At 33.6% G+C, this 144,179-nt stretch overlaps 4 protein-coding genes, 1 long non-coding RNA gene and 1 pseudogene across 6 annotated transcripts; 4 read left to right on the forward strand and 2 right to left on the reverse strand.

Annotated features, from left to right (window-relative positions):
- The first annotated feature begins 8,431 nt into the window (after positions 1–8,431).
- Positions 8,432–11,600, forward strand: LOC132746130 (uncharacterized). Its single transcript, XR_009627949.1, has 4 exons — positions 8,432–8,829; positions 9,529–9,630; positions 10,343–10,479; positions 11,399–11,600. It is a non-coding gene; the product is annotated as an uncharacterized LOC132746130 (long non-coding RNA).
- A 9,070-nt stretch (positions 11,601–20,670) lies between these two features.
- On the forward strand, positions 20,671–26,329 carry LOC132746136 (uncharacterized; annotated as a pseudogene).
- Positions 26,330–53,752: 27,423 nt separating this feature from the next.
- Positions 53,753–71,392, reverse strand: LOC132746133 (protein suppressor of hairy wing-like). Its single transcript, XM_060735212.1, has 4 exons — positions 71,242–71,392; positions 69,236–69,395; positions 68,517–68,637; positions 53,753–57,632 (listed from the first exon to the last, which is right to left on the reverse strand). The coding sequence occupies exons 2-4, from the start codon at positions 69,384–69,386 to the stop codon at positions 56,516–56,518; spliced, it is 1,389 nt and encodes a 462-aa protein (XP_060591195.1). The 5' UTR covers positions 69,387–69,395; positions 71,242–71,392; the 3' UTR covers positions 53,753–56,515.
- Positions 71,393–80,090: 8,698 nt separating this feature from the next.
- Positions 80,091–83,460, forward strand: LOC132746134 (uncharacterized). The gene has a single exon (XM_060735213.1). The coding sequence runs from the start codon at positions 80,654–80,656 to the stop codon at positions 82,814–82,816; it is 2,163 nt and encodes a 720-aa protein (XP_060591196.1). The 5' UTR covers positions 80,091–80,653; the 3' UTR covers positions 82,817–83,460.
- A 5,153-nt stretch (positions 83,461–88,613) lies between these two features.
- On the reverse strand, positions 88,614–92,627 carry LOC132746135 (cholecystokinin receptor type A-like). The gene is made up of 3 exons (XM_060735214.1): positions 92,411–92,627; positions 91,281–91,848; positions 88,614–90,685 (listed from the first exon to the last, which is right to left on the reverse strand). Exon 3 carries the CDS (start codon positions 90,622–90,624, stop codon positions 89,407–89,409), a length of 1,218 nt encoding a protein of 405 aa, XP_060591197.1. The 5' UTR covers positions 90,625–90,685; positions 91,281–91,848; positions 92,411–92,627; the 3' UTR covers positions 88,614–89,406.
- Positions 92,628–104,164: 11,537 nt separating this feature from the next.
- On the forward strand, positions 104,165–113,830 carry LOC132746131 (uncharacterized). 2 transcript variants are annotated; one of them, XM_060735209.1, is made up of 3 exons: positions 104,165–104,226; positions 106,617–106,666; positions 111,492–113,830. In XM_060735209.1, the coding sequence occupies exon 3, from the start codon at positions 111,589–111,591 to the stop codon at positions 112,927–112,929; it is 1,341 nt and encodes a 446-aa protein (XP_060591192.1). In that variant the 5' UTR covers positions 104,165–104,226; positions 106,617–106,666; positions 111,492–111,588; the 3' UTR covers positions 112,930–113,830. The 2 variants fall into 2 exon arrangements, with proteins under 2 accessions (XP_060591192.1, XP_060591191.1); XM_060735208.1 differs by lacking the exons at positions 104,165–104,226; positions 106,617–106,666 and adding an exon at positions 110,065–110,380.
- The last annotated feature ends 30,349 nt before the right edge of the window (positions 113,831–144,179 follow it).

A 144,179-nucleotide genomic window follows, 5' to 3' on the forward strand; every position in this document is an offset into this window, starting at 1 on the left:
AGGGCGTCCGTTGCCAAAATTCCAGACATGTAAAGTGTTCCTTTTAAAATGCAATCTTGTATGCCTACCATTTTTATTGTACCCGTGAATAACACATAACATGTCTTTTAATCCAATCTTTTAATTGAAGGTTCCTGCCTATTATATAACAAGTTTACATATAGATCGTAACGACTAACCTATCATGGAAAACAACAACAAATTTACAAGTTCGTATCTCACATTGCATATAATACATATGCAAGTTTGCACACTTACATATATCTACCTGTACCTAAAATATACATATGAAATGTAAAAATCGAGTACAGAAAATAGAGTTTAAGAAAACCTGTTTCCAGTTGTAGAACTACAAGAGTACGTATAAACAGTAACTTGTTCAAAATGACAAAAGTAGTTTTCAAAAAATACACTTTACATGTCTGGAATTTTGGCAACGAACGCCCTCCATAAGACTTCACATGTGTACAACAGCTTTATAATTAATGACAGGATGACCAGCGACTTATTGCTTCATATGTAGCTGGTGTTTTGCAAACGATCATTTTCTGTTTTTTAGAAGATGACCATTGTGATACGGTTGATTCAATACTTACACGTATCATCATAATGCCCCCCCCCTTCTCATCACTTTTATTTAATGCCGTAAGAAAACCGTGTCTTATTTATTACATTACCATGGGAGTGGAACTGAACACTACACGAAGAATGGAGATCTTATGATAACTTGTCAGGAGTTCTTATGATAACATATAATATAATTCCTCTCATCCGAACTCCAAACAGTGATGTTATTGAGCGATAAAATCACTGTTTGGGATATATTATTTCTTAAATAACACACACTTTCGGCACTTCTATGTTAATCCAATCAGGCAAAATGCGAGTCGTGTTAGAATATTCAATAAACGCAATACAAATACACGTAAAAATTGAATGAATGAGCTATTATTTACGTCAAATTTATATGGCGGCCATTTTGAAAATGGCGGCCATCTTGAATGAGCTGAGATATTTTTGGGCCCACTTCATTTTTTAAATATACGTGGTCTAAAGATGATTTCCCTAAAGTTTCATGCTTGTATCACCATTTACACTATTTTCTCAATTCCCCGCCCCACTACGTCAAGAGTTAAATTGTATTTCCATAAATGCATGACGCATTAACTTGACAATATCTGCACTCCAGTTATCACACTGTCTATGGGGATATAAATAGAGCATGCTCGTTGATTGGCTACATTTTTTTCTGGGATTAACTTATCATGTTAGAGGAAGGGATAATGATAAAGGATCATATTCAGGTCCTCGTTCATTGGCTCATTAATTCTCGGGTTTCATATTGTGGCGACAGTGAAAATGTTTTACTTTTGCATCTATGATACAAAAGAGAAAGAACATCGAAACACTTGGATTCGCCCCCTTGTACAAATTAGATATTCTTTAACATATTTTATACCTCTGATACGTATGAGCGATCAGTGTATATAAGTTTGTTATTACATTTGAGAAAGTCATTTAACTACATTGGCGTTTCAGGTAAAGCCTTCGTGTACGACCAGATAAAATGAAGACAAATTTGGTTGCGTTCTGCTCGTCTTTGGACTTTCCCGAGGGACGCATATTCCGATCCGAACCGCAAACATATGTCAAATATTTTTTCTTGCATATTCTGACATATTATTTCATATTTAAAATGGTTTACCTCAATATGATATATGTGCATGGAAATTAAAGTCATTTCATCCATAGGAGACCGGGGCAAAATGATACACGGCGCAAAATGATCCATCGCGATTTTTCACGTGATGACGTCATTTGTAACGTCAACAATTTTCTCCGACAAGGCGTCCGTAGTTCGACCATATTTATCGGAAAATACGATATCGTAAACTTTACTGATAATAAATCGTTTTGATATTTTTTAACTTTTGTTAAAAAAAAAAAAAAAAAAAAAAAAAAAAAATGCACATTGAATGTGAAGGGTGTTGTTGGCGCAAGATGATACAGTACGGCCGGGGCAAAATGATACAGTGTATCATCTTGCCCCATACATTAAAATAAATTTCAGGATTTATGTCATCGTGATTCAACGTACCCGTAACTATAAAAAATATATCTAGACTCTATATGCTTGCTTTTGTCTTTAAAATATCATAAATGTAATGAAATGCCATCATATTGTTTCAGAATGGTTCGAAATTACGTGAGAAAAACCAATCGAGGTTGTACTCCAGGTGATGTGATACTAAAGGCCATCATGTGTGTGTCGTCAGATTGAATGTCTATACGACTGGCCGCTGAGAAAAATGGTGTGTATTTTAACAATAATCCGTTGACTGTACTGTAATATCGTTTCTAAAAGCGTCTTTTATGAATTAGAATTTTAGACAGCTTGCGGACATATATATGCACCAGTCGATTTTTGTGCGGACAATAACCTACAGCTATGCATTGCTTTAAAAATGTCATATTTGTTCTCTTCCACAAAACGCCTAAGGTTATAACACGCAATCACGCACACACACGCGCACACACACACACGCACACATACACGCGTGTGTACTTACCATATATGGCAGTGTAGTGTGTAGAAAAATCTACGTCACTTGCTGTATACATGTATAGTGTGTAATCAACAGGTCCTGGAGCCTGGAGTTTGTTTTGAAAGTTGAATTAAAGAGAGCAACAATTAATAGACCCATTTGGGTGTTTAAAAGGGAATATAGTACGGACAATTACAAAGGAAAAAAAAGGAACAAAAACAAGAGAAAAAATAAACAGTGCATGATTGCATCAAAGATTAAAAAATATGGCTATTAAATTACTTTTTATGAAAAGGTAAAATTAATGAATAATTAATTATTATCGTTCTTAAAAAGAAAACACAGGTATAACTTATTTAAAAGTATCGGGAAAAGACCCATAAATTTCAAGCGATTTTCCCGCGAAAATTTTATCAATTAGCTTGTTTTTTCAACAAGTTTTAGTGTAACCTCATTTTCTGACAATCATGAATGGCAAAATGATTTAAATTAATTTATGTCAACAATACAGTTTTTCTGGTATTATTTTGTGAAAAAAATATATGTATACTGTACAGTGGTGGCCTATGGTTACGGAGGGTAATCCATTTTAACATTCGTTGATGTATGTATATTATCTTTGAAACAAGGTTGCAATCTTTTTTTTTCACTTTTCTATCAAAAATAAATCGAATTTTAGTCTGGTTTAATATGTCCAGACGAAAACTTTATATTTGTAAAAATACCTTGAAGAGGGCATCATTTCCATAAACTGTACCGTGTACGTATATATCGAGGGTTCAAAGGTAAAAGGTAATAACTGCCATTTTCAAAATTTCGAGAAAAACGCAAAAAACATATTTTTTTAATACAACTTTATTTTTCGTAATATTGTTATAACAATTTTGATTCTCCCATATTTGTTGACTACATTAGATCATATTTTGTTTAGTTTACATTGCTTGGTGCTGATAAAACACTGTAATTATAGTTTGTTTTAAAGTTCTAAGATCAAAATAATATCATTTTACAGAAGTAAAAGGTAATAAATGTACTAAGATCCTGTCAAGACTACAAGTTTGAGCGGTAAAAGGTAATAACTGCACTTACGACCTTTTACTTCTGAAGGTTTAGCAAAAAAAAGTTAGAGATAAACTGTGGTAAAAGGTAATAAGTGCAGTTAAAGCCTTGTTCCTCTGAAAAATTTAGATGTTTCAGTAATTGTTACTGTTGCAAATTTATCAATTATGTCCTTACTTTGAAGAACCTTATGTAATGTAATTAACACAATGCACATTAATACTCGTACACACAATTAACACTTTTCATTCATACAAATATGAAATATGTACCTGCTCAATATTTAGATTCTACAGAAATAAATTAATAACTAAAAAGTTTACGAAAATACGCACTAAAATCTAAGTTTACAAATTTCATTTATTTTGAATGTTCTCTGGTATATAATCGAACTGAAGTCAAACAGACCCCAGATATCAGCAATTAAGGATATTAGTGACCCATATCATAGTTAAGTAAATAAAGACTACTGTTTCATGTCACAAAATGTGAATGTTTGTCATTTATTATTCTATGACCTCCACTCATCTTCTTCACTCTCACTAACAGAAGGCACTGAAAGTTTGTCTTTTATAGATTTGCTGCATGGCAATGACTCATAGTATGATTCGCACTCCTTCGAAATTGTTCCAGAGGCAATAAGTGACATCAAATCAGCTTTTGCAGCAGATATTGGAAGGTTCTCTGTATAAGCCTTTCGTGGAGCCTTAAGAGACTTTCCTTTGCTTCTGTTCTTCTTCTGCATTAACCTAACTGCCTTGAACTCACTAACCACAAAACCATAGCTCACAACAATACTGTATTTTTGTCTTTATCTATCTCCATTCGTTACGTCATATGATAACGTCACATGGTTAGCAGCAAAACAAAACTACATATAGATGTTATTTTATCGGGGGAAAAGAAGAATGAAACCATTTAATTATTCTAAAAACATTATTAAAAGCAGGATAAAACAAATACATGGTTGATGTCGGGCTGGAGAAGGTTTATCTGGTTCACTGCGAAAGTGAATCTTGGCTTGCTAAAGCTCGCCAAGATACACTTTCTAGCTCACCGGATAAGCCTTATCCATCCCTAAATCAACCATGTATTTTATATATATTCAGCCAATTAACACGTTCACCATCAACATCGATTTTCTTTGAGCCAAAGTTTTGTTCTTTGTACAACTTGTAATCTAGTATGTCATTGTATTTTATTAGAACGACAATATATGGTTGCTTCCGGCGTGCTTATGATATAACTGTTTCCCACTGCGATTGAACATGAACTATTGTAAGGCTTTTTGCATGCTTGATAGATGCATGTATGGAATTTGCATTCCATTAATGAATGGCCAATTTCAAGAAATGTGTGGTTTTACCATTGATGTGAGGTATATCTTGGACCACAGTGAACTAAGCAACTTGCAACAAACTGATTGCAATTCTGTCTTCCACATGCATTACTATACAATGTCACTTCTTCAATACCAGATGTCTTACTTGCAACAGAGGTTACATACAAGTACACAAAAGTTCCTACTTTGCACGAGCCTGGTTTCCCCGTGTGTCTCATCCAACAGATAACAAGTCCCGTTACCATTTCCCAGTTCATAGAATGACAAATTGCAACAACACAGTTTTCTTTTGTAACGAAGATCACTAATTAAACTGAGTGGTGTTTTCAAAATAGCCTGGATATCAAATGCCGACACAGAAAACTTTGGATCTTTCTTTGTGCGTTTTTATCGGCTGATTTTTGCATTCTTGCACTGTTTTTTTTCTTCTTTTTGGTCACTTGGTGTACTTGATATTTTACTGTTGTTGCCTCATCTATTCTATCTTCTATTCTCAAAGTGTCATACAGATTGCAGAGTGGACATTGATCTTTCTTAGGACGGAAGAAAAAAGTTATATTCTGTACTAAAAATGATTCTGTACACAGCCTCTGAAACGCACTTTCTATTTTGTCCTTTGCATTTTTCTACATTCAGTGAGTATATTCGTTTTATATTTAAATCTTGCGTTAGATACTTCCTGTTGGGGTCTTCGTGTGTAGTGTGATTCAACAGTCGGAAAGCTTTCGATGTTTATTTACAAATGATCTGTGATATTCCGTGGTTTTATTTCCAGGCACAGCTTTCCTCTCTTGTCATTTCCAACATATAACCCTGCCACTTTGTGCTTAACTGCGTTTGCAACTGTTTTGGAACCGACATCGAAAGTTTTTAGTAAAAAAATTCTGGAAACAAAGTGATCCCTCGGAAGCATTAATCACAACAAAATTACTTAAAAATTGCAGACTCGGTTTGATTGAGTCTGTACATGAGAGATAATGAATAAGTGCAACATCCCTCACGCCTCTTTTCTACCTGTGTGAAAAACGAATTCGAAATAGGTCTTTGTTTTGTTCTCTGTTTAGATACATTCTCTGGTTCTTTATGGCAACATGGAAACAAATGAATTGCCTCTGACTTATGTAATCACCCATTGACCAGTATGTACTGAATATTTTCTGTCTTTCATATTCGGTTATATTCTGGCTGCATTTAATTCTAAAAGATAAATTTCGTGGGAAAAGAGATAACAGATAGTGCCTGTGAACTGTATGAATGCAGCATTCTGTCAGGGGAAAAAGGTGATAAAATCAGTTATAACCTTTTTCCACTACAGATTACTAACAACATGTGGAACAACAAGTAAACAACTGGTAATAAGTACACTTAGAACCTTTTACCCCTAAATAATTTGTAGAAAAGAAGTTATCACAAAATACTTTTTAATTTTTTGCCCTTATAAGGATTGAATATTTATATAATATTTTCGTCAGACATAAAGGACAATAAGTACATTATAAAAAACATAAAAAGTCGATTTCGGCAAAAGTGGCAGTTATAACCTTTTACCTTTGAACCCTCGATATAGGCAGCATTTAGTGGAATGAATAGGAAAATCGAGTACAGCTTCACACAGTGTGTAAGAGATTCATCCGATCGGCAATTATTTGAGCAAATATCTTCAAAAGGGGATCGACTTTTATAAGATTTAATGTTAAATAATTAACAAAAGAACAATTCATTCACATGTTTGGCTTGGAAACTGAGAATTTTTATGCCCTTGGCGAAATTTTAAGGTTTCTGGCGAATGTGAAATCGCCGATGTTCGGGGTCGAAGTTTGGCAAAATATCGATGAAAAGCGTGCGTTTATTTTGGTTTTGGAATAAAATTCTTTAATTCTTCTACTTCTCAGTTCAAAATTTGTCTGAAAAGTTATTGGAGAAAGATCTTTTTAACAGAGTGGGGTACATAATGATCTCAAAAAAAAAAAAAAAAAAAAAAAAAAAAAATCCTCGAAGGTGTAAAATTTTTTTAGAGTCGGGGCCATTTTCATGGGTCGGTCGGAGCACTACAAACAAACAATTTTTATGGATGGCCTTGTCACATAAGATGGGGTTGATGATAAGGAACATACATTTGAAGTTTGAAGTTGATACCTTAAGAAATGACAAAGTTATAGTGGAAAATATTTTACTGCACCAAAACTTTAATCTGAAATCTGGACGCGGAAGCGGACGCCGGGGCGAGTAAGACAGCGCTCCATATACTTCATATAGTCGAGGTAAAACAAAAGTGCTGTGCTCTTCCTCACATATTCTTTTGGTGGTGGTGGAGGCGGTAGTTTTGACTCCGGATAACGGCAGTAAGCGACACTGAATTTACCAGAGCACAGTTCAGCTACCGCATCGCTCCTGGGCAGGCAGTCAAGCAGTTAAACCAGTACTAGTTGCATTTACTTCAGCTTTGAAGGAAATGAAACTTCTGTACATACCAGGGCATAGGTACAAGACGAATGACCGTAGAAAAGATTTACGAAAGTGACCCATGCGCCGACCAAGAATCGAACTTGAGTAACGCTCTATTTATTGAGTTAACCGGACGGCTCTACTCACGTGTGATTTTAGGTTTGTTTAAACTCGGCGCCGAAATAACTATATGTCCGAGATTAAAGCATCCTTGCCGGTCCATTGGCTCATTTTCATGGCAAAACTTCCTGGAGCCTGTTCTTCGTTCAATGGTGGTGAAAGAGTCGACAAAACTGCCAATGAGTCAGCTTTCCGACGAAGTTGTTAACGCCACCCTCTAGAGGTAGTCATGACAGGTCACCTTATCATCTCTGGTACTTGAGATGATTTGACCTTGACCTGCCGTGTGCTCTCTCCGCAACGTGCACGCCGTCGTGATTTGGAGAAGAAGAATCTTCTGACGGTGGTGGTAGTTTTCACTCCGGATCACGGCAGTAAGCCACATTGAATTCACAGCACAGTTCAACCACCGCATCGTTCCTGGGCAAGCTGTCAAAGCAGTTTACCAGTACTAGTTGCCTTCACTTTCGCAAGGAACTGATACTTCTGTACATGCCAGAGCAGAGGTACGGTGCGAATGACCGTTGAAAGCATTTCATGATCAATCACAATGAAGTGACCTGCGCCGTCCGGAAATCAAACCCGGGTCATCCAATTCACAATCCAACGCTCTACCTATTGAGATAACGAATGGCCTGAATCAATAAATTGAGTCTTTTGCACGGCCTGTTTTATAATATAAATGCACCATCTCCGTAGTGAATAAAAAACAATGACTTTGATTGGCTAAAAATAATAAACATGTCTTGATACTGATTCAAACGAAATTTTATTAGAGTCGGTAAATTGAAATTATTTCTAACAATTTAAAATATAAACACTGCTAATGATTCTTTTAACTTATATCTATTTGATAATAAAATAATTAGAATGCCTACTATCTTGATTAATTTATGAAACTATTGTCCTATATTTTCTAATGCAAACGGCGAACGTTTACAAAAAGGATGTCGTTTAAGAAAAGAAGGTAATCATATGAATTATAAGGTATGTTTCCGTCACACTATCAACAAGTGTTTATCTCTATTGGTCCAGATTTGTTTTGTTATTAAATGAGAAGATGTATTAGCATAATCCTCTACTTTAAGAGGCATTTAATAAAACTGAACGGTGACTGATAAATAGTATTAACCCAATATAAAAATAAATACATAGCGAATGTTAATTTTTATTCTCTGACGGTTTGGTTTGATGGTGTTTTTTCTCCTTCACATTTTTCTTCGTTTATTCTGGTTGTCTGGATTTATCAAGCGATCAGCTGTCGACCATTTATTACGTCGGTTTAGTGTGATCAAGGATATACGTTTACAGAATAAGGTAACAGTCTAATTATATATTTATAAGAAGATAATAAATATCATAAATAATGTTTATACTTATGATAATGATGGTTTTAATAATAACGATCGATGATGCTAATGATGATGATGATGATATATTTAGATGATAGCTATTCAATGTTGATATTTCTTACATATTTGTGTTCAATTTTGAAAAAAAAAAGCTCAAGCTTATTATTTAAAATGATTTCAAATTATGAAATATAGAAAAGTTTTACGTAACACTAGGAATACTTGATTATCATGATAGGACAATGGAATTATCCTGAAAACAATGTCATAGGAATAATGTCCCTTTTGACTTTTAATAACATGTAATATATAAAAATTGGTGGCTGATGGTCGTTGCAGGAGACTGGCATTTTCACCGCTTGTGGTGTTCTTGTTTTTCTTGTCGAGCTTGTTATTACAAAACATCTTTAAATATTTATTTAGAAACGAGAAGGCACTAGTTTGGAGTTTGCAGTAGCATAGACAACCTAGCAGAAAGGCTCCAACATGTGGCATAATTAAACATATATCATTTGATATAAATAATGAGATAAATTTTTTTTAAACCAATTACATAAATGAAATTAATGAACAATTATTGACTATTATTTTTCATATATTTTCGCGACCGCACCATATCCTCTTTAAATAATTAAACAAAATCTTTCATTTCATTTCTCAACAGAAACATGGACGCCCGTATCATAGTCATACTAATGGTATGTGTTGTGATGATATCGTGCAAACCCCCTCCCTGGAGGACTGGTGAAGTAGAAAAGAACCATAAGTAAGGACTTGTTTTCACCCATCTTTTAATATGTTGTATGTAATCATCCATAGGAATTGTATGCTTTATATTTTTATCACAATAAAGTCCGTTGCTTTGTTTGTTGGGTTTTGATTCAATCGGGCACTATATAAATCAAATTTAGACAAAACCCATCTTCACCCATCTTTTAATATGTTGCATGTAATCATCCATAGGAATTGTATGCTTTATCAAATTTAGACAAAACATCATATAAGAGGTGAAAATTTGCATGCCCTGGGCACGTTATTTTTGGTTCATGCTGTCACTCGTAGATCTGTTTTCTATAAGCTAAATGGAATGTTTCAAAGCATTTATTATATCATTTATGCCAAGTTTAAACAACATCTTAGTTTTATACCAGGATGGAAAGACGGGAGGGCATACCAACATTTGGAGTTTTAAGCTTTTTCTTTATTTTGATTGTGTCATTTTCCCACATAAACCAGTGAAATTGTTCACTTTAACCAACGGTTTATAGGTGTGGTTACCTTTTTCAATCTAAGATTATGGACGCCATTAAGACAAACACGCTAGTTTCAGGTTTATCAGCGTGATATAATACTGTTTACTTTAACTGTAGCCAAATTTCTAAAAGTCATTTATTGCAGTTTTATTTCATCTATTTAGCATTTGCCTTACGATCAGCATATTATCGAATTAATGACAAGAATTCATTTTGTACTTTTAGGTATATCAAGATAATGAGTTTATTATGTAAGGTCAGACCAACTACTCCTAAATGTGTAAACTTTTTAGAAAAGGAAGATGCGAAAAAGGCGAAAGCGAAAGTAACAAGAGAAGAAACACGACGATCATATTAAAAAGGTTATTTTCTACTTCTCCTTGATTAACATTGATACCGAGCATAACGAGTAGAAAAAGAAATCAAGGCACAAATAGCACGAATTGCCTTAATGTGCAAATACATTCTTGAAATGAGCCGTTCGTATGCAGTATACAAAATACATTTAGACAGTAAAATCGGCGTTACTTTTGCACAATTCAGGAGTAATTTTCACGTTCGGGCGTAACTAGATATGAAGCTTGATGAAAAAAGGAACAATGCATGACAGCTATACTCTAAATAGTCTTAATATCACTGTTACATAAGTAAAAGTATATTATGCATTAGAAACGAATATTTTGTTCTTTCTTTAAAAAAAAAACTTTTTGAAAACTTAAACAGGACACCAAAACAAAAAAGCTTTTGAAAAGTAAAAAATAAAAAGCATTTCTGGGGCATAATGGTCCTTTTATTACAACACTGTTGAGATGTGGATTTTGTGCTTAATTTTTTAGAATTAACACTAATCTGTACTCTGTTAGGTCAGAGATTAAATTTCCAATAATTGTTACTGATTACGTATTTAAGGCGAAAAAGTTCAGAGAAGTTCCGAGACATTGGTCTATTGCTTATTCGAAAACTTGAATATGTCGTAATTCTGGAGTTCTCATAACAACAAATTTCTGAAACTTCAATTGTTCAATTGTTTGTTAATGAATCACATTATATAGCAGTTTTCAAACTGATTTTAAGACACTTTGACACTGTAAAGGTTATTTGGTGACATTCTACATTTACTGTCCAAAGAAGAGTCCCATGTATTTCGTTCGAATCATACACGAAGTCATCAAGCAGGCCTTGTTCCTGAAGAGCCCAATGAATTTGCAGTAAAGTAAAAGAGGTAGTTTCTCGTGGATTTTAAATTTATAATTATTTTTACCTCATATTTTTTTTTTTCAGGGAACAGATACTGTTGCAGCGAAGCTGAGATGACAAGCTATTGCTAAAGGCTGAATGTAAAATTATTACAGAAATACCGTTGTGACATATTTAGGCGATCTTAGAACTTACAACATAATAATAACCATCATAAGCAGCCGCAATGTCAATAACAACTTTCGTTTTGTAATTTATTGTATACATATACAAAATAAACAACAAATAATAATCTGTGTTCCTATGTTTTAATTTATAATCAAATAGATATAGCAAACAATAAAATAAATCAGTTTACTTCTTTCGATTAATGGTCCATTATGCCCCAGAAATACTTTTATATCTCTAAAGCCTTTTGTTTTGATGTCAGTTATACAGTTTCTAAAAAAGTTACCCATTGGCCAGTTACCTTAACCAACGTTTAGTATTTTGTATAGCAGTCAAAATACTTTTTTCTTTATATTTTACTACTTTTATGATAAAGAATTTCACATTATCGCTATATCATTTAGACGATAAGCATCTCACATGCTGTAAACACTTATTTAAACGTAATAGAGCTCATATTTGCCCTTTCTAAAGAAGAATAAAACGATGTTTTCTGAGGCATTATATACCTTCAAACGGACAACAGCTGAAACAGATGACACTTCAAGAAGAAGCTGAAATGACTGTTGTTGAAGACCTGGCTCAACGATACCAACAGCGTGAAAGATACAGGCGAATCTTAATAGTAAAGGACTAAAAACAGATTACCGCTTGGTCTTAAACTTTACAAAACAGGTCTTCTTTTCTTTAGTAATATACAGTGGAACCTCTGCAGTGCAATCCTCTAAAGTGCAAAAATCTACAACAAAAATAATAAGTTTTCCCACAGTAAAGCTGATCAAAAATATCTTATTTCCGTAGAATAACGCCTCTTGTGAACAACCAAATGTTGTCCGACAAAGAGTGTTGCTCTGCTGACTAATAAAGGAATTCTGAGATAAGATTTTTTTCCAACTATATTCAATTTGTATTTAGTTAAGGTTTAAATGATACACGTACACATTCTGTCAGGATGATAAGTAAAACCACTGACCTGCTGTATAGTAAGCTTTCAAAAATGTAACGATTAGCGTCCTAACACAAATTTTAAAAGCTAGTGAAAGATACATTTAATTCAAAGTCGTCAGGTAGCTTCAAAGCTCAGACTTAGGACATCACTCTTTCTACAAAATCTTTATAAGAAACGTACTTCATATAAATGTTATTGGACAAAATCTTATTTCCTTTCTGATATCAAAACGTGTTTTTCTTGATAATTATATTCAAGTTTATATTGTAATTTGTTGTCATCCCTGGCCAGACTATAAGGTCGCTGACTTCACTTGTGTTGCCATTCGCCGACACAAAAATTTAAATTTCCAACGAGAGGAAGCTATCCAACTAGCTTAAGGGAAGTGAGTGGTTCTATTCGGTCCCCGCTAGTGGCTGAGACAATGAAGCATTGGTGATCTTCTTCCATCAGTAAATCTGGAACCTATATACTTTTATAATGGCATGACTTTAAAATCAAGTCCAGCAACAGTGACAAGCAGCAATGTACATTACTCTTTTTTATAACGTTGAACCAAAAGCATAACAAGAGATGTCCTAATTGCAGTGTTTTACACGAAGTAAAGGGCATAACTGCAATAGGTCCAGCTCGAGTTATGGGAACTGTGTCCACCATGTTAAATAACCATAGAGGACCATTTCCCTGACACAAACCTGCAAGCAAAACCTAAGGCAAATGTGAGGATGTGTACAAAAGCTCTTCCTGTTGTTTTCGGATTGTCAGCTAAAACAATAACAGAAACAAACCATTCAATGCATATTTTTTTATTGAAGACAAAAAAACAGTGTATAACAGCAAGAAAACATATTTCAAAATTTACACTTTGTAACCTTAAAAACAACAATATTATAAGTATTTAAACACAATCACACAGTTGAATAGACTTAAACTGTCGTATGATACAAATCTCTTATTATATTTAATCAAACATGACTTGACAACAAGAGGGCCATGACGCTGAGTCGCTCACCAGAAACAACTGCTTTTCAGTGTTGGAAATTATCCTTTGTCATTATTTTTCTAATATTAAATTTGAGCCAATCAAATTAATATGAGCAAACTTGATAAAAGACTACCTAATAATGCTACAAAGTTTGGTGATCATCTATCAATTATTTCAGTAGGCAATGATGTTCAAAGGTTTCGTTATTTTTGGCTTTAGCGGCCCCTAAAGTGGGACCAATCTAATCAAAATGAGCAAATTTGATAAAAGCGTACCCAAGAATGCTACAAAGTTTGGTGATCATCTATCAATTAGTTCTGTAAAAATAGACATTTAAAGGTATTTCTATTTTTAGCTTTAGCGGCCCCTAAAAGGGACCAATCAAATAAATATGATCAAACTTAATAAAATACTACCTAATAACACTACAGACAAAATTTGGTGATCATTCGTCAATTAGTTCTATAGAATAAGACGTTTAAAGGTTTTTCTATTTTTAGCTCTAGAGACCCCTAAAAGGAGCCTATCAAATTAATATGAGCAAATTTGATAAAAGACTACCCAAGAATGCTTCAGACAAAGTTTGGTGATCATCCATTCATTAGTTCTGTAGAAGAAGATGTCTTCAGGTTTTTTTTCTATTTTTAGCCCTAGAGACACATAAAAGGGGCCAATCAAATTAATATGAGCAAACTTGATAAAAGACTACTCAAGAATGCTACAGACAAAGTTTGGTGATCATCCATCAAATAGTTTTGTAGTAGAAGATGTTTAAAGGTTATTCTATTTTTAGCTCCAAATTTGAAGAAAATTTGCCCAGTAGTTTTAGAGGAGACGCCGGACGCCGGAGTATCCCCCTTTGATACTAATATCAAATACGTTCGGCTCTGGCGAGCTAACAAGAGGGTCATGATGACCCCTTCTATCGCTCAACTGGTTATTAAGTAACAATTAATATTGTTAGCTATGAACGAAAAGCAGATATAATGGCATAATCCTAGATTGATATCATTACTTTTTTATCTGCAACGGCAATAATAGTGAAAATATAAACAAAGCTTTTCACTCCATATTCAGGTTGTGTCAACTAGTTTTTGACCCCTTATGACCCATATTCAAATTATCCATAGAAATAATTTAAACAGCCTTGTTGTATTTCCAGAATACGAATCGTATTTGGCCTGAAAATATTAAATTATAGTGTTAACAATGTTTTTCCACATCTGGTCTACTTTCTGACCCAAAAGGACCCATATTCGAAAGTGAGCTAGAAATCAACGCATAAACCTTTCCGAAATTTGGGTTAAAAATGTCACCTCAAGATAGTTAACAAGATTTTCTATATCTATGTGTGACCCAGTTTTTGACCTCGGGTAACCAACATATAAATTTTAGTTAGAAATCATTAAAACAATCTTTCAGAAAAAAATCCTGGAATTTTGGACCGAAACAGAAGCCTTTAAGGCTTTCAATATTTGGGCTGTGACATAGATTTTGACCTATATTTGTACTTGAGCTAGAAAACATCAGAACAATATTTCTGACAAATTTCCAGGATATTTGAAATGAAACAGTCACAATTAGAGTCTTGACAAAAGTTCTATTTATTGGTTTATGTAACTTGTTTTTCATCGTAGATGACCCATGTCTAAACTCGTACAATCACTGCAATCGCTGACTAAGTTTGGTGACAATTAAGGTAAAAATGTGACCATTATAGTTTTAACCACCTGAATGTGCATGAACGACAGACGACGGACATTGAACGATCCAAAAGCACACCATGTGCCAGCTCTGGTGCGCTTAAGGTATAAGCAAATTATTTTTAATAACTTAAATACCCGTATCGTGGTTTCAAATAAAATGATTTAATGGATTTCATCACGAAGGTTTTTTTGCTCTAGTTTTCTTATGTATGAATAAAGTAAAGTACTGAAATTTTGATATACAACCAATCCATTCTAAAGAAACTAGTTTTGGATTCAGAGGGATGAACAGACAACGCCATTTCGTTATTTCTCCCGATGCCTCTGACAAACTTTCCATGAATAATGACGGTTTTTAACATTCAATCAAAATTAAAATTGCTTATTTTCAAACAAATACATCGTAACATGGCGAAGTTTAGGCAAAGTGGCATGGCAGCAAAAAGCTCAAAACATAAATCGATGATCACAATATAATATGACTAAAGGCCTACTTTATTTAAATTAACATTAAAAATTCCTACTTTTTTATTTAATTTTGTTAATGCAGGGTAATGAGATATACCATCCTTAGAAATGAATAAAACTAAAATAAAAAATATAAAATCTTCTCAAGAATCACAATGCCTAAAGCTTAGATATTTGGCATGTGGCAAGGTGTAGTGGGTCTCTATTAAGACTGTTTTAGACATCGTCACAAGGTCACGTGATTTTACATAGGTTTTATGGGAAATTAAAAAAAAAATCTTTTCTGAAACCATAAGGGCTAAGCCAAAGATAATTGGCATGTACATCTCCTTGTGGGTCACAATCATTATACAATGTAGGTTAAATGATGACCCTGTGGTTTAAAAACTGGCCCATCCATTATAGGTTCAATGATGAACCTGTTGATAAAATTGGCCCCTAACAAGGGGCTTACAGATTTTCTTTTTAGGATTGTAGTGAAAATTTAAAGAATTCTCGAATCCATAAAAAGACTAAGGCTTTGTTGTGTTGCAGAGAATATTATTTAATGGACCACTACCAAAATTGTTCAAATATGACCCTTGAGTCAAAATTGATTTTGCACCAAAGGATTCATAGGTTTTCCTTACATGTAGATAGACATTAATTTAACTACAGGCATATATACAGATAATACCACCCAACCATCAAGTGATCTAAACCAAACACAATAGCCATTATTGCAACCTTGACATTGCTGGTCATCATTAAAGTTTTAAACAAGGGCTATTCATGAATTGCAGTACTGATATTTATTAATTTCAGATGTGTTCCAAGGACGGAGTTTCTCGCGTCAAAAGAGGAGGTACACAGTCTAAGAAGAAAATAAAAGATGAAACGTTTCAAAGGTTGAGCCGAAAGTCATCTTGACCGGAGACTCCCAACATTTGAGCCACCTGGAAACCCATCATCTTTAAAATCATCGCCCAGCAAGTCATCACAACACCATTATAACAATCACCCTCAATCTCAGCTTAAAGACGCTTTTCCTCACACAAAGCAAGTAAATGCGACGGTCAAAACGCTTATGTTGTTTCCAGAGGGCTAAATTTCCTCCCATTCAATTTCGGAAAAGAAAGTCAACATACAACAAAAACCAATACCAGACCGTACAATATCATGATAAGTGTGATAAAAAGGAAATATCCTACTGTGGCGACTAAAGAAATTACAGAAAAATTACATTTTGTACAAAAGGTGACTTTCTTCAGAATGCTAAATGCCAAAAAATGTGTTTGATTGGCAAACAGCTATGAACCGGACTAGATGGTGAGTTTAGAGAATTAATTGATAAAAAATGAATACAATTTAACCTTATCAATAAAGTATGTCACAATATTGCAAATGAATGGTTAAATAGTAAACAAAAGTATTTATGCTGTAATGGATATTAGCACAAATAAATCATGAATAAGTGTGCTATTTTCGGAATGCCCTGGTACTATAAGCTGACATACAATTAGGCCATTTTTTATAGTTTTTAGTTTTTCATATAGGTTTACAGTTTTTGTTAAGTCTTACTATATACTATCACTGTTTACTATGGATGTTTATCGTTACAGAACCATGAAAAAACCATTGTAGTTAATGGTAGTACATCGTCAGAGGACCATGAATTTCGTCCGGATCTGGGCCTTGTACTTTCAGATTTAAGAATTTGCATTTTCTAAACTGGTGATATTGATGTTCAGACAAATTTAATAGTAAACTAGAAATGTGTCCATAGGACACGGATGCCCCCACACGCCACTGTCCTATCAATCTAATGACTCTAGGTCAAACATTTTTTTGACTACATGTGCCACAAGTTGAAAACTAAAAATCAACAAAGGGACATAATTCTATTAAATTTGGTCGCAGCAAAAATTCCTTCCTTTACTACCATCTACATTTTAAGGTTGTTCATCCTTGGAAGTTTAAGCAAAATCTGCCATCCGGTTTAAGAGGAGTTGCGTTCACAAAATTTCTACATAATATATAGTGAAAAAATCAACAAAAGGCCATGATTCTGTTAAATTTCGTCCCAGCAAAAATTCCTTCCTTTATTACCATCTACACATAAAGGTTGTTCATCCCTGTAAGTTAAAGCAAAATCTGCCATCCGGTAAAGAAGAGTTGCGTTCACAAAAATTTCTACATAGTATATAGTGACAAAATCAACAAAGGGCCATAATTCTGTTAAATTTTGTCGCAGCAAAAATTTCTTCCTTTACTACCATCTACACATTTAGGTTGTTCATCCCTGGAAGTTTAAGCAAAATCTGCTATCCGGTTTAAGAGGAGTTGCGTTCACAAGATTTCGGGACGTACGGACGGACGGATGGACGTACGGATGGACGGACAAGTGCAACGCTATATGCTCCCACTTTGTGGGAGCATAAAAATCTTAAATATACCGATAGGTTCTACCTAAAACGAAAACTTTGTTTTTCTGTCATTACAGAAAATCAAATTGTTTTAATGTGAAACGATTTGCCAAAAAAATCAGTTTATATAGTAATGGTATAGGTCGTGTTTCTACATGCCAAATATTTTCAATCAAATGAAAAAAAATAATTTTTTTTCAAAGACCGGAAAGTTGATCTGGTATACTCAGATACAGGCTCCTTCCTAGAAGACATCAGAGCTTACCAGACATGGACAGCATCCAATGGAAAAAACAAGAACATAGAGTTGATTTTTCTGAAGCTGAATTAAAACTTTTCAAATAATTGTATGTTATTTTTATGTAAATTTGAATTGTACCACGTATGTAGAAATTAATTATTTGGTGGCATTTATAACATTAAGCTTTATTTCTTAGTTATATAAGATTGTGAGAATACCAGATAGTTTTAAGAAAGAATTTTTTTTTTAAATAACCTTCATGTACCAGGAAAGATGAAATTCCAGTTAGGAGGAAGTTTGTGGTGGGAAGCAGTAGTTCTTTCTTCCAAATGCTATAATTGTATACTTGTATACTAACTAATGACGGTCCCAAAAGCACTTAAAGGGACAAATGTAAACATTCTTTATGCATGATTAGCAGAAAGAAAATAAAAGCTCTTTGTGACAAAAGAAAATAATCTTCCTGTTAGAAGATTTAGAGAGATTTTTACATGGTCGAGCTCTAATATAATTACAAAGCAGATCTACAGTATATTTTCTTTTTATTTAAGATTATTTTGATTTCATTTCAGATGTTGACATTGTTTCAAGGAATTGGAGTTTATGAACATCAAGACCAATTCCAGACTGCGCTAAATAAGGCAATCCATGTGTATTTCCCAGAGCAAAAATCACAAAAGAGGCAAATAGTGATGGAAAGCATTTATTATATATTATTCAACTGAACCATTATGAGTTACAGGATTTCAATAATTTGAAAGATTGGTGAAAATAGTTTCTCACTGTCCTCTTCTTTGGCTAGACTGTTCAGGAAACAAAACAGTAACAAAGACGGTATTAAGACAATCTGCCGACCAAATAACTTAGAACAAGCTGGACTAATTAAATACTGGACGCAGTAGAAGGACAAAAGTATGAAAGAAAAATCAATTAACATATATAATAATGTATTAAGTTATAGTAAAAAATAACATTTGTTAACATAAATTCCAAGATCAAGGGGAATAATTCTAGAAATAGTCACGCTAGAGTTATGAACCTTGTCACACAACATGTGTGTAATGATAAGAAATATATATTTGAAGTTTGAAGTAGATACCTTAAAAAGTAAAGAAGTTATAATATTTCTTAAAGAAAATCCTAAGTTCAAAGAGAGATAAATCTGTAAATATTGCTTCAAGAGTTATGAACATTGTCATATAAAATGTAATTGATGATAAGGAATAAGTATTTGAAGTTTGAGGTAGATAATTTTAAAACTAAAAAAGTTATAGTAAAAATAACATTTTTCTAGTAAAAAATCTAAGTTTATGGGGAAATAATTCTTGCAATATAGATGCTAGAGTTATGAACCTTGTCAAATAAGATGTGGATGATCATAAGTTACATATATTTAAAGTATGAGATTGATCCCTTTAGAAAAAAAGAAGTACCAGTAAAAATAGTATTTTTTAAGGAAAATTCTAAGTTCAAGGGGAGATAAATCTGAAAATATTGGTGCTAGAGTTATGAACCTTTACACATATGATGTGGTTGATGATAAGGAACATATATTTGAAGTTGATACCTTAAGAAATGAATAAGTTATAGTGAACAATATTTTACTGCACCAAAACTTTAATCTGAAATCTGGACGCGGACACCGACGCCGGGGCGAGTAAGACAGCTCTCCATATACTTCGTATAGTCGAGCTAAACATGGAGCAAATGAAATATGTTACTTTAATATAATTGGGGTTAATGGAAAGGACATAAAGGTTATAAACGTCAATTCAATATCAGAATATCAAGAAAATTGGTAAAAGACGTTAACGCTGTTAATTTTTCAAAACAAAATTATCATTATCAACAGCAAGGTCAGCGGGGAATAGATAAAACTACAAAAAATACACAACCACAGCAATCTAATTTATACAGGCAATATCGACGAGCACAAAATAATAATGGCTACCGACAAAATAATAAAATTAAAAAAAAAATTGTAGGGGATGCCCGGCAACAGGTGCAAAATTTCACCAATATTATCAGTGTTTTGCAAAAGATAAAATTTGCCAGATATGCAGTAAAGTAGGACATATTACAAAAGCTTGCTGGAACCAATAGGTTATTTGCCTGCCAAGGGTATAAGAGGGAACCAACTGGAAATGACATTTAATAGACAACCTAAAACTAAAAGAATAATCAAAAGACAAAACATATAAAAAGAATTTAAATACAACGAAGCGTCCCAAATTGAAATAAATGTGATAGAGCCTGCTGCCCCTGACAGGGAATCCCAAAACGATGTCCCATTTTCATATCTCAAAGTCCCTTGAACAATCTTATGTTCAACCCGAAAACCCTATGGTTACTTTTTCTATATCAAACTGCCTAAAGCTCTTACGGTCTTATGTTTTGTTGTGAATCTTAATATGATGTGCACTGAAAATGAAGAATGGCGAAGACATGTGGTGCACAAGACATTTTGATGTAATGAACTGTGGTAATCTTGAAGGAAGAAGGATATTATAATATTATTATACAAGGATTTTGGCGAGCCTGAAGACCCCATTCTGGAAGGTAACAATAATTTGAATAAAAGACAAGACGGGAATGTGTCTATAAAATGTTACATTTTATCACACAACAATGACGTGCAAGCTGGTATACCGGCAAGTTCCGACATTGAAAACTACTCTTCATTGTTTGTTCACAATATCTGTATGGCTGTAAAGAGATGTTGAGAGCGATTTTTTTTCACAAAGGTTCATTTCTAATGCCAAAATATACAAGCAAATGTTGAATGAACAAACAATGTTATGCAACAACACAAAGAATCATTATGTTTTCATAACACTTGAACAACTACGTTGGGTACACTGGCATCAGAAAGTCCGTCATTCAGTCCATCCACCCACAGGATATATCTACATGTTAGTGAAACTTAATACATTGTAGACAGATAAATATCATTGTAAAGAAAAGATTTGTTGAAGCTTTGATTTTAGCTCAACCATTTTTTAGAAGAAACTAGAAATGTCTCATCATGCCACGGATGCCCTCTCATGCAGCCAAAATTACAGATTTTATAACATTAAGTTCCAAATTTGTTTGCACAAATTATTTTTTTCATTTTAAGTTCAAAACTTATCCAATGTTAACACAATTCATTTTCCAAATCATTTTCAAGGTATTGAAAATATTCAGTCATAACCTTTTGAAAATAGCATATTGCAACATTCAGATTTTCCAACATTCAGGAAAGATAAGTTTGTCCAAAATCATTGAACCACGACCAAATTAAAACTTAAACTGCTTATTCCTAAGAAGTATCTATATTATTTTCAAAGTGAAAGGTAAATAACTCTGCCAAAAAATCATCGAACCATGACCAAATTCCAACTTGACCTGCCCATTCCTTTAACATATCCATATGTCAAATTTGAGTTGAATATGTAACAGAATATGTAGATAATGAACAGAAACTGTAAGTTTCATATCATTTTCAAAGTGAAAGGGGCATTACTCTGCCAAAAATCTTTGAACCATGACCAAATTCGAACTTGGCCTAGGCATTCCAAAAACATATCCATATGTCAAATTTGAGTTGAATGTGCTGTAGCGTTGGGGATATAATAAACAGAAACTGAAAATTTCATATTATTTTAAAGTGAAAGGGGCATAACTCTGCCAAAAATCATTGAACCATGACCTTATTTAAACTTGACCTGCGCATTCCTGTGACGTGTCCGTATGTCAAGTTTGAGTTGAATGTGTTGTACCGTTGGGGAGATAATGAAACTGAAAATTTCATATTATTTTCAAAGTAAAAGGGGCATAACTCTGCCAAAAAATCATCAAACTTCATGACCATATATATATGTTGAAATTTTTCGAACTTGATTTCCTGCATAATTTTCTCATGACAAATATCCATTGGCTTTTATGTATGCCAAGTTTGAGTTGAATGTGTTTCATTTCAAAGTAAAAGGGTCATACCTTTGGGGAGATAAGTTTGAACGGAATGTATGTAACTGAATAAACGAAACTTTGAAACATTTCATATTATTTTCTAAGTAGAAGGGACATAACTCTGCCAAAAATCATCAAACCACGACCAAATTCGAACTTGGCCTGTATTTTCTTATGACATATCCATATGTCAAATTTGAATTGAATGTGTACAACCGTTACTGAGATAATGAACGGAAACTGATGATGACGGAATGACGCAAGGACAGAATGACGGAACAGGGTAACACTATATGGCCCGCCCATTACATGGCAGGGGCATAAAAATCAGGTCTATAGCAACAGCTATTTTATCCTTTTTTGTTGTAGTTCAAAACTTTTACATTGGTTATTATTCATTTTATAATGGATTAATTGTCTTATTACTTGAACATAACATCCTTTTGGACAAGACCTTTATGTTAGACCACACTGAGCTTGATATTGAATCTTAAATTAACTGACCTTGATCTTCAAGGCCAGTGTTAAATGATTGAATTTTGCTAGACCTTTGCTATATTTGCAGCAAAATCCTTATTTTCAGGCTAAAAAGAGGGATTAATAAAAACAAGTACCTTTTTTATTTTGGAACTAGAATTGTTTATCTGTTTTGTTACAGTGGAATTATTCCACTTTATTATTGTGAAATAGGAACAATCCTGATATTTAAGGCCTTGTGACCTTGACCTTTAAACTAGTGACCCAAAATCAATAGGGGTCATCTTCTTGTTATAACCAATCACTATGTGAAATATGAAGACTTTGTGATAAAAAAGATTTCAAGATAATGAGCGGAAACCATACTTACATTCAAAGACCCTGTGACATTGACATCTGACATAGCTACTAGTTATGACAATATGAAGACTTTTGTGATGAACAGTTTTCAAGATAGTCGGAAGAAACCATTCTGACAAGTAAGACCCCTGTGACCTTGACCTTTGACCTAGTTACCCCAAAATCAATAGAGGTCATCTACTAGTTATATCAAACTGGAAGAAACAGTTTTCAATTTCAAAGTAATAGTGACATTGACCTTTGACCTTGTGACCCCAAAATCAAAAGGGGTCTTCTACCCAATATGGACAATTGTCCTATGAAGTTTAAACACTGTGGGCCAAATGGGACTTAAGTTATGCTCCGGAAACTGTTTTCAGTTTTAAGGTCATAGTGACCTTGACCTTTGACCCTGTGACCCCAAAATCAATAGGGGTCTTCTACCCAATATTGACAATCATCCTATGAAGTTTGAACACTGTGGGCCAAATGGGACTTAAGTTATGCTCCGGAAACTGTTTCAGTTTTAAGGTCATAGTGACCTTGACCTTTGACCCTGTGACCCAAAAATCAAAAGGTGTCTTCTACCCAATATGGACAATACTCCTATGAAGTTTAAATATTGTGGGCCAAATGGAACTTAAGTTATGCTCCGGAAACCAAATTGCTAACGGACGGACGGACGTTCCAACATTTTGGGTTTAGGGGCTATTTTCTTTGTTATTTTCTTTGTTTTCTTAAAGACGTTTTCGGGAGAAGTCACTGCGCACATAAACCGCGCATGTCACTTTCCGTTACTTGTTATTTAATTCGTTTTTCTTTGCGTTGGGTTTAATTAAAGTTGAGTAGTCTTCGGACAAAAAACACAATTACAGCTAAAGTGTCAAAATCAAATATAAATCGCCGTTTAAGATGTCTTTGCGAAAGAGGAGCAAATGGATGACGATGCAACAACCATGGCTTAAATAAAAACAACAGTGTCTCATCCCATCACCAATTGGTCGGACATAAATCAAACAAAAAACATCTCGGAAATAATTTATACAGCCTTCAAAAAAACACAAAAAAAAAACACGAGTGCCTGTCAAGCAAATTAATTCAACGGTTTCAGAAAAGTCTCTCCTATGCAGTCTATCAAAACAAGGGAAACCCATCTGGTCTTCAAACAGCCATAAAGCAGATTGTACCACATGCCTTTGGAGATCATGCAAACTGTGAGTCTTGGTGTGATTATCATAACAATCCAGAAACATACAGACACAGTTCTACTCCTTATGGAAAAGACCTAACAGTTAATGAATTAAGAAAAGACCTGAATAACGTCTTTGAAAGTTTTGTGTCCATTGCAGAAAAAAATGCTCCTGGAGCATTAAACAACATGCTTTCATCAAAGACACCTAAACGCTGCCATTATTCAGCATCTGGAAGTTTGAAAAATCGTTTAAGTTGTGCGGTAGCTCAAACAAATGCTGGAAATTCTTACATAAATAAAATAAATTTGAAAACAGGTGTATCGCCTGGTAGATTTTATGCCAAATTAGCAGCGAAAAGAGACAAAACTCGTGCAAAAAGATTATTATTTGAAAATACAAAAATCTTTAAAAAAAGAAAGTTGGACAAAGAGTTAAAGAACAAAAATAAAAGTGCATAAATGGAGGTGAGAGAAGGAACGTCTTATCAGTCAGGTGTTGCTATGTAAAATATTTGTGATGTGACTGAAATTCCTCCTGCCGTTAAACCGCCTTCCTCATGTAAAATTCTTCAAGAAGACATTTGTGTTAATGTATACTGTGACATTGGAACAACATCTCTTCACAAAACTTGTGATATTATACAAATTGCAGCTGTTTATGGGAATGAAAAATATAATGAATATATTATGCCATCTCAGACAATTTCTCAGGGAGCATCAGAAGTTACTGGTTTGACTGTCCAAAATAATATAATGTGTCTTCAAGGAAAACCTGTTAAATGTGAAAGTCTACATAATGTTTTAACATTGTTTTTTTCATGGTTAAACCACAGGGGCAAGTGAGTTCTCTTAGGTCATAAGATCAGGAGATTTGATCTTGCTAGATTACTCAGAGCATTCAAAAAAAACCTCCTGTTCAGTTGCCGAAAGGTATACCACCACTACATGTCATGCATTCGTATAGTGTAAGGCCTAGTGCATTTATTGATATGCGCACAAAACAAGCAATTTTGAACGATGAAATTGTCGAATTTCCTGATTTACTTTATCAAAAACATGCGGGAAATGGTTGATTTTTGATCCAGTTCAATGGTTGGAACGTATCAGTGTCTGCCCCAGAAAAGAAAAAACAACAACAGCTGTCAATTGGATTTCCGCTTTTTCAAAAAATCATCAATCAGCACTATTAAATTGGAATTATGTTAATAATAAAATTTGTAAAAAGTTAAAAGAAGATCGAATTAAGGGGCAATTCTCCAAGAAACCCCAGTGTCTAATTTGTTCGCCACTGGCTCTAATCCCAAAGAAAGAGCCGGGATCTTTTCGTCTAGTCCATAATTTGTCATTTCCAAGGAATGACTCGGTCAATTTTCACATAAATAAAGAACATTCTGAAATGGTTTACGATTCTATTGATACTGTGGTAGAAAAGGTTAAATTTTGTGGTCGATCTTATTAAATGGCAAAAACGCTTACAGAATAGTACCTATTCGCCCAGATGATAGACGTCTGTTAGGGTTTTATTTGCCCGAGCTGATGGTAAAAATGATTATTATTAAAATGCATGCCTTACAATGGGGGGGGTGTCGATGTCTTGTCAGTTATTTTCTCGATTTTCTAATGCATTGCATTGGGTTATGGAAGATAGATTTATAGCAAACATGAGTCACATTATAGACGATTTTTTATTTGTTCTTCCAATTGATTCTGATTTGTGTCAGTCATGTCTTGAGGCATTCAAAGACATGGGCAATGATAATGGCTTTCCCATAAAGCATGAAAAAACTACTTTGCCTTCATCAGTAATAACAATATATGGAATAGAGGTAGATTCTGTATCGTATCAATGATCACAAGATTGCCATTAGACAAAATGGGAAACATTTTGTCGAAAACAGCAGTCTTCATGAAGAAGAGGAAAGTAACATAAAAGTCATTGCAATCCTTATTAGGTTATTCCATTCTATTTAGTTCCGCCCATTGTTTTCTCGTTTAGGGCACACGCATTTTTTTTAACTTGGGGTTCATATGCCGCTTTTCATGGAATGGCACTAACGTGTCACATTGAAGGTTCATGATGACAGCCATATGAACACATCTGCGGATGTTTCAAAATTCTAAATTTGACCAGTTCATGTTAAATGTTGAATTCTGCTTAAGCAGGTGCTAGGGGGCGTGGACGGTAGTTTGCATTTGACAGTACCGTCCATGAACAGGCTCACTCAAACCGAGCCTGCAACATTGTCCATTTTCTGTAGCTACATTCAAAAATATTTTTCCTACATCATAATGTATTTCCTATTGATATGCCTTGTCAACATTTACTTGAAAAGAGGAAAGATTGTCCTGCAGGTCGACGTCGTATACATAAAGGGGAAAACGGATAAAAGGGCATACTTGGTGTGCTCTTTTAGAATATGTTCGAAATTCATATTTCGCCGTCTTTACAGATAGATTTAGGGATTTTTTTAATAAAGAAAGAAGGATTTTTTCGTTAAATAATATTGAAGAAAAAAGTGGGAGTAATAGTGGTCTTTCTATTGCCATACAAAGAAGTTTACCATCGTATTTTATTTGTAATGTCATTTTAACAAATAAAAGGATTGACGAAGAAAATTATCTAGGTTGGTTAAGCGTTGTGAAACAAGTTCAGGTAATTATTTTAGAAAAGAAGAAGTATATCTTAAATAATATTGAAGAAACAAGAGGGCCATGATGGCCCTGAGGTCGCTCACCTGTATATAGCCCCCCCATCCCTGGGCCAATTTTTAGCCAAGGGCTTTTATTTGAACAGACTTGGTAGACACCCATAAGAAGATGTTTCATGCTAAACATCTAAGTTCTAGCTCATTGGGTTTTTTAAAAGAAGATTTTTTAAGTTTTTACTATACACATAAAGTTAAAAACAATGACACCCCTGGGGCAGGGACAGTTTTGACCCCCGGGCTTTTATTTGAACAACCTTTGTAGATATTTACTTAAAGATGTTACATGCTCAATATCTAAACTCTAGCTATTTGGGTTTTTTCAAAGAAGATTTTTAAGTTTTTGCTATACATATATAAGGAAAATCAATGACCCCCGGGGCGAGGCCAGTTTTGACCCCAGGGCTTTAATTTGAACATTCTTGGTAGACACCCATTAGAAGATGTTTCATGCTAAATATCTTAGCTCTAGCTCTTTGAGTTCTTTAAAAGAAGATTTTTTAAGTTTTTACTATATGCATATAGGGAAAATCAATGACCCCCTGGGGCGGGGCCAATTTTGACCCCAGGGCTTTTATTTGAACAAACTTGGTAGACATTCATTAGAAAATGTTTCATGCTAAATATCTTAGCTCTAGCTCTTTGGGTTCTTTAAAAGAAGAATTTTTAAGTTTTTACTATATGCATATAGGGAAAATCAATGACCCCCTGGGGCGGGACCAATTTTGACCCAAGGGCTTTTATTTGAACAAACTTGGTAGACATTCACTAGAAGATGTTTCATGCCAAATATCTAAGCTCTAGCTCTTACGGTTCTTTAAAAGAAGATTTTTTAAGTTTTTACTATATGCATATAGGGAAAATCAATGACCCCCTGGGGCGGGGCCAATTTTGACCCCAGGGCTTTTATTTGAACAAACTTGGTAGACACTCATTAGAAAATGTTTCATGCTAAATATCTTAGCTCTAGCTCTTTGGGTTCTTTAAAAGAAGATTTTTTAAGTTTTTACTATATGCATATAGGGAAAATCTATGACCCCCTGGGGCAGGGCCAATTTTGCCCTCAGGGCTTTTATTTGAACAAACTTGGTACACACTCATTAGAAGATGTTTCATGCTAAATATCTTAGCTCTAGCTCTTTGGGTTCTTTAAAAGAAGATTTTTTAAGTTTTTACTATATGCATATAGGGAAAATCAATGACCCCCTGGGGCGGGACCAATTTTGACCCCAGGGCTTTTATTTGAACAAACTTGGTAGACATTCACTAGAAGATGTTTCATGCCAAATATCTAAGCTTTAGCTCTTACAGTTCTTTAAAAGAAGATTTTTTAAGTTTTTACTATATGCATATAGGGAAAATCAATGACCCCCCGGGGCGGGGCCAATTTTGACCCCAGGGCTTTTATTTGAACAAACTTGGTAGACACTTACTAGAAGATGTTTCATGCCAAATATCTTAGCTCTAGCTCTTTGGGTTCTTTAAAAGAAGATTTTTTAAGTTTTTACTATATGCATATAGGGAAAATCAATGACCCCCTGGGGCGGGGCCAATTTTGACCCCAGGGATTTTATTTGAACAAACTTGGTAGACACTCATTAGAAGATGTTTCATGCCAAATATCTAAGCTCTAGCTCTTAGGGTTGTTTAAAAGAAGATTTTTTAAGTTTTTACTATATGCATATAGGGAAAATCTATGACCCCCTGGGGCAGGGCCAATTTTTACCTCAGGGCTTTTATTTGAACAAACTTGGTACACACTCATTAGAAGATGTTTCATGCTAAATATCTTAGCTCTAGCTCTTTGGGTTCTTTAAAAGAAGATTTTTTAAGTTTTTACTATATGCATATAGGAAAATCAATGACCCCCTGGGCGGGACCAATTTTGACCCCAGGGCTTTTATTTGAACAAACTTGGTAGACATTCACTAGAAGATGTTTCATGCCAAATATCTAAGCTTTAGCCTTTACAGTTCTTGAAAGAAGATTTTTTAAAGTTTTTACTATATGCATATAGGGAAAATCAATGACCCCCCGGGGCGGGGCCAATTTTGACCCCAGGGCTTTTATTTGAACAAACTTGGTAGACACTTACTAGAAGATGTTTCATGCCAAATATCTTAGCTCTAGCTTATTGGGTTCTTTAAAAGAAGATTTTTTAAGTTTTTACTATATGCATATAGGGGAAATCAATGACCCCCTGGGGCGGGGCCAATTTTGACCCCAGGGATTTTATTTGAACAAACTTGGTAGACACTCATTAGAAGATGTTTCATGCCAAATATCTAAGCTCTAGCTCTTAGGGTTGTTTAAAAGAAGATATTTAAAGATTTTTCTTTCGGTTGCCATGGCAACCAGAGTTCTGCATGGAATTAAATTCTTTGAACAATTTTTTAAGGTGACCACCAAAGGAACATTCCTGGGAAGTTTGGATGAAATTGGCTCAGTGGTTTATGAGGAGATGTCATTTAAAGCAAAAGTTTACGGACGGACGGACGACGGACGGACAAACGCCGGACGAAAAGCGATCACTGAAGCTCACCCTGTCACTTTGTGACAGGTGAGCTAAAAATACCAAGCATTTTATCATGGAATCAATAGAAGCTGCAATTTGTTAATGGATGACTGGCTAAAAGATGTCAAAAGAAAAATTAATCAGTTGAGTAAGGAAAAGTGAACTAGTATACCTTCTCTCTTCACTGGCAATTAATGATGTGGGCTAACATAACATGGCCACAAAATGAAACATCCATTACATTTCTGACAACTTTTACCAGGAGAGGTTTCAAAAATCTAATTAAAACAATCCTAACTAGTTAATGTTACAGAATGACAATGGCTAAGAATGGTACAGAGTTCACTCCAAAAAGACGGGTGGAAAAACACACACAAGAAAATCAAGATTATTCCATGTTCAAAATATACCTGTCTTGAACCAAGGGAAATCACTCTGGTATCATCCCCATATGGTGACTTGATTACTTCTTTTACAAACTGTGACAACTGGGAATGTGTTCTGCTACAAAAATAGATCTGAAACAATATGTAATTTTTTTGTTAAGAAAAAAAGAAAAAAGATAAACAATCTAACTTGGGATATCATCCAAGAAACTTTCATAACAAGAGGGCCATGATGGCCCTGAGGTCGCTCACCTGTATATAGGCCCCCCCCCACCCCCGGGCCAATTTTTACCCAAGGGCTTTTATTTGTTTATTTGAACAGACTTGGTAGACACCCATAAGAAGATGTTTCATGCTAAACATCTAAGTTCTAGCTCATTGGATTATTTAAAAGAAGATTTTTAAAGTTTTTACTATACACATATAGTTAAAAACAATGACACCCCTGGGGCAGGGCCAGTTTTGACCCCCAGGCTTTTATTTGAACAAACTTTGTAGATATTTACTTAAAGATGTTTTCATGCTTAATATCTAAACTCTAGCTGTTTGGGTTTTTTCAAAGAAGATTTTTAAGCTATACACATATATAAGGAAAATCAATGACCCCCCGGGCGGGGCCAGTTTTGACCCCAGGGCTTTTATTTGAACATACTTGGTAGACACCCATTAGAACATGTTTCATGCTAAATATCTTAGCTCTAGCTATTTGAGTTCTTTAAAAGAAGATTTTTTAAGTTTTTACTATATGCATATAGGGAAAATCAATGACCCACTGGGGCGGGGCCAATTTTGACCCCAGGGCTTTTATTTGAAGAAACTTGGTAGACACTCATTAGAAGACGTTTCATGCTAAATATCTTAGCTCTAGCTCTTTGGGTTCTTTAAAAGAAAATTTTTAAGTTTTTACTAAATGCATATAGGGAAAATCTATGACCCCCTGGGGCGGGTCAATTTTGACCCCAGGGCTTTTATTTGAACAAACTTGGTAGACATTCACTAGAAGATGTTTCATGCCAAATATACTAGCTCTTACGGCTCTTATAGATCTTTAAAAGAAGATTTTTTAAGTTTTTACTATATGCATATAGGGAAAATCAATGACCCCCTGGGGCGGGGCCAATTTTGACCCTAGGGCTTTTATTTTAACAAACTTGGTAGACATTCACTAGAAGATGTTTCATGCCAAATATCTAAGCTCTAGCTCTTACGGTTCTTTAAAAGAAGAATTTTTAAGGTTTCACTATATGCATATAGGGAAAATCAATGACCCCCCCGGCAGGGCCAATTTTGACCCCAGGGCTTTTATTTGAACAAACTTGGTAGACATTCACTAAAAGATGTTTCATGCCAAATATCTAAGCTCTAGCTCTTATGGTTCTTTTAAAGAAGATTTTTTAAGTTTTTACTATATGCATATAGGGAAAATCAATGACCCCCTGGGGCGGGGCCAATTTTGACCCCAGGGCTTTTATTTGAACAAACTTGGTATACATTCACTAGAAGATGTTTCATGCCAAATATCTAAGCTCTAGCTCTTACGGTTCTTTAAAAGAAGATTTTTTAAGGTTTTACTATATGCATATAGGGAAAATCAATGACCCCCCGGGGCGGGGCCAATTTTGACCCCAGGGCTTTTATTTGAACAAACTTGGTAGACACTCACTAGAAGATGTTTTATGCCAAATATCTTAGCTCTAGCTCTTTGGGTTCTTTAAAAGAAGATTTTTTAAGTTTTTACTATATGCATATATGGAAAATCAATGACCCGCTGGGGCGGGGCCAATTTTGACCCCAGGGCTTTTATTTGAACAAACTTGGTAGACACCCACTAGAAGATGTTTCATGCCAAATATCTAAGCTCTAGCTCTTAGGGTTGTTTAAAAGAAGATATTTAAAGATTTTTCTTTGGGTTGCCATGGCAACCAGAGTTCTGCATGGAATTAAATTCTTTGAACAATTTTTAAAGGTGACCACCAAAGGAACATTCCTGTGAAGTTTGGATGAAATTGGCTCAGTGGTTAATGAGAAGATGTCATTTAAAGCAAAAGTTTACGGACGGACGACGGACGGACGGACGGACGGACGGACGCCGGACGAAAAGCGATCACAAAAGCTCACCCTGTCACTTTGTGACAGGTGAGCTAAAAAGTGGGGAAAATAGTTGTCTTTCTATTGCCATACGTAGATGTTTACCATCATATATCATTGGAATGTCATTTTAACAATTGAAAGGATTGACGAAGAAAATTATCTGGGTTGGTTTAGAGTTGTGCAAATAGTTCACAGGTAACAGATAAAATATACTCTTCATCTTTTATATTTGAATGCACAGGAACTCGCGGCAAATATTTCTGATCCTGTAACTACATTCAAAATTTTCCTACATCATATTGTATGTCCTATTGATTCCTATTGATATGCATTGTCAACATTAATTTGCAAAAGAGAAAGTTGACCTTGCAGGTTGACATCATATAAAGGACAACTTGGCATTCTCTTTTAGAATATGTTCAAATTCATATTCAGTCGTCTTTATAGATTTAGAGGTTTTTTTTCAAGAAAGAAGTATTCTACTTTAAATAATATTGAAGAAAAAGGGGTAGAAATAGTGGTCTTTGTATTGCCATACGTTAAAGTTTACTTTTTTTTATTGGAATGTCATTTGAACAATTGAAAGGATTGACGAAGAAAATTATCTGGGTTGGTTTTGAGTTGTGCAAATACTTCAGGTTACAGATAAAATTACTTTTCCTTTGTGTCAATATTTGAATGCACAGTTACTCCGGAATGGGACCGCAAGTTGAAAAAAGTGGGAGAAATAGTGGTCTATCTATTGTCAAACGTAAGAGTTTATCATCGTATATCATTGGAATGTCATTTTAACAATTGGAAGGATTGACGAAGAAAATTATCTGGGTTGGTAACAGTTAAAATATACTTTTGATCTTTTATATTTGAATGCAGAGGAACTCGCGGCAAATATTTCTGATCCTGTAAACACTTTAAACTATTTTTCTTAAATCAAAATGTATTTCCTATTGATATGCCTTGTCAACATTAATTTGCAAAAGAGAAAGGTGACCTTGCAGGTTGACATCATATAAAGGACAAAGGGCATACTTGGCATTCGCTTTTAGAATATGTTCGAAATTTATATTTGGTCGTCTTTATAGATTTAGAGGGGTTTGTTTTTAAAGAAAGAAGTATTCTACTTTAAATAATGTTGAAGAAAAAGGTGGTAGAAATAGTGGTCTTTCTATTGCCATGCGTAGATGTTTATTATTTTATTTTATTGGAATGTCATTTGAACAATTGAAAGGATTGACGAAGAAAATTATCTGGGTTGGTTTTGAGTTGTGCAAATACTTCAGGTTACAGATAAAATTACTTTTCCTTTGTGTCAATATTTGAAAGCACAGTTACTCCGGAATGGGACCGCAAGTTGCGGCGCATATTTCTGATCCTGTTACCGCTTTTTTAATAGCTATAATAACAAGAGCCGGTTGAACCGGGTGATGTTCCTCGAATAGGTTTTGGACACAGGAAGGTATACCTCTTGTTGTGTCAGAGTTATGTCACAGACAAAGTTCCAAGTGTAAAAACAACCCAAAAGTTGTGCACGACACATTGTCTCAATATGTTGATCATTTCTGTGAAATAGTTGTAAAATCCGATTTCAAATAACGAAGTTATGGACCGGACACGATTTTGCTGCAAGGTCATGCTGTGACCTTGATCTTCAAGGTAGCAATCAAAATGTTGCATGTGACACGTCGATTCAATATGGTGATCATCTCTGTGAAAAAATTGTAAAATCCGACTTCAAGAAACGAAGTTATGGGCCGGACACAATTTTCCTGCAAGGTCATGCTGTGACCTTAACATTCAAGGTAGCGACCCAAATATTGCTCGCAACACATTGTCTCAATATGGTGATCATTTCCGTGAAATAGTTTTAAAATCAGACTTCAAATAATGAAGTTATGGGCCGGACACGATTTTGCTGCAAAGTCATGCTGTGACCTTGACCTTCAAGGTAGCAACCTAATGTTGCGCGCGACACGTCATCTCAATATGGTGATCATTTCTGTGAAAAAGTTTTAAAATCTGACTTCAAATAACGAAATTATGGGCCGGACACGATTTTGCTGCAAGGTCATGCTGTGACCTTGACCTTCAAGGTAGCAACCTAATGTTGCGCGCGACACATCGTCTCAATATAGTGATCATTTCTGTGAAAAAGTTTTAAAATCCGACTTCAAATAACAAAGTTATAGGCCGGACACGAATTCGGGACGTACGTACGTACGGACGGACAACCCGACGACTATATGCTCCCCCGAAATTTTTCGGGGAGCATAATGAAGATCATCAGAAACATTGAGTACTGGTCAGTGCCAGGAAAGCTTCTAAATATAAACATCAAAGTGATTCATGCCCTTAATGGGCCAGTTCAATCATTGTAAAAATCAAGCATTATGACTCTAATTTTGTTTGTTTGTTTGTTTGTTTTGGGTTTTACGTCAAATCGACACAGTATAGGTCATGTCGCGACGTTCCAGCTTTACTGGTGGAGGAAGACCTCAGGTGCCCTTCCGTGCATTATTTCAGGCACGAACGGGCACCTGAGTAGAACCACCGACGTTCCGTAAGCTAGCTGGATAGCTTCCTCACATGAAAGAATCCAAAGTCCCTGTCGGGATTCGAACCCACAGCGGTGAGGGGCAAGTGGTCTAAATTTGTTAATTTCAGAAATGTTTCCCCAGGAATGTTACCCCTGTCAAGCGTGAAAAGATGAACAAACACGGAAACCCTAGAAAACTATCCTTCAACACGTTATCTGTGACAGAAAAAAAGAAAAAGGTAGCTTCGTGGGTCTACGTCATGTGTCTATATATGTAATACGAAAAACAGACAAAAGGGTATGCTTGGTGTTCTCTTTTGTTCAAAATTCATATTTCGCCGCCTTTACTTATAGATTAGGGATTTTTTATACACAAATAAGTATTCTATCTTAAATAATATTGAAGAAAAAAGTGGGAGAAATAGTGGTCTGTCTATTGCCATACGTAGACAGTTACCATCGTATATTATCGGAAATGTCATTTTAACGGCACATATTTCTGATCCTATAACCACTTTTAAAAATAGGTTTTCTTACAACAAAATGTATTTCCAAATGATATGCCAAGTCAACATTAACTTAGAAAGAGAAAGGTGGCTTTGCGGGTCTACGTCACATGTCGCTATATATTAGCGGAAAAATGGACAAAAGGGTATACTAGGCATTCCTTTTAAGATTATGTTCGAAATACATATTTCGCCGTATTTACTGATAGATTTAGGGGTTTTTTTTTAAAAAGAAAGAAATGTTCTATCTTAAATAATATTGAAGAAAAAAGTGGGGAAAAAGTGGTATTTCTATAGCCATAGGTAGAAGTTTACCATTGGAATGTCATTTTAACAATTGAAAGGATTGACGAAGAAAATTATGTAGGTTGGTTTAGAGTTGTGCAAATAGTTCAGGTAACAGTTAAAATATACTTATCATCTTTTATATTTGAATGCACAGGAACTCGCGGCAAATATTTTTTATCCTGTAACCACTTTCAAAAATATTTTTCCTACATCATAATGTATTTCCTATTGATATGCCTTGGTCGACGTCGTATACATAAAGGGGGAAAAAAGGATAAAAGGGCATACTTGGTGTGCTCTTTTAGAATATGTTCGAAATTCATATTTCGCCGTCTTTACAGATAGATTTAGGGAATTATTTTATAAAGAAAGAAGAATTCTATCGTTAAATAATATTGAAGAAATAAGTGGGAGTAATAGTGGCCTTTCTATTGCCATATGTAGAAGTTTACCATCGTATTTTATTGGTAATGTCATTTTACCAATTAAAAGGATTGACGAAGAAAATTATCTAGGTTGGTTTAGAGTTGTGAAATAAGTTCAGGTAATTCTTTTAGAAAAGAAGTATTCTACCTTAAATAACATTGAAGAAAAAAGTGGGAGAAATAGTGGTCTATCTATTGTCATACGTAAGAGTTTATCATCGTATATCATTGGAATGTCATTTTAACAATTGGAAGGATTGACGAAGAAAATTATCTGGGTTGGTAACAGTTAAAATATACTTTTGATCTTTTATATTTGAATGCAGAGGAACTCGCGGCAAATATTTCTGATCCTGTAAACACTTTAAACTTTTTTTCTTAAATCAAAATGTATTTCCTATTGATATGCCTTGTCAACATTAATTTGCAAAAGAGAAAGGTGACCTTGCAGGTTGACATCATATAAAGGACAAAGGGCATACTTGGCATTCTCTTTTAGAATATGTTCGAAATTCATATTTAGTCGTCTTTATAGATTTAGAGGGGTTTGTTTTTAAAGAAAGAAGTATTCTACTTTAAATAATGTTGAAGAAAAAAGTGGTAGAAATAGTAGTCTTTCTATTGCCATGCGTAGATGTTTATTATTTTATTTTATTGGAATGTCATTTGAACAATTGAAAGGATTGACGAAGAAAATTATCTGGGTTGGTTTTGAGTTGTGCAAATACTTCAGGTTACAGATAAATATACTTTTCCTTTTTTTTTCATTTGAATGCACAGTTACTCCGGAATGGGACCGCAAGTTGCGGCGCATATTTCTGATCCTGTTACCGTTTTAACAGCTATAAAAAGAAGAGCCGGTTGAACCGGGTGATGCTCCTCAAATAGGTTTTGGACACAGGAAGGTATACCTCTTGTTGTGTCAGAGTTATGTCACAGACAAAGTTCCAAGTGTAAAAACAACCCAAAAGTTGTGCACGACACATTGTCTCAATATGTTGATCATTTCTGTGAAATAGTTGTAAAATCCGATTTCAAATAACGAAGTTATGGACCGGACACGATTTTGCTGCAAGGTCATGCTGTGACCTTGATCTTCAAGGTAGCAATCAAAATGTTGCATGTGACACGTCGATTCAATATGGTGATCATCTCTGTGAAATAATTGTTAAATCCGACTTCAAGAAACGAACTTATGGGCCGGACACAATTTTCCTGCAAGGTCATGCTGTGACCTTAACATTCAAGGTAGCAACCCAAATACCGCAACACATTGTCTCAATATGGTTATCATTTCTGTGAAATAGTTTTAAAATCAGACTTCAAATAATGAAGTTATGGGCCGGACACGATTTTGCTGCAAGGTCATGCTGTGACCTTGACCTTCAAGGTAGCAACCTAATGTTGCGTGCGACACGTCATCTCAATATGGTGATCATTTCTGTGAAAAAGTTTTAAAATCTGACTTCAAATAACGAAATATTGGGCCGGACACGATTTTGCTGCAAGGTCATGCTGTGACCTTGACCTTCAAGGTAGCAACCTAATGTTGCGCGCGACACATCGTCTCAATATAGTGATCATTTCTGTGAAATAGTTTTAAAATCCGACTACAAATAACAAAGTTATAGGCCGGACACGAATTCGGGACGTACGTACGGACGGACAACCCGACGACTATATGCTCCCCCGAAATTTTTCGGGGAGTATAATAAAGATCATCAGAAACATTGAGTACTGGTCAGTGCCAGGAAAGCTTCTAAATATAAACATCAAAGTGATTCATGCCCTTAATGGGCCAGTTCAATCAATGTAAAAATTAAGCATTATGATTCTAATTTTGTTTGTTTGTTTGTTTGTTATGGGTTTTACCTCACATCGACACAGTATAGGCCATGTCGCGACGTTCCAGCTTTACTGGTGGAGGAAGACATCAGGTGCCCTTCCGTGTAGAACCACCGACGTTCCGTAAGCTAGCTGGATAGCTTCATCACATGAAAAAATCCAAAGTCCCTGTCGGGATTCGAACCCACAGCGGTGAGGGGCAAGTGGTCTCAATTTGTTAATTTCAGAAATGTTTCCCCAGGAATGTTACCCCTGTCAAGCGTGAAAAGATGAACAAACACGGAAACCCTAGAAAACTATCCTTCAACACGTTATCTGTGACAGAAAAAAAGAGAAAGGTAGCTTCGTGGGTCTACGTCATGTGTCTATATATGTAATACGAAAAACAGACAAAAGGGTATGCTTGGTGTTCTCTTTTGTTCAAAATTCATATTTCGCCGCCTTTACATATAGATTAGGGATTTTTTATACACAAATAAGTATTCTATCTTAAATAATATTGAAGAAAAAAGTGGGAGAAATAGTGGACTTTCTATTGCCATACGTAGACAGTTACCATCGTTTATTATCGGAAATGTCATTTTAACAACTGAAATGAATGATGATAAAATTATATGTGTTGGTTAAGAGTTGTGCAATTAGTATAGGAAAGAGTGAAAATATACTTTTCATTTGTTTTTTTATATTTGAATGCACAGGAACTCGGGGCACATATTTCTGATCCTGTTACCACTTTTTAAAGTATTTTTCCTACATCAAAATGTATTTCCTATTGATGTGCCTTGTCAATATTCACTTGAAAAAGAGAAAGGTGGCCCCGCAGGTCGACATCATATAAATAAGGCAGAAAAAACCGGATAAATGGCATACTTGGCATTCCCTTTTAGAATATGTTCGAAATTCATATTTCGCCATCTTAACAGATAGATTACGGATTTTTTTTTATAAAGAAAGAAATATTCTATCTTTCTATAATATTGAAGAAAAAAGTGGGGACATAGTCGTCTTTCTATTTCCATACGTAAAAGTTTACCAAAAATATTTTTTTACAATTGAAAGGATTGACGAAGACAATTATCTGGGTTGGTTAAGAGTTGTGCAAATAGTTCATGTGACAGTTAAAATATACTTTTCCTTTGTTTTTATATTTGAATGCACAGGAATTCTAAAATTGGACTGCAAGTAGCGGCGCATATTTCTTGATCCTGTAACAGATTTCTTAAAAGCTATAATAATCAAGAACATCAAAAAGATTGAGTACTAGTCAGTGCCGGGAAAGCTTCTTAATATACACATCACAGTGATTTCTACACTTAATGGGCCAGTTTAATCATTGATAAAATCAAGCGTTATGCCTCTCAATTTGTTAATTCCAGGAACGTTACACCAAGAATGTTCTCCATGCCAAGCGTGAGCATTCTGAAAGGATGAACAAACACGAAACGTCTAGAACACTATCCTTCAGCACTGTATCTGTGACAAAAAAAACAAAGAAAGGTGGCTTCGCAGGTCTACGTCATGTGGCCCTATATATAAGCAGAAAAACGGTCAAAAGGCATTCTCTTTTAGAATATGTTCGGAATTTAATTATTTCGCCGTTTTTACAGATAGATTTAGGGATTTTTATAAAGAAATAAGTTAAATAATATATACCAGATTATATTTCTGCTTCTGTTTTTGCGATTCTTGGTACCGTTGTCAGTCTTTTCTTCATTTGAGTATTTAAGTTGGTGTTTATATCCACTATTTGTAATAGACCTTTGGTAGATTGGTGTTGCTATGTCAAAAGATTCTTGGTCATATGATATTTCGCATAGACGTTTGTTAATGCCTATGGGTATGTTCTTGATGATATTCGGTGGGTGGTTCGATTCGGTATGCACATATAACGGTGTGTTGTTCGGTTTGTTGTATGGAACATGTTTGCCATTCTTCAGGTTGAGTGATACGTCCAAAAAGTTCACGATTTTTTTGTTGGATTCAATTGTAATCTTCAGGCCGTGTTTAGAAAAGATGGAGCACAGGTCTTTTTTAATGTTTTCAATTTCACGTGGTTTCGCATCAGATACACCTAGACCATCATCTCGATATAGCCCAAAGTTTTTTCCATGTTTCTGTGTTATTTCGTTAAGTAAATATAATCCAACTAACTCACAAGTTTCTGCTCCATCGATTTACAAACCACAAAGCATCATTTAGAAATCCTAAGCTTAAAAACAGCACTGAATTAAGTAAATATATCTGGGAACTCAAAGAAGAAAACATCGACTTTAACATAACATGGAATATCTTAAAACAAGCCTCACCCTACAACCCAGCCTCCGACCGATGCAACTTGTGCCTATGGGAGAAATTCTACATTATCTGCAAACAAGAAAACGCTAAACTTAACAAAAGAAACGAACTTGTAACAACCTGCAGACATTCCAGGAAATATCTATTAAGCAACTTTAAAAAATGAACAGTATTAATATAGTTACGCCCCTTTATCGAGAAACCACCATTTACACTTCATAGTTACGTCCCTTTGTTGAGAACTACCATTTACACTTCTGAAGATTGCGTTTTGCGCATGAAACTAATTAGTAAAGGAAAATGTGTTTTTCAATGTGTTGATTGAATATAAATCCATATATATATATATATATATATATATATATATATATATATATATATATATATATACACACACACAAACGCAGTCTAAACGCAGACAGCATACTCTTCTTATGTTAGATGTTGAAAATGGGATAAAATTTAAAAACATTATAAAAACAAGATCGCATTTGAGAAAAATGCTATGCCACTGCATTAATACAACACTAAATAGTAGTGTAGGAACAGATTTTTGTTTATACAATTGAAGATTGTCATAATGCATAGATCCCTCCCTGACTTATCTAATTCTTATTATCAGATTAGTGGTTAAATCTATTGTTAATCCAATAAAAGATCACAGTAGGGATATATCAATGCACTTGAGTCTAGTGAATATGGTGGGAAGGACATATTTCACACAGCCGAAATTTCATGACTACATCAAAGGACAACACAGTAAGACACTTTGTCAAAATCTAGGTCAGCTAATATCAAAGTTCACTTTACATCTTTATCTGTGCACATGGTTCAAATTTCATAGCTGTACATCAAAGGACAAGAAAGCAGGTCGCATCATCAAAATCTAGGTCACCTGATATCAACATTCAATTTTACAACTAAAACTGTGCACATGGTCAAAATTTCATTGCGGTACATCAAAGGACAAGAAAGTAGGTCACTGTCCCCTTGGGCAAGGCAAACTTTTGACACAAGGGTTTAATTCAAAACAATCTTGATACAGGTCCACCAAACAACAATATAAGTCAAATATCTAAGCTGTAGCTTTCTCCCATTCAGAAAACATTTGTTTTATTTCCTGTTTTTACTATGTGTACATAATGAGAATCACTGCCCCCGGGCAGTGCCAATTTTGACACCAGGGGAAAATTTTGAACTACTTTGGTAGAGGACCTATAGATGATATTATATTGCAAACATCAAAGCTTTATGCCTTGTACCTTCAGACAAAAATATTTTTTTATTTTTTTACTGTATGTACATAATGACAAGAGGGCCATGATGGCCCTGAGGTCGCTCACCTGTATAAAGGCACCCGGAGCGGGGCCAGTTAAAACCCCAGGGCTTTTATTTGAACAAAATTGGAAGACACCCATTAGAAGATGTTTCACGATATTAAGCTTTTACTACACACATATAATGAAAAAACAACAATCTACCCCCTACTTCCGCCCCCACCCCTGGCAGGGTCAATTTTAATCCAAGGGCTTTTATTTGAACAAGCAAATTCGTTGAATTTATATCCCCCGCCGAGTACTGGTTATTATTAACACAACAACTGAAGACATAAGGCTTTATTTATATATTAATCATGGCATAAACTGTAATATTCTTTGAACTTGAAGCCTTGTACCTTCAAACAAGAAGAATTTTTAAGTTTTCACTATATACATATAAGGAAAATCTATGACCCCCTGGAGTGGGGCCAATTTTGACCCCAGGGCTAAAATTTGAACAATTTTGGTAGAGGACCTATAGGTTATATCATATACCAAATATCAAAGCTCTAGGCCTTGTACTTTCAGACAAGATTTTTTAATTTTGCATTTTTGAAACTCCTTTTCTGGCCCTGTGACCTACTTATGCAACAGACCAGAACCATTTGATCAACTTTGGCAGGGGACCACCCTAGGATCATTCCTGTAAAGTTTGGTTGCTGTGCAGTCATTTGTTTCTGAGGAGATGTTGTTTAAAGAAATTGCTGACGATGCACGACGACGGACGGTGGGGGATCACATTAGTTCACATAGATGTAAAAACATCTTAATCTCCAGACTTCATTGCCATTTTCAAGGCATCAAGAAGGGATCTCATAATTTTCAAATATTTTTAAATGTTATTGTAACAAATCATTTTAATTCTTCTTTAATAAAAACTAGAAATGTGTCCATAGGACACGGGTGCCCCCACCGCGCCACTGTTCTGTCAATCTTATGACTCTAGGTCAAATATTTTTTGAAAACTAAAAATCTTTTTACTAAGTAAAGGGCAAGAACTTTACAAATACTGAATAAATCCCCAAGCAAACCCCAAGTTGAAAATTGCAAATTTATACTACTGTAATTCAAGCGCAATAACTAACAAAACTGAAAAAAATCCACATGCAAAGTCCCAGGTTCATAGCATCACAGTGAGGTGAATCATTATTCCTGTAATTTAGTGATGTTGATCATTATTCCTGTAAAGTTGGTCGATTCTAACTCAAGCACTCAAGGATCAAATAACAACATAATGAAACAGTTTTTACTAAGTCAAGGGAAATAACTCTACAAATACTGGATAAATCCACAAGCGAAACCCCAGGAACAAACTAAATATGCTGAGCAACTTTCCAATAAGGTTTAATGACCCTATGTCAAATCCTTTTTGAGTTACATGCGACACATGTTGAAAATTGCAAACATTTTATAAGTCAAGGGCAATAACTCTAAATACTAAATAAATCCAGACGAAAATACCCAGGTGCACAACTACACATGCTGATCAACATTCCTGTAAAGTATCATGACTCTAGGTCAAATACTTTTTGAGTTACATGCGACACAAGTTGAAAATTACAAAATTTTACTAAGTCAAGGGCAATAACTCTAAAAATACTAAAAATATCCAGACGAAAATACCCAGGTGCACAACTACACATACTGATCAACGTTCCTGTAAAGTTTCATGACTCTAGGTCAAATACTTTTTGAGTAATATGCGACACAAGTTGAAAATTACAAAATTTTACTAAGTCAAGGGCAATAACTCTAAAAATACTAAAAATATCCAGACGAAAATACCCAGGTGCACAACTACACATACTGATCAACGTTCCTGTAAAGTTTCATGACTCTAGGTCAAATACTTTTTGAGTAATATGCGACACAAGTTGAAAATTACAAAATTTTACTAAGTCAAGGGCAATAATCTTAAAATACTAAAAATATCCAGACGAAAATACCCAGGTGCACAACTTCACATGCTGATCAACATTCCCATAAAGTTTCGTTGAATTCCAGCCATTTGTTGCAGAGAACTACTCCGGAAACGAAATTCGGACGGGCGGATGGACGGACGGAAGGACGGACAACGCCAAAACTATATCCCCCTCCCGATTCCATCGGCGGGGGATAACAAACTTGGTAGACATCCATAAGAAGATGTTTCATGCTAAACATCTAAGCTCTAGCTCATTGGTTGTTTTTAAAGAATATTTTTTAATTTTTTACTATACACATATAGTTAAAACCAATGACACCCCTGGGGCGGGACCAATTTTGACCCCAGGGCTTTTATTTGAACAAACTTTGTAGACACTCACTAGAAGATGTTCCATGCTTAATATCTAAACTCCAGCTATTTGGGTTTTTTCAAAGAAGATTTTTTAATATTTTGCTATATACATATAAGGAAAATCAATGACCCCCCCCGGGGCGGGGCCAATTTTGACCCAGGGCTTTTATTTGAACAAACTTGGTAGACACCAATTAGAACATGTTTCATGCTAAATATCTAAGCTCTAGCTCTTTGAGTTCTTTATAAGAAGATTTTTTAAGTTTTTATTATATGCATATAGGGAAAACCAATGACACCCCTGGGGCAAGGCCAATTTTGACCCCTGGGCTTTTATTTGAACAAACTTGGTAGACACTCACTACAAGATGTTTCATGCTTAATATCTAAACTCCAGCTATTTGGGTTTTTTCAAAGAAGATTTTTTAAGTTTTTGCTATTTACATATAAGGAAAATCAATGACCCCCGGGGCGGGCCAATTTTGACCCCAGGGCTTTTATTTGAACAAACTTGGTAGACACCAATTAGAACATGTTCCATGCTAAATATCTTAGCTCTAGCTCTTTGAGTTCTTTAAAAGAAGATTTTTAAAGTTTTTACTATATGCATATAGGGAAAATCAATGACCCTGAGGGGGGGCCAATTTTGACCCCAGGGCTTTTATTTGATCAAACTTGGTAGACACTCATTAGAAGATGTTTCATGCTAAATAGCTTAGCTCTAGCTCTTTGGGTTCTTTAAAAGAAGATTTTTAAGTTTTTACTATATGCATATAAGGAAAATCAAAGACCCACTGGGGCGGGGGCAATTTTGACCCCTGGGCTTTTATTTGAACAAACCTGGTAGACACTCACTAGAAGATGTTTCATGCTTAATATCTAAACTCTAGCTATTTGGGTTTTTTCAAAAAATATTTTTAAGTTTTTACTATATGCATATAGGGAAAATCAATGACCCCCTGGGGCGGGCCAATTTTGACCCCAGGGCTTTTATTTGAACAAATTGGTAGACACCAATTAGAACTTTTTCATGCTAAATATTTTAGCTCAAGCTCTTTGGGTTCTTTAAAAGAAGAGTTTTAAGTTTTTACTATATGCATAAAGGGAAAATCAAAGACCCCCTAGGGCGGAGCCAATTTTGACCCCTGGGCTTTTATTTGAACAAACTTGGTAGACACTCACTAGAAGATGTTTCATGCTAAATATTTTAGCTCTAGCTCTTTGGGTTCTTTAAAAGAAGATATTTTAAGTTTTTACTATATGCATATAGGGAAAATCAAAGACCCCCTGGGGCGGGGCCAATTTTGACCCTAGGGCTTTTATTTGAACAAACTTGGTAGACACTCATTAGAAGATGTTTCATGCCAAATATCTAAGCTCTACCTCTTGGGGTTTTTTAAGAGAAGATATTTAAAGTTTTTTCTTTCGGTTGCCATGGCAATCAGAGTTCTGCATGGAATTAAATTCTTTGAACAATTTTTAAAGGTGACCGCCAAAGGAACATTCCTGTGAAGTTTGGATGAAATTGTCTTAGTGGTTTATGAGGAGATGTCATTTAAAGTAAAAGTTTACGGACGGACGGACGGACGCCGGACGAAAAGCGATCACAAAAGCTCATCCTGTCACTTTGTGACAGATGAGCTAAAAATAAGAATGACCCCGGGGCCGAACCAATTTTGACCCCAGGGCTATAATTTGAACAATCTTGGTAGAGGTTCACGTCGCAAAGTTTCATGCCATATATTCAACCTCTAGCCTTTGTCAATTCAAAGAAGAAGATTATTCAAGTTTTTACTTTAAACATACAAGGAAAACTATCACCTCTGGGGCAGGGCAATTTTAACACTAGGGACATAATTGAAACAACTTTAGTAGAGGACCAATAGATGATAGAAAATACCAAATATCAAAGCTCTAAGCCTTGTACCTTCAGACAAGAAGATTTTTAATTTTTTACTATATGTACATAGTGAAAATCACCTGGGATGGGGCCAATTTTGACCCCAGGGCAATAATTTGTAAAATCTTGCTAGAGGTTCATGACTCAATGTTTCATGCAAAATATCTTAACTCTAGCCTTTGTAAATTTAGAGAAGATAATTTTTTAAGTTTTTACTATATACATATAAGGAAAACCTATGGCCCCCGGGGCGGGGATAATTTTGACATCTTTGGTAGAGTACCTATAGATGATATCATTTAAACTTTTAAATTTATTCTTATAATTCCTTTTGGTTGCCATGGCAACCAGATTTCCGCATGGAATGAAATTCTTTGAACAACTTTGGAAGCCCTTCACCCAAGGATCAATATTGCCAAGTTTGGTTGAAATTGAACAGTTCACTATATAATCTATAGAACACACACACACAAACAAACACACACACACACACACACACACACACACACACACGCACACGCACACACACACACACACACACACACACACACACACACACACACAGGTGAATCACTATATGCCACCGCATCGCAGATGCTGCGGTGGCATAAAAATTCAAAATGAAAATTATGATAGCATGGCAGTTATTGGCGAAATCTATCATCGGCAGAACCAACAATTGTTTGTCTGTTGATAGAAAATATTCCACTTCTTCATGACAGACAGCTAGATTGTTTTCCCTGACTAAATGTTTTATTAAGTTGTCAGCCATTTTTTTTTAATTTTAAATGGAACCTACATAAAAATTCCAGGGCCATCAAAGTTCAGGGACTCCAATATATGTAGGAAAGGTTGGGCAGCATTCCACCTTGATGGTGTCTGTGACAGCAAATTTAGGTTTTTGGATGTTTACAGTGTATACCCTGGTTCTGCTAATGATTCTCGGGGTTCCAGGACTTACCCATTGGGTGACATTAAGCTACAGACAGAAGGGACAGGACAGTGTCATCTCTTCGGTGATTTTGCGTACAGTTTGTCGCCATATTTACTAGTACCATTTAGGGATAATGGACATTTATCAAGAGAACAAAAAAGATAAACAATGCACACATTCAACCAGAGTTGACATTGAACGCTGCTTTGGTTTACTGAAAGTAAAATTCAGGAAGCTAAAATACTTAGATATGCTAAAATTGGAGAACGTTCCAATTACTATAACAGCATGCTGTGCTTTACACAACTTTGTACTACGGCAAGAGTCATACACTGATGAAGACATTCACCTAGATTATCTAGATGGTCATGACTACTGTCCTGTACAACCTCCAATGTCTCGGTGACAGAAGCTGCTGGTTGCACCAAACGGGAAGAAATAATGAACATGTTAGCTTGAATCAAAATAAGACTTCTAGTGTTCCAGATAATGCATATTGTGTGTACTGTCTAAATTAGAACCAATGTTTAATGCAAGGACGCGATGGCGTAGTGACTAAGGTGTCCGCCTCACGTCCAAGGGGTGATCATGATTCCTCGTGTACATTTAAAACTCCCTATCAAAGTTAAGGCGTATTGTTTTTGTCTCTTATAGTTATGTCTTTCAGAACCAACCATCGGTAACAACTTTCTACATTTTCAGTCTGTGAAATTAATACTTTGAATTTGGTTATCTAAAATTGTTATTTTTATACAGTTTGTTTTATATTTACAAGATAAAATTTGGTATCTCTTTTTTTAAGACCTTTCTATGCATGCCTTGGGATATGACAACTACCCCAGAGTTATAACCCCTGTTTATAGAAGCTTTTATATTAGCAATAACTTTTTACTAACTTTCAAAATTTAATACAGATCTAGAGTGGCTAGAATAAATAGAAATTTATGTCATTTTCAACCAATCCAATGGCAGTTTATTCGTAAAGAAAGAGCTAACCAGATGGCAAATATATTACAGAAGCCGGACAAAAAGTGACCACAAAAAATATGATGTTCACTTTATTCAAAATTGCCTGAAATCTCACTTAAAATGCCGAAAGAATTTTTCCATAATAATGTACCGGTATGTCTACAGCAAAAGGGGATTTAGCTTTCTCACTAACCAGATAGAAAAATCCTTAAATGTTACTAAAAATAGCGGTGTTGAAAAATCTTATCTCACATGGGCTTATCAACCACTCAACGTGCAGCACTTCTAAATAATACGCGAATCACTCCTATTTTAACAAAAATGAAACGTCAAAAGGTCAAAATGTATTAAAAATTTATGAGCTAATCTATTAAATTGTCTACGGAATCAAAATAAAATGTAGATTGATAACTTTCACACTGCAATGAGTCCTACTCTAACTAGATCCGCCCTTTTCAATAACGATGTGTTACTAAAAATAGCACACTTTAAAATATCGAAACATTTTTCGTAAAATCGGATATTATGACACTTTGCCTGAAAAACATTCATGTTTTTTGTTATGATAACGATGCTTCTTGATGACGAATCTCATTTTGATATATTTTAATTGAATATTCGGCCAAAATAACCGAAAAAGTAGAAAAATCATTGCAAACGGTAAACGCTTTTTTGTCAACCACTGTATTCCTTATAAACACTTATATTATGGCACTTTCCGTTTTTAATATCGATGTGTTTTATCATGATAACCTTGCTTTTTGATGAGGGATCTCATATGAATTTATTTTCATTAAATTTTTAACACATAAACTTGGTCAGAAGAATTATTTGCGGACGTACATAATGCTTTTTAATCATAGAAAGTCAGGCGTCTAAGCCCCGCCCCCTTTTCAAAACTAGATACGTTGTAATGTGCGTAGCAAGTAGATTCACTGATATTTGTGTGTCCAGGTGAGTCAGAAAAATAATCAACCATTGGGTTAGATATAGGATAGGGCTCGTTCCCGATGGAACCGATCACCCTCGGGTTGGGATTTCCCTATCCTCTATCAAACCCAATGATAGATTCTATTAATCCTTCAGACCACTTTGTTCTTTTTAAGGTTTTTGCATATTTAATTTTGATGTAATGAAAATTTTGTAATTATTGTTATATTCTGTTGCAGGACAAAAAGAAATACGAAAATTTCTGAGGATTCATCCAGATGTTTTATCGGATCTTCCTGTAATAGAGAGGATAAAGAAGATTCATACTAAACTTTACAATGAAAGGAATAAGTCTAGAAAACTAGCACTAAAAACAATGCAGAAAAAATGAAAAGACTCTTAAATTAAATCTTAGTTTGAATTGTAAGTAAGTAATTACATTAGAGAAAATGCTTTATTTAGGCTAAATTTAGACTTCAAAAATTAATAACATGTATAGAACTTGTTATATAATACATGAAAATGATATTATCAAAATACCTTGGATAAAGTATGTTCACACATTATTGGGTTCACTTGGTATGTCTAATCTTTGGCTTCAGTGCCATAATTTTTATGTGTTTAATAAAAGTATTTAACAAAGACTTACAGATCAATATCTGCAGCATTGGTATAGAACTATTACTGATTTACTTAAATGTTTGAATTATAGAATGTATAAGCAATGTCATGTATTTGAAAAGTATTTAGACATTCTACCATATTGTATCTCTCCATTGTGCATCTCGTGGCAGCTCAGTTTGTAAAGTGGTGAAGTGGTAACGAAATTACACCTAATCTGTTGGTTGTGAGTTCAAGCCAAATTTCTTAAGACAGAATACCTCAGTACTGGTTGGTTTCCAGTCAATGAAGTAACAGAAATAAAGATGGATGGTTTGACATTTTCTCCTACTAAAATTGCTTCTTTTTATCATAAATAAATATTTGAACAAAATTAATAATATAATCGCCATTTAACGTTGATTGTCGAACTAATATTTTTCAGCCCAAGACTTCTTGTATTTTATAAGAAATTCGTCTAAATGAGGCTACCAGCGGTGAAAACAGATTTTAATATCAAAGTTAATATTAAGGAAGTTTCATTTGAACTTGTTTTAAAGCATAAAATAAAACGAAAAATGTTGTTTTTTTTTTGTGTGTGTAAGATGTAATTCTATTTAATCTCGTGAACTTTAAAAACAATATTCTCACTCGTGGCGACGCCACTCTAACAATTTTTTTTTAAAGCTCATTCAATGAAATAAAATTTCATCTTACATTCAAACAAACAAATATCCTCTATATCTTGAATATTATTGAAGAAAAAATGGGAGAAATAGTGGTCATTCTATTGCCATACGTATAAGTTTACCATCGTATTTTATTGGAAATGTCATTTTAACAATTGAAAGGATTGACAAAGAAAATTATCTAGGTTGGTTTAGAGTTGTGCAATAAGTTTCAGTAAGAGTGAAAATATACTTTTCATTTGTTTTTATATTTGAATCCACAGGCACTCGCAGCGCATATTTTTTATCCTTTAACCCCTTTTTATAATATTTTTCCTACATCAAAATGTATTTCCTATTGATATGCCTTGTCAAAATTAACTTGAAAAGGGAAAGATGGCCTTGCAGGTCGACGTCGTATAAATAAGGGGGAAAACGGATAAAAGGGCATACTTGGTGTTCTCTTTTAGAATATGTTCGAAATTCATATTTCGCCGTCTTTACAGATAGATTTAGGGAATTGTTTTAATCAAGAAAGAAGAACTCTATCTTTAAATTATATTGAAGAAAAAAATGGGGGAAATAATGGTCTTTCCCAGATTAAATGTGTACCATGGTCAGCGTAGTATTTCATGGTTTTTGATAAATGAACATGTTATTTCTTGGTCATCAGTGAAAAACCATCAAATACCATGGTCACATCATGATAATAACATGGTCATTCTGCATATGGGCCTTGCAGGTCGACCTCGTATAAATAAGGGAGAAAACGGATAAAAGGGCATACTTGGTGTTCTCTTTTAGAATATGTTCGAAATTCATATTTAGCCGTCTTAACAGATAGATTTAGGGAATTCTTTTAATCAAATAAGAAGAACTCTATCTTTAAATTATATTGAAGAAAACAAGAACGTGTTTGTTAAACACAAATGCCCCTGGCTCAGATTCTTGTGAGTAGCAATATTTCAAAAAATGTTTACCCATTCACTCAGTTATGGACAGACAAATTGCCAAAAAATTGTAAACACAAGTTATACAGCTTGACAAAGTCATGGCATTTTGTAATTGTGAAAAATATAAGTTGCCAAGTCATTGCTCTGATTTGTGAAGTTGAAAAATATTCAACTTCATGCAAGTTATCTCCCTACCAAATTTGAAATACATCTGTCATTAAATAAAGGCTGTATGGGCAAAAGTGTAAAAATCTATTTTGAGCACTGGTGACCTTAACCAAACTGACCCCTAACTCTATCCAAAAGAAGAATACATTGTAAGTTATCTTCCTATCAAATATGAAATACATCTGTCATTAAATAAAGGCTGTATGGGCAAAAGTGCTGACCCCTTACTCTATCCAAAGGAAGAATACCATGCAAGTTATCTTCCTACCAAATATGAAATACATCTGTCAATAAATAAAAGCTGTATGGGCAAAAGTGTAAAAATTTATTTTAGCACAAGTGACATTGACCCACTGATCCCTATCCCAATCAAAAGGATGAATACCATGCAAGTTATCTTCCTACCAAATATAAAATATATCTGCCACTTAATAAAGGCTGTATGAGCAAATGTGTAAAAATCTATTTTTAGCACTGGTGACCTTGACCCAACTGACCACTAACTCCATCAAAGTTTATGATTCTATCAATTATAAATAACATCTGTCTATAGAATAAGGTCAATACACCTGTAAAAATCTATTTTTAACATTGGTGACCTTGACATTGGTAACATTGACCTTGACCCAAATGACCCCTTACTACACCCAAAGAAGGAGGACCTCCCTTGACATGTTTGTATTAAACTAAGACATCAACTAAAATATAAAGGCTGTATAAGCAAAAATGTTTATATTTATTTTTTAAACCAGTGACCTTGACCCTAGAGACCGCTTACTCCACAAAAAATTAGAGGACCATCAAAGGTATCCACCTACTAAATATGAAAGATATCATTAAAGAAATTAAGCAATTAGAAGAAATTTAAGATAAATCCAACTTGCTGAAATAGGTTAACCATTTTCAAAGTGAAAAAAGGGAAATAACTGGGAAATATGGATGACACAGTTATATAACTTGGCAATATCATGTACTTTGTATTGATAAGTAAGTGTGGAAATTATAAAGCCATTAGTATAGATAGAACTTAAGATATTTCCAACTTGCCGTTTTAGGTTAACCATTATTCATTTTCTAAGTGCTGAAAAGGGCAATAACTTGGTAAATATGAAAGCCAGAGTTATGTAACTTGCCCAGATCATGTACTTTGTATTGATTAGTAAGTGTGATAACTTAGAAGCCATTAATACAGGTAGAACTTAAGAAAAATCCAACTTGCCGTTCTAGGTTAACCTAGTACGGACAGACGGACGGACGGTTCAATCACTTTATGCCCGGGGGCATAAAAATGGGGGAAATAATAGTCTTTGCCAGATGAAATGTGTACCATGGTCAGCGTAGTATTTCATGGTTTTTGATATCTGAACATGTTATTTCTTGGTCGTCAATGAAAAACCATCAAATGCCATGGTCTCATCATGATAATAACATGGTCATTCTGCATATGAGTAAGCAATCATGAAAAACTATGGATTACCATGTAACAAAATTACAGACCATGGTAAAAAGCAATATACTCACAGTGAATGACTATGAAGTATCATGGTGTACTATAAATATAATTTTTATGTCAGTAAATAACTATATAAATTGAATAAAAAATATGAAACACTTTTTTTTCTTCCCAAAAGGGATATGAGAGTTTGTTGGGTTTTTGTTTTTGTTTTTTTTACATAAATAATGTTAAAAGAAAGAAAAAAGAAAAAAATGTTGACCCTTCTGGGATTTGAACCCATGACCCTTAGTTTCATTGTATTCAACAGTAGTCCTAGCCTTATAATTTGAATACTAGTAGTCTTAAAAGCAGAGGTAAACCTTACCACAATGCAACAGTCAAACATGGCGTCCAAAACCATGTGTGATTGTGTCAACAGCATAATATATATGTTTTAAAGTGTTTAAACGATAGAATTAATCACTCAGGTTTGCTAACATGTTTCCCAACACCCAGTTTTAATATTTCACATTATGGAATAAACACTGATAAAGATGCAAACACAAGGAAAATATACATGTGGGAAAGGGCGGGAACATTTTAAAAAGATGAATTGCAAGCACTGTTGGTTTTATATGCAGGCTGGTTGGTTAATATTTATCAGACAAGAACGGATATTTAATGTATGGTACATTGCCAAAATGCTTCAAATGACCATGGAATTAGAATCAAGTGCCAAGTCTGGCGAAGTCTACAAACAAAAGTGATCACACAGGAACCAGCATATTAAACATTACACAAAGAATATGCAAGTTAATTAACTTTAAAAGAACATTAGATATGTTTGCCCATGTAAAAAATGCACACTCTCAAATTCAGTCAAGACATTCATAGTTTTATGTATACTATTATTATGTTAGTCTACATCATAAGTAATTTATGTAAGTTATCTTACACAGGGGCCGTGTAACATAACATGGTCAACCATGTCTAACCATGATCTACATGTGAGCCATGTTAGTTCATGTTATTTCATGATAAAACATGATACATTTCACCTGGGAATAAATTAATATGGTAGAACATGGAGTCAGTAGACATGATCTACCATGTTATTTAATGGTAGACCATGGTGTAAGCAACCATGGTTAGGTGACCATGAAAAGCTGTGGTGCCATTTTACAAAACATGGTCTACTATGGTAATTTATGGTTACAGGACCATGTAATACCATTGTAGTTCATGGTAGTTCATTGTGAAATGACCATGAATTTCACCGAAGAAATAAGTGGGAGTAATAGTGGTCTTTCTATTGCCATATGTAGATGTTTATCATAGCATTTTATTGGAAATGTCATTTTAACAATTGAAAGGATTGACAAAGAAAATTATCTGGGTTGATTTACAGTTTTGCAAAAAGTTCTGGTAATTTTTATGATAAAAGAAGTATTCTATCGTTAAATATCATTGAAGAAAAAGTGGGAGAAATGGTGGTCTTTCTATTTCCATACGTAGATGTTTACCATCGTAATGTATTGGAAATGTAATTTTACAATTGAAAGGGTTGATAAAGAAAATTATCTGGGTCGGTTTAGAGTTGTGCAATTAGTTTATGTGTGAGCTAAAATCTACTTTTCATTTGTTTTTATATTTGAATGCACAGGAACTCGCGGCGCATATTTTTGACCCTTTAACCCCTTTTTATAATATTTTTCCTACATCAAAATGTATTTTCTATTGATATGCCTTGTCATTATTAACTTGAAAAAGAGAAAGGTGGCCTTGCAGTTCGACGTCAATAAATCAGCGGGGGGGGGGGGGGGAACGGACAAAAGGGCATACTTGGTGTTCTCTTTTTTATTCTTTTTTTTTTTGGTTTTATGTCACATCGACACAGTATAGGTCATATCGTGACGTTCCAGCTTTACTGGTGGAGGAAGACCTCAGTTGCCCTTCTGTGCATTATTTCAGGCACGAACGGGCACCTGAGTAGAACCACCGACGTTCCGTAAGCTAACTGGATAGCTACCTCACATGAAAGAATCCAAAGTCCCTGTCGGGATTCGAACCCACAGCGGTGAGGGGCAAGTGGGGGTGTTCTCTTTTAGAATATGTTCGAAATTCATATTTAGTCGTCTTTACAGATAGATTTAGGGATTTTTTTATAAAAAAGAAGTATTATATCTTAATATAATATTGAAGAAAAAAGTGGGAGAAATAGTGGTCTTTCTATTGCCATACGTAGAAGTTTGCCATCATATTCTATCCAAATATCATTTTAACAATTGAAAGGATTGACGAAGAAAATTATGTAGGTTGGTTTAGAGTTGTGAAAATATTTGAGGTAACAGTTAAAATATACCTTTCCTTTGTTTTAATATTTGAATGCACAGGAACTCAAGAATGGGACCGCAAGTTGCGGCTCATATTTCTGGTCCTGTAACTGCTTTTTTAAAAGCTTTCATAGCGAAGAACATCAGAACCAATGAGTACTAGTCAGTGCCAGGAAAGCTCCTCCATATAAACATCACAATGATTCATGCCCTTAATGGACCAGCTCAATCATTGATAAAATCAAGCGTTATTATAACATAAGGATCTTCAATGTAAAAAAAATAATTGATTGGTGGTAGATATAACTTTAACATACTTAATATAAAAAAGAAAAAAAGAGGAGCTTTACAAATTTGAGCAAAGGCAAAGAAGGAGATGCTGGACATCAAAAGTCTTAATGCAGCAAAGATAATGATTAAAATGTCTCCTTTGAATTAAGGTGGGGAAAACAATCTCTGAAAAGGCGAAGGTACAGACAGATAAAAATGTCAAGAAAACCTCCAACTTGAGGTAGGGCCAAGTTAAAAGTAGGGTCCTCATTTGTATCAGCTTCAGTCAAAAAAGAACACCAAAAACAATGAGTACTAGGCAGTGCCAGGAAAGCTCCTCAATATAAACATCAAAGTGATTCATGCCCTTAATGGGCCATCTCAATCATTGATAAAATCAAGCGTTATTATAACATAAGGATCTTTAATGTAAGAAAAAAATTAATAATTGATTGGTGGTAGACATAACTTTAACATACTTAATATACAAAAGAAAAAAAGAGGAGCTTTACAAAAATGAGCAAAGGCAAAGAAGGAGATGCTGGACATCAAAAGTCTTAATGCAGCAATGATAATGATTAAAATGTCTCCTTTGAATTAAGGTGGGGAAAACAATCTCTGAAAAGGCAGAGTATAGACAGATAAAAATGTCAAGAAAACACTTGAGGTAGGGCCAAGTTAATAAAAAGTCCTCATTTGTATCAGCTTCAGCAAAAATAGAACACCAGAAACAATGAGTACTAGGCAGTGCCAGGAAAGCTCCTCAATATAAACATCAAAGTGATTCATGCCCTTAATGAACCAGTTCAATGACCGAGTATCAGAATCAGTCACAGGCAGAGTACAAACTGAAGTGACAAAACTACCACAGCTGAAGCGACAATACCATCTTCAGTACTACAAACCATAGCCACTTCATCATCTACAGTGTTCATAGGTACAACACCATCTGTTAGGCGTACAGTCATAGACATAACACCATATGCAGTGCGCAAAGCCTAAAAACAACACTTGCAATAGTACAATCGTTTGAGTCTGACCATGTGTTTTAATGTCTCATAATCATATTCCTTGTCAACGTTAACAGGTCTGTCAGAATCATAATGGATACATGTCAGGAAACCATGTCTACTATTAACAGCAGATCTTTTAGACCAATTATAATTGTAGTCAGATAAATGAAATATGCTCAGTGACAATAGTATTAACATTTAGAAAATAAATTTCAAGAATATATCTAACTATTTTAGTTCGATTGTGATCGAAGTTAAGAACTTTTTGAAACAATCTCGGATCTGTTCCTGGAACCAACCAGTACTTAGCAGTACGTGTCATATTTCTTGTTCACTGAAACAATGGTTTGCCCTTTAAGACAGGGTTTGAACCCACAAATTTTAATCCACATGGCCAGCAATCCTTTAATGTCTGACCCATTAATCATTTGTCCAAGTCTGCAGAGAAAAATTACAACAGACAGAAGAAGAGTCCTTACAATAGATTAAGTCCAAGAGAATCCACAGCAGGAAGTAGGGAAAGAATTATCCATAGTACATGTGCATGCTTAAAGAAACTTATGTAGGAATTACTTATACATGCATACATGGATATTACTATATATAGTACTCGTGTAAGATTTTAACATTAATGTCTGTCTTGTCTAAATGTGTAAATAAATACTCATATTTGATAATGTGTGATCATCTGTTTGACTATGTTTTGAGCTTGTTAAAAATTAAACTTACTTTATGCCACAAGGCTGCCAGCTTTATGCCTCCAGGTCATCAAACTTATACCAGCAGACAATACATTTCACTAGAACATCAATCACATAAATACATATTCTAATCCTTTCATGTAAATAAAACATTGTTCTAGAGAATCTCAAAAAAAGACTGCTTCATTTTGAAATCTTATTGTTCCTTTTCCCTTCAAATTTGAAAGAGTTGCATTCAAGTTCCCACAAATCTGTCTTTATCAGTTATTTTTCACACATCTATCATTTATCACATAAAAAGACCTTTTATCTCTGCTTTCAACTTTCTGACTATACCTCATAAAATATTCTTGTAATGCAGCTGAACTTGGACGAATGTGACATCCGGCAATATTGACATCATCCTGGACACTATCTTCTACATCATCCTCTGCCCCAACATCATCAAACTCATGTTGAAGTAACTCAAGAGACTCCATTGTATTTGATTCTATGAGTTGGTCCGCCTCTATTATATCTATCCTGCATTGTCTCTCTGACTCGCATTCTGAACTGTTCTTAAAATTCACACCATGCTGAGGACTTACATTTTGTCTGATATTATCTGAATTTGTAACTTTATTTGCTGAAGAAGGACTTCTGTCTTGCCTTGTAACATCTTTGTTGTAATAACTTTTGTCTTGTTTATTCTCCAAAGAATACATCCGCGCGTCACAAGTATCACTAAAGATATCATCCCTTTGCATTTTAATAAAATGCCCACTCGTTGAAGTTGTTTCATTCCTTTCATCCAAAGTATTGGTAACAGTTACTTCATTATCTATGTAAGAATGGTCACTTTTTTCATCAGTATCATCTGATGTAACAACTGAAAGCTCTGAAGAATCTATCATAGAACATTCTTCATTTGAAGATTTTTCAGTTTCAACAAGGTGGTTTTCTCTTTTCTTTACATTTTCACTTACACAATCTATATCTGAATTGTGTTTCAAGAATTTTCTTCTCTTAAAATGTATGTACCCTTTTTCTGTGATAGTAGTTTTATGGATATTATGTTTTTTAATCAGGTGAGACTCTAGCCGCCATTTATTACACAGTGTCCTTGCACAAATTGAACAATTCATTTTCTTGGTTTTTGCCAGTTCTTTGTTCACTTTAGTTTCCTCTTTATGTATCCTGTATGTATGCTGTCTCAGACACTTTTTATTAGAGAATTTCTCACTACAAAACAAGCAATTGTAAGACACATGTAATCTGTGATAATGTGCTTGTAGGGACCCTTCCTCCACAAAGTGTATGTCGCATATTTCACACCAATATTCCCCTTTAGCTGCATGTTTGCTCCTGTGACCTTTAAGCTCTCTTTGGTTGTAAAACCTTGAAAAATAAAGCACATACATCAGATTTCTACATTATCAAAGCAACATTTTGTACTCATAAAACAAAAAATTTCTACCAAAATAAGCATTGCAATTACATGTATGTTCAAACAAGAGGGCTATGGTGAGCCTGTTACTGTATTGCTCGACATTAGAAGAACATTGCATTGATTTGTTCAAGCATTAGCTACTTTTGAAATATTCTACTGACTGGAACAATTTTGACACCATAATCAAAGAGTGAACAGTTTTAATCAATGACCACAAAGAGATACTACATGCCAACAAGGCGGTCTGAAGGACAGTTAAATCCCCTTCTGTAATGGACATGAATGTGTACTTACTGACCTTTCACCAACCATGACCTTGATGTTGTGCCATGCATATCGTAAGCACATTGTCTCATGATGGTGAGTATTTGTGCGAAGGTTTTAAATATCCTCCATAAAGTGAAAAAGTTATGGAGAACATATAACCTTGACCTTGTGTGGGTAGCAACCGGGATGCTGTGCTCTGCTGATTGTGTCATAGTGGGGATCATTTGTGCCATGTAATTTTAAAATATTTGGATTGTGAATAAGTTATAGAGCTGACATGAAAAAAATATGTTTTAACCTTGAGGGTAATGACTTGGTAGTGGCTTAATTGTTGTGTTTTGCACATGGTAATCATTTCTGCCCAGTTATCTTAAAAACATGGCAGCAGTTTAAATGTTATGGATCGGACACAAAATGTTGACTTTTTAACACTTGACCATTAAGTGTGACCTTGACCTTGCGGGGTAGCAACCCAATTATTCCACTCTGCATATCATCTCATAATGGTGATCACCTGTGCCAAGTTTTTTTTTTTAATTCAGTGGTTTAAAAGTTGTGGAGTGGATACGAAAAGTTGACTTTTTAACACTTGACTGTTAAACGGACCTTGACCTTGGGGGTAGCAACCCAACTATTGCACTCTGCTTATTGTCGCATAATATTGATCATGTGTGCCAAGTTTTCTCAAAATGTTTTCAGTGGTTAAAAAGTTATGGAGTGGACATGAAATGTTGACTTTTTAACACTTGATCTTTAAATGTGATCTTGACCTAGAAGGTAGCAACCCAACTGTTGCACTCTGCACAGCGTCTCATACTGATGATCACTTGTGACAAGTTAAAAAAAATTCAGTGGTTTAAAAGTTATGGAGCAGACATGAAATGTTGACTTTTAACACTTGTTTTTTAAGTGTGACCTTGACATTGGTGGTAGCAACCCAATTATTGCACTCTGCAAATCGTCTCATAATGGTGATCACTTGTGCCAAGTTTTTTTTTAAAAAAGCGGTAAAGAAGTTATGGAGGGGACATGAAATGTTGACTTTTTAACACTTGACCTTTAATAGTGATCACATGTCCCAAGTTATTTAAAAAATCTTCAGCTCTTTAAATTAATGAGTTATGGCGTGAACATGAAAGTGTTAAGGACGGAAGAAACCTATTTCAATATCCCCCTTTTTTACAATTGTTTATTGTATCTGGCTGTCACATTGGACAAGCATTTTAGCAGACACAGCGTGCTATAAATATAAATGGAAAAAAAATATAATCAACAAAAATAGGATTTTTTGGGGAGCAAAGATCAGCGTTATACTGAGGTTAGCGTTGAAACAGAGTGTGTTATAATATGGTGGCAATGTACATTCATCAATGTACGTATGTACATTTTACTATATACATTTAAGGAAAACCCATTAAATCCTAAGTTGAGTCAACAGTGACACAAGAGATATCATTTGAACAATTTGGGATTGAGGAAAAGTAGATGTTGTTATAATATACCACATAAGGAAGCACTGGGCAGCCTGGGTGGCCTGGCTCTATACTGTTGTTAACGTTTCAGCAGGCTAGAGGTTTGTACTTTAATCAGAAAGTATGTCAAATCCTTTTAAAGAGTCACTGACTGAAAGCAATTTAATGAATCTTATATTAACTAAATGTCTGAGACCTTTTGTTTTCCCTCCAGGAGGCCAGAACTCTTGGTTCTATACAATCTACTAGTATACTGTAACAGACTGAAGTGATAAATGATTTTAGAGAAACAGTCAATGTATCTTTCGTACTATTATCACTTGTTTCTCTCTTTTGCTCTACTTTGAGATTAGTTTTTATCTCTCTTTTATCAAATGGTTTTACATTTCTAATGTATAGACTCTTGCAAACTGAAATGCTTTAAAAGAGCTAGAAAAATAGAAAATAAAGACCCAAAACCTTCTTCCTTTAACCCCTACTCAACCTTCTGTTTAAAACAGACGTCATATGTTTAGTTTCCATTTTTGAAACAGTTAATTTAATAGTAACTTTGTAGACAAGAGGTCCATGATGGCCCTAAAATCACTCACCCGAATACAAATATTATCCATGTCAGACAAGAAACAAATATTATTAATATTATAATCTACGAATGAAAGCAGATATAAAATCTAAATCTTTGATTGATATCACAAAGTTCATATTTGTATCTGAAATAGTGCGTTTGTAAAAACTTTACTGGTTGCTATTGCTGAGGGAAAACAACAGTTCCATAAAATGTCACCCTTTGCTATACAAAATATATGGTTTCCTTGGAAGTCAGTGCCTGCTATGTAATTCAATGATAGATTCACTTGTTACTATGTTAAAACAGTTAATGTTTTTACTATATACATTTTTGTACATATGAGTAAAATCAATGACCCCCTAGAACAGGATCAATTATGATGCCAGGGCTTTTATTTGAACAAATTTGATAGACACCACTAGAAGATGCTCCATGCCAAATAGCTAAGCTCTTGCTCTTTGGCTTTTTTAGAGGAAGATTTTTTTGGTTTATTCATCCAATATACATACAAGCCAAATCAATGACCCCCTGGGACTAGACCAATTTTGACCCTTGGGGTTTTATTTAAACAAACTGGTGGACACCCATTAGAAAATGTTTCATGCCAAATATCTAAGCTCTAGCTCTTTGGAGTTTTTTTTTAAGAAGATATAAGTTTTTTTCTTTCAGTTGCCAACGCAACCAGAGTTCTACACGGAGTCAAATTCTTTAAACAGTTTTTATAGGTGTCCCCAAAGGAACATTCCTGCGAAGTTTGGATGGAATTGGCGTAGCGGTTTATGAGGAGCTGTCATTTAAAGTAAGTTAACAGATGACAGACGAATGGATACCTAACAGATGGACGCTGGACAAAAAGTGATCACAGTTGCTCATCATGTCACTTTGTGACAGGTGAGCTAAAATTCAGACAAGAGGGCCATGATGGCCCTGAGTCGCTCACCAGAAACAACTGCCTTTCAGTGTTGGAAATTATCCATAGTCAATATTTTCTAATATTAAATTTGAACATAGAATATACAATAAAAGAAATGCCATGACCTGGCGCATTTAAGCTTTTGAATGTGGCCAATCAAATTAATATGAGCAAACTTGATAGAAGACTACCCAAGACTGCTACAAAGTTTTGTGATCATCTATCAATTATTTCAGTAGGAAATGATGTTCAAAGTTTTTTTTCTATTTTAAGCTTTAGTGGTCCCTAAAGGGGGCTAATGAAATTGATATGAGCAAACTTGATAAAAGAGTACCAAAGAATGCTACAGACAAAGTTTGGTGATCATCCATCAATTAGTTTTGTAGAAGATGTCTAAAGGTTTTTTTTATATACAGCCCTAGAGACCCCTAAAAGGGGCCAATCAAATTAATATAAGCAAACTTTATAAAAGACTACCTAAGAATGCTACAAACAAAGTTTGGTGATCATCCATCAATTAGTTCTGTAGAAATAGACATTTAAAGGTATTTCTAATTTTAGCTTTTTCGGCCCCTAAAAGGGACCAATCAAAATAATATGAGCAAACTTGATAAAAGACTACCCAAGAATGCTACAGACAAAGTTTGGTGACAATCCATCAATTAGTTCTGTAGAAATAGATGTTTAAAGGTATTTCTATTTTAAGCTTTAGCTGCCCCTAAAAGGGGCCAATAAAATTAATATGAGCAAGCTTGATAGAAGACTACCCAAGAATGCTACAGACAAAGTTTGGTGATCATCCAATTATTAGTTTCGTAGAAATAGACATCTAAAGGTTTTTCTATTTTTAGCTTTAGCCACCCCTAAAAGGGGCAAATCAAATTAATATTATTCATAACAAGAGGGCCATGATGGCCCTGAGGTCGCTCACCTGTATATAGGCCCCCCAACCCCCAACGTTGCAGGGCCAATTTAACCCAAGGGCTTTTATTTGCACAAACTTGATAGACACCCATAAGAAGATGTTTCATGCTAAACATCTAAGCTCTAGCTCATTGGGCTTTTTAAAAGAAGATTTTTTAAAGTTTTTACTATACACATATAGTTAAAATCAATGACCCCCGGGCGGGGCCAATTTTGACCCCAGGGCTTTTATTGAACAAACTTTGTAGACACTCACTAAAAGATGTTTCATGCTTAATATCTTAACTCAAGCTATTTGGGTTTTTTCAAAGAAGATTTTAAGTTTTTGCTATACACATATAAAGAAAATCAATGACCCCCGGGGCGGGGCCAATTTTGACCCCAGGTCTTTTATTTGAACAAACTTTGTAGACACTCACTAAAAGATGTTTCATGCTTAATATCTTAACTCAAGCTATTTGGGTTTTTTCAAAGAAGAATTTTTAAGTTTTTGCTATACACATATAAGGAAAATCAATGACCCCCGGGGCGGTGCCAATTTTGACCCCAGGGCTTTTATTTGAACAAACTTGGTAGACACCTATTAGAACATGTTTGATGCTAAATATCTTAGCCATAGCTCTTTGAGTTCTTTAAAAGAAGATTTTTTAAGTTTTTACTATATGCATATAGGGAAAATCAATGACCCCCCGGGCAGTTATTTGAACAAACTTGGTAGACACTCACTAGGAGATGTTTCATGCTAAATATCTTAGCTCTAACTCTTTTGGTTCTTTAAAAGAAGATTTTTTAAGTTTTTACTATATGCATATAGGGAAAATCAATGACCCCCTGGGGCGGGTCCAATTTTGACCCCAGGGCTTTTATTTGAACAAACTTGGTGGACACCTATTAGAACATGTTTGATGCTCAATATCTTAGCCATAGCTCTTTGAGTTCTTTAAAAGAAGATTTTTTAAGTTTTTACTATATGCATACATGTATAGGGAAAATCAATGACCCCCTGGGGCGGGGCCAATTTTGACCCCAGGGCTTTTATTTAAACAAACTTGGTAGACACCCATTAGAACATGTTTCATGCTAAATATCTAAGCTCTAGCTCTTTGGGTTCTTTAAAAGAAGATTTTTTAAGTTTTTACTATATGCATATAGGGAAAATCAATGACCCCCCGGGCGGTTATTTGAACAAACTTGGTAGACACTCACTAGAAGATGTTTCATACCAAATATCTAAGCTCTAGCTCTTATGGTTTTTTAAAAGAAGATATTTAAAGTTTTTTCTTTCGGTTGCCATGGCAACCAGAGTTCTGCATGGAATTAAATTCTTTGAACAATTTTTAAAGGTGACCACCAAAGGAACATTTCTGTGAAGTTTGGATGAAATTGGCTTAGTGGTTTATGAGGAGATGTCATTTAAAGTAAAAGTTTACGGACGGACGACGGCTCTGTTGACCCCTAAAAGGGGCCAATTAAAATGACATGAGCAAATTCAAGTGTGACGGTCATAAGGATGCTACAGACCATATTTGAAGTAAATCTGCCCAGCAGTTTCAGAGAAAAGAAGACTGTTGATGCATGACGACAGACACCGGAGCATCCCCCTTTGACCCTGAATCTTCTGTTCTGGTGAGCTAAAAAAAAGCACGCAAACTACAGACATTTGACCTTAAAGTTCAAGGACAAACTTTGGTCATTTATAAATGAAGGTCAAGGTAAGTCTGATCTACTTAGAGGTCTTGTCCCAAGGGTTGTTGTGGCCAAGTATAAAGACAATACACCAAGAACATAATAATTTATTATCAAGGTACAAGTTTGTGGACAGCAAAGGGAACACTGAGGTGACTGTAACACACCTCTTCTCTCTTACCTTTTTTATTCTAAAAGTCTAAACTAAACAAGAGAGCCAAGAGGTCCTTGAAGGCTCACATGAGAAATAGGTCAAAAGGTTTAAGTGGAACCCCTTTCACCCAAGAAGAAATAGCGAAAATTAAAACATGCCGAAAAATACAGGATTTACAGTACATATAAGGAAAATCAATGACCCTTGGGGTCAGGCCAAATGTGACCCTAGGGCTTTCATTTCAACAAACTTGGTAGACATCCACTAGAAGATGTTTTATGTTAATATCTAAGCTCTAGCTCTTTTGGATTTTCACAAAAAGAGTTTTAAGTTTTGACTATATACATGTACAAGGGTTGTTCAAAAAGTAATAGGACTGCAATTCTACTGTTCACATTTTTTAATTAACGTGCACAATTTTACAAGTAAATAATTTCGGAATGTATCCTCTATATACAGTAAAAAAATCAATAAAATATGATTAAAAATAACGAGTCTGTGAAAATGTCAAATGACAAGGGGTACGCGACCCCGCGAACGCTAACAGCACCATAGATGACGTTTATGACGTCGTAAAATAAAAACAAAACATATCAAGGTCATCCCTTCTGAAAGAATTGTCCCTAGTGTTCTTTGTACCTAAATCATGTAACTTTGACCAGACCTCATATGTGGAGATGAAGCGAGATAGAAAACAATCACATTCTTGTTCCACATTCCGAGAAAAAAAAAGCTCGATAGCAGGCCACTCTCAACTTTTTCTCATATTCTTGTATCTTATAGTAATCAATGTAGATTAAACAGGCATGAACTTATGATGTTAATGAAAAAGCGATTAATAGAATTATTTTACACATATCATCGTACGTTCTTAAAACAATATGATTATGTAAGTAAACAAGAGCTGTCTGTAGGACAGCACGCTCGACTATTCTAAGTGCTTGATAGTAAAAGAGCCTTTATATTGTTTAATTTTTTAAGTTCACAAAAGGGCTAATTTTTTTTTATAAATTCATGTTATAGGCCTAAGAGAGAGTCTAATTATACAGTATTTGCTTGACTATTCGGAAGGTAATGTCACAAGGGTGTTTTATTGAGTATAATAATACTAATTACCTATGAATAAATAAATTTGGCAGAAAATGTACAAAGGCTTGTTATTAAGATGTTTTATCAAGTAAATCACTGCTTTATTATTATGAATGCATAAAATTGTCCCGAAAAAGGCACAAACCCTTCAGTAGTTATTGAGATAACAAGTTACAAGAAAAACTTAACCATGAATTTCTAAGTTGAAAAAGGGGAGAAAAATCAGCCTAAATGCAAGATAGAATTATGGATCTTTGTCAGTGACCTACAATTATGACCCTAAATGCATATGTGAAGTTTTTTATAAATATCTTTAATAGTTATTGAGATATGTAAAACTTGCATGTAAACATTAACCAAGAGACTAAGTAGAAAAGGGGATATGAATCAGCCTTAATGCAAGATAGAGTTATGGAACTTGGTCAGTGACATACAATTATGACCCTCCAATTATGACCCTAAGTGCATGTGTAAAGTTTCAAGTAAATATCTTTGAAGACCTTAAATCTTTAACCAAAATTTCTAACTTTCAAAGGGGCAAATAATTCTGCAAATATTGCAGGCAGAGTTATGCAATTTTGCAAACTGATGTACATTGTTACTATAAAAAAGTATTTTAATTTCAATTGAATATCTCGAGCAATAATTGAGATATTTGACTTTACAAAAAAACTTTAACCAAAATTTCTAAGTTCCAAAGGGGCATAATTCTATTAATATTGTAGGCAGAGTTATCCAACTTGTCAATGTGATGCACCTTGTTACTATAAATAAGTATTGTAAGTTTCAATTGAATATCTCAAGCAATAATTGAGATATTTGACTTTACAAAAAACTTTAACCAAAATTTCTAAGTTAAAAAGGGCCATAATTCTGTCAATATTGTAGGCAGAGTTATCCAACTTGTCAATCTGATGTACCTTGTTACTATAAATAAGTATTGTAAGTTTCAATTGAATATCTCAAGCATTGATTGAGATATTTGACTTTACAAAAAACTTTAACCAAAATTTCTAAGTTAAAAAGGGGCATACTTCTGTCAATATTGTAGGCAGAGTTATCCAACTTGTCAATCTGATGTGCCTTGTTACTATTAATAAGTATTGTAAGTTTCAATTGAATATCTCAAGTAATAATTGAGATATTTGACTTTACAAAAAACTTTAACCAACGCAGACGCCGACGCGGACGCTGACGCCGGGGCGACTACAATAGCTCTCATATTCTTCGAATAGTCGAGCTAAAAAACAATAGTTATCAACTGAAAAGTATATTTTCCTACTCGGAACAGCGTATCATTTTTAAAAGAAAATCGGGGAAAATATTAGTAATTGCCGTTAACCATTATAACAATATGTATTCATAACACATATATCTAGTTAAATGAAATAGAATTTTGTTTGAAACAAATCATTTAGGCAGAACTGAATCAATAGAACCGATGCAGAAATCAAACATGCCAGACAGTTCGTGGACTGTTTACCGTCGATCATTTTGTAGCGCTTTTTCATATGACGTCACTAACGTCCCGTCAATTTCCCGCTATCATTGTCATCCTTTCCTGTTTGTGATTTCGTATGTGCAGTTTTTGAGTTCTTTGCGCAAGCTGAGAACGAGTATCCTGATAGCCGATTAATTGTACTGTGTTAATTTTATGTTTTCATATGTATCTGAAGGAGTATCGCCAATTTGTTGGCAAAGTTTAACGATCGCACACATTTTCAGTTTTTTAACGTACGTCAAATTTCTACATTTAACTGCTGTTCAAAACTTAATGATTTAGCCATTTCATGTCTGAATGACGTCAAATTTGGGCATAATGCCACTTAAATATAATAAATTGTGTTGGTGGAATAAATGGGGAAAAAATAAAATAAATTATGAATAAAATAGAAGTTCAACTAAGCTTCAATAACCTTTTTATGTGCTGCGCCGGGTGGGTGTTACCATGGTTATTCAATAACACAGGGAACACACGTTAAGCATAAGAATTCAATATTTTTATGTTTAAATTGAAGACAACATTTTTCGATCGCTGTACATATAAAAATATTCTAAATTGAATTGAATATGAAGATGCAAGACTCTTAGTCCTATTACTTTTTGAACAACCCTTGTATATATGAGGAAAATCAATGACCCCCTGGAGCAGGGCTAATTTTGCCCCTAAGGCTTTTATTTGAACGAACTTTGTAGACACCCATTTGAATGTTTCATGCTAAATATCTAGGCCTTTGTCTTTGGGTTTTTTAAAGAAGATTTGCTAAGTTTTACTATAGACATGTAAGGAAAATTAGACCCCAGGAGCAGGGCCAGTGTCTATTCTAGGACCCGCGATTGCGCGATTCACGCTAGTATTTAACAGATTGCGCACAATTCAAAATCATGTGCGTGAAAATCGCGCATCTATAAAAAAAGTTAATAAAACCGTATAACTTCCATCCCGCATTATATTTGGTTGTTTTGTTTACATTTACACCGAAAACGGAAGGGAGGTAACTGTAAGCTAATTTTAATAATTTAGTACCGTATGGTACTGGTTTAATACGTGAGTTGACGGAAATTAACGGAATGTTCCTTATTGACCGGAACTAGTGTGCTAGGTCTGACAGTTGGGCGCCATTTTAGTGTAGTAAATAATTAAGAAAAATGAGGCAATTCCTAGCTTGGCTACGATCTTGACCTGAAAGATAGTTCGATTATTTTTATTGCCAATCCCTTTATAATCAATCGCGGCAGTTCTGTAATAATTTGTTTTCGTTTAAAAATTAAGGGGGGACAACTTCTGCTGCCTTAAATAAATATTATCGTTTTAATTATTTCATCGGTTGAACGCCTCAGTGTAAACTTAATGCAGACGATTTAACATAGGCAGTTTATATTGGCACCCTTTGATTTTGAAAATCGCCCCCTTTTTTGAAATAGAGGGGGGAAAATCACCCCAATTTTTCAATTCCTAGAATAGACACTGAGGGCCAATTTAACCTTGGGGCTTTTATTTGAACAAATTTGGTAGACACTCACTACAAGATCTTTCATGCTTAATATCTAAGCTCTATGTCTATGGGTTATTTAAAAGAAGATTTTTTAAAGTTTTTACTATTAACATATAAGGAAAATCAATGACCCCCCCCCCAGCCCCCAGGTGGGGCCAATTTTGAACCCAGGGATTTCATTTGAACAAACTTGATAGACACTCACTAGAAAATGTTTCATGCCAAATATCTAAGCTCTAGCTCTTTGGGTTTTTTCAAGAAGATATTTTAAGTTTTAACTATATACATAATTATAAGGAAAAGCAATGACCACCTGGGGTGGGCCAATTTTGACCCTAGGGCTTTTATTTGAACAAATTTGATAGACACTCACTAGAAGATGCTTCATGCCAAATATGTAAACTCTACCTCTTCAGGTTTTTTAAGGAAGATATTTTTAGTTTTTTCTTTTGGTTGCCATGGCAATAAGTGTTCTGCATGGAATTACATTCTTTGAACAATTTTCATTAAAGGTGAACACCAAAGGAACATTTCTGTGAAGTTTAGATGAAATTGGCTTAGCGGTTAATGAGGAGATGTAGTTTAAAATAAAAGTTTACGTACGGATCGACGCCGGATGAAAAGCGATCACAAAAGCACACCACGTCACTTTGAGACAGGTGAACTTAAAACAGAGTCAGGTAGATTACATTCAGACAGAGAGCAATTTATGCTCAGATGCTCATGAGCTCATAAAAGAAATTAAATATGTCATTCTTCTTGCCTTTTCCCACACATATCGCATTGTACATTTTTATTTTTGGCATGTCGTTCTAAATGTTCCTCATATGTCTGTTTGTACCGGAACTTCTTGAAACACACAGAACAACTGAACGGCTTTCTATCTGCAAGTTAAGAAAAGCCATGATATTTTTTTGACACAATTGTACATGTTTTCTAAACAGTGGCTCTTTCATATTTTGGTTGATGTGTTTAAATGGGAGCTCTTAACACTTTTGTTAAAGATACCATAACCAAAAAACTCTGAAAGATGGAGAAGCAATCTGAAGTAGGTGACACAAAACTAGTTTACAGAGTTCGGTTAAAAACAAAATGTGATAACAGATGACAAAATTTCAAATGTGATCATACCATTATCAAGGTGCTGGGCCTTTCAAAAATGTGAAAAAGCTGTAACAAATTATAGGGGCACAAATATAACAGAGTTAACACTTCCATATCAATTAATACTCATGTATTAACTAAATTGCATGAGTTGGTAACAACATATTTTTGTGAAAAATTTTGAAACGCTTGTTCAACGAAATTAAATATTATGTGATTAACTTCAATTACTGATGTACATCTGCTTGGCACCTGAGGGTACAGTAACTAATCAACTTTCAAATTTGTTGAATGTTTTGACAAAAACAACATGTAAACAGACAGTAAATGAAGAAAATATTAAAATAATTGACAAATATTTTGCTGCTTAATACAAACCAGAGTGTATTTTCAGATGTTGTATAAGGTATGTTCTTTTACTGAAGCCTTTCCCACAATTATCACATGTCACCATCCTTTCAAGCAAGTCTTTAATAAAATGAGGCTCGAAGTTACAGTTATACAACTGTTTCCATGTGGCATTTACCATTTAGTGTATCTGGAAAAAACAATTACAGAAACACTTTAAACAAGTCTCCCTCAAAGAATTTACGTGGGTTTGTAGGATAGACTTCAACAAATCAAAAATCAGCATTGTAATATAAAATTCTTAAATAGATCTTGAAAATTTTAATTTCCTGTTTGATAATAAATAAAATCAAACAACTCAAACGATACTATGTACACAGACTGACCAATCCTAAAATTATTCTTAAGTAGAGCTGTCATTGAATATCGCAATATCAATATATCATCGATATTCATCATCCGATACAATATTGATACATACTTTCACATATTGATACAAGCTAAAATTTATTTATTTCTGTAACTGAATATACCTCTCTATTTTGCCTAATAAAAGAAGTCACTTTTGACCAGTTTTCTTGGCTAACTTGAACATAAAATTCCTTTTTTTAAATTTCAGTGACAAAATAACAGAAAAAACAAACTTTCTGTTAGTTTGTATTATTTGTAATGTCTAATACAAGCATGCATAACAGTGATAACACTATGATCCCAATTTTAAACACATATTTAAATGTTTTTCATTATATCTACTGTCAAAGTCAATATATATATTGATATTTTGTCTTTCGATATATGGATAAAAAAAATTTTCCAATCAATGACAATCCTACTTTTAAGGCCGTCACAGGCAGTTCCAAGCACTCCAGTCCTAAATTTTGCTGATGCCCATACCCTGTTACAGGGATTTTTAGTGTCGTATCTAGTAGGGCGCCACCATTTTCAATGTAACTCTATGATAACAGGCAGGGTATTCCCATAACAGTAGAATCGCAACTTTTCAGCTTAATGATATTGTTGAGGTGTTCCCACTTTATTGAAATAGAAGAGATGCATGAAATAGAAAATGTCACCTTTAACCTTTTACCCCATGAGCATAAGTTGCGAAAAATGGCCGTTTTCATTGAAAAGCCTCCTGTAACAAGTTCAAACTTCTATGAAACTATGAAAAATCCTTCAATACTGATTAAACTTGGCACAAATGTTGACTAGACCATAGCCTCTGTGACAGCATGCTCAATCGTAAATTTCCTGTTACCATGGCAACGGGGGTCGTCTCAAAATTGCCAAAAATCACTATTTTGCATTGTTTTTTTCCATCAAAACTGATTTCAAAGTGCTGCAACTTCTCAATGAATTGAGATAGAGTAAAAGGCTTTTCAGCGTCAGGTACTAGTTATCCTAAGATCCACCTGAGGCCATTTTTAGCCTGTCACATGTCCAAAATTTTCTTGGCGATGAGGGGAACTCCGCCACCCTTCAAACCCCCCAAACAGAAGGGGGAACATACCCTTTCTGACAACCCCCTGATGTAACATTTGGATGGGGGACGGTGCTGAAAAAGTGGTCACTTTTTGAACAACATTTCTCAAACGAAAAACAGTGTTTGGGGCCTAATTAGGCCATTTTTTCACTGTTTGAGGCCTCAAAAAAGGGGGGGGGGGGCTTATATAAGGAGAAAAGGTTAACAAAAAATGATGAAAATGATGAAAAACCTTGAATTACACAAAAACTAGATTTTCCATGTTAACACGTGCCCTTACACCGAATTTTGGTGAAAAATTGGCGTTTTTTGACATTTTTTTAATTAATATAGAAAATATAAAATAAAAAAATGAACAATTTTTAAAACCGACCGTCCCATTCAAAGTGTCATAGAATTTGCCTAATTTCATTTAACAAAGCAGGGCGCATAATTTGTAATTCGAGATGTGCTTTTCGTTTTGGCACGAATCATCTGTGGGACTTATTAAACGTTAAAGCATGGCCCTTTCACACGAGAAAAAGTGAATTATAACACTTGCACTGATTGTTACCTTTTGAAAATCATGTTTGCTGTATATTTCTTTCTCCCAGTAATATCAAACCGCCTCGGGGATTTTTTTCTGGAACATAAAATTTCAATTTCATCAATTTTCACTGTTAGCACGTTATTTGACGAGATATTCCGAATGGTAATGGGGGTATATGTTAGCAGGGAAGTAACTGTGTAAAGTGTGCCTGATCATTCAACTCCATGGATAGGGTTAGGAAATAGATATCAATTCTAAGTGCATTGTTGTACACGGTGATAGGGCGTTTACCACAACTTTTCCGCACAACGTCAAAATATCATACTTCTGCCCGAGACACCGTATCTTTCTGGACAAAATAGTTATGGCGGGCTAATCGAATTGTAGGAAATAGCCTATAAAATATCTTACTGTTAGACATTGCAAACTTTTTTCAACGTTTTAATTATTCCATCGAATTTTTTAAACATTTCATTGTTAATCTAGCACAACACAATTCGCAGAACATCACATATTTCGAAGAAATAGTGTTTACAAAAGGTCGTGTCGACCTCAACATGACATGTACTCATCACAAAAACCTGGGCTTTAACGACGATGTGTTTTTGCCATGACCTGACAAGCCAATATATATATAATGGTTGAGCATAAAATAAAGTTCCACACAAAAGGGTGTGTTTCTATTGTAATTTTTTGGGAATATGTGATGCAAAAAGTCTAACTGAGATGCATATTGGAGCAACGCACAACACTGAATTCTAACACCGCATTTTTATTCCGTTAGACTGATAATAACTGGCATTGTTTTCTTTTGCACCATACTTTTAAATAAACTTACATATCTACTTACAAATATGTTTTATTTGAAGGAAGACTGTTCACTTTCTCTTTTATTAATAAAATGTTATTTTATGGAAGACTTGAAGGTCGAAATCCAAAATACCAGTTAGATAAGTGCAATGGTCTCAATAGACTAGTAAGTTGATTTTTTATATATATTTTTTCCGAATGTCTTCAAATGTATAAACTCTATATGTAAATATCTCTCGTCGATCGACGTTACTGGAAAAAAAGAAAAGAAAATGAATGTAGTGATTTAAGGACGAATGATGCGGTGTCCACATTTTACTACTGTTTAAGTTGAACGGTGCCTAGAGTATGCACGTGGAAACATGAAAATCATACCATTTTTACAAAAAACAGGTTATCAAAATGGTGTTACTTGTTCAAACAATTAATAATGTACATATCTATACTGTATTTCGATTAGTCAAATGAACTAAACGTACTAGAAAGTTTAAAATTTCGCAATCAAAGCAATATTTTTCACAGTGTGCCCCAACTGTTTTCACTATCTTGACTTAGATAGTGAAGCATTTTGCATGTAGTTAAGAGTAATAAGCTTCAAATTAAATGACACATTCGATGGAATGAAAAATTCGATGATTTTACATTGTTTTGGGCAAATTATCATCTGTTTTCTTGTCGTATGCAGTCTTGACATCAATTTTGTATGACAAAAAGATACGGTGTCTCGGTCAGAAGTATGGTATTTTGACGTTGCGCGGAAAAGTTGTGGTAAACGCCTTAATCACCGTTAACGACTGAATTAAAGATATTGGTGTTCGGATTCATTTTCTTAGTTAGACCATTTTCTTTCATTCTAGATAGATTTCACAACAAAATTCGGCAAAAAATTGTTTTATTTATAAGATTTTTCAAATAAAATGGCGCCCTCAATGTGAAAATACACTGGGAGATAATAAGAACGGCGAGTGCATTGTTGTAGAATAATGCACGCTTCGGGCCAGAAAAAAATCCGATAGTGTTAGAATAATCTATAATGCATAGATCACAGGAACTTGACATTTAATCAATAGATCACAAAATATGCGTATATTAGCAGGTATATATATTAATATATACCTGATATTAGTGATACAGCCCTTATCTCTATATAAGGGCTATATCACTAATATACGCATATTTTGTGATCTATTGATTAAATGTCAAGTTCCTGTGATTTAATACATGGATGCAATCAGATATTTTCGTGTCTGGGCAATACCTCGCCTCTTTTGACTATGTCTAGATAAGAATGTATGAGGAAATATAAAAGGAAATATAGGTTCTTATCATTAAATATCAAGTGATAACAGAAATTCAAATTTGAACTAAGGGGAGGAGTTTATTATTATGAGGACCAGGGGCGGATACAGAACATGGTTTCCTGGGGGGGGGGGGGGGGGGCTGACATATGGGTGGAAGATTTTGATAAAAATAACGCAACAGGCGAAAATTTGTGCACTTTTGTCTGTTTTTATAGCTCATCTTATGAGTGGCAATGCAATTTGCTTATATATGATACAGTATGGAATTTAGAAAAACTATATGTAACTGGGGTGGGCCTGGCCGGGGTGTCCCCTCCCATAGACTGAGAAAATTTTGAAATATGAGGTTGAAAATGGAGTTATTTCCTTGACTTTCTAGTGCTGTTTATGGTACCTTTTGGATGATTTTACATCACGCCGTGTTTTGTAGAGGTTAGTGTTTGCAAGGCCTTTCAAATATAATTCCCCTGGTGTTTAGTAGTAATTAAGCATTGTATGCGCGACCGCTGATAAAAATAATTTCAAACACTTGAACAATTTACTCATCTGAATAATAGACGATTTTTCAAAGTAAAGTGGTATTAAAATACTGCCTTTATATTATACAAAATCATAATTTCAAACACTTATATTCAATAAGAAGTTTTTTTCCATCAATGAATCCAGAGGTCAGTACAATTTGAATTCTATTTAAAAAAATATATCTGTCATAAAAAGTTATTAAAGGCAATGGCCGATCTTTTCATCTTGATAAAAATCTTAGTAAAACTAGTTATTAAAATGCCATTCCTTTAATATTATCTTCATAAAACTCGCCATCTTTTTAATTTACAAATAATTTCCAATTTTTATTAATTATAGGGCTTTCCTTAAGAAAATGGAAAAACAAAGATAGTTGAATATGGTGTACTTTGTAACATATCTATTTGCCAATATCTGTGACTATTAATTTCATTAGACCTTTGGAAAGTAATTAACCAATCAATTATGCAGTTTAAACATTGAAGTCAGTCAAGCATAGATAAAGATATCTGCCAAGCCCCCAGGAGATTAACAACTGGATGACAGCAATAAATATTTTGATAAGGGAGTACACTACATGCCAATAAAGTTTGAAACTGACAAAAACTATGTTCCAGCCCAGCTGGTAAACGTATCTAAGGGCCAAGCTGGGGGGGGGGGGGCTGCAGCCCTAAAGCCCGGGCCTGAATCCGCCACTGACGACCACATATTGTTTGTAAACATAGCAATGTGATCACATGTGAATCCTAGTCAAAATATATTGACGTGCAAAGCTAGATTCTGAGATATTTGCGTTCTGGGGCAGAATGTCGCTTTTAGAGGCGAGATATTGCCCTAGTCCAACTAATTGTACTGCGCGTCGAGATATTGTGCTATTTTCGTGTCTGGCCAATATCTCGCCTCTAAAAGCCAGATTCTGCCCCAGAACGAAACTATCTCAGAATCAACCTAGTCAATATATTTTGACTAGATATTGCCCAGACACGAAAATAGCACAATATCTCGTCGCGCAGTATAATTAGTTGGACTAATGAGAATCCATGCACATGCAATAAGTACATCAATGTATTACAAACCTGATATATAATGTTTTTTTCTAAGTTTTGTGAGAATAATCCAATTTGCATCAAATGAATTGTAGTTTATATTAATAAAAAGTGAATAACTCCAGTATATTTCACAATGGAAATGAACAGAAGTGATAAAAGTCTTGGCTTGTATTCCTCACGTACTATTGTAAGTTTATCAATTTTACAGACACATTATTATCAAGTAATAAATGCTATAGTAGTAATTCTCAAACTCACCACCTAAGGTCAGAAATAGTGTCCAGTGAGGGTTGTACTGTAGTAGATTAGGATACAATTTCCTTACTTTATTAAAAACACAATTTTGCAAATTTCAAAGTCTAGTTGATAAGAAGTTATGATTTCTTCAATGAAGAAATACATTGTTTCTTAGTAACTTCCTTTTACACGTACCAAGCATTGCGTCTAGTTACATAATTAAACAAAACTTTTTGCATCTGATTTTTATTGAAATTTTATGTGCGCGTATTTTGTCTTGACCTTTTTTCCATTCAGGACTATTCTTTCACATTTACACACGAGGAACAAATACATTATTCACATAAATCAGTAAAATCAGAATCAAAAACACTAGTTTCATCTGCCCTTTGTCTCTTAATAGAACTTTACACTGTAGTTAGCTATCTCTTTGATGGCGCCGGATATATTTCCGTTTTTTTACATTGTCCATGGACTCATTTAATTTCTTTTCTCTCATATACCAATTCCAATTAGCTTTAATGGTAAGTTTCTGCTCATAGTGATCAGTAACAACGACAAAAGAAACTTTTCCATTTATATTGAATAACACAAATCCATGAAAGCACCGATCCTAGCACAAAAGAAAATTCCTCCTAAACTGATTTCAAACAAAGGTCATCTACATCTAGAAGACGCAAAATATGTAAGGTATGGAAGGTATAAATGTGTAGTCACATTTATTGTTAAATATCATTTTGTTAGTAACTAAATTGTATTAACTTTGAAATAAGAAAACAAGTTCTCACATTGTTTAATTGTCTCAGAAACTCTGTACTAATTAGATAATGTATTAAAAACAAGACAAAACCAGCCCTGCCACCCCTTCTTTATTGTAGTGTTGAATGCCAATTAAACACAGAAATGTGATATTTGTTTTATCTCAGTCTGCTGATTAGCAGCGTAGCAATTCACTTTTTATGAGCACCAACACGGATTTATATTTATTATAAATCCGTGGCACCAACAACCATACAATAGAGTAGTTTTAAATGAATAATGGATGATAAGGTTTTAAACGGGAAATATTACAAGAATAGATATATCTGACCCTTTGACATCGAGGGATAATCTTAAAAGTCATTAAACAGGAAACCTATACAAATGTAAATGGTGGTCAGAAATTAGGCTAACTTTTGTTATCTCTCTGAGAATGTCAGTTAATTCTACTTTGCAAAAGGTAGATTGTTTTGTTTAAAACCCCATCGTCTGCTGTATCTATTTTTAGAAACAGTACACTTGGTCGTCTATCACTGATAAAACAATTGTTTGAGGTTTAAATTTAACATACATACTCGTATATAATTCTCTAGAAAAACTTTCAATGCAAATAGATCCACTGGTAAATGAAATACACGCCCCTTATCTGGCCACAAGTTGAATATGCATCGTCTATCCAGGGTGTCCCTACAATAACATTGATATTGACAAATCATATATGGTCCAGGGGAAGAAACTACTCCCCTCTGTCGAGTGTGAAGAACTTGAACATCACAGACTAGACTATATAGGCTTATCATAATTTATGAGATACACCATAAGTTAATAAGATAAAATTCATATTCTATTGTCTTGCATAGTGTAAACACCCTACTTGAATGCTTTTTAAAGAGAAATAATGTGACATCCACGAAGATAATTCCTTGCAAGAAAATTAGAACAGGTTCTATTTTTCTACAAGTTTTTGGCTGTCAAGACACTGATTACACCAGTTTGACACAAAACATGTGCCCAAATTTGTGATAGTGCTGTTTATTTGATTATTTTCTGACTTTTTTGTTGTTGATTCAGTGTACATGACCTGTGAATTTCAGTAAATGTTTTCAATGTCTTGGTCAAAAGAACAAATCAATACGCTGATACACAGATTCAGAAGTGCATAAATAAATAAACAGAGGTATAAATCCTGGGCAATCTAAATAAGACATTTCAGTAAAAATTGTGCCTGATTATATGTGGTAAGGGCCATTTATTAAGCTTATCTAAATGTGACATGTAAGAAACTTGACTAGGTGTAGACGCGGCCAAAACATATTCAAAGACGTATAGACATACATCTATGTTAAGGTATGACTATTCTATTGGCCACTATATAAGGTAATGACAACATACCGGTAGATCAATTATATTCCTTTAAATGACACCTGCTCATGTACACCTGTATGCAAAATTTAAACAATTTTTACCCAAAGGTTTACTATAGTTATGGACACTTTTCTGAACTTAAGATTGAATATTATTTAGAAGGGCTATTTTTCTGAAATGGGGAATCTTTACATTGTCTTCCGATATAATATCATCATCATAAAAATGTTTTCAAAATGATAATTGTAAAGAAACAAATAATAACATTCAGCCAACAATCCACAAAAGCAAAATAATTGTTTGTACACACAAAATTTGAAATAATTATGTCTAAAAATGTTACCTTAATTACACCACTTGTTTGACCTGTTCGTCTAAATTTTCTCAAAAGCTTGTCAAATATTAAATACGTTTACCGTGTATGTAGGTTTGATTTGATTTTTGACTTTGAAAATATCAGGTACTATATTTGTTGATTTAATTTTAGCATTATTTAGTATAATAATTGTACGTTTCTATCGACGGTCTACAGTCTATCTCCAAAGTCGTACAGACGTAGACCGCCAAAAACGTTCGATACTCGTAGGTAAATGTAGCACCGACTAAGTTATACAAACGTTCTGTTTAACCCAGATACTGTCATAGTAATATAAAAACTGCTTAGTACGGAGTCGACTATACGTATAAAAGCTATCCTAAAGTGACAATATGCCCGTGCAAAGGTATATATCTAGTGAGTGAAAGTAAAAAAAAAATCATTTTCCCGCTATTTCTTTCAATTTTATAATTTATTTTGCATGAACGATAAATAACTCATGTGACCCAAGGAATTTTCTATAAATATCTATCGGAAATTACCTATAACATTCAATTATAAACAAAGCAGTCTTTTTTTTATATTTTAAGCAGATTAATATTTTTTCCTAAACATATTCCAATACCAACTCAGCTCAACTTGACGTTGAAGAAATGAGCATTATGCCACTGTAATCGCCCTATCAAATTAGAATTTACTCTTATTAAATTTAGTAGATTTACATTGTGAGATTGTATGACGTTAGTCACGTGACCCAGCATACGTGAAAGAGTTTACGTAAAACAGTAAAAATATATTTTCAAAAAATTGCTAACAGTTAAAATATATTTTCAAAAAAATGCTAGCTAAAGTACATAAAGGAATACATGCACTTGATAACCGGCTCATTTAAATTAATTAGAGTTTAATTAAAGAACTTTATAAATCATAGTTAAATTTACGAACTTTATAAATTGATATATCAAAATAAGCGTCGTCTGTCTCAGATGAACAAGATTATCATTTTATCGATTTTATCTGTCTAATCAAAACATTATTTGAGCCGCGTCACGACAAAACCAACATAGTGCGTTTGCGACCAGCATGGATCCCGACCAGCCTGCGCATCCGCGCAGTCTGATCAGGATCCATGCTGTTCGCTTTCCAACTCTATTACAAGTAGGGAAACTGATAGCGAACAACATGGATCCTGATCAGACTGCGCGGATGCGCAGGCATGTCTGGATCCATGCTGGTTGCAAACCCATTATGTTGGTTTTGTCATGACACGGCTCATTTATATTTGTTCTCCTTTTTCCATTCAAATCTTTGTGTCATACTACTCTAATTTGAAATTGTGTCACAATAAACAATGATGTATGTTAGCCGATCATTATCTTAAAATTATTCCTTAACTGTATGTTTAAGTCTTAAGGTAAAATTAAATCAGATGCTCTTCGTAAATATATTGTATGTCTTTCGAATATAGATATATTGTATAGTTATAGATACAATCAAATTATTAACAATAGCTTTTTATTTCAGCGGGTTATTGGACACGAGGTTTGCATGCCACTTGATATTTGTGCCCGCTCTGAAAAGTTTCTATACGCGTATGTTTTATTTATATGTTGTTTTCGAGAGAGCTTACTTTGAATGCGGTAAAATAGATTATATTGTTTTATCTAGTCACGCGATGGAACTAATGTGACATTTGCTATGTTATATTCTGTAATGTTCTTTAATTTGTTTTGTAGATGTCTACACGTTCATATAACTCGCTGTATTGATAATACATTTCATAGTTTTTGTGTAGTCACCTGTATGAAACCTTTTGATACCACCGCACAATTTTGTTACTGTTTATAACACTATGTTGAGACATACGCGTGAACATAGTTTGCTACCTTTTCTAATATCACTTAGTATGCAAATTCATCAATAATTAACAGCAATATGGCTATGGAAAATCAAACATTTATGCACAAGACGTTTTTAACAGCAAGCCTACCTTTTACGGACATTTGAATATGATCTGAATATGAAGTGTTTTAGGTGTAGCATATTATCATGAAGGAAGAAGTAGGGAAATTGTTAAGAAATGGTGTAGCCAAAGTAATATTGATAGAAAAAAAATCAAAACAAATTTCACGAAATGTAGCACGCATAAAAGAAAAGAATTTATTATTTCATTGATGTACAAAAATGTTTTAGAATGCTTTATTTACCACATTAGACCTATACTTAAATCTTGACATAAAATCCTGAATAATAGATATAATTGTATCAAAGCATTTAAACGCACTAATTAATTACAATAGAAATACACTTAGCTTATGATTAATGTAATTTGAGTAACATCATCATTAATTGTAATATAAACATTTTGACATTTTTGTAGTAACCATACGTGTGTGAATTGTTTGCTTAATTAATCGTAGGTTTAAGACAGAACACGTGTTAAAATATAAGAGTTTATTTGTCTTAATTTTACTGAAAATAGAAACATTAAGAATGTTAATGCAAGGAAAAACTTGCATATTTTGTTTATGAGAAAAACAAACAGTTGCATCAATTATAAAAGGTCTGTAATTAACTTGACATGTGTTTTTGTTACCTAGATTGTGAAACATACAATTAATATATACATAAACATACAGGATTTACATGAAATTTGTTTTTTGTAGTTGTTGTTTTGTTTTGAATTCATATACGTAATACATGTTAATGAAATTAAAACAACAACAACCGAACTGTGCCATTTTTCAACTAGGAAGAACTCATGGATAAGATACTGTTTTGTTTGTGTTGTCAGAACAGATTGTATATTTCTGTATGAATGTGTGTTTGATACTCACATATGTGATGCTTTCATAGAACAATGAAGGCTATGGAATCAATTTTAATAAAACTAATGCTGTAACAAGCTTAACGATAAATACAAGACATATCTTTTAACCTTCATAAAGTGATAAAAAATCGAGGGACAGTTTTTCACTATGACATCAGCTGCGGATACCACTAACGCAGAATAAAACCAACAAGTATCAAACAGTTCATGTAGGTGGGAACGAATTTTAAAAATCATCAATAAAGCAATGGATAACGCTACAAAAAGCCAGACACAGCTTCTGTCTGATCTTAACGATGAAGAAGCCAAGCTTTTTATTCCTGTCATTTTATATGTGGGGATTTTAATGCTCATTGGAACTATAGGTAACTCTATGGTTGTTTATTTCTACGGATGCAAATCTAAATCATCGACGTCAGTTAGTTTTATATTCGCTCTTGCAATATTCGATTTAGTAACATGCGTAATTGGTATGCCAATGGAAATAGCTGATTTGAGATATTTCTTCAATTTCAAAAATGAATTTGCATGTAAAGCACTCAGATGTGTTACTCATTTTACATCAATTTCTTCTGGAATAACTTTGGTTGTCATAGCAGTAGATAGATACAGGCGAATATGCAAACCGTTCGACAGACAGTTGAATAATAAACATGTTAAAGTTATATGTGTATGTACTGGGGTTGTATCCATTTTATTTTCGTGGCCAGCGTTTGTTTTTAATGAAGTAGTTGATGTTGAGATACGGAACAAAGATGGCGAAACTGTGATTGGAAAAGATTGCACTACAACGAAACGAGACAGTTACAGACCGTACATGCTTGCCTTCAATATCATCTACCTTGTTGCCTTTACAGTCATAGCAATGGTACTTGCAGTATTGTATACATTTGTTAGTCGTCAGCTTTTCAGACATAAGAAATTTAGATCATACGTCGCTAAAGGTAGTTCGCATGTCAAACGAATAAATGTCAAATCGTTGTCCGAGTCGGATGAGAATTTGCTACCCCATCGTGAAACAAGCACGCTGTCAAATAGGGTATTCGAAGATCCCCCAGATGCTTCCGGATCGATTGTTGATCTTAAAGAATTTGTAACTCGAGGATTGACTCGCGCCTTAACACAGGTTGAAAATGATCGGCCCCTTTCCGGATATACAGCTGTTACGGGGACAACTGGATTGACTGGCTTAACTGACATAAGTGGTAAAACTATGGGAACCTTACATAGCACAAAATCCATGAAATCTGTTACAATTTGTGACCCATCGCAGAATCAAATATTTCCAATTGAAGCACGGGAAAGATTAAGACATTTAAGCAGTAATTCAGACTCACAATTTTCAAATCCTGAAGGAAAAAGACCCATAACACCAAGTAGCTTTGCTACATTTTCAAGCCGTCCTTCAAGTGCAGCACTTTCTGGATTCAGTGAATTCTCAAAAACTCAACCAAGAATAACTGATGATTTTAATGAGCTAAAGAGTGAATATGGAGATTCAGAAATTAACAAAGATGAAGAAAATGCATGCAATGGAAAAGATGAGCCAATAGGTGAAGATAGCAACGGCAGGACAAGTATCAAAATATTTGAACATGATATTGATGGTGAAACGATAACAGTAACAGACGAAACTGTTTCTACATTAGAAGAACAAGATAATGGATATATTGAAATTCAACAATCAGATAGTCCTATGCCCGTTTTAAATGACGATTATGAAAAACATCCTGATGAAAACACTATGGAAATCGTCGATGAGACTGCTGAAACTATTGAACCGTTACATACTGAGGAATCAAATAACGAATCGGTGTCACAAAACACAGAGTTGAATAGGAGAAATAGACCTTTAAGCTCTCAAAGTAGTAAGTCATCAAAGTCAAGAAGTACACATAGCTCTAAAAGGTCAAATATTGTTACACCTTTGAGTGATGTGACCTTTACTTCAAGTACTGGCTCACGTGCCAGTACTGTCAGACGTATAAAACGATTATTTGGTAACAGCGTTTTCAAAAACTCAAAAATGAATACTGATACGGACAAGATCAAAGAGTTACGCATGAAGATGCTTGACATTAATACTGTAAAGTATACTTTGATTATGCTGATTATTACTGTAGTATTTGTGGTGAGTTTTTTACCCTACCTTGCACTGGTTATTTGGCGGTACGTCGAAGATGACCATGAGGTCAATTTCATGTCGGATACAGGACTTGTATTTTTCCAAATTGGCATCCGATCAATCTTTTTGAATAGTTCTCTGAATCCTGTAATCTATGGTGGTTTTAATTCCAAATTCAGGGCTTTCTTTTACACTATGTGCTGCAGCTGCTGTCTGACCTCGAGCCGGAAGCGGAAGAACAAAAGACAGTCACGTGATCAATCAGACAGTACTTCCGGAACGTAAAAAAAATGACAAATTCGAAATTCAGAAAAAGAGACTATGAAGCACATGAATGCATTTGTTTATAATGTTTATTTTTTATTGCAAATATTTAAGAATAGTGACAAAAAAGATGGCACCCTCGTTTGTATTCTGATATTCTGTTGTATGTGTTAGGTAAACAGTAATCATTACATCGAGAATTTATTTCATCCAAATTCATATCAAGCTTAATTATCATATCTTTCTTGATTATTGGTATCTGACTTGAATGTTAGCTTGGTACCGGTTAATTTGTGTAGCAAAAAAACTCTTAGGCATTGATTTCATGAATTACTTGTAGTGCTTTTACCAAAAGATCACATGCTGCATAATGTAGAAAAATCAGGGTAAAATGTGATCCCTCGGCAGCAGTAATCACAACAAAATTATATGGAAATTGCAGACTCCATTTGATTGAGACTGTACATAAAGTGGAACATACTCAATCCCCCTAGCACCGTTTGTACATACTTTCTACTGAGCAATAATAATATTTTTTTATACATAATATGTTCTGGGCAATGATAACATTTTTGTACAGAGCAATAATAATATTTTTATACATAATATGTTCTGGGCAATGATAAATTTTTTGTACAGAGCAATTATTACATTTTTTTGCAAATATCTTGTACTAAGAGCAATTAAAATTAACTTTTTTTTTTTTAAATACATGTAAAAGGGCCCATTATATTTTTTGAAAAATTCTGTTCAGAGATTATTCATTTTTTGAAAATTTTGTTCAGACCCCTAACATATGTTTTTGATATATATTTTAAACTGGCGATTAATTATTTTTTGAATTTTTGTTCAGAGTGAAAATCACATTTTTGTAAATTATATACGAGCAAAAAAAACATTTTTAAAAATATTTTTAGTATTTTTAGATAAAAATATTCTTCCTATCTTTTTAATTAAAGCTTGTTTTTTTATTTTTTTATTTTTTAAAAAACCCCTTAAAAAGAAAAAAGTTTTCCTTTAAAATATCCTTACAGATAAGTTTTTTCCGTTGCAACGCCTTTTTATAAAAATTTTATTTCAATTAGATTCTTATTAGTGTTTAAAAATTTCATTAGCTTGAAATTTTTATTGTTTTTATGTTAGTTTTGTTATAAAAAATTTTTAAATTTTGAATTATTACTTTTTTTTTTCCTTTTTCCGTGCAGAATTAAAATGTATTTTCAAGTTTTAAAACAACTTTTTTATCAATTTGTCGGTTTGGTGCATTTCAATGGGAAAATGCATTTGAAAGCAAAAAACAAACCCGAGAGTCAAAATTGTAGTATAAGTGCCTAACATTCTTGTATTTTTAAAAAAATGAAAAATTATTAAATTTAAATCTTCAAAATTATTCTTCTAAATGAAGATTTCCCCAATGTTTAACTTTTAAGAAATATAACGGAAAAGGCACTTGTCAAAATTAGTGAAATAAAACCTTTTTGATTTTTTGGGAAATAAAAAAATTCCTCAAAACCCAATTTACCAAAAAATATAGAATTTTTTTAGGCCTCCTCAAAATCAGTAGAAAAATTTTTTAAAGTCGCTAGCCCAAACCATATGCACCGCTAACAAAATACAACAGGGTTTTTGGGGGCCATGCTTCTAAAGGCCCGCCCGTGTTCTTTTTTTTTCGTGCATGGGAAATACGCGCTATCCCCTTACCATATTTTTGACCTAAAAAACTTTACCAGCGGAAACCGGTACCCCGATGTGCGTCATATGCGGTTTTCGAAAAAAGGGGTCTGGGATCCCCCAAGGGATCGGAAAATTTTAAAATTCTTGGTTAAAATTTATGTTTGCATTATCTTCGGGTTGGGATGGGAAAAAAAAAGTACACTTTTAGTGGACATGTAAACTTTTCTTGTATGTCTCCCTGTTGATTATGCTTAAATAAGGCTTTGACTAAAATGTGCCCTACGGAGAATCGGACGTTTTTGCTAAAAAAAAATTTTAAATGTAATTTTTTTTAAACCTCAAAAAAACCAGGTTAATGACAAAAAGTACACTGTGAACAGTTTAAAAACCCCCTTTAAATGCCCCCAAAAAATAGTGTTAGGAAAAGTCCCTTTGGGACCATAAAAACTTGGGGAAATTTTTAAAATTTTTTGTCCCATTTTTTTTTAAAAGAAATTCCTGGGGTAAACTTTTATTTGGTTTTAAAAATACATTGTTTAATTAATTTGAAAAAGTCCGTTTAAGTTGCCTTCTTTTTGTTTGCTCTGATAGCGGTTCGTTTTAACCTTTTTGGGAGTTTTTGTACAAAGGGCGTTAAATGTTCGTTTTTTTGTTACTTATCATTCTGTTTTTAAAAGTTATATGAAAAGGTTGTGTCACACCCAGACAACGTTATTTTTTGCGTTATCAAAACTTTACAAAAATCTGGCACAAATTTTACTGCAGTAAGGGATTTTTTTTTTAATGAAAAAAAATTTAATGAAAAAAATTAGAAAATTTTTTATTTTTTTTATTTTTTTTTTTTTTTTCATTTTTATTCATTGGTTGGGAGGTTTGCTGGTTGGTTGGAGGTCTGCGTTTTTTTATTTATACATTTATTTTGTTTAATTAATCATTAATTTTATTAATTGATTATAAAAAATTATTAATCGGGAGAAAGTAGTTGATATGTAAAATGTGCGTTTTCTTTCCAATCATTGTGACATCATTCATGATTAGATAGCAGATATGACCTCTTCTTCCTTTTCCGTCTCCCCAAATTTCACAGACACGCCAGTGCAAGAGAATAACAAAACTGCTGTGCAAAAACAGCACGGCTTACTGGTATGTTGCTACGGTCTGTTGAATGTTTCAAAGTATTTCATAGTCATACATATGCTCAAGCGTTAGAAACAAGGGAGACAACTATTCTTAAAGCCGAATTGAAGATATTTTGCATTATCTTTCGTTGAAATAAAAAAGCCCCCCCCCCCCCAAGATGTCAATAAAATAAAACTAAAGTGATATTTTATGGAAAAAAAATAATTCTGACCTTTCAAGTTGATCTGAATATAATAACTGTCTAGTAACAAAGTGCTATTCGCATTGATTTGAACTAAAATATGTTTAATCTTGTAATTGAATGTAATATTTATGGTGGCTAATTTGTGCCATTCGTGTTTTCGCCCTGTGACCCCGCCAAGTGACAAGTCTAAAATCTTGGAAAAGGTCGTTGACGTACGACTTGAGAGCCATCTGAAGACAAATAATCTACACGAGGTCAACCAATCTGCTTATCGCAAGTTCCATTCGCCCGAGACTGCATTGTTAAAAGTTCAAAATGACATTCTACGGTCTTTGGATAATAACAATGTGACTATTCTCGTGATGCTTATTTGTCTGCTGCTTTTTATACAATTGATCACGAACGCTCCTTCGCCGCCTGAACGACCTTTGGGAAATTTCAGGCAAGCCACTCGCATGGAATGACGTCATACCTGACCGACGATACCAGACTTATGCATAAACAAAAAACTATCACAGCCAAATCCACATGAGTACAGTGTACCTCAAGGGTCTGTCCCGGGACCCAAAAGCTATTTTGATGTTACGAAACCTGTCGGAGAAATCTGCCGTAAACATGATCTAAACAACCATTCTTCGCAGATGACTCACAACTCTATCTATCCTTCAACCAGTGACTAATATTTCAATTCAAGAGAATATAAACCGTATTGAAAGATGTCTTGAAGATATTGTAAGTTGGATGAATGACAACAATGCTAAAGCTAAACCGCGATAAGACAGAAAATACAGCAGCTAGAATTGTGACCAAAACACTCAAATCACATCAATGACCACATAAAAACACCTATCTTACGTGAACTGTTCACTGGCTTCCAGTCAATGTAGAGTATACAGCAGCTAGAATGTGACCAAAACTCAATATGGTCGAACATATGGTCCGGTAGAGTAAAATTTGACTTATACATATAAATCCCTCATCGATCAATCACCAGCCTATATAAAAGACATGATAGACGTGTACATCCCAGTCAGAAATCTGAGGTCCCAGAATAACTCAATGACATTAGTTGTGCCTAAATCTCGGACAGTACGATATGGTGACAGGTGCTTCCAGACAGCCGCCAGCGAAATTATGGAACGCGTTACCACCTGACGTTAGAGACTGTAATAACCTTGCCATGTTTTAAGAGAGCTCTCAAAACACATTATTTCATAAAAGTTCTATGGACGTTAGTTCATAAATCATCATACATGTACTACTTTTGCTAATTATCAGTGTTAATTTTTAATTGTGCCTTGATTTTAAACTAAATGTGTCTGTATTTCTTAACATCCTTTACTGGTTTTAGATTATCATTATTGTTTAATAGGTTTACTTAATTAATGTTGTACATTATGTCTTATATATATATATGATTATGTTTTATCGGATTTATGTAAAGCACTCTTGAACATTTATTATTTATGAAAAGAGTGCTATAGAAATGTGGTATATAATAATAATAATAATAAAGTCCAGAATTAACAAGATAAAATAACGGGGGTGCGGAGCGAAAACACGCTAATTAGCGGGGGCGTGGAGCGAAATTAAGTAATAAAACTTCGCCCCGCGGGGGCGCGGAGAGTGATTTAAGGAATAAAAAGGCGTCGGCACGGAGCAAAAACACGCTTACTAGGGCCCCGCTTATTATCGTGTTTTCGCTCCGTGTCACCGCCATTTCAACATGTTAATTCTCGACTTTTCGCTTGGGAGGTCGCGGGGCGAAAACACGCTAATTAGCGGGGGCGCGGGTCGAAAATTTATTTATTTAACTTTGCCCCGCGCCCCGCTTATTTGCGGGTGTTTGCTACGCACCCCTGCCATTTTAATTTGTTAATTCTCGACTTTTCACTTGGCGGGGTCACGATACGAAAACTTGAATGGCAAAAATCAGCCACCATAAATATTATATCCATAGATTAAAATAGTTTTAAAATAGAAATTTCGCAGCTTTCAATTAACGAAAATTATGGGTATGTCTGTTCTCGGTGTCAAAATTTTTCACCGGGTGGTAATATCGTCAGATTTTCGCATGAAATCAATGCAATATATTTTTTTTCCCGTCAAAATTGACTATGAGTAGAGCCTCATTTACACGAAAGTTAACAAGTAAGAAATCACCCAGGTCCCAAAGGTAAGACTGTCATGACATGATCATTGTAATGCATTAACAAAGTGGCCAAAATGGGTCGAACTCACATGCAAACAACTGATTTATATGACTATTCAGATTGGAATGTAATTCATTCCTTAAACTATCTATATTGTTAAATCGTATCTTGACTGTATAATGCCTCCTTGAAATACTTTTGAAAATTATATTCGTCTATATAAAAAAACAAATAATTTTATAATAAGACCAACCGACCTTGATAATTTTGTATAAAAATGTAAAAAGACGCTTTTTTGGGAGTTTTTTTGTGAGATTTGGGACCAACACTGCGGATTTATATGGTGCAAGAAAATTAGACCGATAAGAAGACTGGTACAAATGAAATAATTAATAAAATGTTTTAACCTTCAGATTTAAGGTCCACGTTTGATGTATTGTGTTTCCAACGTCTAAAGGCACCGATTACTTATTCATACTAAATTACCTAGATTGAATTGAATTATATTATTTTTTTCTTGATAAACACCTTTAACCGGATTGCAAATGATATGTCATAATGGTGAAATAGCCTTATTAAATTTAAAACATGGGCTAAATAAGACATAAATTTGTGGCCTCCTTGTGTCCTAACCGCTTTGACATTGAGTTATACTACAGGCATGGTATTAATGAAGGTGTTCTTACAAAAGGCAAATTTTTAAGAAATTCTATTGAACATTTGAACTTTGTCTATTTGTCTTTATGAAAACTCCCGAAAACGTCTTTAAAATATCTATGCAAGTACTGAAAGAGTGATTTTGATGTTGTTGGCATGACTTTATAATAAAACACAAAGTTTGTGAAAGCAAAATCAAAATAAATCAAATCTGTGAAATAGTAGCTTTAACGTTAGATGGTATGATAATAATCAGTAATGATAATAATCAGTAATGATAATAATCAGTAATGATAATAAACAGTATTAATATGTTATCAAATGTAGATAAGAAGTTCATATTACAGGCCTACCGATCGTCGAATGCACCTAAATGACTTTTTACATCACTATAAGTATCACTTAAACCCATATAGGCTTATAATCATGTACACTCGCACAGAGACACGCATACATATATTTACATTTCAATGCAGGTTGGCACTTTGTTTATTTGTGAAAATGAAATAATACTTTTGCATTGAATGATATAAAAGAAAAACATCTTTGTCGCTAAAATTTTATAAAAATAAAATGGTTCCTTGAATACTATTTGTCTTTACGACAGCATTATCAAAGTGACATCTCCATCTTAAACAATTTTGCATTTTTGCAACAAGTAAAATGTTCCAAAGAACAGAGGATTAAGAATATTTTGTTTTTCATTTTCAAATTTAGTTAAAATGTAATATCAGTATTTCTCAGTAGGCTTTTTCAGATGGTTAACAGTGGCTTTCCTTCAAAATGCGAACGATGCTAATACACTAAGTAGCACCGGAGCTTGAGGAAATTGTGCTTCCTTCTGACGGTTTTCGGCAGCATGGGAGAAACGTGATGAAGAAAAACTTGCGGAACTTTGGATTAAAAAATCCGTATGTAAAAGGGTTGATGGCGGAGTTCAAAAAATAGGATCGCAATCCTAATTGGAATGCAACAAGTTGAGCGTCAGTAAGTGTTTCTCCTTCATACTTATTCTGAAATGCTCTCCACAAAGAAAGTATTAGATGTGGTAGAAAGCTGATAATAAACACAAGTGTTATCACCAACATCATTGTGGTATACTTAACCGTCTTTAAATCTAATTGGTTCTGAGATTTCTCATTTGAATTTGATCCTTTATGTGACACATCACTGAATACACTTATTCTCTTTGTCGCATCTTCTTTTGATTCTGTTGTATCATTTACGATATATTTGTTTTTGTCCGTAGATTTCGAGGATTCATTTCCAATTTCCATAAGATTAGCATCCGTTCCGCTTGAATTCGAAGTTGATGAAGTCGGCTGGGAACTGAAACGTTTTCTAGATTTATTATGCTTAAATAAAACACGGCCAACTAGACAGTACATTACACATAGCACAGCTGATGAAATAAGGAAACAAACTAGATACACGCCGTTAAAAATCCACAAATACACTTTATATGAATCTGCCCTGACAGTGGTACAGTCGCTGCCTTTTAACACTTCGCCGTTGCTAGTCAATACATCAACGGAAACCGATCTATAAAATACGAATGCTGGCCAGGAGAACGCTAATGAAACGATCACAGATATTCCACCCGCCATTTTAGCTTCCCGAACATTCAGTTGCTTTTTAAACGGCATGCAAATCTTCCTGTATCGGTCTCCAGCTATCACAAGAAGCATACACACACTGCCGATACCTCCAAAATAATTCACAAATCTCATAAAACAACAAGCGCCGCTGTTTGTAAATATATAGAAGAAACGGAGATCAACTATTTCTATAGGAATTGACAAAGCACACAGAATAAGATCGTAAACTGCAACGGCTACAATAAACACGGTGTTAGAACTTTGTCTTGATTTACAGCTGTAGAAGAAACATACCATTGCATTTCCAATTATTCCAATGACCATTAAAATCCCAAGAATAACCATCACTGGTGTCATAAGGAGGGCCTTTTCATTGTTCAGTTCTTGAAGCAACCCTGCTTTATCAATTGTAGTGTTTTGCATCGTGCCCAAGTCCAAATAATTCTTCTTTTCTTAAACGAGGAAATTCATACAGTCACTTTGTCTGCAAAAACATAAAACAGCCTTTCCTTCAAAAATTATAAGTTGACATAAGATTTGTAATTTAAGACATGGTCCCAGTCATTTACTGTCTCTTGCACACTCCTTTTATGACAAAAATCATTAGAAGTTAAATAAATTATTGAACAAATTGCACATTTTGATTAACCGCAATGAAAATTATTTACAAAAAAGTAACTTTATATAAACGAATATATTCAATACATTTCAATGTCAAGTACCGAAGTTTCATTGTCAGATATCGAATGAACGATGTAGCCTCTACTTATCTACCACGGAATTAATGGCACACTTTGTGTGTATAACAAAACCACTTGTATCAAGTAGTCATTATGGTTTCATTTCAATGATTCTTTGCTCCTTAATAGAACTCTAAAAATAGATTACATAAGTCTTTAATTATAAAATACGCTTCAGGGCATGCACAACGTTTTTCGACTATCACCAGTTCTCTGTTCTGGCCCTTCATACAATTTATTAATATAAAGTATGGCAATAGTTTTCTTCTCAGTAGGTTTAACAAAACAGATTCAATTGATGTTCATTTTAACTTATAAGTTAACATCATTAGTAATTACCTCTGAGATTTATTTCGTCTGTCCTTTCCAAATGTGAATTGTACTGCAAAATTTCTCATCACACAATTCTTTGTAATGTCTCCATCATAAATGATAAAGACATACTGCTTTCACAAATTTAAATCCTATACATTACTTCCTTCATATGTACATCGTTTACAATATTCTTCAAATCATCGATATCCCTTAAAGACAACCAGCACTTTTTTCTCATCTTCTTTTGGTATTTGCGATGTAGGTTTAACCAATGTATTTTCTGGTTCATATCCTTCGAAACACAAAAAAACGGCTTGATAAGGTTGAAGGCTGTATCACCCGTGTTTGTTAAAAAATCTACAATTTAGATAACGATCACTTCTATTAATTCGTGCGTACTTCGACTACTCTTCCATTATTCTCAAGGTTAATCCGTCTGATTTTACTACAATAGTTTGAATGGTGTTTAAAACCTCATACTTGGAGCAAGGTTTGTGTTTGTCCACAATTAAACGGCGTGTCAGAATGCGTTAAAATCCAAAATATAATTATATCTTCACAAGATTTCACAAATTAATCCATTAGATCTATCCTGTAAGATAAACATAAATACAATGTACAGTCAGTAAAAATCGTACAATATCTGTTCATAACTTTTCTACTTTTCTCACACAAACTATTTATAAACAGTTTTCTTATTTATTATGGTCTTGTTAAGAATAATAAAGCATTTTTATAAATAAAATACTTTCAATGAAATATATTCAAATATATACGATGTGAAGTTGAATATTGAATAAATTATCTACTTTTAATATTTACTTTATTTATTTCATTGAATACGAGAAGTAGAATACGCACTGTTTACGTGTACATGTAAACGAGATCTTTAAATCAAGTTCTTTTTATTGTGATATTAATCAGTAATGAGATAATAATAATAATAATAATAATAATAATAATAATAATAATAATAATAATAATAATAATGATAATGATAATAATAGTAATATTTTTTATTTATAGAAAACATGTATATTGCAGACATTTTTTTTTTTGGATAAAATGTTTGTAACAAAAATAAAATAATTAAAAGTAAATAAAATAAACAAACAAACTCGTCTGTTATGATAAAAGATACCAAACATTCTTACCTTGTAGGGATTCCGGCACATTCCGTGATATTCCGTATTTTACTCTATGAAGTAAATATTAAAAAAAAAACTTTATGTAAATATTTCATACCAAAGCAGACGAATTATCAGTGTTGATATGGAATCTCTGTGTCGTTTATTGCAAGGTGAATTATTTTTATTAGAGCAATCACGTTAAATTTCAATCACTGTATCATTTATTGTTAGTTTTTTATTCAACTTTCTTGCGAGCACAGTAAGAAAAAGCATTCATACTCTGAGGGAATGTATATGATACAATAGAAAACTTGACGTCTTAGATAAACTATCAATTCACAATTTGTTAGCTACGCATTGTGCAGAAATCTTAAATGTCTCAAATATTATTATTTTTATCCATTTATTATTAAAATCTTAATAAAATCTATTATGATAGTCTCGTGATTTCAAAAAAAGTATTGCTGATAGAATTAATTAAATGAAATAAATACCATGCATCTTTAAATATTTTTAATCCTTTACAATCGCGATTACTTCCACTTAAAGTTTATTTAATCATAAAAATGCAATAATGACACAATGGATTATATCGTAATGACATTCGATTCAACTATTGATAAGGTATATATAATTACTTCTTATCGCCATTGCTGTATCAAGATTTGTGGATTAATTAACTAGTGTGATAGGGACATGGTGTACCTGTCATGTCGACCCCCATCCTTTAAAGTGGTCATGTTGTATATGCACGAGTATGTAATGGGTTGTTGATGGTAACTCTTAAATATAGCATGTTGTGCGTGTTTTTGACGTGTGTATAGTGTGTTTATTTGATAGGATATAAGTCGCGCAATGTGTTATGTCTAGATCAAATAAGGTTTCAAATAAAATGTTGCACTGAACATAATTTCTTACATTTGCAATGTTTATTTGATAACACATTATCTCATTATGTTAAATAGTTACTTCATTTACTTAAAAGGCGATTATCGTCAAACATGCTCTAAATCTATATCTCATGTAGTATTAAACGCATTCTCTTTCTTCGGAAAATAGTCCTTTTAAAGAGCGAATTTGGTAGTGTTTTCTTCAAAACAACATTTTTGTACGTGATGTCGCATTATGGTAACAAAATACAGAATCATATATGACATAAAAAGCTTTTCATGTAAATTTGGTAATAAACATTTTAGTAGGACTGGAAATGCCTTTGGTCACATAACTTTCTACAGTAACTGTAATGTTAAGAACATAAAATGTATCATTTTTCCTATCAACACACTTTTTCTGTCAATTTGTATTGAAATTTTGATAAATTTCAATTATGTATTATTAAAGCCTAGTTATTCTTAACGCTTAAAATTGCTGGTAACGTAACATTACAAGATCTGTTCAAAGATTATTAACTGTCAGACAACTTCTTTTGTATTCAAGTTACCTTTACATTTTATTTTCATTTTTATTATATCAAGTTCAGTGCAATTATAATTTCATCTCACTGGTTATAACATAACTTTCCGCTTAACTGATAATATCTTAATCAAGTGCAGATAATTACCTTTGCTCTGTATCAGCGTTGATTGTTATCAAGATATGTGGTTTACCTTACATGATAATAAATCCTTAGTGGGGCATGATGTACCTGTCGCTGTACACATTATAAAAGTTTTTATCTAACATAATATCACATGTTATCTTTATTAATTAGAGAATTTCAAACATAAATTCATACATTAATAAATGTTCCTCATACATAGGTCCAGAAATAAGTCTTCTTTTGATTTGGTTTGCGTTGCACCAGCTCAGTATAGGTCCTACAACTTAACCGGTGGAGGGAGACCTTAGCTGCCCTTCCATGCATTATTTTAGACACGAACGAGCACACTAGCAGAATCACTGAAATCCGGAAGCTAGAGGGATAGCTTCATCTAATGAAAGTATTCAAAGTCACTGTCGGGACTCGAATCAACAGCGGTTAGGGGTAAGTGGTTTGAAGTCCACGATCTTAACAACTCGACTACAGACGTTCCAAGAACTAAAATAACGGCAGACTGCTGTAAGTTGCGCACAGAAACGAATACTAATATAAAATTCTATAACGAGAGTTGTTTTTGTGTGATTGATTTTGTTTGTCTGTTTGTACTTGTGTATTAGATACCGTAGCAACTATTCGAATGAATCCGTATTTAAAACGTTATCTTGCTTAATAATTTGAAATTCATGAAGAAATCAAACATCTTTAAGGTTATATAAATATCTTATTTAGCTTTACATTGATACCTTATCCATTATCCTACATTTTTATGATCTGTTAAAAGGCATAATTTCATGTCTTTTTCTACTGATATTTTTTCATTAAAGAAATTCAACTGTGGGTAAGTTTCAAAAGAAGATGCACCACATGACGCTAGTTGAAAATTTAACGTCTGACGAGATGGTTACGAGAGCGGAAGGAATAGCTGTTTCTGGAGCAAGATAAATTGCTAGAGAATCAGAGAGTAATATTGTAGCACCTCATAGAAGCAGCCAATAAATTTTCAATTTATTTTAGAATTAGGAAGAATAGGGGTTAGATGTAATATTCCCAATTCGCTGAACGATCAGCAGAATAAAAACACGTGTGCAGGGCACAAAAAGAGGTTTTATTAATTCAAATAACTTTTGTTAGTGCATTAACATTTGCAAAATCAAAATATGAGGTTGCAGGGCGAGGACTTTAAATAAGTACGAAGGTTTCTTGCATAAAATTATACAGTATTTCGTATTTAGAAACCACTGCTTGTACCTTACTGTTTCTTCATTGCGCCCAGAGTCAAGCATATAAAAACCGTGCAATCATGAGTCTCTGATTGGTAATGCTGTTCTTTTCTCGGCCCTAAATGTACACCTGCGTGCGCAGTTATTTTATGCAAGGATGCTATTTACTCAGTTTCTGAATAGCAATACAAATGTCGTCATTTATGAAAAGAGATGTTATACTTATTTGGGCTTAAACTAACGGTTCAGAAAGGAATATGAGCAACACAGTTTGGCTTGCCAAGGATCATGCATCGCATAATGACCTTATGTTTGAAGGAGAAGGTATGCAATAATCTTCAAAACTTCGGAAAACTAAAAAACCCAACAATTCAAGCAAAACCGTAATTGCGAGATTTTTCAAAGTTATAACACTACAAATATCTAATTAAGAATATCTGAAGACAATAGCAGATCGTCTGATGTCAGATTACTCCATGACGTCTGTAGTCACACTAGGCGTCTATTGTTTAAGAATTTCTTCCTCATCTTCCGTGTATACGTGCAGCCTTATCCAGCGTGACTATAAACCTTAGGCTCAAACTTACCTTCCAGGTCAAAAACTTGTCCAGCGCAAATAATTTCAGTAGTACATACTTGAAAAATCCTTTGATAATGATTCCCAGTGACTGGATTAGTAATTTCAAATAAGCAAATATGTCCAAGCTGAAAACTTCGAGATGAACCTAGGCACTAAGATAAGAAGTAAAAGCATATTAATCGTTAATATCGTGATTAAGATACTATAATAACATTTACTACGAACTTGCAGAGGACTGGCCTACAATGAACACATTATTCATAAGTACATGTATTTTATTTCAAACATTGATAAAACACTAGAAATGTATTATTTGGATATTCATATAATATTTTTCAATCATTAAATAGATTATGATCGATGGTATGGTCGATTATAAAAAAGGTAAATGTCTTGCTTATTATAGTGTCACTCCTACTGAAAGGGCCAGCCTTTTCTGACTTATGAGACCACCATTTGCTTGTATACCATGTACCTCCCAATCCTACACTATGCCAGGGCGCCAAGCGGATAGAAATTGTAACCACTAATTTTAACTACCTCGTGGCTCACGAAGCGGCCATTTCGGAATGAGTCCCATGAGAAACATTCATCCTTCAAATTAACGCTCCCCGTGGGGTTCGAACCTTCGATCTACCGATCTGAAGGAGGACGCCGTTACCACTTGGGCAACGGTACCGGTTATATATGATGAATAGTAAATGTTTGTTCTTAGACTAGCATAATCTTTATCTGCTTTATAAAGTTATATCGTATAATGTAAAACACTCTCTAACAATATCTGTAAGTATTTCTCTTGTCCTAGGTGTGACTATTTCAAACCACTAATTCACTTTAAAGAAATGTTTCAATAAAATTTGTAAAGAAAGTAATGATAATGAAAATATGCACAAAAATAACAACAACAACACAACAACGAAAAAAAACAAAAACAGCAAGAAAACCCTAAAACAACGACCGTATTAGCTGTAGAGTCGTTGTATTACAAGACGTCTACTATAATATAACTACTTGATTATTTAAAGTATTGTTTCATTTTTACAAGGGAATTCGTATATATGATATCACGGAATGAATAATTTTTGTAATTGAAAACAAATGATTCCACATACTGATAGAAAGCGTAATATCTGAGAAACAATTACTAAATTGTTAGTAAATATATATCAATTGATGTTATGCATTGATAAAAAATATGATATTTGCTAGTACTATTGAAACGAGTAGCTGATGAACGGATGATATTATAATTTGATGAAAAACATGATAATTTATCTTGTTAGCAAACATGAAAGTCATCTAACAAAATATATATCTCGATATGCGCCAACGGTTTTATTAGAACTAAATTAATGCCGCATAACAAATGTTCGTTCTTCAATCAAAGTTTCAACGTAGTGTATTATGAATAATAACAATAAGCGGATACAATAACACTTAGCACGCTTATCAGAAAAATAATACCGGTAACATTGTGACATGAAAAATAGAATATAATAGTGTTTAGAAATAAAAAGATATAAAGTAAAGATATAATATGACTATGAATAATTCATAAAACTAATCGAGAGCCAATATCAAGAACAAGCAATAACAAAAAGAATGAAAACGTTTTATTGACTTAATGACATAGCAGAATGTTTGTAATTGAGATACATATCGATCATTCAACGTTAATGTTGATCTGTTTAAAGATATTTAATACATTTATTTCAAACACGTAAATATATATTGGGTAAATCTACACTAATCCTAGAAAAAACAAAAACGTTTTCATATTAAAAAAAGACTTTGAAAAAATTTCATTTACATTACTTAGTCTTAAGTTGAATCTATAATACCTCCAATTTTATTCACTTCACTGGACTCTGTTTACACTTGAGTCAATGTCTTTTCTTGCCAGTAGTGATTTAAGTGTATGTTTATTTGCAACAAAAGCAAAGAAGAGAAACAATCCTTGAGAGGCATTGAGAATTATAAACATATAGTCAAGGACAGCGATTGTAAAAAAGTAGCTGCAAAAGCCAAACATCCATGCGCAACCTGTCAAGGTCGAAAGTTTGGCATAAATGTGGAAAAATTGTTGTCTATTTGTATCAATTTGAACTTTTGAAGTATTACTCATCTGCAATATGACTGTAATAAAGAGTATGATATTAAACAAAACAATGGCCGCTACAGGTAAAGCAAACAAGTACGCCACCATGTGACCTTGACTTATGTAACATAGTGTTCCTCCATAACCAACATCAAGCCCATCACTAGTGAATAGTGATACAATAACATTTGTTGATGTGATAACTAAAGAACATGCGAAACTGTATACAACATAAACGGTTGTTGTTTTCGAAACATTGAACACTGCCATTTGTGTTTGATTTAAAATGAACACGCGAAACATGTGAATGCAACATGAATTCATCCAAAACATGAGAAACAACCAGGAGAAATGAACAAATGCACCAATAACTTGACACGACAGTTTTGAAACAATACACGATTGTCCACTGCCAAATTGATACAGAGATTGTGCCAAAATCAAGGCAAAACACAGAACTACGTTGTTAATTACAGGCTGGGTTTTTACCTTTTTGAATTTCAGATGAAATAAAAGAGTAATGATTGAAAAGAATATAGAAGTTGTTGAACAAACGAAAGTTAATATAGTTTTTGCAGAGAAAATTTGTTTACTACATGTAGCCTGCAAAAGTACCAGTGAAGATTTATTTGAAACATCGAATTGTTTGACTATTAATTCAAATAAGTTTGTACACATACGAACTGAGAACCCGTTTCCGTCTGGTAGGTTTTCAATAAGAACTTCTTTTATATCAACAGTTGCATTGTACTCTGTTATAGAAACATAATCAGACGATTCAACGATGTCAACTTTATTAGTTGTTATTCGAACTGTTGGACAAACGTACGGCACACTTAGTATTATTAATGGATACCTTTTATACCCTGATGGTAATTCTTTAGATAGTACAGTGTACAGATCATCAACATACTTATAAAACTGATCACGAGGAACAAGGTCAGTTTCTCTCTTGTGCAGATCAATTTGGATATTAAATGCGCTGATAGTCTTATTGTATAAAGGAATTCCAATTAAAAGAACTGTGTCATGAAAAGACAGCAGTTTATCTACAACATCTGAGTTCAGGGATCTGAGTATACCACAATACATTTCAACGTACACAACAAAATATGATATTCTTTGTTTCAAAATGAATGAGTGTTTTTCAACTACAGGATACATATTTGAATATATTTTTAAAGAAATGATACAATTATTCTTAACTTTTAAGTTAATAGATGTAATAATTTCTTTCTTAAGTTCTTCAGCAACATCATGTAGTTCTGTAAAATCTACATCCATTCCTTCTAATGGTGTCATCTTAAGGTATATGCCAAACTCAATTCCTGCTATAGAATCAACAAAAAAATTTGCAGTTCCCTTTCTGTATTGTTTTCGGAAATAAACATTCAATGTCTCTGCATATCTTCTGGAAATAAAAAAAAACAATTAAATAACAATTTAAACTTATTATAAATTCCATTGTAGTTTTCTATATTTTATAAAATCTAATGTTTAAAGAGAATTTGTTCTTTAAATCAAGAGAAATAGAATAGAGTGTACTAATCATATATTCCAATTCATTTTGGTAAGTTTTTTATGTTTTGATTTGTTGAATTTAAAGTCACATCGACACTGTGAAGCTCATATGACGACTATTTAGCCTTACCAGAAGAAGAAGATATTAGTTGCACCTTTGTGCATAATTTCAGGCTCTAGCGGGCATCTCGGTGGAAGTACCAATCTTCCGCATATGAAAGAAATTATTTTTATGATCCCTGACATAATTTGAACTCACACCGGTGAGAGGCAAGCGATTTGCATAAGGTGATATATAATGTATTAATTAATTTTAAAGACGAGAGTAAAATATTTGTACTGCATTAAAGTTATGAAAGCAATATTCTATAGCTGAGCTAAACAATGTAAATAGCTGTTTACCTTCAAAGGGTCAAATATCTGATTCTTTGAACACGTCATTGCAGGCTTAAAATCTGGTACAGAAGTTTTAAATTCAGGTTGAAATCGTAATAGTGCGAGAAAATCAACAAACTCATGTGGCCTTGGAGTTTCAGCACAATAGCTGAAACCGGACAGATCATTTGTATTACACAGGTAACAGAACACGTTCCTGTATTTAAAATTGTAGATGGTTGAATATGCTAAACAGGCTGCTTCAATAAATGAGTCATACGTCTTCCAGTGTCCAGTTACATTGCACTTTGAAATGACATCACGGCATTGATACATAGGTCCAGTCATACCAAGAGAGGTTGGTCTGTAGTAGTTTAGGTTACAACTCTCTGATTCTAACACTTCAGTAACAATAGAGGCAAAAGTTCGTGGTTTTAAGAGTCCCCGTGAACATTCTAGAGTAACATCCCAATTATGTAACGAATTTTCCGTGATATTATTGCAAATTGCACAAAAACGGTTTTTATAAATGAACATGGTCGTGTTATCTGTCACAGGGATCTTTGTTTCAATGTCATCATACTTATCAGATTGTTCACATTTATCCACACTCCCTAAATCTGCTTTGCTAAATCTTGAACATTCTCTAAACATAAGAGCTGGTGGATGATTATTTGGATAGATCAGCTCTGTATTATAAGGTCGTAACTGCGGATAATCACAACTCATCATGGCATTAGAATCATTGTTATACCATAGTACTTCTAATGCTTCAATACAACAAGAGCCACTTATGTAACAATCGTCGATATTACATGAGCATTCTTCACAGCATGTTTGACTCGGTTGTTCTGGTGGTGATGCAGGTATATTACTAATAAGTTTGACAAACATTTCAGAAGCCGAAGTCGTTGTACTTTCCGATTGTGGTAAAGGGTATTCCGTAACGCCTGCCTGAATAGAGCATGCTTCTTTAGGGATGCAATACATGTTTTGAATTGTCTTTATCTTTTTTAAATCTGACACAGTCAACTCATTTGCTTGTCCATCAATAAAACAAATTATAAGGTAAATGTAGAAACATGATAACTCCATGGTAGCGTTTCTATTTTGCCCTGACTTTTTGCGATAACTGTTTGATTGTAATGACAATAAATTATATGTAAATATGTATGATAAATGTCGTTCATGAGTTAACGTCCTTTATTTGATAATCAAAATTTAATTTCTTTTCTTGTATTTCAGTTTATTTATAAAACTTTGAAAAATTTAAAAAAAAAAAAAACAACAAACAAACAAAAAACAACTTAGAAAATTTCGTTAATCTTGAAACAATGTGTTTTTCAGTTGATCGGGTAATCCAAAAAGTTACAAATACAATTCAGATATATTGTGGTTGTTTCATTTTTTTTATAGATATCATTTTAAAAAGAAAATTCCATATATTTGATGTGAATCCCAGTCGTTATGAGACTACAGCTAGCATAATAAACACACCCTTTTATACCTCAGGAGTAATTCCCTTAATGGTCAAATAAACTTTATCTTCATGGTGAAAACCCATTAGTACAATAACTCAACCTATTTTATCGCAATCTATATCATACTAAAGGGAGTATTTTCCACTTATAAATTGATCTACAGATGAAATCAATGAAACCAGAATGACTTTATCAACATTATATATTTTATTCTTATTTGTGTACATTTGTATCAAGACCCTCTTCCGAATTCATATATGATTTTTTTATCATTGTAAATCCGCTTGAAGCAATGTTTACAATTCTGTCTCTAAAGCGTTAAGTAAAAGTAAGTCAGCGTCTCTATGCCTCAAATGAATGAGGATGATACAAGCTGTGCCATCTAGCTCCCTAGTTCTGTATTTACCTTTCTGTATTCAAATCTTATACCATGAAGAAAATACGAAACCGCGATTGTAAATGGTTTTGAGTACGATGGTGAATATCAACATCTTGGTTTCCTTATTTTGGCTTTTCATCTTCGTAATTTCGACTCTTCGACTGCTTTTACAATCGTGGTTTCGTTAGTTCGGCTTTTGACCACCAGAATTTCGTGTTTTCGTTATATTTGTGTTGTATTGGCCCTCACGGGACACCGTATTAATAACACATCAACAGAATTTGTTGTTCAACTGCAAATACTAAGTGTACGGGTATAGGTTAAAATATGTAACTGTACATTTTGCCAAACTGTTTCCACTTCATATTCTGCCAAGCCTGATAATAAATAGAGGATATTGAAAGAATGTAAGTTCAATACTGAATTGATGCAACGAATTCAATGATTAAAATGTATTCTATTTATCTCATGCCTAAAATAAAGATTATTCCAAGTGAATGAGAATCATTTTGCATTGAGGCGCTTATAAATATTGTAACACAAACATTTAGCGCTTACACTATGTTTGTATAACGCAAATGAAGCCACGTCAAAATATATGCATCGCCATGCAATACCATTATTACGGAGCCGCAAAAGCGGCACGAGTATGTGATAAATAACCCTCTTGAACCACAGACATTTCTATAAATATCCTTCAAAATGTATCATCATAAACTCCGCTTGTAGTTTATGTTTTTGAAAGTTATATTGCTTGATTGTTTCTAAATCGTGTTACTATTTTTATAAAATAGTAGAAAAATAGTAACACATGGTGCGAGACCTGAAATAACACACGAGGTTGAGCGTTATACCGGACCAACATTTTACTATAATTGTAAAGCTTTTGACCATAGAACAAATGATGAACAGACGATATTGATGATATTTTATTATTACAACTTTGTTAATTTGTTAATTTAAAGGCGAATACTGATATTTGAAATGTTTATATATGTATCTTGTAGTTATGTGTTATATTTCAAGATCTATATAATTATGTATATGTTTTATATGTATTGCCAGAGGCAATGATTTGCTGTACAGTATTTTTTCGAAACCCTTTCATCATTGACTGTGGCCAGGGAGAGAACAAGAAAGTTACGTTTTTTTAAGTGTATATAGATTACTCGCCCCTGGGGAATATTGCAAAACATTATTGACCAAGTGATATTTATTTGTGACGTTAATAAGGCTATAAAGTAAAACGTTTAAGGGACTTTATTGAATAATAATAATGATAAACTTTACTCACAAAAGTTTTAAACCCATGAGAAATTTGATAAGCTACGCTTCACAAACTTCACGTGACCATAGAAAACGGCAACTGACTTCAAAATGGAGACTACTAAAACTAGTCAAAGAAGACTTTTCTAGTTGATAAAATATCTTTTTGTGACAAAAACAAAATTTATAGTAGTTCTATTCTGGAAATAAAGTGGATAAAACTAAACAAAATCATTAATTGGATACATATCCAGATTAAAGCTTTGGTATTTTTTAGACTGCTAGCATCCTAAATTCACTTATAATAGCAACCTGTTACGTTCATTACCGAAAGTATCCGCGAACTAAAATAAGAATATCGGAGCGGAGGAAAATATCTGAAGAAAAAGAAATTAGTGTAAGGAGTTCAAAAGCTCTAGAGCTCTAGAAATAAAAGTTGACAGCTTTCTTATCATAGCAGTCGACCCGTTTGACACTTATTTCATAGATTGAGGTATGCTTGGTCTTTTCCAGTGGTACTTTGCTAAAACATTAGCTCTTAGGTCACAGTATAAAGTACATTTTAAAAGAAAATGGAACCCATCTTCGAGTTCATTGCATATTATACATTTTCTTGCGTTTCTTGCAATTTTCATCTCCTTGCTCCGATTAATAACCTATGTGCAGAAACTCTTAACCATGTAAATGCTATTCCAAATTTCAGAATGTTAACTTGTTCAAGATACAATTCAAATACAATGTGTGAATAAATAAGATTCTGTCCAGTTTGGCATGTAATTTTCCCTAATTATCTCTAAGTGTTTCTTTTTCTGAGTTTAAAAATATAAATTGCATTTCCCATTCTCTGATTAACCAACAGCTTAAACTATCAGATAATTGAATTTACATGGATTTTGTTCTGTATTAAGAATTATCCTATTGGAACTTTTTATAAGTATGTTGATCTTACATTACAAATTAAATCCAAATTCTAAGATTGGTATAATTTAGGCATTATTTTAAGCTATAATATAGTTTAGGGCCTTACTTCTAATCAATTTTTGCAAAATTTTAAATGTATATTTTTAAAAACTTTTTTACGTTAATGAAACCCCATAACTCACATCCATAATTTAAAATGGGTGCCTTTAACTTGTCATATATACATGTATGTAGAATATATATTTTCTCTTATCAGGTGGGTGATTAAAAAAACATTTATTAAGGCAATCCACGCTGTGATAAGTAAATATCTTTGTATCCAGAATTTATGATGTTACTTTTACGCATTATAGGTTCGCTAAAATAGATCTTAGTTGTGAGCACTCTTTATCGATTTATACGAGTTTCAATTTTATTGTGCAGGTTGTTTTGATAAACGCTTGTAAAGAAAATGTTAAGGTAATTATTTTACGCTTTTATTAATAAAATGCTTTTGAATTATATTTTTTTTTTATATTAGGAAAACTGATTTTTTTCGATAACAAGTCTGAAAACAATTTTGATTCAAAGCAATGAATTAATTTTCTTTTTATTGTTGCTATGATCAGTATACGGTTGCACAAAGGTGACATGTGTGTGTTTTTATTTATCTCGTGGCCTCGATATACTTTGTCGTGGCCACGAGTTACTAAGTCGTGGCCACGTGATAGCTAAGTCGTGGCAACGAGATACTATGTCGTGGCCACGAGTTACTAAGTCATGGCCACGAGTTACTAAGTCGTGGTCACGAGATAGCTAAGTCGTGGCCACGAGATACTATGTCTTGGCCACGAGTTACTAAGTCGTGGCCATGAGATAAATAACCAATCAGATTACACCATTTCTGTGAATTTCCCTAATTAACTAGACATGTGCTATAGTACAAGGATGTCCCTACTTCACCAGCCTGTAAAAGTGCCATTACAACTTATTAACTTTTCAATAATTTTACATTTAGCGTCACTGTGACCCTGATTTTTGAGCCAATGACCTCAAAACAAAATTATTAGATGTCATCTACTGATCAGGTGCAATGATCTTTCTGGGTTATATAAACATTCTAAATTATTCATCAGACAAGGATTTTACCTGGGCAATGTCCCTAACAAATAAAATATACCAGGACTTATTCCTTCTCATATTGTCATATAAACAAGGTTTACAGGCCATAGTACGTACAAACTGACCAATTCGATCACAAAATTGTCCGAATTTTAAAACATTCATAATGTATATAGTGTATTCTGATTGGTTAATTATCTCGTGGCCACGACTTAGTTATCTCGTGGCCACGACTTAGTAACTCGTGACCACGACATAGTATCTCGTGGCCACGACTTAGCTATCTCGTGGCCACGACTTAGTAACTCGTGGCCACGACATAGTATCTCGTGGCCAAGACTAAGCTATCTCGTGGCCACGACTTAGTTACTTAGTTACTCGTGGCCAAGACATAGTATCTCGTGGCCACGACATAGTATCTCGTAGCCACGACTTAGCTATCTTGTGGCCACGACTTAGTGACTCGTGGTCACGACATAGTATCTCGTGGCCACGAGATAAATAAAAACACACACATGCCACCTTTGTGCCACCGTATCATTATGATCATTTTTGGCAAATTCACGTTTTTCGCTGGTTTCTAACATTATATTTTTTACTGTTGTGTTTTTGTTTGTTTACTCTTGTTAAAGTGGTTGATATAGCGGATTTTTTTGTTTTGCGTGTTAGTTTGAATTATATTTCACTGAGCGAACACCATGTGTAATATTTCACGTTCTTGTAAAATATTTCGTGAATATAAAAGCTGGTGTTAACGAGTGAAATATAAGTTCATGTTACAAACAAAAACAAACACACTGTTTATTAAATGCTATATATAGTGGTATCAGTTATCCTGTTACAAGTTTTTGCCGCAGGAAAACATATGTAGGGATTGAGATGCTCTGTGAGTGAATAGAAGCCTGCATTATCCACGGTGGTCCTTGAAAGGGAAAACCAGACCAAGTCTTAAACATTTTAATATCTTTGATTTTCCCATATTGGTGTTTATTTTTACAGATATATTTTGAAAACGAGTACCTTTGAATGTACAATTTATATAATGTACATAGTAAGTTTTTATTAATCATTAGGTTTGCCATTGACACCATTAAATTTAGAGGTATGTTAGAATTATATGGGCTAGGCGATTGGCTAAAAGCTGACATTTTCTTTTTACGTGATAATATAACTTTTATTATCCAACGAAAATAAGAGATGGTACTCGTATTGGGATGTGAAATAAAAAAAACCCACTAAGCTCTCAATTCACATTTTCCTTATTTTGAGAGCGAGTGTTAAACTTCAGAGAAAATATTTTTGTAAAATCGGATACATTTAGTCATGTCGACAATGTTAAAGTAATAATGTGAACTTTCATATCTTTTCATATCTATTTTTGAACTTTTCATGTAGTTACTTCATTTGTTATTTGTTTTCTAAAGATACGTATATTGCACCAGGACAATTTAAATATTACATCATTCAAGTTTCGATAACACTTGTTATATGATTTATGATAACGACAATGACTATTGACTTATTGTTATTGACAACGGCCCATGACATATCATTTTTACAAACGATCAATATGGTAGAACAAATTGTATTGTACATCATTGTTTGAAAAATAATCAACGATGAAACTAATTTATCAAGAATATGGTAACAAGAGAAATAATGATTGATTTGCATTCAATAAATTTCTATGCTATATTTCTGTGAAATTGCTATAAAATTAATGAAAGCCACATAATTTGTCATTTTAGGACAAAAGGTTATATGGACCACGAATAACAGTGGCAGTTGAACTACGCAGGTAAAAATATAAAGACGATTTATAAAGGTTTTGATTATATTTGTTTATATGTTGGGATGGAAAAAATTTCGTGTTTGTTGAGTGATATACTTGACTGTATAGGGTACAGTGAAGAGATTATTAGCATAAGAAGAAAATACTGGCAACACTATAAGCGTTTATTAAATACACATATACACGAGTTTACTGTGGTAATCGCGGGTAGTAAGGCCGAGGGAATTACATCTCCTTATGCAAGTGACATCGATCTTATGTACCTGTTTAATGATACAATATGTTCAGATGATATACAACACTTGTCTCCTGTATCAGATTTTACAACCTTAGATGCTGATACAACAGAAACGCCCCCAGAGTATACCAGGCGATTACCACAGTAAACTCGTGTATATGTGTATTTAATAAACGCTTATAGTGTTGCCAGTATTTTCTTCTTATGCTAATAATCATGCCCATTTTTGATCAAAGGTAAAGGTCGAGATTAACTTATTTTTTAAATATGTTTTTGTTAATGGTCAGTATGACTCAATAACTTAAATTATGACATACAACTCGTACATATATAACGATAAGTTTTGCCTGCCCAGCCCATTTGAAGTGAATGTGACGTTAAATTCAAATATTTCCTTAATTAGAAAATGTGCAGTATGCAAACAGTGAAGCACGCTGGTCCTTTGACAGTTCAACAAGGAATATCGGCGCGAAACTGTAATACCGGTGAAAGGATAGAATACAGTCTTTAAAAAAAGTCCCGTCAATATAATGACATTTTGGTTCAATATATTGCTACTTTGGTATCAAATAATGAAGAACTGGTATCATATAAAGTGAAAATCAACTTATATATTGCTAATTCGGTTACATACATTGATAAACTGGTTTCATATATTTTAAAATTGATTTAATATATTGATAATTCGGTTTCATATAAGGGCATCTGGTTCCATACATGACTTACTTGGATCCATATATTGAAGATCTGGTATCATATAATGTGATAATCAACTTATATATTGATACTTCGGCACCATACATTGATAAAATGGTTTCATATATTGTAAAAATGAATTAATATATTGATAATTCGGTTTCATATAAGGACATCTAGTTCCATACATTGCTACTTTGGTACCATATATTGAAGACCTGGTATCATATAATGTTTAATCAACTTATCCTACTTATTACTACCCGCGATTACCACAGTATTGATACTTTGGTTCAATACATGGATGAAATGGTTTCATATATTGTAAAAATGAATTAATATATTGATAATTCGGTTTCATATAAGGACACCTGGTTCCATACATTGCTACTTTGGTTCCATATATTGAATAATTGGTATCATATATTGTAAAATGAATTAATATATTGATCATTCGGTTTCATATAAGGATATCTGGTTCCATACATGGCTACTTTGGTACAATATATGAAGAATTGGAATCATATATTGAGAAAGTCAACTTATATATTGCTAACTCGGTTTCATACACTGACAGTATGGTTTCATATATTGTAACTGTGGATTAATATAATGGATTCCAGTTAAATAAGAAGGTGTTTTCAAGTCATATATAGTCGAAGTGAACTTATATATTATCCAAATGGTTAAATAAATTGAAAAAGAACAATATCAGACAGCCATGGCTTTCCATAGTGAAAGGTCGAAAGTTCGATGATGAAAACAAGAAATTATATCGAGTTTTCACCATCGTGGTTTCATTGTTTCGACTTTTCACCAACGTAATCTTGACATTTTATCATCTTACCTTCAATTTTTCACAATCGTGGTTTCGTTATATCGGCTTTTCACCATCAATATTTCGTGTTTTCGTTGTTTCGAGTTATATTTGTCTCGTATTGCCTTTAGCGGGACACCATATTGATTTAACACAAATAAAATAGAATGTAAATACTAAGTGAATGGGAAATAATAAAAATTGAACTGTACATTTTGCCAAACTGTTTCCACTCCATATTCTGCCTAGCCTGATAAAATATGGAGGATATTGAATTAGTGTAAGTTCAATACCGAATTTATTCAACGCATTGAATGAATTCAGTATTGAACGTAAACGAGTGTATTCAATTTATCTCATGCCCAAAATAAAGATTATTCCAAGTAAATAAAATTCATTTTTAATCGACGCGCTTATAGATATTGTAACGCTTACATTTAGGGTGTCTTTACACTATGTTTGTATAACGCAAATGGCGCAACGTCAAAATAAATGCACGCTCGCTACACTATGTTTGTATAACACAAATGACGCAACGTCAAAATGAATGCACCCTTGTGCATTAAAATTATTACGGAGTCGCAAAGGCGACACGGGTATGTGATAAATAACCCTCTTGACCCACGGACATTTCTATAAATGTATCTCCGCTTGAAAAGAAGCGTTAGTGATCTGCCTTATTTTGTCTAGATATTGTTCTGAGCGGTGTCCATTGGCAATTTCACATCGGCATGTCGTTTAGGTGCGAATATATTAACATTTTACATTCTATCGCATGCAATCTCCAAGTCTATGTTCAATAGCCGATAAACACAGCTGAAACCAAAATAATTTCTTAAGTAACCTTTATTTATCTTTAATTTTTATGTTTATTTCATGTAAAACATCAATCATCTGAGATCTTTGTTCATCATTAATAATAAACATTTTAATTCATAATTCGATTTGGCAATCAATATACTAAATTGATGAGGCATTTAAAATGTACTAATACTACACCGATTATAGTTGTTTTAAAAATTATATTGCTGGATTGTTCTAAACCGTTTTACTTTTATGTATTCACTATTATAAAAAATAACACATGTTTCTCAGGGTTAAAGTACATTTTAGCAACCCGAGACATAAAATAACACCCATCGTGGAGTGTTATACCGTGCAAGCATTTTAATGTAAATTGTTACCGCTATACAGTATTATTTCGAGACCCATTCATCATTGACTGTGGCCAAGGAGAGAACAAGGAAATTACGTTTTTTAATCTAATCGCCCCTGGGGAATATTGACCAAGTGATATTTATTTCCAGCATGATATATCAAAATAACACAATATGACGTAACATAAGGCTATATAGTATTTAAATAATAATAACAACTTTATTCACCAATGAGAAAACTCCTCACAGTGATTTGATTGGCTACCCCCAAATCACTGCAATTAAAGCCAGATACTTACATTGAAATAATTTAGGTATTATCCGAAGCTATATTATTGTTATCTGCTTAATTCTCCATAAACTAAATTATGTTGAGTTTGAGTTACTTTTAATCATGTTTTGAAAAAATTTAAATGTATGTTTATTAAAACTTATTTATTTATTTATTTTATTTTGTTTATGTATTTATTGATTTGTTTATTTTTTTTCTGATTCTATGAACCCCGTAATTCACCTCAATAATTCAAAATGGGTGTCATCAACTTGCCATAAATACATTTATGTAGACGATATATATTATCTTATCAGGTGATTACAAATAGAAAAAAAATCATATACGTGTATTGAGGCAATCCACGCTGTGGTAAGTAAATATCTTTGTTACCAGAATTTATGGTATAACTTTTGAGTATTACAGATCCCTAAAAATAGATCTTAGTTGTAAGACGAGCACTCTTTATCGGTTCATACGTCAAGTTTTAATTTTTATTGCGCTGATTGTTTTGATAAACGCTAGTAAAGAAAATTTAAAGGTAATTATTTTACGCTTTTATGAGTAAAATTTATTTTGAATTGGCATAAATTTTTAACTTATGAAAATTGATTGTTTTTTGTTTCTTTTTTACAAGTCTGAAAGTAATGTTGATTTAAAACTTTGAACTTATTTTCTAATTGTTGTTGCTATGATCATTAAGATCTTTTTTGACAACTTCACGTTGTTAAATTTTGCATTTCGTATATTTCAAACATTGTTTTTTTGGTGTTGAGTTTTTGTTTGTTTACCCTTGTTAAAGTGGTTTATATAGCGGAAATGTTTTCTTTTGCATTAAGTTTGAAGTACATTTAACAAAGCGGATACCAGGTGTTAAATATTTGCGAGTGGTGTGAAATATAAAAGCTGGTGTTAACGAGAGAAGTTCAATTTACATACAAAAGCAAACACACTGTTATTTTGTTATTATTATTATTTTTTTTTTGCTATATAGTGGTTTGTAGTCATCTTTTTTTACAAGTTTTTGTCGCGTTTTGTTTGTTTGTTTGTTTCATTTTACGCCTTTTCCCAACAGTATTTCAGTCTTTTTTCCCGTATTGGTGCTTATTTTCACAGAGATATTCTGTGGACGAGTAGCTTTGTATATATTACATTTTCAATTCACATTTCCATTATTTTGAGTGTGAGTGTTAAAGTTGGGTACTTTTAGTCATATCGACACTGTAAAGTCATAATGTGAACTTTCATATCTTTTCATATCTTTTTTCTGGACATTTGAGACATATCAGACGATTACTTCATTTACTATTTGTTTCATTATCTAAATCTAAAGATAAGAATATTACACCAGGACAGTTTAAGTATTACATCATTCAAGTTTCGATAACACTTGGTTTAAGATTAATGATACCGACAATGACTAGTTATTGATTTAAATATTAATCACAACTGCCCATGGCATATCATGTTTTTACAAACGATCAATATAGTAGAACATATTGTATTGTAAATTATTGTTTGAAAATTAATAAGCGTTGAAAATAATTTATTAAGAATATGGTAATCAGAGAAATCATGATTGCTTTGTTTTTAAAAGATTTATCTTAATATTCATGAAATATTCATGAAAACCACATATTTTGTCTTTTCAGGACAATATGTTCTATAGTCCACGAATTTCATGTCAGATGCACTATGCGATTTAACATAAAACAGATTAAAACAAGGTTTTAGTTGTTATATGCTGCAATGGAAGTTTCGTGTTTGGTGAGTGATATTCTTGACTGTATAGGGTACAATGAAGAGATTATAAGCACAAGAAGAAAATACTGGCAAAACTATATGCGTGTATTTAATTCAGTACAACAAGAATTAAGTGTGGTAGTCGCAGGTAGTAAGGCTGAAGGAATTACATCTCTTTATGAAAGCGACACCGATCAAATGCTCCTGTTTAATGATGCAATATGTGCAAATGACATACAACACTTGCCTCCTGTATCAGATTTTACAACCTTACATGCTGATACACGAGAAACGCCACCAGGGTATACCAGGCTAAAGATGATAAGTTGCCTTGGAGAAGATTCAAAAAGATTCCTCCAAGAAAGTTCATTTAAGTCGGGGTCGAACAAGTTCATATCAAGTTCTTTATTCTTATCCAGCATCATGCGGGAAACAAGGACTACAGATTATTGTAATGATATAATTCAAATTGGTGAGCTATCCGGTCCAGCAGTTTCCAGAAAGGTAATGCAGCATTTGTCATATGACCAGGTTGTAGCATTTCCATGTTATTGTCCAAAGATACTTCAGACATGGAAAAGAAGAAGACGTCTATATAGTTGGCCACCAGTAGACGTACGAGAGGCTGCAGCTTCTATGCCAGCACAAGTGGTCCCTGTAGGAAGCAAGCTGAGTGATGACCAAGGGCGAGAATGGAGGTTCTGTTTCATACTATCAGAACTGGAACTGACATGTAGTTTGAATGAAACACAAATCAAACTATATATCCTTTTAAAGATGGTCGCGAAAGACATATTGAAGAATGTCAGCAAAGGAATATCGTCCTATATGATGAAAAATGTTACATTCTGGATGTCAGAATTACTTCCAAAAGAACTGTTTAGAAAGGAAAATCTGATAAACTTACTTTTCCTGTCATTGGTGTTCTTGAAAAAATGTGTCTCCTACTCAAACGGGTTACCATACTATATGATCCCAGGGAGGAATCTTCTTGCAGAGAAACTTACACCTGACAGCAGACAACCATTGTGTGACTTGATCGGAACGTTGATAGCTGAAGGACCACGCTTCATTCTTTTGAGATGTAACAAACTACGAGCAGCTTCAGGAGTCCTTATTTCTTCTCCGACTTCGTTAAAAATTGACGGAAGGCGACGAAATATGATAGAAAAACTTATTTATTTACAAATCATCCTATCAATGAATATGAAAGATGAATCCCTTATCTCTGCTGTAGTCTTAGAAAGGATGGACTTACTTGAATGGGAAGAAATAGTAAATAATTGCACCCATGAAGAAAATTTTGCGTTGAAGCTTGAGGAGAAAATCAGTTCGATACTTTCATAAATGAAAATTACAAACAATATAATTATGTATTAGAAAGATCATCGAAAGTCAAAGCTATCTGATTGGTACAAGGGGTCGAGTGTTTCGATGTTCCGTATCTTTTGTATCACATGCAAAAATAAAATCATTTCCTGTCGCCCCAGAAAAAAGTTACCAATGTGCGAGCATTTGAATATCATTTTTCTATCGTTATCTCATTTCCCTGTCATCAAAATACGTAAACCCCAGAAAAGCGAGACAATGGGCCAATCAACGAGCATGCTCTAGACAGCTAGTGAGTGCGTGTAACTGTGCATGTAATGGTATACGATTTAATCTGACATATTTCAAAAATTAAGTCTCCAAACTGTGATACAAGAATCATATATCATATTGCTTTGTACATAGCTATCGAAAAGTCAAGACTATAGTAAAGTCATGTCTATAAAAAGAAAAAAGAAAAGAAGAACTCTGACTGAACTTAAGTCCAAATCCACCGTAAAAAATTATTTAGTATGTTTTTAAACCGCCTTATATCTATGTATATAACTCAACAAGTTTGTTTTGTGACATTTATTATCATGTTAAAACTCTAATAAGATTATTCATTGACTTTATAGTTCAATCTAAATTCCTCGATAAATGACGTGTGGTTTTGGTATCTATTTTAAACACTGACTTCATGTCACGCTGTAAAAACATAATGTATATATATATATATAGTTATTCCAAAAGATATCGCTTTCTACGTAGTCATTTTATGCTGTAAAACTGTATGTCTTCACCCGACATTCGTTCGGACTAGTTGATTGTGTCGCTTATAAGAGTTGGTGGGTAATGAGAATTGTCGGATAAGGCAAGTTTTGAACATTGCAGCTATTATTTTGAATATTCTCTCGTATTTACATGAAGAGCTTTAATAAAGTGAAAATATCTTTTGTAAATGTATTAAATCATAATCAGGCAATTTTGTAACTTTTATTTTGTTTCGTATAAAATGTCTTCCGAGAGAAAATTTCATTCTAAACTTATTAGGTATTTGTCCATTTGTATCGGATTTGCTTCACTCTCTATTTGTGATTAAGGTCGAGTTATAAAACAATCATTTCTATGATTACGAATGTATATTACGACGGATAATGCTTTAAAGTTAAACTTTCTACAAATATAAATCTCCGAGTTTTTTAGTGTTTAAATGTTTAACTAACAAAATAAGAGCTTATAAAAATCCGTTTCAAATTTAAGTCATTTAAGTGACATGACGAGACTAGAAATATTTCTTCAAGATTAATGTTTTTATTTGATATAAGTTTGGATAAAAAACTTTTTGTTGCAAAATTTCAAATCATTAGCTCACCCCGTTTTTTCCAGAATAATAGCAGAAAAATTTCATTTTCAATTACTTCTGAGTAGAATTTCTAATTATCTTTTAGCATATCTTTCAGTTTTAAGTGCCCCTAGCCAGCAACCCTCCACGAAGAAATTTTCCGAACAACATATACAGTGTATTACTTTGTTTAGGGCTTTATGTAACGAAGTCGCTCTAAACTAATACAAAATCGAATCTACCAATTAATCAGGCAATTGGTGTTTAAGTGGTTGCCTCGAGAAATAATGTTTTTTACGATAATTTATACACTTTATATACAAAAGGAACAAATCACTGGTCCTTAAAGTAACCATGTTACGCGGAAATGCTCCCGGACATATTGCTTGAATTAGAGCTTTCATTTTCATATTGTGCAAAGAAGACCCTCAAAACTAATACAAAAACGATTCTGCAACGGAATCAGACTAAAAGTGTTTTAACGGTTGGTTCGTGAATATTGTGGGGTTTTTTTTACGAAATTCTTTACACTTTATATACAGAAAGAACCAATAGCTGGTACAAAAACGGTTATCCCACGCGGAATTTTCGGAACATATTGTTTGGGTTAGGGCTTAGCGCCTTATATTTTGTATAAGAGAACCTCTAAACTGGTACAAAATCGAATCTGCAACGGAATCAGTCAAATGATGTTTAAACAGTTGGCTGGAGAATTTTTTCCGAATATTACGCGGAAATGCCTCAGACATATTGCTTGGGATAGGCCTTTGGGACTTATATATTAATGGTGTTTAAACGATGATTTGTCATTTCTGGCCCCTATGTTACAAACATTAGATCGGTCTCCTGGCTCAGAAACGAAGTCAGTGATCAAACATATTTATAATCTCACTTTGAGCTAATTTACCACTGCGTTTGAACACAGTTCACGGATCTTTATAACCTCGGGGCCTGTATATAAAGTGTATATATTTTGTAATTCGGAAAATTACCATTTTCTCCGTTTAAAACCATTTGACAGAATCCGTTGTAGATTTGATATTATACTGGTATGAAAGGCCTTTTACACAATATTAGTACAATGTTCGGAAGATTTCCGTGTGGCATCGTCATTTTCTGTACGTCGATTTGCTCTTTCTGTATATAAACTATCGTAAAAAGCACCATTTTCACGAGCCAACCGTTTTAACGCCATTTGTCTGATTCCTTGAAGTTTGCAGATTCGATTTTGTACAAGCTTTAAGGGGCTTTCTTACACATAATAAAGCCCAAGAGCGTTAACCCAATCAATATGTTCGGTAAATTTCCGTGCGACATGGTCTTTTTCTGCATTGGCAATTTGTTCTTCCTGTATATAATGTGTGTAATTTGTAACAAAATCTTTTTGAAATCGAGATTAACCTTACTTCTATCGATCACGATACATTTGTCTTACAACTTTATGAAAATTAAATTAAATAGTGGGTGACATACACTCGCCTAAGAGCACGTCCTTACACGAACTGACGTTATGCACAGTTAGCCATTGCTAAATGTACGCTACGTACTTAAAAAATCTTATAATATAGTAGAATGCTTCAGTTTGCAATACCTACTTCACAGCAATATAAGGCTCAAAGAGTTAATGGAAGGAAAGTTAAAGTAAGAGGCCCGAGTAAAGTAGACGCTTGTTGGACAGGCGAGTAGTTCTTTCAGTATATAAAGACTAAGACATTTATAAAAAATGAAACTCAATTTTCTAGAACAAAGTTTTGAGGGCCTTTCTTACACATTATAAGCCCAAAGCCCTTACCCAATCAATTGAGATTTCCACGTAGTATGGTCGTTTTTTGGACCGGCAATGTGTTCTTTCTGTTATAAACTATCGTAAAAAGCACAATTTTCTCGAGCCAATCGTTTAACCACCATTTGTTTGATTCTTTTGCAGATTCGATTTTGTACAATTTGGAGAGTCTTTCTTACACATTATAAAGCCCATTATCATAGACTAATCAATTTGTACCCGCCATTTCCGAGCGGCATCGTCGACTTCTGGACCCTAGATTTTTCTGTATATAAGTTGTATAAATTTGCGACAAAAACCCTTATGAAAATGAGAAAAACATTATTCCAATTAAGCAAAATCAGTTGTCTTACAACTTGTTAAAATGTAATTAAATGGTTGGTGACAAAAATACGCCTAAGATCACGACCTTACAGGAATTGACATCGTGCACAATTAGCCATTGTTAAATAAACGCTACGTACTTAAAATAATCTAATGATTATGGTAGAATGTTTCACTTTGCATGGCCTTCATCACAGTAATATAAGGATATGAGGCTTAACGGAAGGATAGATATAGAAAGAGGCCCGGCGTATAGTTGACGCTTGTTGGACAGGCAATTAGTTCTTTCAATATATATAAAGTCTTAGATATCTACGTAAAAAACAATGTTCTAGATCGAACCGTTTATAAACAATGTGTGTTGATTCCTTTGCAGATTCGATTTTGTACTAGTTTAGAAGGTGTTCGTTACACAATATAAGGCCGAAAGCCCTTTCCCAACCAAAAAGAAGACCATCCAAACTAGTACAAAATCAAATCTGCAAAAGGTTTATAAACGGTTCGCTCTAGTTTATAATTTTTACAAACTTTCTTAGACATTGTGTACATTAAAGAGCCATTTGCCGGGCCAAAAAGAAACCATTTCACGCGGGCCTTTTCCTATCATTTTCATTGCGTTAGAGGTTTGAGCCTTATATCGCTGTGAATAATATCCTTTAAACTGATACAGCCTACTGGATCATTACGTTTTTCAAAAGTTTGTTGATAGTGTCATGTTAAAACAGTCACTAATATTAAATGCACCTATACTAATAGCTTTGTCAGTAGAGCTGCTAAATGGTATTCAAAGGGTACTTGATTAGAGTGCATGTCATGAACATAGAGACGTTTGCCAGCCAAAGGACAGTGATTGTGATTGTATCACGTATGCATGAGAATTGTCAATTAGCTGTGCCTATAGGATAGGAAAAGGAAAGGACAGATTTCAAGTGCAAGGAGTGTGTTAAAATACAGCAATGCTTACACTTACAATGGGAGAAAAGATGAATGATGGTGAGTAAAGTTGCAGAACTGTATTCCTAGGATCTTGCTGCTGCTTCTCATAATGACAGTGCTCCTAATTATAGTAAAATATTTCTGATAATTTAAGAAATGGTGAGCAACTACACTTATTGAGATGATGATGACAACAATGATGATCACATTGTTGATTATGCTGTTATTCCGTTTAATAATAATGGTCATTATTATAAGTGGAAACAAACGTTGTTGTTGGTGATTGCGATGATTATAGCTACACATTTATAAATCAATATATTTGTTTAAGCTTTGTCCCGTAGGATTTTGTTTTCTTACGAGTTGGATGCGGGACTTGTTTTATTATAAGTGACTTTGACATCATGAAAGTGAAATCATAGCAGTTTGATACAAAAGAAAGACATGTTACTAAATTTGCAACCATTTTTGAAAAATACCTCCGATTTCAAGTATAACCTCTGTGTCCGAATCGGCATTACAATAAGGTCTTTCACAAACATGAAGATATAATTTTGTTGCATGTAACATAAACCGTTAGATTCAAGGAAATAATGTCGCGTCGTTTTGCAAAGGGCGCCATGGTTATGAAATAATAAATAACGTTGACAATGAAAATAAGCCGAATGTCACATTTAATTTGAATAGTTAATCGGTTTATTCTAACAATGCAGTATTTGGAACGGAACTTTAAATATAGCATAAGCTGCCTTAAAGAAGAATAAGAAACACTGCTTCATGAATCACATATATTAATCAATGGTAAGGAATTTAAGCCGATACACTGTTGATGATCTTTATTGTTTTTGTTTCAATTCGGTTTTATGTCACACCGACACAATAAACTTCATATGGCGACGTTCCCGCTCCTGGTGGAGGAAGACCGTAAATGCGCCTCCGTGCATTAATTCAGGCACGAACGGGCACCCGGGTAGAACATTCGACGTTCCGTATGCTTGCTTGATAGCTTCCTCAAATGAAAGAATCCAAAGTCCCTGTCGGGATTCGAACCAACAGCGGTGAGGGGCACTTGGTTTGAAGTCATTTTGACTTCCATTTAAAATATTAAATCACTGTAACTGTTCTTATTGCAAAAAGTAACAGAAGTAAAATGTTACATTTTGGCGGATGGGTCAGATTTAAATACGTATAGTTTTGGATAATACGTGACAGTAATAGGCGTGCATGGATTGTACTTAGTGTCGTTTGCGTCACTTTATGCAGACAAATTTCGTAAAATGATCAATTGAAAACACTTAAATAAATTGATTTTATTAAATATCCGTTCTACAGACACATTCTTAAATGTTAACGCTTAATGTTAATGCGTTAATGTAAAACAAAGTTAGTGCCGATTGTAAACTGTTGTTTTTTTATTAAACGATATCATACGCGCCAGAGCCTTGCAAAATGTAATTATATCCAACTTAATCAATAAATCGGGTGTAAGCAGTAGAGTTTCAATATCCTCAGTAAAATATTTAAAGCAGCTGACTTCCAGAAGATAGCAGAAAAACTGCTGTCTTGCTAATATTTCAAAATCCCCCTCAAAATCATTATATAGTTGAAAGAAATTGAAATGACACTTCAAACTGTTTATATTTTAACATTATTGCTCTGAAAACAAACAGTTCGCGTTTCCACCATCGGGAAATACCTTCTTTTATTTTACCACGGAATCCTTTCATCCGGGTTTTTTTCTAGTATCACGTGATCGTACAGTACAATATCTCGACCTGTGCCCGGAACGCATGGAATCCGGGATTTTATCAAGCATGTAGGGATAACCATAACTGTTTTCGTTTTTATATTTGTAGTAATTCATGGCACTAAAAATTGTAATTGATTAATTATTTCATATATATGATGACCAATTCATCGATTTAACATTTAGCTTCAAATATGATAGGGGCCCACTCAATGACGAAAATTGATAAACGATCCCGGGCATACCGGATACCGGGATTTCCGGACCACTGTTTTGACACGTGACAGCGTTAAATGAATTGTCTTCTCCTATTTAAAGTGGCTACTGCGTTAGTCACGTAGTAGATTATGGAAAAGAAAAACCCGACATATTAACGCTTTTGTCAAAATTCTTTCTTGATTTAAGGTGACAGTCAGTAATGATAGATTTATACAATAATCCTAACTAGATCAGTATTTACCATTTACTTGAAATTTTATTTCATTTTTTTCATTCTACCATCTGGACGTCACTGCCTTTTAAAGCACTGAATCATTTCTGTTAGAAATATGCATTATTATTATTAATATAAACTTGCCTCCATTTGAATTTTGTACAAAGTCTGACGCCCTACTTCTGTTGTACTGGAAATTGAATGCATACTATATACGTTTATCAGTGCGAGCGACAGTGAATTTTCAAAACAAATAAAGAAAGTATATAGAATACCTTGGAATTAATGAAAAACAAACACAAAAAGGTAAAAGCTTTGCAGATTTGGTTTAATTGAATGTGTTTATTTAAGAAAACGACATGTATGTGCATCATTTCTCACATACAATCACACTTGGATCAAAACTTTTCTATCTTCAACACTAAAAAGTGTTGGAATCAATGATCACAAAGGTCCATACAAATACAACAACATTAATTTATTACTTTTTATCTCTTAAACCACGGCGCAGGATGAATCGGTGAATAAAACAATATGTTTTGCATTCAACTTTTTCAATACATTAAGCCATTATCCTACACTCATTTAATATCCTCTATATACATGAGACATTGTGAGGTGGTGATGTGCGTTTAAACCATGAAAGAAAGTTTGCAAAAGAAAATGTCAATAGAAATATAATGACATGTTACTGGAATAAAATTACTGGTACGACTTTCAACGTCAGTTTGTTTTCAAATAATCAATACCCAGCTCATCATTAATTATGACCCCCTTCGAAGAAAGATAGTGTATATTGTTTTGTTAATGTCGGTCCGTCGGTCTGTCTGTCTGTCCGTAGGTAGAACACTTGGTTTCCGCTGATTATCGTTAAATCTGTTTATCACAAAGTATTCATATTTCACATAATAATTGGTCATAACTAGTAGATGACCGCTTTTGATTATGGGGTCACTAGGTAAAAGGTCAAGGTAACAGAGTCTTTAAATGGTAGTATGATTCTAGCTCATTATCTTGAAAGATAATTATCACAAAGTCTTCATGTTTCATAGTGATTGGTCATATCCATCAGATGATCTGTATTGCTTTTGGGGTCACTAGATCAAAGATCAAGATTACAGGGGCCTTAAATGTCAGAATGGTTTCCGCTGATTATCTTGAAAACTATTTATCACAAAGTCTTCATATTTTACATACTGATTGATCATAACTAGTAAGTGAACCCTATTGATTTTTGGGTCACTAGGACAAAGGTCAAGGTCACAGGGTTCTTTTATGTTATGTTCTTTTATGTAAGTATGGTTTCCTCTTATTATCTAGAAAGGGGGGCATATGTGTCGTTCCACATCTCTTGTTCAAGACTGATTTAAAATGTTTTTACAAAAACATCATGATTTCATCCAGTTTTTCGATAACAAATTGATAGCTAGATATTCTTTCAATATTCATTGCTTAATAAAACATAATCGAAAAAACGGCACAGTTTTGATTCATAGGATTACATATCTATATCCTGGGTTTGGATGGCATAATACAGGATGTCACGTGATTGAGATCAAGGACGAAAAAAATTATTAATAATAAGAACCATTCAGTAAAATTCAAATTCATGAAAGTGTTTTGAGATACGATTTATTATCTGACATATATCTGTTCAAGTAACTCACAATGAACTTGAAATGTGTCATAGGACACGGGTGCCCCCACACTCCACCAATTTGTCAATCTGAATAAAGCCACAAGAAAACCCAAAGGTGCATTAGTACACATATTGACCAACATTCTTGTAATCTTTCAGGCCTACAGGTCAAATACTTTTTGAGTTACGTGCAACACAAGTTAAATATTGTAAATTTTTACTAAGTCAAGGGAAGAAAATCTAAAACTACTAAAAATATCCACATGAAAATACCAAGGTGCACAACTTCACATGCTTAGCAACATTCCTGTAAGGCTTCGTGACTTTTGCAAATACCTTATTTGTTACGTGCAACACAAGTTGAAAATTGGATAATTTTACTAATTCAAGAGCAATAACTCTGAACATACTAAATATATCCACACAAAAATACCCAGGTGCACAACAACACATGCTGATCAACATTCCTTCTATGTCAAATATTTCTTGAGTTACGTGCGACACAAGCTGAAAATTGGAAGTTTTTACTAAGTCAAGGGCAATAACTCTAAAAATACTAAAAATATCCACAGGAAAATACTCAGGTGCACAACTACACATGCTTAGCAACATTCTTGTAAGGTTTCATGACTCTATGTCAAGTACTTTTAGTTACGTGCGACACAAGTTGAAAATTGGAATTTTTTACTAAGTCAAGAGCAATAACTCTAAAATACTAAAAATATCCACATGAAAATACCCAGTTGCACAACGTCACATGCTGATCAACATTCCTGTAAGGCTTCATGACTCTAGGTCAATTAGAATTTGAGCTACGTGCAACACAATTTTTATTATTGCTGTTCAAACACTCATAACAAAAAAATGCTCTGTTTACAAGATTTGGAGAATTTCAGAGGTTTACTTCAGAAATTGTGACCAATCAAATTTCTAGAATATGAGACGAGATTACTCAAGAAATGCTCTAAGTCCCTTGTGTGTATGTCTGTATATTAATTCAATCAATATTGAATGGCAAAATTTCTTTGTTTAAAAATAATGAATATACTAGCTTACTGTTCAATGCGTGAACAAAAACACGCACACACAAAACATAAAAAAACAAAAAAAAAACGTTTTACTTAAATATTACATGGAAATTCAACGTTCGGTATTCTGTAAGAAGAATGGATTATGGACAGTTTAATCTAAAATTAGCGAAGTAAATATCTGAAATGAAGCGGAAATGGCACAAGAATAGACACTTAAATGTGTTATAATTATCCGAAATATCCATCTGTAAACAGTAGTCATTCAATATCCTCTTTAAAATATTCATATGTTCAGAACCGTTTATGGTAAATCAATTAGGCATTATTGATATAAACTTATCTACATTATATTTGATTCGTTATAAAGTCTGACGTTCAAAAATCTGGAAACAAAGTGAACCCTCGGAAGCATTGATTACAACAAAATTATAAGAGAATTGCAGAGGAGATTTGACTGAGTCTGTACATGAGGGATAATGAATATGTGCAACATCCTTCACGTCCCCCCAGCAGCGGCTTGAGCGGTACTCAATTCTCAACACTTAATAGTGCTGGCATCAATGATCCCGAAGGACCAGGAAAATATAACAACACTGAAGGGAAGTACGGGGCAACATTTTACAGCTGCCACACAGCACTTGACACCTTTCACAAGTTTCTTTGCATTGTATGTACGTTAATCGAAGCGAGCGGCAACAAATTAAAAAAAAAGAAAGTATATAGAATTCCTTAGAATTAAGGGGAAAAAAACACGGAAATGTGAAAATCTTTGCAGATTGGGTTAATTGGGTCCGTTTATTTAAGACAACGACATGTATGTTCATCATTTCTCACACGCAATTGCACTGGGATCGAAACTTTTATATCTTCAACAGTAAAAGTGTATGAATCAATGATCACAAATGGACATACAATTATAAGAACATTAATTCATTACGTTTATCACGTACACCACGGCGCAAGATTAATCTTTGAATAAAACAATATGTTTGTATCTATCTTTTTCAATAATTTTAGCTATTAATCTACACTAATTTGATATCCTCTTTATATACATGAGCCATTGTGGGGTGGTAATGTGCATTATTAATCACAACAGAAAGTTTGCAAAAGAAAATGCCTATCTGTCAATAGAAATATAATGACATGTTACTGGAATAAATTTACTGGTACGACTTTCAACGTCAGTTTCTTTCAAATTTTCATTACCCAGCTCACCATTAATTGAAGTTGTTTTAAAATGTTTTTACAAAAACAACACATTTACATGACATAATGTATTGTGCCACGTGATAAAGATTAAGTACAAATTTAGGACGCAAATTGGTGCAGTTAAAACTTTTTTCTCCAAAAATCATACCCAATACAATACTGAAACTGTTTCTGAGGCGAGGGAGGGGGTTGTTACGTGACTTTTCTATAGAATGTTTTATTTTTCAAAAAATTGATTATTTCCGATAGGGAAGAGAGAAAAAAATCATGCGCGCACCAAACATCAACACTTGGTCACTCTTTCCTTTTTCTTTCCTTTTTTTAGTCGGTTGCGCCTGCTTAACTACGGATCTCTTCAAATTACTCGAAGCTAGTAGTATGAAGCTCGTGTTGACTATACGCCGCTCGAAAGAATCTCAATATTTGGAGTAAACTTTTACTTTTCATTTTCTTGATGCTTGCTTTTTGGGAAGGTTACTAATTATTATTGATAAATTATTAATAATAATAACTATTCAGTAAAATTCAACTCCATGAAAGCTTTTTGAGATTCGTTTTATTATCTGACATATCAGTTCAAGATACAATTCAAAAATAAATTGATTGGTAAAAAAGTCATTGTCATATTTTTAGAGAATGTGCACATGATATTCAATTTTTAATTAAAGTTAGACAGAAATCAGATAGAAATATAGTTACTGAGATCTGTTTTTGTTGACTCAATTATTTGCCTGATATCTACGGAATGCCGTTAGGGCCATCGCCTATGAATGTGTTGATCTGAAACGCGATAGTCGATAGTACGATGGTGAAAACGCGAAATCACGAAACTACGATGGTGAAAACGCGAAATTACGATGATGAAAACGCGATAGTACGATGATGAAAACGTGACAGTACGATACTACGATGATGAAAACGCGATAAACTATCGTGTTTTCACCATCGTACTGTCGCGTTTTCACCATCGTGATTTCGCGTTTTCATCATCGTACTGTCGTGTTTTCATCATCGTACTTTCGCGTTTTCACCATCGTACTATCGCGTTTTTATCATCGTTCTGTCGTGTTTTCATCATCGTACTATCGCGTTTTCACCATCGTAATGTCGTGTTTTCACCATCGTACTGTCGCGTTTTCACCATCGTAGTTTCGTGATTTCGCGTTTTCATCATCGTACTGTCGTGATTTCATCATCGTACTTTCGCGTTTTCAACATCGTACTATCGCGTTTCATCATCGTACTGTCGTGTTTTCATCATCGTACTATCGCGTTTTCACCATCGTACTCTCGTGTTTTCATCATCGTACTATCGCGTTTTCATCATCGTACTATCGCGTTTTCATCATCGTAGTTTCGTGATTTCGCGTTTTCACCATCGTACTATCGACTATCGCGTTTCAGATCAACACATTCATAGGCGATGGCCCTAACGGCATTCCGGAATGCCGTTAGGGCCATCGCCTATGAATGGTTTGATCTGAAACGCGATACTCGACAATACGATGATGAAAACGCGAAATCACGAAACTACGATGGTGAAAACGCGACAGTGCGATGGTGAAAACACGATAGTTTATCGCGTTTTCATCATCGTAGTATCGTACTGTCGCGTTTTCATCATCGTACTATCGCGTTTTCGTCATCGTAATTTCGCGTTTTCATCATCGTAGTTTCGTGATTTCGCGTTTTCACCATCGTACTATCGACTATCGCGTTCCAGATCAACACATTCATAGGCGATGGCCCTAACGGCATTCCGTAGATATCTGCAAAAATCTATTCATTATAACTCCATCTATCATTATTTCTAAAATAAAGGCAGATTGGCTTGAAAATGAGTATATAAATATCTTGTTCTTATTTATTAAAATCTTAGACATTCTATTTCAATGTGTTAAAATGAAACAACAAAACAGGAACAAACTTCCCTTTTCATAAAACCAATAAACTGTATCATATGACTTTCAGCAACTTCTTTTTAAAGCAGCACGCCTCCAGAATCATGCTCATTTTCATGAAAATTCGAAAATGTATTTTACAGTTTAAATATTGTAAAGTTACCAAAAGAATGCAATTAACACATTATCAATGGCACTTTCACCCATGTAAATTACCAAAATGATGTTAAAATATGCACAAAAAGCCCTTACTGTGTAAGTAACGCAGTAGAAATATAGTTATAATTACTGAAAAATTGGCCATTAATCGCATATAACATGTAAATTGTAACTAGAATTTTGAATCTCTTTACTTTTCCTAAAAATTTTAGCACATTTTTTCTCAGGTGTGATTTTATTGAAATATTTTTGCTCATCCTTTAAATAACAATATAACAGTGACATGATGAACTTTTTTAGGATAAAATTACTGAAACAGTTTGAAACATCACACTATTGTTCTTTGCTTCAAAACTTAAATAAAAACTGAATGCCCCTTTAAGCAAACACAGTTCATGAAAACATTGTGCTCTACTCTACCTAAGTAGAATAAACCTCGACTTCACACAGGTTGTAACAGGTTGTGTGCACGTGATTTTAACTGGTGGAAGGGGCGATGCAGGGGGTCCAATGTAAGTTGCACAGACAGTGCCGATGATGTTGTCGGAATCTTGACGTGTTTCAGAAATCAGCAATGTTAAGTTTGTGTTTCTGTGATCTTAAAGTATAAAAAATAAAAGCAATTTTATCTAGTCGAATTCAACATCTTTCATCTTAATAAATTAATTAATTAAACAGACACCAATAAAGGAGATATTTATTTTGAATCTATCATTCATGCTTTTATACACAATATATTTTTTGAATTAGTTAATATCATTTTGTTTTTGTTTCTACCACACACATACTCGTAATAATGGTTCAATTGATAACTCACTATGATTTAACTACTAACGGAATATACAATATACTTGATGTTATTATATACACGTAAACAATTATGCAGTTCACAACTTACTGTACTGTTTATTATTGTATACGCGTAAACAATTATGCAGTTAACAACTTACTGTACTGTTTACTATTGTATACACGTAAAAAATTATGCAGTTAACAACTTACTGCACTGTTTATAATTGTAAACATGTTAACAATTATGCAGTTAACAACTTACTGTACTGTTTACTATTGTATACACGTAAAAAATTATGCAGTTAACAACCTACTGCACTGTTTATAATTGTAAACATGTTAACAATTATGCAGTTAACAACTTACTGTACTGTTTACTATTCCAAAAGTATAAAATGATATGGGACACTTCAGCCTCATGCTTAAATTCCATTGTCCAAGAAGATAGGTAGTCATTAGTGTGAGCACACATGTACCAAGAAGTGTTGTTGCGATTTCCGTCAACGGCCAAAACTGCTGGACGTGTAGTTGAAGTCTGCCAAACACTAGCGGCAGTAATTTGTCGATCACCTTTATATAAAGATATGTTTATAGATAATTTAAATCTTCAACTTGTTTACGCGCTACAACTTACTAGGAAAGTTTAAAGATATGTCGAAATAAGTTATCTTATTTTGTAATAAAATGCTCTTTACTTAAAACAAATTGATACTTTTTCTCATTACACAATGTTCTTCATAACTATTAATGAAAGTAACATTTAAGTTATAATACGAAAGAAAATCAAACCTTTGTAGTACACAACCCAACTTGATTCCGTTGCTAGTGGGGCAGTTGGTACCCACAGGCCGGGATATAAAAGCTCGCACGACTTTGCCTTAGAATTATAATTCACGGTCTCACATCCAACGGTTTGATCGCACAAAACAAGACATTCTACTAATGACGCGCGAAATATCTCAAGAAAAAATAACAAGAAAAAAACCATGAAGTAGTTTCTGCAAATAAAATGGTGAAGACCGAAAATCCTCTATTGAAAGAATGTGACCAGATATATAATTGTATTTTAAAATTAGTATTCAATCAAAGTGTACAATCAAGAAAAATCATATCAAAAGATATTACCTGGAAGATGATATAAAACAAATTATGGATTGGAAAAGAAAGGAAATTCGAAATTATGCAACCATGTGACATTCTTAACAAATATTGTAAACCCAGAGTAAAATATACAGCAAAGATTTTTCTCTAGTAAAAAGCAAAAGGCATGGTCATTTTGGACCGGCGAATTGTTCTTTCTTTATATAAACTGTGAAAGACTTCTTAAAACACAATATTCTCGAGATAACGGTGAAAAATACCATTTGTCTGGATTCGATTTTGTTCACCTTTGAATGGTCTTCTTAGCACGATATGAGGACTATCAACGCTTCAACAAAAACAATATGTCAGGAGGATTTCGCGTGACTTGGTCATTTTGGACCGATGATTTACTATTTTTGATATAACTGTAGATAAAAGCGTCATAATGTTGCAAAAAACCTTCGAAATTTTGTTTTGCATTACTTTGATCGATCACAAAGTTATAAGTTATTACGTGATTTGTGACAAAAAACGCGCTTCACAGCAAGTTCTTCTAGGAATTGACGTCATGCACAGTTTGGCATTGTCCAATGACCGCTATGTACTTAAAATGGACCTTTTTCATTACATTGTAATAATTGAGAGGTAATTTCCGTGAAATATAAGCCACAACCCCATACTCAAGAAAGATATCCATCCAGAAGATTGCTTAGATATTTTTACCACGCAATAAAATCGTACTTTCTCTTGTATTTCAAGATATATATTTTCGTTATAATTCGTGCCTTGTGAGCTGGCGTATTGTCATGCAAGAGTCTGAGGCACTTCAAACCTGTTTGTGGGCGGCGGTGTTTATAGTGTTTCTTAAATTTGCGAAGTGCAACGTTTCTATAGTACTTGCCTGTAACAGTTCTACCTTTCGACACAGGAATTTGTACAACTGACCCTTGTTATCAAAGAATATTACAAACAAAAGTTTTCTTACGGACGCCTTGTGTTTTCGGTGGCCCAGATTTGATAAGAGTATTTTCGTTTGGTTTCGAAAAAAACACCCATGTTTCGTCACCCGTGACCAAATTGGCGAAGGCCTTTTGTGTTGTAATACGGTTATCTTTTCAACAAAAGTTTTGCCTTTTAAACTCGGGACCTCTTTTGGTTGTCAGTTACCTAACTGCCTGACAGTGTACCTCTCTTCGTCTTTCTTCAGGATTTGTCGAATTCTTTCAATGTTATGTTTTGTCATTGTTGTTGCAGGACGGCCTTTGTGAGCAATATCTTTCAGCTGCTGGTGTCCCGACTCAAATCAACCAACCCACCTACGAACAGTTATATAGACATTTGACCCTCTCCATATACAACACACACCTCACGATGAATATCCTTCGGCTTTAAGCCAAACAGAGACCTACCTTTCATAAAGGCCCTAATTTCAATCACGCCTTCAGCTCACTTTCAAACCAAATTTGTGTGAGTGTAACGAATACGCTGCAAAACAATGTACACATTATTATGGTTAGTGTAATTGTGAGCGAGATATTGACCAATACTACTCTCCAGGTACCACGCTATCGACATGTTCTGGATTTGAGTTCATATAACACGATTTCCAGGAGATAGAATCCGAGTAACATTCATTTTGAAACACCTCACTATAAGCCTAGCATTTCTTGGATAATTGTTGATGCATTTTCCTTTGTAATATACTATATCTCAAATTGTTTACTGCCGTTTATACCGTGAGGACACACAAATTACCTTGCTCTGTATACTTTTGAATATGCATATCAATTATCGTATTGCGTTTTATTTCCTGATTCAAATACCATTAATTCATATAAGGCCCCTTGAAGCCCAAAAGGGCTAAAATTTATTTTTTTTTTCAAAAGAATTTTTCTCTTGTTTCCTAAATAGAGATTATTGGCCAAATAGCAGTCACATTTTGCTTCCATTTCATAGAAGTAGTTAGTATAGTTATAGTGATTAAGCATTTTGAATGGAAGTCAAAATACTACTTTGTTTACATTTTGATGTATTTATGATATTTTGAACTTCTCTTCAAGCCATTCTCAGTTCAAATGAAAGGCGCGTATCATGCTTCAGTCCCATTCTTAAAACACAACAAAACAATTTTTGCTCTTTTTAGAGAAAATTATATCTATTCGTTTTTGATGAATAATGTGCCATTAAATATATTTGTCGGTAATTGTCTAAGTAAATCATACGATTTTAAAGTATGACATAACGGTATACGTGGTTTGTGTATAACTTGAAGACTTTCCTAACTTGCCTCGGTGATAAGGAGTAATACTCTTAAGGCCTCAGCAGACGGTAGGATTTAGAAGTACAACACCAATTAAAACTAAGATGTACAGACAAATCCTAATGTGTGAAGGCTATTATTTCTTGATTTCGGAAACCTTAAGTCTGGAAGTAAGGAATAGGACATGTTCTATTTTGAAAATCTTGTCGTACAGATTTTTACAGACCTCCCACAATGACAAGTAACAGATAACCAAATTATTTCCTGATAATGGGTGTAATGAATGAAATTCCAGAACAATTAGGGCTAAAAAGTGAACATAGTTGTAAGATGGGGTAGAAATGATGTTGAAAAACTCTTCAGGAGACCCAAAATTGTGTTATGTTCGAATCCCAAATTATTCCAAAAATGATTATCTCGCGGTATTGAATTGTTCTCCAATTAGGGGAGGGGAGGTAGTTTGTAGGCGGCCAGATAGCTTAGTCAGTAGAGCCGCAGTACGGTATTCCGAGGGTCCCAGGTTTGAGTCTCAGTCAGGCTTCACATTAAAACAAATATATATACATTTTTTAATGGAGGTGTTTCAATCATTACTCATGGCGAAAAAAGTATTTAGTGAGTAAAGTATGTAAAGGATTAATGTAAAAGGATCCTTTTTAGGGGAAACCTCAAATAATACAACTTATAATGTACAACTAAATACACCGTCTGTTGACATGGTTGAGGCCTTAAGTTTCCAATTAAAGGTTATAGGTTCGAAACTTAATGAAACACTATTATTATCAGCATTATTATTATCATCATCATCATTATTATTATTATTATTATTATTATTATTATCATCATCATCATCATCATCATTATTATTATTATTATTATTATTATTATTATTATTATTATTATTATTATTATTATTATTATTATTATTATTATTATTACTTTCTAAGGCGACAATATACACTTCCCTTGGTCTTTGATCTTTATAAAAATAACATATTTGAAAATAATGCCTTTGTAAATAATTTATTTTTAACAAATTATTTTAATTTTAAATCGTAATATAAAATTATTTTCTATTTTTTGCCATAAAACATTTGGAAAAAAAACATAATTATTATATCTTGGGAACAATGCCTCAGAATTGTTCTCCAAAAAAAATTACGTAAGGTTTCATGCGACTTTTTCACCGTACATATTACGTAATAAAAGATAATTAAGTAAATGATTGAGCGAAAAAATGTCCCGTACACGGTTTCCTCCGAAATGAATTCCCTTCCATGTGCTTTTAAGGTAATATAATGCGCATGCGTGAGCAAATGGTGGAAATTTAAAATCAGTGTAATAGAAAATGCAAAATTAATATATTTACAAGTTCTTTGGTGATCAAAATAAATGTCGGATTTATTTTGGTGAAGAGAATGATTAATATTGGGACCATATGACCTGAAAGCAAAAGAAGTCTTAAACTTCGCCTGAAGAATAAAAATATCAAACACCAGTGAATAGGCGGAACGTAAACAAAGGCAACACGTGGACAAGGAAAACGGACCAAAGCTAAGTACTGATTCATCGTTTAAACAAACGCAACCTTATACCCCTCAATCACAGTGATTATCATCAAACTTTGGATACACGTACCCTCCTCCAATGAATATTTGTGCAAGCCCCTACCCAATTGTGGGACAAATGGATGCATGTAAATCGTCTAATGTTCATGTAACGCCTCGTCAGGCTCAGACAATATGGAGATGATCATGAAACGGTTGGATAGTATGGACAATAAACTTACCAGGTTTGATTCAATGTAGTGTTGCCAGCATAAAAATGAGTATCCAAACAAAAGAATTAAAGGTCAGTGAACTCGATAATAAAGTACAGGCTGTAGTGCTTAGCCGCGATTTCGATAGTCAACCTTTGTTGAAAATGAATAAGCATCACAAAGAGTTAGATAGTTTTGCCAATAAAATGTCGAAAATTGAATTAAATCATAAAAGCATAGAAATCGCATTAAAGACAGAAATACAAGATTTAAAATGTCTTAGTATGCGGGACAATTTATTGTTTCACAAAATCCAAGAAGAAAGAAATGAAAACTGAAAGTAAAATCCTACAATTTATTGAAGAAAAATAGACAATGCAACTAGGGATATTCGGCTTCAGATAGTACATCGAATTAGTGTAATATAGAGCCGGGAAAACACGACCGATTGTTGTTAAAGTCACGGATAAACAAATCGACAAATATTGCTTAAATGCTATTTAAACCAAACTCATGGATATCGGAAATATCAACACCGTAGGGCAAAGCAGTCAAGAGGCGGACTTGTGGTATATATAAATTAAAGGGCTGCAAGCTCAGTGAATTTCTGCTCTTTGCAATCTAAATCGTATAGTATCTGTATGTATTTTCCTGTATAAGTTTATATTTTGATATACTATAATCCATCTTGCAGGGCACCGAGTTGCAGAGACTGCGTTTAGTTTTATTGTTATAACAATTTGAGTTTGATACATACGGAGTTTCTAACTTACATAATGAAATCATTTATGTACATTTTTATGAAAGCCACACTTTATCCTTGCATATCGTGGCTAATTCATTAAGAAAGAATATTAAAATCGCTAAAAAAAACTTTTTTTAATCAACATGAGTTGTCTTGACTCGGATTTGAACCCCAACCCTCTCGCTTCCTAAACAAGCGTGTAACCCCTGGACCACCGGAAAGTTATTAGAAAACAGTCTGAAGCAAAAAACATTATTCTAAATTAGGGTTTGTAATACTTATTAATTTTGAGATATTTTGCTCACGGTAAACACTGCTGTAAATAATATAGCAAAAATCTTCTCGACCAAACAGTCCGACATGTATACAATATTTCACTACTCTTCGTGTAATACGCGCTTAAGTGGGACAAAAAATAACGCTTTGTTTACGTTGATTAAATTATCAGCTGCTGAACTTTTAAGACCGTTACTTATGGCAGAAATTAAATACCGATCGCCGACTGCCTTAATTCGTCCAACATCCTTCCTTTTCTCAGAAAGTCTAACTAACAAAATTTAATATTCATTTAGGCGATCACAAAAATCTGAAGTTTTACATAAAAAGCCGGAGAGGTCGGAGAATTCAATATTTCTTCCAACCATGCCACATTGTCGTTTTCATTTAAAACTAATATTGAACCATTATATGAGTCTACAGGTAGTACTAATACACTAATAAAGTTTGATAAAAGATAACAATATTTTTTTTGAGAGAGATAAATCTCAGAATTTGAACTCATTTGAAAGTGATTTACGTTCTGAAATTAACGGAGAAAACAGTGTTGATAAACTCAATTTTATTTAGTTTTGAGCATGGGGATAAGATTTTTAAGAAGACTTATATTGTTGACAGTGAAGTTTGTTTTAGTGATAATAGCAATAATAAGAAATGGTTTGATAATTTATGTTCTCAAAACTTGGCTGCGTATAAGGATGCGGTATTCAGATATAATTCATCTTTCTCTTCAGAATATAGAACTATACTCTTTAATAAAAGGAAAGAAATAAATATCAATGTAGAAAATCAAAGAATGCTTTTAATAATACTCGTTGTCAAAAAATGAACGACTTAAGGTAAAGGTTATGTTTGCAATTTAATGTCAGGGGAGAGCGAGGAAGTAGGAAGCAATGACAATGAAGATTTTATCAATAATTTAGGTGAGGGGATATATCACATTAGTACATTTGATACGCTAGATGAACTTATCGCCATTGAGAAAATCTTGAAAGCTATGATCATGAAGCTAGGAGCAAACAAAACGCCATCATTAGATAATATCCTCTATAAATATTTTAAAGTATCAGTCCCTCAAATAATACACCCTTTAACCATATACTAGATAAGAAGTAATTTCCAAAGTCATTGGCGACAGAGTTATTATGAGTCCCTTGCATAAGAAGAGCCTAACAATTTTTCAGTCAGCATGATTTAATGAAGTCCCGATTCTGTACATATTAAGCTATTTGTAGCTATTGTTAGGAATAGATTACGGGATATTTATTGGCGACGCCGGTGAGCGGCGTCGTCTATTATGGAATGCTTTTTATTTTTGCCTATGGAAGGAGCTGTTATTATTAGCAGTTAATTTCATGTTGTGTTAATTAGTTTTATTTTGATTCGTAAAAATCAAGTAAACAAATGTGTTGTTATATTTGTATTTAATAACTTTATGTAAAAAGCATGTGCATTGTGATATTATTTTCACGAAATTGCAGATTAAGTTTAACAGCTTGTCCCTTAGTTTTATTGACAATACTAAAACCCGGATTTCGAATATCGTTGTGGTCTAGATTGAGGCCGTATCAGTTCATACATTCATTTATACATTTTCAAAATTTTCCTACAAGAAGAAAGTTCACCTGCAATTGAGTATAAGGATAGGTAATGGAACTGTTGTAAACGATTATCCTATTGATTTTATCCTTATTTCATTTATCTGTTGCGCGGAATGGTTGTTTTTACAAAGTGTACCAGTATCCGGATGTTGAAAGCTATCCGATTTTCTGCAATTACTGCTGTCACATGGCCATCTATTTTTTATGAATAATTTACCATTAATTTGCATGGCTTAATAAAACTGAGCATGCAGCATTTCATAATTTTAGGTTGTTCTTTTGGGTTTCAGGTTTTCTCTATTTTAAGGGAAGTAACTCATGTTTACTAAATTATTTGTTGTTTTCTGTCTATCTTAGCTATTACTCAAATACTATTTTTGTTGTATATAATTCACCAGTTGTAAGGTCATCAAAAGCATGTTAATGTTAATGTTAGGATTTCATATTTATTTAATATAAACTGGGAATTATTAATGTTATGTGCATACATGTATATCTTAGACTGTAGTATATTGATATGTTGAGACATATAATTTTTCTGCATTTAAAGAGATACAGTTATGTCATTATTATTAAAGGGATGAGACTTTCATTTAAAGTTATAAATGATAAAACATGTATTGATTGAAAATGTCCTTAAACTTGGATCAAGCAATATAATTAATAAAGTCTCAAAAAATCATATTCTGAATAGTTATTCTATTTTTTTTTCTAACATGTGCATAGTTTAAAAAGGACAGCTTCTGTCTTATCTATTTGTAATGAAGGGACACCGGTCTCAACCTCCAGGTCTCCTGAGTCAACCCGACAACGGACTGTACATAGAGTAGATTGTTACTTGCCCTTGAATAAACTTGTGCACTAAATTTATAGTGGGTAATTTGTGCCACATGAAAACCAACATAGTACAAAAAGTAACCGGGCGCCAGATGAAGACATGAAAATACAATCTACCACAAAGTGGTTTGTTTGTTGCATTTTCATGTTTTTGCCCGGTGCCCTTGATGCAAAATACAAATCAGCCTTCATAAAATTTCTTATGTTGGTCACAGGTTTGAGTTCTGGTCAAGCTCAAAGTTTTTCTCAATCTGTGACTGCATATAAGCATGAGTTCAATTTCCTATGCTCTGTAACATAAGAAATTCACGGACACGAATCGATATAGTGGGGAAATATGTTGTGGTTTAGAACTGATTCATTATTAAAGAGAAAATGTGTAGCCGGCCGGATAGCTCAGTTGGTCTTCTGAAAGTCATTGGTTCGAGTCATGGTCAGGCAGTTTCAGTCAGGGTTTAGAAGTGGTTTTTCAATTGACACATGTTTGATTCATTTAACAGATTGCATTATTTGAAATGGACAAAGGCAGTATTGCATTATACTTTTAGATCTACAAAAGGCATTTGATACAGTTGAACACACTATACTGCACATGAAGAAGTTGTTTTTCTTCTTCTTCATGAAACTTCAAGCATCTGCTATATATAATGACATTCTTACATGGTTTAAGTCTTATCTCTGATAGACCGCAGCTGGTGGATGTGGCTGGTACTCATTCTACTACTGCTCTGAGTACCTATGGTGTCCCCCTGATGTTCATTTACGGTCCTCTTTTATGTCTAATATATGTCAATGACATGTCTTCAACCCTAAGCAATAAGCTTTTATTATAATGCACAGGCACGAGTATCAGACCTGGGAAGAAAAAATATGGCCAGATTGATAAAAAAACCTATATTCATCTTAAAAGTATCAACAACCAAAATAAAATGTAAATAATGACCCCCTTTAAAAATATACTTCAAGTTGATAGTATATTTTTAAAGGGGATCATTATTTACCTTTTTTTTCTGGTTTTTATAAACACAGTTTTTTTTTAACAATCTGGTCATCTGGTCATATTTTTTCTTCCCAGGTCCGATACTCGTGCCTGTGATTATATGCTGATGACTCAGGAATCCTTGTGTCTCGTAAAATAAATCTGAAGAAATTCTTTCTTATAGCATGAGTCTTATAAGATTGCTTAGTTGACTATAAATTGTCTTTGCATCTTGGCAAGACAGAGTCTATTCTTTTTTGGTTTAAGTTTCAACTTAAACTGGCCCTAGCCTCCAGGTCACATGTAATGGTACTGCTATAAAGTACACATCTTTTGTTAAGTATTTAGGTGCAAATGTGGATCAAATTCTTTTGGCGTCGCCCTTTGATGCTTTGCATCAATGCTTTTCTTGTATATGTTGTTGGAATGATGGTATTCAATCTTCAGATAGTTGTGTATCTGTCTGTTTTTCAACACTTAACAAAACATCATGATGAAATGTTTTGACAAAAATAATCTGTATAATTAGGTCTTGTTTTTTTTTAAATTTAGATTTGTTTGGTTAGCATAATTGTCGGTTTTGTGTTTTTTCTTTATGTAAATACGTAGAAAATATCAGCAAACGTATTCATTTACAGAAATGAAATCATAAATAATTAAAGGCTAAAATACTGGCTATGTAAACTTACATTAGTTATTCCCCTTCATTTGTCACAATCAATATTTATTATTAAAACTGCGAGTTTTCTATTTCGTGGATTCTTTTGATAGGCATTACCAAATTTCTATAAGAAAATGTATAGTAGCTTTATTTGATAATGATAGGTGAAGATCTTGTGTAATATATACATGTATTCATATAAACATTCTCACATTTAATAAACCATTATTTTGAAATGATATATGCTCATGTCATGTGTCATTTATGTATTATATGTTGTATTTGTATGTTTAATATGGTGTTGTACTTTTTATGCTTAAACCAAGAAATAAAGTTTCTGTTCTGTTCTGTTTAAACCGCATGTAAACTGTTAAATTGTTTAAAAAAGTGATGCCGATTCAAGCTAAGACGAATCGGCATTAAATGAAGTGTCATAAATCGGCTGTTCTCTCTCAGACCCTTGCGTTTTACGCGAAATTATTGCATAACATCAAATATGGTCACAATATGAAGTTACATACTCTTACAATTTTATGTCCCAGTGACATCCGACCAATAAAAATGCTGATGATTAATATCATTTTAAAGCATGATATTCTCTCCCGTGTGGTATTTTTCGCAGATGTTACGTGACTATCAGTATATTACTCAGCTAGCGGGATAGTTTAAATGTTTCGCTTTTAAAGTATATTTTCATCATCATCATCACCATCATAACCATCATCATCATCATTATCATCATCATTTATTATTATAATATTTTATCAGTGTCAGTATGACTGTGTATTCGTTTATGAAATCTGTTGAAATATAAATTAAAATAACGAAAAACTGAGCTCCTGAAGACTTGTCCGTGGTAAGATGTATGAATAAGAACAGGGTTTTATCTATTTTTGTACGAACAGTTTATCTAAATGCTTATTCACATAGATATTTTTAATTAATATTAAAGGTATTACTCGATCAATATGATCTGACCTTCCTGACTTCTGTCTTCTTTTATGCTCAGTTTCTTCCGGGAATTCACGAGGATTTTATTACAGGAAACTCAGCCAGTTTTTGCTAATATCTTTCTTTTGATAGGGCCAGGGCGGTCTGGGGGGCTTCATCCCCTTAAGACCCCCCCCCCGGTTGATCCGTAGCTGCAAAACACAAATCAGCAAAACAGTTGAACTGTATAATAATAAATCTTATCAATAATTTATTTTATTAATTTCGTTAGTAATTTTACTGTTTACTATCTTTATTGAGGGGGTATATAGTGGATTTATAGTGAAACTGACACTAGGGAGGTCATATAGATAGTGTATAATATTAGTTCTTGTTTGTCATCATCGTAGCTAGAATCGTATGTCAATAGATTGGTGTTTTGGTAGTCTAGCAGACTAAACATAAAATATAGCTTTCCTGAAAAATCATTGAAAATACATGCACTGTTTTAGTAATTATTTAGATTATGGACCATGTAGTTTACTTCTTTATCTGAAATGAGGTCGAAATAATCCTGGTTTGTATAATTGATTTTTTTACGGCATATAAATGTTCTGAAACTAAAATGCCTACAAATGGATAAGGATGAACACTAAGTCGAATTTGTTAACTATGTGAATGAAACATTTATTGCATCATAATCACAACATATAAGAGACTACACTTGGATAATACAAATTATTATATAAGCACAATCTTTTTATGATCAGCTGCCAAACCTCTATTCTGTATATATATAAGTACGCTTACTATTGTTGGGGTTATAGTCCATTTGTCTTGCAAGCCAATCTATAACAATAATTGTAAAGGTATCAAGGGATTATTTTAGATATACACGAATTATAGCAAGGCATACATTTCTAATTTGACGCTACAATAATCCATCAATTAATAATTGTATTGCACGCTTGGTGTTTTGATAGTCTAGGGGATTAAATAAACATAAAAAAACAAAAGAAGTAAAAATGTGTAGCTTTTCCAAAACAGCGTTGAAAATACATGCACTGTGTTAGTAATTATTTATATTATGGACCATGTAGTTTACTTCTTTATCTTAAATAATCGTGGTTTGTATAATTGATTTTTGATATTCAAGATATTCAAATAAAAAAATGGTAGATAAATATGCTAAATTAAATATGATACGTAATTTTAAGAGATTTTAACAGATTTTAAAGACAGAACAACAACTGTGCTATATACAACACAATTAAAAAACAACAAACATTAACTATCATCATAAGTTTACATTTACATTTAATAAATAAATTCAGCTCTTTACGTACAGTAACTAACCTAACTTGCACGCTTTACATCTTGTTTTATATCTTACCAACATTAGGCACCCTGGCAATGTGACGGCCATAAACTTCGTTTGTAAGATTATATTGTGTATATTCAGTAATGCGATTCCGATTCCTTGTGGATATACTGATAGTATTAATTTGAAGCTAAGAGCAGGTCACACCATCAATCATTTGTTCTGGTTATAATGCCCAAATGTCACCTTAAGAGATTGCATAGCAAATCGGCAATTTCTTTCAATACTATATATTGATAAATCCTTGTCCTCTTTTAATATATTTATATATCATGGTAACCACAATCAGTATTTAACCGTTGATAATTTTCATCAAATATAAATAGAGAAAGTGCACGTCGTTGAAATTAAAGATCCTGTAACACAGTTTTTTCATTGGTTTTTATTTCATAAATATGATGCTCAAATTATGATTTGTCAATTTTGTAGGTTTTAAATATAGCATTATTTACAAAAATATTACACAATTAAACATGTCATGTAAATAAAGGAAGGTAATTTGTGAATTTATTTTCTATAAATTCTAAGTCAATATTCCAATAAGCAAAATGAATGCATGTAATTCATTGATTAAAAATAATGCACACACATATTGCAGTACACATTTTACATATTCATTGATGTTTGAAAATTGTTTTATTTGCATAATTATATACAAATATAATTTTTTGCAAGTGTAGTATACACACAGTAACAATATCAATCACACAACATACAGGATCTTTAAAGAAATGTTTTTTATTTACTTTTATTTAATGGCCACTGTGATCTTGGCCTGGTACAGATGGAAACACGAAAGAATCGACCGTTAATGAAAAGTGCCCGTAATTTTTAATGAAGAATAGACAATTTGATTGGGTCATTTATTGCAGCTCTGACTACACCAGACATTGCACATAAACAGTTATTTGGAAGCAGATTAATAGAATTTTCCTGTCCTCATACTAAAACAAAATGGCCGCAATAGGCTTCCGTAACTTAGACATTAGAACTTTGTTATTGGAATTTAGCTATTAGAACTAAGGCATTAGAACAAAACTTTAAAAATCGGTTTTGAAACAGCTAAGAGAAGAAAGAAACATAACTTTGTTTTCATACATAAAACTTTTTACAAAATACAGTAATCTGCAAAACATGATGCAAGACATTCATCTCATTAATCACAAAAAGTAATTTTCACAATAATCGACAAGGCTTGTCGAGATTGACATACCCGCATAGTTTAATACTTTCAGCTCTTGCAACAAAATTTAATGTAAACGATCATATATTGTAGGTCTAACATCAAATATTCCATTAGAAAAAAAGGAAATTTGCGTTATGATCGAGCAAAAGAGTCTAGAAAATGCTCAAGGTTATGTTAATCAATAAATCTATCCTTGCGTATGGCTCTCTAAGCCAAAACAGTTCTAGAACCACTCAATTTAGGGTAAGTCGTAATAAAAATATTTATTTACAGATCATGGTCATACTATTAGGTCGGAGCGCCTACTATTCACAGTTTGAAGTATAGGTTTAGTAGTGCGGGATGGTATAATTTTCGCATCTCAAATTAAAGCTTGTTATTCTCAAGAACATGTTGGAGTTGTAATATTTGTTGGTAAAAGACCTACATTAGAGAGGTCAACAAGGGAGTTCTTACCATAGGTGTTAGGTGATGTATACTTGAGGCCCATTGTTCTGTAACATAAACTTATGTTTAGATAATTATAAAATGGTGCATACTGGTGAATGGAAACTGCAAATCACAATAAGTCATACTCAGATTCGTTATTCACGGATGATGTGCAAAGAAATATTATGAAGAAAATAAAATTGGAAATAAAAAGCCACCTAGTACTTTTAATGGTTGGCTTATTGTGAAATTTCACTTGTCATGTCGAGAGAACTTTTCAAAACCTCACAAAAACTTATGCAATTTACAAGCTGAAGTAACGAGACCCTTTCATCGTTATAATTTTCATTTTAACGACACGTGTCCTCAAATATGAACCATTTTTCAAGTAGGATCCAACCCAATCTTTGTTTGAACAAAACTAAATTATAGCCTTCTCTTAGTACGTGGTCCTCAATCTTCTGTTTTAAGTATTTGAAATGTGGTTATATAAGAAATTGTTATTTACATCATTGTAAATTTTAGCAGATTGTATTTACTTTTCTATAGTGTGCTATAAATCAGTAACATTGCTCTTGAAAAAGTTTCAGGTGGGTTTATATATCCAGCTTGCTCGAGTACGATAAATTTATTGCACAATATTTATGCCAAAATGCATAATAAATCGACCAAAGGAACGTTAGGTGATAAATCATGCAAAGTGTGTTGTCATGTTATTTGTTCAAACTCATGCAAATTGTCATGTTATTTGTTCAAACTCATGCAAATAACTCAGTCTGTAAAAATATCTATTTTATTTAATTCAGAGGTTGAAGCAAAATCCTTCAATGGACATTACGCCAAAATAGAAAATCATATCATATCCGATTTTAAATTGTTCCAATGTAAGAAATGAATCGGAATACCTTTGTAATACCGGATATATGCAGTTTTTGTCCTCAGAAATATTTGTCATGCGGGTATAAATGTCTGATACATATTGTGTTTATAATGTAAATTAAATGAACTGCATTTAATACACGTTGTTTTAGCCTATACTTATTGTTGGTAAAATACAGAGTCATATATATAGATATTCTTTTATATTTAAACTTTATGTTAATTTGCAGTGCAGTCTAGGCTCTGTTTGAACAATATCGTTTGTTTAACAAGAATTAAAAAGTAACATACTCTGTTTTCTTAACTGACGCATTTCAACAAGAAAAATATTTAATTAAGTTTGATTTTTGCCTGCCATTCTTACCACTGCACTTTTTATCATCATCTGCATGTTTGTTAAGTGTTAACTGTCTATGCGATACAGTGCATAAACTCGATATTTACTGGTTCATAAGTTACTGATAATTCATGACGTTGGCAGATTTCAAAAAGCATAAAAAATCACAAACACACACACACACACACACACACATACGCACGCACGCATAAACACACACACAACGATATTTCTTTTTCTTTACAACTTGGACCAAAGCGTTGAAAGTACTGGGTGTGACGGGCTAAACGTAGCCATATGACAGGGCATTCGGGCGTCAAATTTACTAGTAAATAATTTTAATGTGTGTTGAGTGAATTTCTTCACTAATATAATTAAAATTCCACATCAATGTTTCGATGTCCTGTACTTTATAGATCTGAAATTTTATTATTATCATTTTATACATTTACTTGCATATATATCCGCATTGAATGTTTGTTGATGATGTATAATTATTGATATATAACACTAAGCCGATTACTACGTTTTTGATATTGACATTGAAAACTATATGCCATTAAAATAGATTAAATAAGAATCCCTAAAGAAAGCCCAAATTGGCAATATTGAAAATGTTGCAGGCTCGGTTTCGTGCACATAGCACATGGGATACATTTTCAAGAAGATCGTAAAAGAGTAACACTCTTGCTCTAATTTAACTATGTTTTAATGATTGTTAAAATTCTGCAAATTCTGACACGATCTAGCAGATACAGTTATAAATTTCTCTATTTTAGAAAAGGCTCTTTAGTGATGGGCTTTAATTATATCAATTGATTGTAAATCTCTGGTGGAAAAGAGAAAACTTCGGTTTAAAGACCTGGGTTATTGTCGTGGCTACTGAAATACATATATTTTTGTTGTTGTTTAAACCAAAACTTTCTTTCATATTAAAGACATTACAGAGACAAATCTAAGTATAGGCTTCAAGCGGGTAACACTTTTCATTTTATTCCCCCTTCTCCGTAATTTTTTTTGACCCTCTTTTTTCCTACACCTTTTCTTAAAATGCCATACCATCTCTTCTGTTGTAAGAAATTAAAATCGAGGATGATTGGAAAAATCTAATACAAGGAGTAAATTGATTTTCATATTAGCTTTACCTCAAATTGAAAAAAGAATCAGTTGCCAGTTTACTTGTAATAGCGTTGATTAAAATATGAAATATGAAAAACAAGCAATTATCATAGTATTGCAAGCAATCCATAAGTCCCCTACCGGTAAGAGCCCAAGCAACATTCTGAAGGGCCATTGGCCATTCACTTATGTTCCTATTTTAAGTAAATTTGTTAAAAAAGTTATTTAAAAGTTATCACAGGAAACAGTTTTTATGTACAGACAGACAGACTGAAGGACACTCTAAAGTTATTTTTTAAACATCCCTGTTATCAAAATATAACATTTTTAAAATCCTATCATGATTGAAGAAGTTGGAGTAAAAATTACCAATTTTCTCAAAAAAAGTCTAAGTTCAAAAGGGGCATAATTCTGGAAATAGTCTTGCTAGAGTATTGAACACTCACAAATGTTGAGTGATAATAAGAAACATTTATATGAAGTTTGAAGTAGATACATTAAAAAAAGAAGTTATTAAAAAAAACAATGATGTTTTTTTCATGAAAATTTTTAAGTTCAAGGGAGGTAATTCTGATAAATTTTGTGCTAGAGTTTGTAAACCTTGTCACATATGATGTGGTTGATGACAAGCAACTTATATTTAAAGTTTGAAGAAAATACCTTAAGAAATAAAGAACTTATAGTGAAAAAACTTAAAAACTAGAATCAGAAATCTTGAAATTCAGTTATTTGTTGCCATAGCAACCAGAATTTTCAACATAGGAAGATAAGAAAAGGATGTGCATAATTTCCATACTGCCATCTACCCATATGTCAAGTTTCATAAACATATTTTCAGTACTTTTTGTGTTATCACTGGATCCAGGTTATGTGTAAATTTGCCATATTTTCAGTCTATTTGTTGCCATAGCAACCAAAATTTTCAACATAGGAAGAAAAAAAAAATGTGCATAATCTCCATACTGCCATCTATCCATAAATCAAGTTTCATAAAAATATTTTCAGTACTTTTTGCGTTATCGCGGGATCCAGGTTATGTGTAAAATTTGCCATATTTTCAGTCTATTTGTTGCCATAGCAACCAGAATTTTCAACATAGGAAGAAAAGAAAAAGACGTGCATAATCTCCATACTGCCATCTATCCATATATCAAGTTTCATTAAAATATTTTCAGTACTTTTTGCGTTATCGCGGGATCCAGTTTTGTGGACGGACGGACTGACGGACGGACAGACGGACAGACGGACGGAGGGTAAACCTAAAGTCCCCTCCGGTAAACCGGTAGGGGACTAACAAGATCATCAAGGATGGACGGCGTTCAGTAAATGCACCCCTTCACGACCCAGCAACACAGGACCAGACGGCAAAGAGCCAAGCAGGAAAAATGTCTTCATTACTGCGTAAGAGGTTCCATGTCACGATGCTTGGAGCTGATACAGCCAAGTGAGCAATTCTCAATAGTTTTGCATCTGTAATATATTCAAAACGTTATATGTCTCAGTGCTTAATTGTTTTACAATGATT

Source organism: Ruditapes philippinarum, unplaced genomic scaffold (assembly GCF_026571515.1).
Source record: "Ruditapes philippinarum isolate M1 unplaced genomic scaffold, ASM2657151v2 ctg2573_1_1_1_1, whole genome shotgun sequence".
NCBI classification, from domain to species: Eukaryota; Metazoa; Mollusca; class Bivalvia; order Venerida; family Veneridae; genus Ruditapes; species Ruditapes philippinarum.

Bases quoted from the DNA above. Each gene is read 5' to 3' on its own strand.
- LOC132746135 (XM_060735214.1), bottom strand. From the start codon at position 90,624: ATGCAAAACACTACAATTGATAAAGCAGGGTTGCTTCAAGAACTGAAC.
- LOC132746133 (XM_060735212.1), bottom strand. From the start codon at position 69,386: ATGGTAAATGCCACATGGAAACAGTTGTATAACTGTAACTTCGAGCCT. The intron at 68,638-69,235 runs GTTTGTATTAAG...CTTAACTTGCAG, and splicing joins ACATCTGAAAATACACTCTG to ATAGAAAGCCGTTCAGTTGT. The intron at 57,633-68,516 runs GCAAGAAGAATG...TTATTTTTCAAG, and splicing joins TGCGATATGTGTGGGAAAAG to GTTTTACAACCAAAGAGAGC.
- LOC132746131 (XM_060735209.1), top strand. From the start codon at position 111,589: ATGGAAGTTTCGTGTTTGGTGAGTGATATTCTTGACTGTATAGGGTAC.
- LOC132746134 (XM_060735213.1), top strand. From the start codon at position 80,654: ATGGATAACGCTACAAAAAGCCAGACACAGCTTCTGTCTGATCTTAAC.